Source organism: Strix aluco, chromosome 7 (assembly GCF_031877795.1).
Source record: "Strix aluco isolate bStrAlu1 chromosome 7, bStrAlu1.hap1, whole genome shotgun sequence".
Lineage (NCBI taxonomy): Eukaryota > Metazoa > Chordata > Aves > Strigiformes > Strigidae > Strix > Strix aluco.
The window spans coordinates 37343633-37487811 of NC_133937.1; the positions used below are offsets into that span (position 1 = coordinate 37343633).

Genomic DNA, 144179 nt, shown 5'->3' on the forward strand with positions numbered 1-144179 from the left:
GAGTCCAACCATCAGCCCTACTCTACAAAGTTCTCCCCTACACCACATCCACCAACATCTCATCTAAATGACCCTTAAACACATCCAGGGATGGTGACTCCACCCCCTCCCTGGGCAGTCTATTCCACTCTCTGACCACTCTTTCTGTGAAAATTTTTTTCCTAATGTCCAGTCTGAACCTCCCCTGTTTACAGGATAGCTAAATAATGCACTGAAATAATAAACACAAAGAAGCTGGGCTTATGTTTGCCTGTTGCAATAAGGAAGTGGGATTTTCATTTGGTGCCTTCAAAATCCATATTAGTTGCACGGAGGTTTGAGAAGGGATTTGTATTCGGCAACATGGATGGGAGTGAATTTGAAGGTGTGGGGCTACCCCAGTCCTGGTAGGCTCATGCAGGAAACGGGGAGATCGTGATGCCAATGACTCTACGTGAATAGCATCAATGCCATGGTGCATGTCAATTGTACTGCTGGGCACATTTCGGTTCTTTTGCTTAATTCTCCCAGTGCTCTTTGTGTTATGTTGAGCTATGTTGAGCTGTGCTAAGTATGAGTTGTGTTGAGTTACATATGAGTTACATTGAGTTATGTTGAGTTATGTTATGTGTGAGTTATGTTGAGTTACACTGAGTTATGTATGCATCTGTGTTATGCAGCATGAGAACCACTTTTCCTACACCACTCAGTGCGATTCTGGGGAACTCTCCTATAAAAGCTTTTTGTGAGTGGACCTCTCCTAGGCTGTGAGCCAGGGCAGCAGGTTTTGCCCACCTGGCTGCAGCCACTGTCAGACGTGACCCTCCTTTTGCTACCTCCCAGGTGTCCTTCTCTGTGGCAATGCTGCCACAATTGGAATTTGTGGCCATGCAGGAGCTGGGTCTGGCCATTGCACACCAGCCTTTCCTGCTGCAGCTGAATTTCCAGCTATGCCCTGCCCTCTCGTGGTATGCTGCTGGCCTAATCACGTTTCATTTCTTGCTGTTCCTACACTCCTGGAAAATAAATGCCTGGTGACCCCTCAAAGCTGCAGGGGATGGGGTGTCGATGTGCAAACACGCTGCAGGCAGCTGGATTTTGGCAAGGGCTGTGCTGCACCCCACCTCTCTGCTCCTGACCCACATTGCCTCTGTCAGCAACGTCACACCCCACATCCTAAAATCACCAATGTGGTTTGGCACAAACAGAGCCTAAAATAAAAGGCATATTATAGTTTTGCCATCTATTACACACCTCCTAGTCCAGAGTCCTGCCTAGGACAGGTCCTCCCATCCAGAGCCTGTGGGCAGGGATAGGGAATATCTGAGAAATCTAATGCCAACCCTCTTCTCTTAAGTGCAGCATTTAGCTTCTCTTTCAAACTCCTAATCCAGAGAAGTAGCTCCTGTTTTTATTTTAGGCCTTTCCCCTCAATAATTGTTCTATTCTCTTTAATATAATTTGCTCCTTCCAAAGTGTAAATGAAGTGTTGGACTCTTGAACGAGCTGGGCAGAGGGAGGCGAGGGACTCACATTTCTGTGGATCCTGCTCTTGTTCCTCCTGACTGAGGTTAGACCTCCCAGAGCAACACACAAGAAAAGCCAAGTTTGTGGTGGGCTCAGTCTATACCTTTCCAGTCAAACCAACAGAGTTTCCCCAGGTTATATCATAACTTTTCTTTCCTTAGCCTTTTCAGATGGTCAAAAAATCCATCTTCTTTTCATCTGACAGCTGTACATCTCTTTCTGCTTATTTCTCTGTCTGATTTATTTGATTTTTTGGCTACCTTCCTCGGGTTTACTTTCTTCCTCGCAAATTTGCCAAATTGATTTGTCTCACCTCTCTAGGAATTCATTTGACTCAACTGCAGGATTTCTTTCTTATTTTCCCCCTTCCTCCATCCCTTTCTGGAGATGTGTATCGCAGCCTTGGCCTCCTCACCCTGCTGTAGTTCCACACTGCCCAAACAGACAGCAGTTTTCATTGCTTTCTATCTCCGATTTCAACATACTAGAGAAGGAGTTAATGTGTGTAGACCCAATTAACCACCCAGGCAACTGGGGCCACCTGGGCAGAACAGCACAGAGGGAAACCCTTGGCTTCTTTCAGGCCTGGGATAGCTTGGCTAGAGATATCCGAGTGTATTTCTGCTTTAATGCCTATTTAATGGCAGTGTGGCTGTCCCCCAAGTGGGGAGTTGCTAATCACTCTTCTCATAGAGGACCTGAGAAAGCAAAGCCACTTAAATAAAGTCAATTCAGGCCCAGAGTGATACGTATAAATAAATATACACACTCTGTGTGTTACCACAAAGGCTGAGCTGGGAAGACGGAAAAGCTGTGAATGATCTAAATGATATTGTGCACTTGTCTGACTTACAGATATGTTCAACAAGTTTATAAAACAAAAAAATAAGCACTGAAGTTTTAAACACTTTTTTTTTTTTTCCTACAAACACTTTTTTCAAAATTTCACTGTGGAAGAAGATCCAGCTTCATTGGCTAAACTGTGAGCAGTCACTGATGAATGACGTCTCAGTACATGTGTGATGCAGACAGCCCCAAATCTTTGGTCTCTGAGAAACCCAACACATTCAACAATCAGGATGCACTGGTCTTAGCTTCACCAAAAGCTAAACCTCAAGTTATTTGCAAGTCATGTGTGGCTTAGGCCTCTGTAGCCTAAAATAAAGTTTTGGGAGCTACTCTGAGGCTGTTCTTCCACTGCAGTGCTCCGAGTACCAGCACAAACCTTCCCTTTCCTTGTTCCCATTCATTAGTAGAGAGCATCTTGTAAGTGTGTGAGACATACTCAGACTGAGGAAAGAACTGTGAATTATTCTGACCCCCCACACACCCCTTTTTGACAGTAAATGACAGTGTTTGGCTGTGCTTTCCTTGGGGAAGATGTCCTGTGCAGCAGCTTTGCAGTGCAACCGCTGACATACAGTAGTAAGCTGTTACTGCAGCAGCTGCTACTTCAGTAACTAAACAGAAATTTTAAAGCTCTTAGAGTTCTATTTTCATCATTTTTCCCCTAGATTTTCCATGCCTGTGACCCACAGCCACAGGAGAGCGAGCAGCTGGGGAGGCAGGGAATGGGGAGCGTTGCAGTGTGTGGGATCCTGCCTCTGGGTTGGGGAGTCAAACTGAAGACGAAGGGCATGACTCTTCAGGAGGGAGGAAGGGAGTCATTGGGGCTTGTTTCTCCAGGGACCGGAGATGATGAACTGGTCATGTCATGGGCCTGGGACTTCTCACCCCTGTGAGCATCAGGGGAGTCAAAACACTGTCATCGTGATACAGATGTGCACACAAATCTTACCTCCTCTTCCTGCAGACGTCATTGAAGAAAAGTACATTTGGTGGGTGATACCAGGAGAAGGCAGATGGACACCTACGGAGCTCCCAGTGCCTCTCTGCCCTGGCACAGCCTGGGGATGTAAGCAGCCCCTGCCCCGCTGTGGAGGCACCAACACACCTACACCTCCTCAAAGGGGCAGATTTTTCATCCAGCAAACGGATACTCAGAAAGGACGAGGGTGAGGGACGGAAAGTGCATCTTTCCCCTGAAATGTGATACATTGATAACTATTTGTGTCTCTTCCAAACCCTATTTTCTGCTAATTGTGACTTAATACATACACAGCAGGCCTCTAATTTTCAATGGCAGCTTTCAGCCTGGCAGTCCATTAAGTCCCTGCCATGCTGGCAATCATTTTAAGGGCCTTTCTATTGCTTGAGGCAGCGCAGAGAGCTGGCAGAGTTTTCACAGAAGCTGTGACTTAAAACAGCGGTCCCCAGCAGAACTCTGCCGAAATCGGCGGAGGCGAGCATGTCCCCAGCCTCAGCCGCTGATGACATTGTTCCTCCGATGCAAGCAGAGGGCTGGAACGGACAGAAGTGTGGATCAAAGCCCTTAGCAGCATCTCTGCAAACTGGGTTTCCCACGCCATCGCCTGACAGCAGTTTGGTAGCTGCTCTGAGCTGTGTACTTATTAATAACTAGAACCACTACTAGAATAACATGACCCAACAAATTCCCTCAGTGCAGAGGTCAGTGCTGCATGACGGCCTGTGCAGGTGCTGGCAAATCCCTGTGGGGGACTGCAGTGCACGCAGGAGCCCACGGCAGCTCCCCGGGAGGGGCCTCAAGGATGAGGTTGTGATGAGGTGGGGGGTTGGTCTCTTCTCCCCAGTAACAAGCGATAGGACAAAAGGAATCAACCTCAAGTTGCACAAGGGGAGGTTTAGGTTAGATATTAGGAAAAATTTCTACACAGAAAGGGCGGTCAAGTACTGGAACAGGCTGCCCAGGGAAGTGGTAGAGTCACCATCCCTGGAGGTATTTAAAAGATGTGTAGATGTGGTGCTTAGAGACATGATTTATTGGTGGCCTTGGCAGTACTAGGTTATCGGTTGGACTCAATGAAATTAAAGGTCTTTTCTAACCTAAACGATTCTGTGATTCTATGATGCTGGGGCTGTGCAGAGTCAGCACTTCTCTGTAGGATACACAACTCCTGGGCTGCACTGGAAAATATATTCCTGTGGGCATCTGAAAAGTAATGGAAATTATTTTTTCTTTTTGCACCTGCCTTTTTTCAAAATAGAAGAAAATGTATGTATGTCCACGGCATTAAGTATTGCCCCTGGTGACCACAAGATGGTAGTGCAACACAATAATTTTTGTTAGAAAAATACAGCTGCTCATGAAGTGCCTCATTAAACATGCCTGTGTTAGGGGTATCTAGCAGGATTAACTTTTTGTGACACTGTTGTGCCTTCAGTTTGGCTTAGCTGGAAGATGGATTAACCTCCTGGCAGAAAGATATATTCAGAACTGTGACAACTTCACTGTTTATCTTCAGTTTATTAAGCTGAAGCATACAAGTCTGTGCACTGGACTCAACAGATAACAACATACCATTTTCCATGTAAACCGGTGCCTGTTTTTCTTAGCAGGACATCCTTTGTTTTTACTGTGCTTCTTCCAGGCAGCTGAGATGCTTGGCCCAAACACACAAGGTCTTACAGAAAACACATTTCACATTCTTCTGCAGTAGCAGCGAGAACATTTGGAACCAACCCTTTCCTCAGTGCCTTTGCACTCAGGAAAGCTGCATGTTTGCCTGATTACTTTTGTTCAGCAGAGATAAGAGTGGAAACACAGTACAAGACACATTTTCTGAGGTCTTTGCAAAGAGCCACTGCTACACTTTGGCAAACATGAAAATATATTGTCTTGATAGTAAGTCCAATTTCTTAGCAAATTACTGTTCTGGGGATGTAGGTCAGCTCAGTGCTACAGTGAATAATAATAATATTGAATACTTTCATAGCTAGAATTGTCAACAGAAGGGTAAAGGGAACTGGAAGAACTTGAGGTGAGCTTACCCTATGTAGAGATTTGCTGTGAGGTGGAGCGAAGCCACTGAATGGCAGTGGTACGCTGTCTGCTCTGTGGCTGAAGAAGAGGGGCCTGACACCCAGCACCGTCACATCACTCAAGAAAATCAAATGCTATTTTATTTTATTCTGAATCACCAGATCAATACTATTTTTACAGTCGGGACTAGAGATCAACATCCTTACCTCCAAGATGCCCTCTTGACAGTTAATTTGCTACTTTTTGATGTTTAGTCATGCCACAACCCAACAGTATAAGGTTGCAATGCACTGAATCAAGAGATATTTCGGAGCTCATGAAAGAGATGAAGACATAAAAACAGCCTCACTGGAAACTTCACTTTCAGAAGGACCACAGGCTCCTAACAGATCACCTATAGCTATAGTCCCTTCTCTAGACCACCTGCTCTCTGTTGGATCTTATGGTCAGGACTGTCCACCATCGTACAGGGAACCTTCAACCTTTCTCCTTCCTCTGAGTCAGAACTAGGTAAGACCTCAATCTAGCAGGGTGCTGGGTATAATTCAGCCTAAAGCAGAAATTCTGGCCATGAAGCATGTTTTGTTTTAGATTATATACATAGGCAAAGGGTAGAGAGAATCTCCCCAACCACTGGTGGACTGCATGAGTCTGCAGGCAGAAATTAGAGTTTAGCACCATACATCAGTGTGGCACAAACTAGTGTGTATGATTTATTCATGGAATTAATGCTCATGCTAAAAGATAATTCATTAGCTTTTAGGGCTGGAAAGATCATGGTGGTAGCTGACAACTAAATGGAAATATTTGACCATGGCAGATCAGGTTAGCAAACATTCTGTATAGAGTTACAGTGTTGACTCTAATTCAGAGCACAGCTGGCAGAAATCTTTAGTGTAAGTAAACTGTTGACTGAAAAATTTACATTTGCAAACAGTGGTGAATTCATTCTGATTTTCTGATTTATGCTGCCATGATACTGTTTTTGTACTGCTAAAATAGCCCATTCTCAGTTCTCTAACCATTTTTGGTCTGTAAGCATTTCTGAACTAGAACTAATCCATTCTGGTTGTCTAGAACTGCTTCCCTAAATTACTTATTTTAGGCTTTCCAACACCAGACTGAATCCTTTTTAAACAGTGCATTACCAGTTGGCAAAGAACCTAGAAATGGATTTTTGTTACAAAAAAATCTCACATGTCATCCATCATGTTCACGTGTGAAATGTTCAGGATTCATGAAGTTTTCAGCATTAATTCTCAATTTAGAAACACAGGAGGTGAATAACATGTCCCCATGGAGGAGGACGGTGAATAGTTACCCTTGGCATTTGTAAATGTATTTGTGAATCCATCAGTAAGCTGTATTGTGGGTTGACCATAAGGGTCGAAAGGGCATGTGAAGCCAATTAGAGATGATGCTTTGGGCTTTTGATACCTGCTAGCTAGACACCATCTTCATTTGACCTACTCAACATGCATTCAGGAAAAAAACAATCATTGTAGCCCTTCAAAGGTAATTATCAACAGGAAGCATTTTCATTTGTCTCTTAAAAAAGTCCCTAGCCAGCCAGTTCCACCTGCAGGAAGACTGCAGACTGTAGCTGACAGTGACTCTAACCAGGAGTGTTTGAAACCAAATATGGAATTACTGCACATGTATAGAGAAATCTGGCCATTTCAGTCAAATAAAAAACTTTAGATTGGTTCAAAGTTTTTCCATAACTTTCAAAATGTTTTTTTCTCAAGTCTGCATATCTCAACCTTTTTAATTAGATGTAGACATCTTTCCTGAAGAGGGAAATGCATAACGTGCAACTAATTCATTAGGTAACACATCCTTTCTATGAGGATGCAAGATACTGTGCATCCTGTCCATTTATGCATTTAATAACAAGATTTTATATTGATTTTAAAATGCGTATTTCTTTGCAATGGAGAAGAGTAATTGTGTAGAACCTAACAGAAAACCTCATAAAAGCTCTCCATGGCCAGCAATGGACTTGACATCAAGCCCATTAGTGGTTTCCTGGGAAAATATGTGAGTGATATGAATAAATGATACGTATTCGTATTTACATGAAAAAATATGTAAGACAATGGATTTGTTTTACAAATACTAAATGTGGCCTGTTGTTTAGATTTCAGTCATCCATTCTTACCTGGAATATAAAATTTTCTTTCACAAGAACTGTGGCTAGGAAAGTCCATTTATCTGAATATATAAATTAGACTTGGAAATTTATGTAAATGCAATTATCCTTTATCTTTGTTTCAGAATTAAGGAAACTTAAAAACCTTAGTGTGAGTGAAGACCATTCATGAATATGCTGACAAAGAGAAACAAAATTTTACATTGAATTCAATTAAAAATTTTAATGACTAAATGACATTGATAGTTTGAAAAAATGAATGAATAACATATATTGAAAATGAGATTATAAGTGTAATTGTAGGAAACTGACGCTAATTCTGTGTTGCAGCATCTTAGAGAAGGTTAAACTTCAACATCCCCATGGAGAGTGTAAGACATCATCTTTGTACTAATGCTTTTCCACTCTATTCTTTTGCTGGGGTAAAAGAAGTTGCAATAAACTGATAAGCAAGATGCTTTACATTCTCACAAGGAAAATGTGGTATAACTGTCATGAAGTGTGCTGACTGAAGGTGAGAGTCTCAGCTCATCAATCGGCTTCTCTTTGGAATGGGAAAAATGTAAATATCCACGCACAAAAATAGAATTTAAAAAAATAAAAACTCCTTTAAGCACTGTATTTGTGGCACTAAATTTACATATTATGTCCTCTTCCATAAAAAAGCATCATCAAAAAGAACTTGTGCCAGTTTTGTATTAAAAGGCCTATAGAAATCTCTTAAAATTGCCTTCGTTGTTGGTAACATAGGTCCCAGACTTCTGTCTTCAGGTCGTCTAGTGTTTGATGCAGGACTCTTTGTAATCAGAGCTTCTTGTTTCTCACTCAGAGGTCCTGTGGAAAAATAGAATATTATCTTAAAATATTTCACCAAAAAGGCCCATGCTAAAGAAGACAAATGACTAAATCAGGAGGTTTGCCAGGGGAAGACAAATGGAATTTGTGTTAGCAGAGATGATGTTTCAGAGTATTGAATACAGGCTTAGATTAGTAAAATAAATCACTGTTACTAAATATGGAAATAATATGTTTTCCTTTCACATTAATTAATCATCTCTACAACAAGCAGCATAAATCATTTCTGGAGGAAAAAATTTGTTTTCAGAAAACAACTATGACATTAAATATAACTTCCTGTCTATTCTGGAGTTGCAATTATTTTATACTGTTTTTTTATGAAGTGAGTTGTCTAATACCTGGTAGAAATACCACAAGCCTCACTCATGTAAGCCCTTTTGTTGTTTGTTTTGGAGGCTGTCAGTGGGATCAAAGTGGCACACAGGTATAGTGGTGCCCCTATTCCAGAAATAACTGGAATTCCTTGACAATGTACTTCAGCAAGATAAAAACCCACAGACTTTTCCAGCATAAACCATATTCAGGAAGAAGATGCCAAGCTCTTCATCTGTTCAATCTGCTACATTCAAACTTTCTCATCATCTAGACCAGTGTCTGGACCAGCCAGACTATTTTGCAGCCACATTTTCATCCTCTTGCTACTGTCAAATCAACATTGGGCAACATTTTGTCTGCCAGCGTTTCTCCGAGGATTAGCAACAGATGTCTCAATCAACACAGCAAAAACACAATTCCCCCCTTCTCCCCGGCTAGAAACACAACCTTTCATCATACTCAGATTTAGATTCTGGATTGGTGCATGCTGGCAGCAGCACACACACCATGATAGCACTTACAATTTGTTTAAATTCTGTGGGATAGCTCTTGCACCTATGTAAGCCCATGACAAACAAGCCCTGACTGCCTTCAGAAGCAGGACTGGCTTCTGTATGGCAAGATAAATCCCTACACTCTGAATGGGTTTATTTTTTTCTTGATATAGTCTTATTATGATCTTCTAACACTAGCCTTTCTATGGGAATTTGGGAATTTTAATTTTGCCTGACTCCAGGCAACAAGATTAATGCATCCTTCAAGACAGATTCCCATGCTTCTGTTTTGTCTCTTAATAAAGCAAAAATGACCTAGAAGAAGGATAATAATGATTTTTTGCACTTATCTCAAAACAGCCAGAAGACACGTACCCAGATCCAGAAACTGGAACACCATGTGCATGGTGTATTTCACATTTGATGCATGATCCTCCAAGCGAAGAACGAGTATCTGATCTTTGTCAAAAACTGTCAGCCAGTCCAAAAGATACACAACATAGAGTCCGACTTGTAACCTTACCTATAAGCACAAAAAACCCAAAAGAAAAAAAAAATCATTCATCTTACAACACTTCTAGCAGTAACAAACCAATGTTCATCTCTGTCTTCTGGGCAAAAATCCCAATTATGTTCCCTTGAGGACTCATAAAAAGACAATATCTGAACATTTTTCAATCTTCCTCTTGTTTTCAGTGCAGCTTAAGGAAATCTTCGCAAATGGGCTTTCTACTGGTTAGAGATGTCATTTTACTAAGGGCTTGGCTTTGCACTTGCTGCATCAGCCCCAGGTCTACATATAAGCATTGCACAGAGACAACCATATGTAGAAGGATGCTCAGCCACCTCACCTCCATGGTCCTCCATGCCTGGGATGACCCAGCCTTCGTGGAGTCACTGAAGGCTTTCAGCCCCTGGATGAACAGCAGTGGAAGGGAAGATGCTACCTTCTCCAGGCCCTAAGGCTGCTTGTATCACCTTAGGTATCAGCTGCACCAGACCACGCTGCCATGAGTAGTATAAATATTCTGATTCAGTGTCAGGAATTAGATCGGGGCGTATTTGCTTGTATCCTCTGATTACAATAATTAGATTTAGATCTAAGCTGCAGTAAAAGGGGCTGCTAGACAGTGTTAATGGTGCATTGTCTGAGTACGCAATGAGAGTGCCAGACTATGTTAGACCAGAGATGTGAAAAGGCAGTTTTTCAGCCTGTCCTGACCTAATCTCTGTTTTTCTTCCCTCCTCAATTTTACATAACAAGTTGAAACACAAGAAGGGTAGTCTGGTGTTCTTAAAAGTCCAACCTCCAACTGTGCTTATAAATATTTTTCTAAATCCCTTCAGGCTCAGAAAAGAGGAACATGAATCCCAAGTCATAAGCATCTTTCATAAAAGAGACTTAACATCTTCAAGTCGCATTACCGCAGAACCAATGAAGTCAGATAACAATAGTCTTTTGCTTCTTACACCGACTCATGTGACCTACATTGATACCTAAATTCCAGTAAAATAAGTCATATTTTGAATTACTGCTAAGTCATTATTATCATAATGTATGATTTTGATGTGCATCTTTGGCTGCTTATAACAATAAGCCTCCATATTTAGCAGACTTCTTCATGTGCTACACAACAATTTGAAACATCTTATTTGATTAAAACATCAGCCTACTGGCAGCGCAGCATTCCAGCCCTCAGTCTATGCCCCACTTCACTGAACACTGGGGCAAACGGGCTCAGTGGTGGGTTTTGCTTTTCTTTCTCCTGGGAGATGGAGATGACTGAAAGGCAACCATTGGCTGCATGGTATAGTTTGGGGTTGCAGCACTTTCCCACACGGGCTTAGAATCTTTTTTTAAAGCTTTTGACCAGAAGGAAGAATTTTAAATAATATGTACCCATAATTTTAACTAATATGTCCCTGCAAGTTTCTTTTTTTCTTGGGAACAGCGAGAACCTTGATTTTCTTTCCTATACAGTGTGTTGTATTGACTTCTTTCTTTTTCATTGCTGTTCATCTGAACCAGATTGTGTCCTTCCATAAAGCTCCAGCGCTTCCCCCTATACATCGAAGGCATCAGTTGAGTTTCCCAAGCCATTCTCCTCTCCATTAGATTAATTTCTGCACTTTCAGTTTGCTCACCCTGGCTCGGCATGCCTTTCTCCGGGTAATATGCTTTTCACTGATTCTAAGTGAGAATAAGCTGACAAACACCCCTTTCTTTACAGGTTAGCATCTATCAGCAGCAACAATGTCTATGACACCTCTCTTGTTTCAGGAATATATTAACAAATAGCAAAACAAAATTCTTCTGGTGCAGTTGCACAAGTAGCAATCTAATGAGCTCACCAGGGAAAATAATCCCTACTTTTTCAATATATAGCAGACCATGCACATAACAGACTTTAGCAACTTGGCTGAAGAAGCAGCTAAAAAAGCCCATTGAGGAGCACAGTTGGCATTTGTGTTTTATTACGAACACCTGCTTGTGGCTCTCTGGGAAGAGGCATCCTCTGTTAATTTTCAAAAGTATCTTCTTCAGGGGGTTGCCTAAGACAACAAATGAAGATTGGTTCTGCACCCCGAGGACGAAGATAAGAGGAAAATCTTTCCTTCTGGTTCTCTCTCTGCTTTTCTCTCCCCACACTGAAAGAAATGGATTTGCGCAAGCAGATGGCTGATAAATACTGTGATACTGCCTGGCAGCAACGCGTGTCTGTGGAGGTCCTGGAGGCCATCATCAAAGACGAGCAGCTCCAGTCTACCTGCCAAGGTAAGTAAGAGGAATGTCGTCTTTGCCCTACTGCTGTGGGGTGCAAGCTTGCACAATACACTCTTTTATGGTTATTTTGTCGAATGGAGGAGGCAGTAACTTCACCCCGGAGACAAAGGAGGGAAGTATTCCCTCTGAGTCCTTTACAGCCTGAGCAAATAAAAGAGGATTGAATGGCAAACTGGCCAGACGTGATACTTCAAGTCAATCTTTTCCATATTATTCTCCCCCCTCAAGCAAAATTTGCAGTTCTACACTGAAAATGTGAATTTTGGAATACTAAGCCTGTAATACTTATCCATTCCCCTGCCAGCAGTTTCTGTATTTCCTTTTATCATTTTCTGATGTGCACAATTTAAAAAAAAATAAAGGTTTTATCTAGTTATTGGTAGCCTTTTCTTGAGAAAGAATGCATAATTTATTTTGATTTTGAGGCAATTTTGTACCACAAAGATCCTTGCCAGAGCTACTTTTTGGAGAGATCTGCAAAAAGCTTACACATTAAACTGTAATCTTCACTAAATGTGCTCTCCATACACTTGCACAATAGGAAGACTGTATTATTACTGTTGGCATTCATCAGGGAACAGACTAGGGACACAGCTGAGCCAGTACATCAGCTTTTACATGCTTATATATATTTATGTCAAATTTATTGCAAATGAAAAGGGAGAAAGTTTTTTTTCTTGACGCTTAGTTGCACGGTATTTTGGTATTTTAATAACCTTGACACAACGTATCATTAAACAAGCAAAGAATCAAATGTTCTTGGAAATACGTACGGGCATGGCATTGTTCAGGGTGTTGTTGTAGACACAGGCTCTCAATGAGTAATCCAGCATGCAATTTTCAAACAGCTGCAGTGATTCTGCCACTTTTTCATGAAAATCTTCTGCAGATTTATTAGCACTTGCAAAGTACAGATAATCGGAGTACAATCTGCAAATGAGATACGTGTAAGTAAATGACAGAGGAAATGAAAAAAGATTTATTTACATGACAATGGCAATCACTTACATAAATCGAGGGAAAGGGTACATGTGTGTAACATTGCTTCACCGACAGCCTGTTCAGCCAGTGACACATTTTCTATTCATTTTGATAGGTTTTGGCTCAGAGTAACATCCAATCCAGGGAGTTGCCAAACATCATCCTCACTTTCAAGGTCAGCATCCCTTGAGAACCTGACCCTAGTAATTGTGCAAGCCAATATTTTCTCCTGAAATTGCCTGAAGGCAAATTTTTCAAGTGTTTATAGATTCAATTTGTGTTATCTATGAAGAGAAGAACTGGTCTCAGCTGACATTGGTACCCCTCTATATTTGGTGCTCCACACTGCCATGGATAGAAACAGTCCTTATCTCAAAAGTTTAAGTTGAAATCAAAACCAATAGAGGAAGGGTATGGGTTAGAAAGAGTGATTTTTATGTGATTACCAAGCTGGACATCATCAAAAATAGGAAAAGGCCCAGATCTCCTAGTTTTTGCAGAAAGCTCCACCTCCAATCCCATATTGTTTCTATGTTGACTTTCCATCAAAACCTCCCAATTTACAGCATTTCACCTCTTGGTTTTTTTAATCTGAAATACTACAGCTAGGTGTATGGTTCACATTTGTGCTACAGTCTGCAGTGTTGCGTTCCCCAAGCAGTCCCACCTCTACTTTGAGGACAGCAGGACGTGGCCTCACATGTGTTTGCAGCTTGAGTAAAAGCCATCAGCAACAGGAATTTGTCTAAGTTACAGCAGAGACCTATCCCCTCATTGCACATTTTTAGCACAAGTTTTGCGATTGCTTTGTGTCATTTAAAAAAGATTATCTAAATACAAATCCCTTTCAGGGGGGGTGGTAAAACAATCTAAAACCTACAGGCAAGTAAAATGTCTACGTTAGCATTAATCCCTGAAACCTTGATTAAACTTTCCCAAGATAAATATGATTCAAAGAGACAAAGGAAATGCTCTGACAAGGCATAAGTATTAAATCTGCTGAACATGGTATTTTAACTTTCTTTCATATTTAGGCTTAGAAACTATGACCAGAACCCCAACAATACCTCAGGATTTTGGAGACAACTTTGTAACACTTGAGGAGTCACTTCCTCAACTGTGCCTGAAGCACAAATATTATGCCTCTATAATGCCTCCACCTCTCGACAAAATTCCAGCAAACCTAGGTATCTTTCAGCCTCTTTCAAAAAACACAGGTGTCTAAGACATGACTTAAAAAGCTGATTTATTTAGGTCTCATTTTATTGCTGCAGTAACCTTTTGTATTGCACTTACTTTATTATTTTTTAACTTCCCTAGATTTCCACAGGTACTTAAAAATTCATCATTTAATTTAGAAAGTTTAGGCCCTAATCCAGGAAAGCACTTAAGCACAGGAATAGCCCCTCTGCACTCATTATTTATGTTAGTGTTTTGCAAGAACAGGATTTGAATTCCCATATGAACCAAATGAAGACTCTCTGTTCATTTAAAAATGAAGGAAAGGGATACATTTGTCTCAGGGTGCTTTTAATTCCATTTTTACACACTTTTAAAAAGAAAAATCATAGTACACTATAGGAGATGAGGCAGAGGCACTCAGTACTATGTATAGGAGTCACCAACTAAGAAGGACAAAGACTCTAATTTTTGTCCAGTTCTTGAGAGTCTGTCCAATGCACTTCAGACTGCTTTCTTTAAAGGAAAAAATTCTGTCTCAGAGCAGAGGAGGGTACCAGGACCAGACTGGTGGGGCAGCCTATTTCAAAGTGATGCCAACTGGTGCTTGAGGACCACAACCACAACACCACGTGTGTCCACTCCCTCTGCAATGGCAGACCTTGGATCCCTCATGCCGCACCCCCCAGAGAGCCACCCCACCAGCGCCAGATACAAGAGTGAGCTGGAGAGAAGCTAAGGGCCAAAGCCAACCAACTTCAACTAAATTAGGCACACAACAGTATCTCCTGCTTGCAGAAAAGTGTGTACATCAACAAGGCTTGGGCTCGCCCAGCTTGTCCCAGGGATGGCAGGACCAACTGCTCCTGGCAGAGCAGGTGAAAAGCTTCTTGCTCGGGGAAATCAGCCAGAAGGCATCACATACTGTATGGGCCCGGATGCAATTTTATTTGAAAAGGTTTAATATGACTGCTTAATATTTCTAATCTTCCATTAAAATAAATGCATCATTTTAAAGACTTGCTGACATCTTAAGGAAAACTACATTCTTGAAGACAAGTTCTCTCTCTGCAGGGCAGTTGAGATTTTCCATGTTTCTTTCCATCTGTTTTTAATTCTGGGGACATCTGCGTGGAAATAAAACCTTTGCTGATTAGGATTTCAGCTGTTCCAGCTACTTGAAGTCGTTACCCTCAATCACCACCATTACAATGAAATAATGACACCCACCATCACAAACCTTGATGTCCCCCAAACATCCCCTGTTGGGGGATAGACCAGACCCTGTGCAGGTTCGACCAGACCCCGTCCCAGACCCTGTGCAGCACCCACGTCCTCCTGGCTACTGAAAGGCAACTGCCCCATTGCCCGGCATCACCAATGGAGCTGCACTGGCTGCCTCTTTTGCCATGGCTGCTTTTGCTCCTGAAGTTCAGATGAGCTATCAGGAACAAGGGCATAGGGAATCGTAAACAAAAAGAAACCAATTTATCATAAATATATTAAGGGAGATGAAGCTGACTTTTTATCTCACCCTTATTAAAGCTGGCAAAGAGCTACACCCACATTACAGAAGGTGGTTAAAGCAATCAGGGAATTTGTCAGTAATTTACATGAGGAAGCCACTTCAGCCAGCACTCTCACATAAAACTACCATCTGTTAAATCCTGAGGTCAGGAGATGCCATTAAAAGTTGAGAGCTGTATTTCCTGACACAGGAGATGGGAAGCACTCTCACAGCTCTGCCTCTTTGCAGTAGCCATGTCCTATCCTCGGCGAAGCTCCTCAAGGAACATTCGTCCCTTCCCACTGCCCAGCCACTCTGGGCAGCCAGGCAGCGGCCGGGCAGGGGGTACGGGCTGCCTGCACAAGTGCCCCATGCCTGCTCTTCTCCCAGTGCCCGACCTCACACCACAGCCTGGTCCCCATCATCATCTTCATCCCCTTCTCCTTCCTGGGTGTTTCTGGGGCTTTGCCCCAAGCACTGACCTATCCCTAAGTATTCTGAACATCCCTATGGAGCTACAGAGAGAAGGAATTCACACCCCCTCGATCTGATCCTTTTGGACTGCTGCCTGCATCCCCTCCACCCTCCCTGTTACCCTCATAATGATCATCCTCCTTCAGAGGACACAGTGGAAAGAAATGCCCCAGAAATCTGGAGGAAGACTGTAGAGGAAAGAGAAATGCAAGTGGAAAGAAGGGCATTCCTGGCTAACACAATGGAGAACTATTCAAGAACAGACCACACCTTTGCAAAAGCTGAGCCCTTTCACTGCAAACAAAGTCAGAAAGACCAAGGATGAACTCCTAGGTAGCTGTTGGCTGTGCAAGCTAAAATTGCCTACTGAAGCTTTATATGAGTGCTGCACTAATAATTTTTAAGATTAAAAAAGTTTGTATCATTTGCTGACTCTGGAGCTATTTGCAATCTTTTAATCATTTTGAACAGTATGTCCCTTGAAGACACAAACCTTAATATTTAACATGAATTGAAGCACTTCACGGGACCACTTATGCTGAGGCCTGTCAATGCAGTGCCATACTCAGTCTAGTGAGCCCTGCTGAGAACCAGGGCATATTAGCTCAGGTAATGGAGTTATATTGCATTTGGCAATGTATAAATTCTTTTTTTCAGAGTAGCTCAGGTGTCCGTGCATGACACTCACTGTGGCATTTACACTCACGTGCCCGTCTTTACAACACTATCACAATTAAATATACCAAAATACACAGAATAAAAACCCTCGGCAGTTCTCATCATAAACCAAGTAACTTTGTCAAATACTATGTGAACATTTATTTGCACCCAAGAGAGCAAGAGCGAATAAATTTATTATAGTAAGAAAAATTTCTTGCGTACTTTAGCAACATGATCTTTGCTCACCTTTCAACAGGGTCTCTCAGCATGATGATAAGTTTGGCATTCGGCTGGAAGGCATGGATAAAATCCTGGATTAGGAAGGGAGGTTCTCCTTCACTACTGTTGTCATAAAAGAAAATCCAAGCGTTGTTGTCCCACATTGTCGAGGCACTGGCCTCCCCTGGAAATTAAAAGCATCTCTGCTAGTAACTCATTTCATTCTTTGTATTGCAGTAGAAATTGGTTGAATTTTGAACTGGTGTAGACTGATTAAAATTAACTATTAATTTTAACATAACTCAGTTCTTGCAAATTGATCTGACTAATGCTCCCCAGAGCCAGAACAATGACATTGCCTTGTACCTTTGTCAATATAGTGATGGCCAGGGCAGGTTTTATGTAATTCCACCTGAAATATAACTGTTCACTAACCACACTGCTTCCTATTAGTGGTTAACACATGCAAATATATTTCATCTGGGCTGAAATGGACTGCTCAGGGGTTTGGCCCACCCTCCAGCGAGGAGGCAGGAGCTTGTTGCTGCCGAAGATCTGCCGTGCTCTCTGTAGCACCCCAAGGGTTGGCTTTAATGGTCCTGATCTCAGAGAAGTAACTTGCTAACAAATTTGACACAAACTGAAGAAAAAAGCAGAAACCACCACTCCAGTGGATCAATAGTGCTAAGAATGTAAACAGGAGAGTCGGTGACCACATGGGAAATATTAAAAAAAAAATGCACTAACCAGCTGAATTGTGTCACTGCGGTTTGAAATATCCCTTTTTGAGAATTATCCTTTATCAGAGCTTTTTTATATAGTTATGATTATTCATGTAGATTAAATCAATTATAACTATTAACTAATAAATAATAATAAATAACACATTTGGTTAAATGCCAGATTCTGATATCCTGAGTTTCTGAAGAAGTTTACTCTGAATGTAATGCTACAGGGAGAAACACAATCAGTAACGCCTCTGCCAGAACAAGGTGTTTGATGGTTCAGCTGTTAAATAAATGTTCTGATACAATGTTTTGAATTGTGTAATCTTCCCTGTCTTTTTAAGTAATACTGGCATTTATGTGGCACACTACTGTTTAATGAAACATATACAGAAGCTTTTTGGAAACTTCCGTTCTTTGACAGTCTAATGAGAACCAATTCTTGTTAATGAGGTTTTTCGAATCAAAAGGAATGAGATGAAAAAATAATAATGTTGTAGGCTTACAGACTTGCACATGATTTCCCTTTTTCTTTTCTTTTTTTTTTATCTCCTGGGAAAGTTCAATAAAGATTTTAAGAGATGGCCAAAACACAACATGAAAAAGGTACTGGCTCCAAATTTCAGCTTAACATAATGTGATTCATTAATAAAGTCTGGGAGTTGTTAGAAAACACATTAATCTTCTGTCATGTTCATTTTGCCTCTTTTCAGAAGGAGATCAGGTCCATTGGCTAAATTTGGGTGTCCACAACAGCTCTGCTTTTCCATTCTAAATTAATTAGCCAAAGCACTGCCTAATCATCAGCGGGCTTTGACTTGTCAATTAAAACTCAATTAGCCCAACTCCCACGCTGGCTGAAGCAGAAACACAAAAGACTAAATATAGGACAAGAGATAGTCGTACCACAAAAACATCATGCAGCTATTTCTGCGCTATCAGAAGATGGTATAATGCAAACAGCTATGAGCACTTGCATGCATGGATTTACAGAATAGTGCACTCCAGGGATGAGAACGACCTTGCAAAGTCACTGCTACATCTCCATGACAGGAATGACCAGGCTTAAACTGCTCCCTCAAAAATGTTTGCCTAAATCATGCCAAAGATTAAAGTCTAAGACCTCATCAAACCATCTATTCCTCTCTAGAATAGATTTTCTGATTTTCCTTTATACTTCTCTGCTCTGTAGACCTCTGACCATATTTGATGCTCTACTGGATTTATTCCAATTAACTTATATATAGTGACCAAACCTGAGCATAAGAACATCTGCTTACCCATGTGCTATCTGAACTAAATAAAATCAAAGCATTTACACATAAACGCACAGATTCTCTTAACATCACAGACCAGACCACTCCACAGACGTTGCTACAGTTGGATCAGCTGCCACCACCAAAAATGTGCAGGGAGCACACAAGTAAGGGAAGATCACAGGCACACGCCCAAATCATGCTAAAGCATTAACAGGGACTCGAGATGCTGCTCTAACGCAGTCAGTCCAGGAGAGCCTGGGTTCAGGAAGGCAAATCTTTCCAAAATAAGATGACTGTCAAGAATTAAGGGGAAGGGTGGGGAAATAAATAAAACCCATCATTCTGGTCTCTGCTGACTCTTATAATTTTAATTTCCTGAAGCAGCCAAACATACTCCTGACAATTTGACAGTGTTCCTTTCTGGTTTAGAATACAGATTTAATATCTGAAAGAGAACAAGCCATACTAAACATGAGATAAATTAATCACTGCTATAGTAATTATGTCAAATTACTGCAGTGCAACCAAAAATACATTAATTTTCTTATGAACTTAAAGAACATATAAATTACTAAATTGCCTAAAGAATAAATGTATAACCTCTTTATTCAGTCATTAATGGATTAAAATCATACTGTGTTTTCACAAGACATTCCTCTGAATTTATCCTATTAATGATCACAAATAAACAAGCCCTGCTCAGAATGCCTCAGGCTAGATCAGTGTTGTCCTCTTTGATTCATCTCTAACAGATGTTGGGTTTTTTGGGAAAATGCAATTATTACCCACGAAGTATAATATCCAGAGAAGCTTAATTTTTCAAAATAATGTAACATGATGAACTACTGAAAAGTTTATAGCTTTAATTCGATTTTTCTTTCTAGTCATCTGAAATAAGAAAATGGAGGATCCCAAGAAAACCTGATATTCATACAGATTCATTTTAGACTAGCTAGCTTTGTTTTGTTTTTTACCAAGGTCATAAAAGACTGACTTAATGAGTATAATCATTCAGGACTTTTCCTGTAAACTTAATAAGAAAAGTGAACAGAACCTTAATGAAACAAGAAATGAGACTACAGGAAAAAAAAACCACAAAGTGAACTCTAGAAAAAGCTGTAACAGGAGGTAAGTAATCAAAGATGTACATTGCCAATTAGATTAGTGAATTTAATTAGTATAAGCACTTCACCCATGAAAGGACAGGAGATATTATTGTAAGTAGGAGGAAAATCTGCAGATGTCCTTGATGGCAACATTTCTTAAGACCCCATCTTGCAAATTTTGCTCAATGTTGAATATTTAATAAAGAGAATGATAGACTAAAATGGAGGCTGAGGAAGTACTGAACAAATGTGACTATAGACAAGTCTCTGCTTTATACAACGCAAGACATCATCACCATTTCATCCAGCCAAAAATTGGTTAAATTTTTTTGGTTAGAATGAGACACAAAAAAAATATTCTGAGGGTATTCCCTCTGAGGGCAGGCAGCAAAAATCTTGTCTGTATTTTCTGTAGAATAATGACTTCAGGCCTACTTGAAAAGTCTCTTTTCAACAGGAAACTGTCTCTTGCACAACTAGTATTTTCATGGAATGTGCCTGGTTTCCCTTGGAAATTTTGAGGTGACAGAGTAAGACTGGTAAAAATCTCTTCCCCTCAGTTTTCTGGTTTTAGCAGACAGCAAAAGCAGAATTTAGAAATTTCTGCTGACATTCCTCATGGGCACTGTAAACCTATGGCAGCACGACCACAGTGGATGAGCACAGTGGATCGACCACTGTGTGTCATGGAAAGCAATCCAGGGATACCTCCCTAGAACCCAGTCCTAACCACAGTCTTCCATAAGGTACAACGTAGCAGCATTTTTAAGCCATTTTTAATGCTAATCAGGTAATTTAATATCAACTGAAACAGTAGGATTATCTTCAAGTAGTATCCTGTACTGTGCCTCTAGGTTCTGTATGTGAAAAGAAACACAGCGCAAGATAGTTTCAACTTGACTCTTTATATCCCTGATCTTGAAACTTGCATTATCTTTGCTGTTTAAAAAGCAGCTTGGGAGTTTAATCATATTTATTTCAGTCCATCATGGACTACATAGGGATGATGATGCAAAAAATTGTGGTCCTTCTTCCTACATGTACCTTATGTTGGAGCTTGAGAAGAGCTGTGCTGCTATCATGGAAACTGTCTCCAGTCAGCTACAGGATTTCTCCAGCACCCATTGCATGTTGTAACACCACAATTAGTGTGTTATCCCAGACACATTGCTACAGCACATGAACTTGAAGCTACAATCCCATCACTACAAACCCCTCGTAATGAAAGCAAAATGAAAACCATGTTTGAAGGAGTCACCAGGGTCATTCTCACTCTTTTTTTAAAAAAGATTTAATGAAATGCTGATGTTCATCAGACATTTATTGCTTGCTCAGGCGTTTTCTAAAGACAATCACAACTTTTTAACAAAGCAAGTAACCATCCTCCAGGAAAAGGCAAGAACTTCTGCACTATCGACATACAGCAGAGAAAACCAACATCAGGGGCCCTGTGCTGTGAGCTGTTCACGTCTGGGAAATGCCCCTCTCATGCCTCAGCTACGAATGCTGCCAACCTGGAGCTACAGAGACATATTTCAGAGGCTGTGTTTGCCCTACCAATTATGATGTTGTTCATCTTGCCGTGCTCTTTTGCCGCTTCGCTCTGCAGCACACCCTGAATCTGATGTGCTGCTAAGTCAAACAGATCAAGGTAATCTTCCACTGGGTAGCGATCATGAAATCCATCCCTCAGACGAATGATTCCTAAAAACAATGAAAAGAGAGAAGTTTATTTGAAAAAAAAAGAAAACAGCAGGGCAAGATTAACCACTGGTGTAAATCAAGACAGCTTCATTGACATGGCTGGCGCTGAGCCAGCTAACGTCAGCACAAAATTAGACCGATGAAGTGTAACACTCAGATAAAAGTGTCAATAATGAAGTAGCTGACATTTGAGATACTATACGATTAAGCCATAAATTCACAGTGATAGGAAATATCTTAAGTGTTCTGTTTTATAGTTCCTGCATGAATAGCTTGCATTTATTTTCTTCTAAATATAGCTTTTGGAATGAATATAAAAGACCAGATTCTGCTTCCATTTGCACCAATATACATTGAAGCAATATTGGACTCCCACTAGATTTACTGTATTGCGACTGAGAACAGGCTCTGATGCCAAATATGCAAATCAATATGCACTTATCAAAATCAGAAAACTGGGAAATCATTCATGTTTTTGTCTTTCACAAGTGTGAAAACAAAGCTCCATGATAGCATCTTATTTTTCTCCTCTCCTTCCGTACACTCCAGGGTGTGTTCTGTATCACCTTCTCCCTGCATTTCTCAGTATCTTGAGCCACATCTGTGATTTTTATACTCCTTTTCCCACCCTTCTTTCCAAATCTAATCTCACTTCTCCACTTTCTGTACATGCTTCCCATGCCCACCTTTGCATTCTTGCTTCTCACCATACCACAGGAGAGTTTCTCAAGTGGGCAGTGGTCAAGGACGGTATTGGGAAGGCAACAGAGTAAGAGCAAAGGTAACAGTACAGAACAGGACTTCTCAGCTCTCCCTTTCTTGTTCCCGCAAGGCCAATAATTATCAATTATGTGCGAGGAAAGCTCAGCAAGGGAGTTCTTTTGTCCATTGCCTCTGATTTTCCCCTTCAGGAAAGTGGGATTTAATGAGGGTAGAAGAAAGCTCAGCAGTGTATTTTGACTTGTTTTGAGGGGGAAAAAAAAAGTACAAGCATGGTGCTACAGACTGCCTTGGTTCATTGCCACTCCAACCATGGGAATAGAAATTGTGGCTAAGAGCCAGGAAAGAGAGACAGTCAAGCTGGGACAAAGTCCTGTAGAGCATCAACCAGCCCAGCAGAATGGGAAAGCGGTGATTTGCGAAATGGGGCCTCCCCAGGAGGGCTGTTTAGCTTCAGCTGAAATTAGTCAGTCTCATAAAAATCAACTGAATCAGAGGATGCCATAGAACAGAGACTTTCTTGTCTAGATCAGTATTACAAACTACACCAAGTTAATAGCCAGGAGCATAAGAGTCATATCCACTAGCTGGCTTATAAAGGGGGCTGTCAGTTTCACTTGTTAGTCTATTTGTCATATTCTCTTTTTTTTTTCCCCTCCTTTTTTTCTTTTTTTTTTTTTAAAAATAGTAACCATTAGCTAATGTACTGTTGAGGCAGAATGAAAGGACTGAGCCACTAGGAGCAAACTTAATCTTTCATTTTCAGTGGCAGACAGCCTGAGACGACAGGAAGGTCATCTCTATAGATCTTCCTCCCATGAGATCACAAGCTCTGCAATCTTTCATCATTCTTCAGATTTACAAAATAACTTTAAAAAAATGTAATTATGCAAAGAATGTTCTCTTCAAGGATCTGCACTTGGTCCCCAGTGGCTGACCACAAGACTGTGCAAGTGGAGGGTTTGTGAATGCCAGCACTGAGACAGGAATTCATACTTGTTCTCAAATTATATGCACTCCAGCCTGATCTCTTACACTCTTCTGCCTGTTTGGTAGGTCCAGTTCTGAGATTTAGTGAGTCCAGTCTTGCCTTAGTGAGGTTGGATGCACTGCCTCCTCCAACACTGATTCCAAACTTTTACATTAAGGCTAATGTAGGTGCAGAAAACTATTTAGTATAAAGGATTTTAGCTTAGCGTATCAGTTTGGTTTGGTCTTTCCTGCCAGCACTCTCATGGAAGACACAATCTTCCACAGATGGTTTTGCTGACAGTCCCTGCATCTGCACACCCAGAGACAAGCAGCACAGCATTCGCACTGGAAGGCATCCAAGTCTAAAATCCCCTTTCTTCATTGATCTGACTTTTCACCTTCAGGTCAGGAGGTAATTCTTATCATTTGTCTTCAGTCAGCCACTGACTGTGATGAACGAGTGTCTTCTCATGGGGCTTCAGGGGGCACCACGGTGCTTCTCTTGTTTGACTCCTCAATTCACACTGGTATCTCCAGTGTCTCCTAAACTGGACCGAATTATCTCAAAAGCAAAACTATATTTTTGTCATATTGCTTTAAATCTTTTTATAACAAACATTTAGAAAATGTCTAGAATATTTATTTTAGCCACTTTCTTAAAGCATTTGCAAAGGAAGAAAATACAAACTCTTAAGAACAGAGAAAAATCATGAAATCTTGGCTCTATGGCTGAGCCCTCCTCCTCACCAAGCAGCGAGGAACAATGCCCCATGTGAAGGAGCTCAGAGGTTCTCCTGAACTCCAGGGAACAGGGAAGGCAGACAAAAATTACAACACCACATGTAGGATAAATAAAGAACTGAAGGTATGACCCCAAAATAAAGAACAGAAGCACAACTGCAGGTGTCTCGGTCCCTCAGAAAGTGTCCTTCCTTGCCTTTAGCCACAGCTGTTCATTAGAAGAGATAGTCTCCCATTTCAAGGAAGCTTAGAAAAGCACCAAAGGAAAGTAGTGATGCAAAGCCCTCATCAAATGATCTACCCCACAGTGCTAGTTTTGTCCTCGTTCCAAAGGCAATGTCTGCAGTAAAGTAACAGCAAATGAGAAAAAGAAGCGAAGATGTCACCATAAAATAACCAGTATCTTCCTCTTAGAAATAGTAGTATCACTGAAAAGCCTGTGATCTTTGATACCAAAGTCATACAAAGTGAGGGCATGCCAGCACTTAACAGCTAGACCCAACAGTGGGAAAATCCAGAGCCTGTGTGGAATACAGCAAGCATTATAATCATCCGCATTTAGAGGAAGGCACTAAGCACACAGCAGAGTCAGGAATTGAAAATGGGTCTTCTGCACCTCATCTAGTCTCTAACCACAAGACTGACCTTCCTTGGTGCCCAGCAAAGAGAGAACACAAAGGACATAAATACTTCAGATGGATAAAACGATGTGCTCAGCCCCACTGCCCTCAGACACCCTCTGAAGGTGCAATCACGAGGGGTGGATGCGTTTTGCTCCAGCAGGCCATAACCTCAACTATTCAAGCCTGCCTTCAGAGACGAAGGGTCACTTCATGAAATATTGATGTCACACAGGAAAAGAGCATCAAAAATATGTGCAGGTTCCTCAGTGTGAGAGAGCTTTCTCATGCAGAGCATCTCTACTGTTCACTGCTTGACTAGAGCTGCAACACTAATGAAGCTCCTACCAGAAAGCACAGTTGTATTTATTGAACCATAAGGACTGAAGCCACCCACATTTCAAATACTCAACCACCATTTATTCAAGAAAAACTTTGCAGAATTTTGCAATACAAAACTGTCACTGCTATTCTTTAAAGCTCCTATCACAACCTAATAGTTCCTTTTCCTGCTTTTACAAATTCACAGGGTTGGTTTTATCTAGAGTTTTTAATTTTTTCCTAGATTTACCAAACCACTGCAAATAAACCAAATGAAAGGTGCATCATCTCAAAAAGTTTAACCCGAAACATCATTAAGCAAAAGCAGACTGGAACCTACTGAGCATCCATCACCTGGATTTTCCAAAACTATTAACTCCAGTGGTTTCAAGGTAAGCCAATATGCAGCAAATCCAAACTTCACCCCAAATATATACAAGAAATGTCAAAGTTTAACAGGGACAACTTGCTTGGATACCAGAGGACATATTTACTCACCAAACCGTTTTCTTGTCCACCAGTGTGGCTCCTTGATTGCTGAGAACCGAACGTCGGGGTGCAGCCTGAGCCGGTCGTACAGGTCTGTTGTCCCACACTTGGGCTGGCCAATGATGTAGAACTGGGGGAGACAGCGTAGGCGGTAGTGTTTGTCCTTGTAATGGTACAAGTGGTTCCAAAATACCTTCCTGAGGTAATCAAATATGGTTCGAAAGCGCTTTGAATACAGTGCATAGGAGTTTGTTGCATAAGGATCTGTGGTTGTGTTTCCTTTGTACTCTTCATACCAACAAGGATTCTTGCTATTTGGAAGGAATTTATTAGGAATTACTGAAAACATCTGCAACATAAAGAACAACAATTTTAGTCAAGGCAGCAAAAAATTGACAGTCATATTTTTCTAACTTAGCACAGTAAGCAACAGTAAGTAACAGAAACACTATGTGGATATTTTCAACTTTTTTTTTTTTGACTATAAAGTTGATCTAAGTTATTTTTTCCTGATGACACCACAACCAAATCCTGTACAAACAGTTGGACTGGGAGAGGAGTACATTTAGAAATCCTTTGATTTAAAGGCCAGAAAGGACTCAATAATCCCCCAACTCCCCTGCAGCCCCAGGAATTAATTTTTTAAGTCAAATATGTAATACTCAAATCAAATTAGCTTCCAGTTTTTAACTCTGAAATACAAGGTTTGCAATGACTGGATTTTCAGGAAGGCACAGTTAGAAGGTAATCAGTTATTAGAAAGGCTCTTTTCTTATTAATCATTTAAGATGAATGGCAAATCTAAGTCAGAATGATTTTGCATGAGACAAGGCAAAAATTCAATGAGATTGTACAGCTATCAGAAGACTGCCTGATTTTTTGTTTCAGGTGTCAAGACCATTTATATAACCCATCTATTTTGCCCATGACTCAGAAGGACATGATCTACACTATCACCTTTTCAGCTGGTGTAAATCAGAGGGTTCTAGATGGTATAAATCACTATATGAACATTTGAGCAGTTGGATTTTTTTAATCTCAGTAAAAGATTGACCCAAAAGTCTTTAAATAAGCAAGTATACAGCAGTTTAAGATGTACTTTAATTCACACTTACATGTGGCTCTTGTTTCCTCAGCTCTTCTAAATCAGGGCGCTGTCTCGTCATAAACTCTATCTTTGAAGTAATAGTGTCAATAATTAATTTAATGCTTGGATAATCCTTTACGTATGAAATATTCATTTTAGAAGGCTGGTAATGGTCTTTCATGTCACTAAGGCTTTCATTGTCCATTAAGCTTGGATTGCTAGTAAAAGCTCCATAATGGAAGGGAGACGGTATTAACAACAGGCCATGTTTGGCTCCAGTCAGTATGTAGGATGCCATCACTAGAGTCATTATAATCAACCCAAATATTAAGCTGCATAGCTTCCCCTTCCTCAGGCAGAAAAATCCATTCCAGCTTTCCCTGTGATCAGTCCTTACTTCCAAAACTGCAAGCAACTTCATCTGCTTGCTATCAGTGTACAAAGGGATGTTATTTTCTCCTTTGCAAACAGGACACTTCTGGTTATTATGATTAGGTCCACGACATCTGAAACACTGTCTGTGCAAGTCATTTGGTAATAAATGTATGCAACAATTAATGCAATACCTCATATTACCACTGTTAAACTCCTGTATTAATGAGCCAAGCACAGCCATAAAAGTGTTTCTGAAGCATATGAGTCATCTTCTGTAAATTTGAAATTATTTAACTCCTTGAGTGATTCTACGACTACTCAGCAATGCAAAAGGACAGGTTCAAACCAGAATAGGAAAAAGCACTCAAAAAGTGACAAATGTCACATTAAAAAAAAAAAAAAACAAACAACACACAGAAATAGATGTACTGTGGATATGTTTTCCAAGAATTTGGCTCAGTAAGAGGAATGTGGCAAAGTAAGAATCAGATACACAAATGCCTCAAGTTTTTCCCATTGAACAAAATGAGAAGGAAAAAAAATTGTTACGTAGCGTGAAAATATGCAAAAAATAAAAATAACTCATTGTCCTCTGCTTTACGCTGGAATAGGCAAATATGGGTAGAAATTCCCAGGTATTCTTAAAACAAGCGGGTTCCAAACCAGACTGCTGCTACTGGAAGCTTCATCTTCCCAGAGGTGGTTTCAAAGATTTGCATTGTAAAACCTAAAGAAACAAAAACATATGTATAGATACACACAGAACAACAGACATAATATCTACATTCACCTTCATTCAAAGCCATAGCAAAGTACAATCTACCACAAGTAATTTCACAATTCTGTTTGCAAGATGTCTTCTAGTTGACAAGTATATTAATTACAGCACTCATGATATTAAACCCAGGAAACGTCTGGCTTCAAGGACAGCGAGCTGCCCTTTCTTTTCAATCACCCATCTGCTCATATCAAGGAACAGTTGCTGCCACAGGTAACACTACACAACTTCCTTCGGCTGCTCACTAACCTAACAGATCTTAATCTGCTCTTTAAATATGGAAGCATTTTTGGACAGTGTCCAGTAACACAGGTTTAAATATTTACACTCCATCTGTGCATGGGGACCTTAAATTAACCGTCCTGAAGTGGGGTAGGACCCTAGCTAAGAGAGCAAGGCAGGGATAAGATAACAGTCGCCTTTCAAGCACGAGAGAAAAAGCCAAACAAAGAACCCAAAAGCCACAAGTAAAACATTCAGCAAATTGAAGGGATTAAATACTGGACATGAGCAAAGGTTCATGACAGGATCTCTGGTTTCTGGCCCAAATTATTCTGGTACAAGAGCAGCCACTCCCAGCGCACTGAAAAGTCACCAAGATACTTTCAGCGCTACTAGACAAACACGTTTTGGAAACATAGTAATCATTAAAAATGGCAAAATGTGTTACTTAAATGAAATGTACCACCAGTACTGCAACTGCAAGGCAAGACCCTGGATCCAGCAAATCCTGTTAATGGTGTGCACTTTGGTCCCGGAGAGGTTGTGCAGAAAATGCAGAAGCAGATGACCCCTTGCAACAAGGCAGGCACCACGGGCAGGGACTTGAGCACTCCTGGGTCCCATGAAGGTCTCCATATCCACACAGACCAGGGACTCAAGCACCCTGCAGCACAGGGTACGTGCCATCCTCCTTTAAACACTTCAACACCATGGCTGCTTACAGCTAAAAAGTGAACAGAGCTGTTTAAAGTCTTTATGGCAAACTTTGGTCTTGGTTTGAGCACGTCCATGCTTGGCTTGCCAGGCAGCATTCAGATCAGAGACATTTAAAGTCACAAACAAGTCATCAGCTTAAGGATGGTCTTAATTAAAGTATATTTATGCATAGTTCCTCCAGAATTTCTGTTTGCATGGTTTATTAAATACCTTTATGGAACTACCCACATTTTAATGTCAAAATCAACTCTCTATTTTGAGAAGCCATATTATCAAATACAAAAGTTCACAGATAATATAACCTCTTCTATATACACGAAAATATTTTTATTTTCTGGAATTATATTTTGGGGGGAACTAAAGACAAGAAATAATTTAAAACAATCTTGAAAAGACAAAAGCAAATGAAAATTACTGTCATAGGATGAAAAGGAAAAGAAAAAGAAAAAGACAGGGAAAACCTAAGGGACAGTAGGCTCTGACAGGCAACTTCTATTTTGGTTTTTGTCACCTGATAAAGACAGAACTTCCCTTTAGCCCCTGGGAACAAAGATACTTTAAGACTCCAGTGCTGTGATGCTCCTTGTCCATCCTGATGTGGATATCCATGAAAGCAGCAACCTAGTTCCCCTCTAGATTGCTCCATTTCCTTAGCATCACCCAGGACCTGGTCTGCCATAACCCACTTCTCTGTCCTTCCGCAGACAACCCCAATATTATCCTGAGTAATTACCATGAAGGTTCAATATAGTTTTAACCATATTGTGACTAAGGGGTTCAGTACTGCCTCTGAAGAACAGAAAAACCACTGTCCCTTCTGTGTGAGGCCAGTGAAGGGCATACGGACTCCATGCATAAAATATAACATTTTATTGCAGATGAAGGAGTTGGAAGAATTCTAGAGCCTGACAGCTTTACCTGAACAGAACGATATCTTTTGCCCAGAAGACTATGGATGATGAAACACTAATTAATTAAAATTATTTTTCAGATTAAATTAATCTGTGTTATAATTAACTTCACTAGACCAGAGAACCAGCTCATTGCTTTATGGGATATCTAAAGGTTCAACATTGACTTTTACTACTTAAATGAAAATACATTTTCCAAGTCACCTGAATCAAAATATGAAATAGATGTTTGACAATTCACACTTGTGAAAAATTAGTCTACTACTAGAGCAACACAATAAAATCAGCACCATAATAATTCTCATACAGGTACAGTTCTCCTAGTTTAAATAGATCTCAGTAACCACATGCGAACTTTTTTCCTCATTACTTTTTGCCACTGTTCCCTCCTCTGGACCCACAGTAGCTGCTCCTGCTCTACAAAAATCCATCTTTCCTTTCAAGTCTCAGAAATTCTTTTTCTCTGCATTTCTCATTTCCAAACATCTTTCTTTCTTCCCTAACCTACAGTGCTCTTTATTCCACCCAAAAACATCTAACTTAACTCATCTATTTGCACACTTCTGCCTTCAGCAGAAATCTTCCCATCTGACTTTGTCCCTTGGTTCCTGAGAAACAACACAGACTTACACATTACTGAAGTGCACATTTGTATAATGTCCAAGATACCAATAATGACAATAATTTCTCATGACAATACAATGGATACACAAAGGGTCCTCTGATTGCTCCTACAACACACCAAATCATAGAAGTATAATCATTACTAATTATGAGTCCCAGAATCTGGCTATTTTGTCTTTAGCTCTTTCAACACTTATTTTTAATTCTTAGGAAACAGTGCTACAATTCTAGATAATAATTCCTGGTTCATTCCTACAAAAGTGTTCAGATCAAATGGGACAGTCACTTCAGATCCTGCATTAACCATTCTTCCAGCCACACTTTTGTATGAGACAAAGTTCTTTTGTAAAATTATTTGTATTCTTGATGTTTCACCCACCTAACACTGCCACGTATTGGAGGATTTCTGCAATCAGCGCAAGCAGCTGTGTCTCAAGGACTCAAGAATAATTATTCAGATAAATACTGAACAAAAGTATTTGCAAAACACCTTCCTATCAAAAATGTTCACTTCCTTAATGCGTGTATTCTACAAGTCAGATGAGGGAGACAGAAATCATAGCATAATCATTACTGACTACATTTAAACCAAAGGGAAAGAAATCAGTGTAAGACTTCTCAAAGAAACTAGTATTAAAAATTTCTCAAAGAAATGGACCTGTGATGATTTTGACAGAAAGCTGAATGACTAGAGACTAAATCAGATTCGTATGTGTAATATTAAACTCAGAAATGTCTATGCTTTCTTATATATAAAATATCCTCCCCCCCTCAATCAATGTCCAAAAGAAAAAGAGAAGCTATGGAAAGGAGCCAAGATTTAAAGCAGGAAAAAGCTTGACGGTTGTCCAAATACCACTGACGGTCCTAATGGCTGGAGAGAAGGAAGACAAGAAAGAGAGGTCCTGACAAGAACTGAAAAGTTTCTGCTTTGCAAGTAAATGTTTCAGGCAGCAGTAAGACACCTGTGCAAAGATTTTCAATGAGTAAGCAAAGGAGGCAGAACAGAAGTATTCTCAGGGCAGATTCGGACATCATCCATGAAGTTATTAGAGGAAATCATCAAAACAGAGACAGTTCAAAAAAAAAAAAAAACAACCAAAAAAAACTGTAGAAAAAGAGAAGATGGAGATGAGGGCCCCCATATCAAAAGAAAAGGGAGGTGAAAAAAGCACCTCTTAAAAAAAGGTGCAGAAAGAAGACACTGTAGGTTACAGTGGTAGCTATAAAAAGATCTGGTAACCAAGAGGTACCCTGCAGCATCACTCCAATTAAATTTATCATGTGCTACATGTTTGTTTTCGTATAATCTTTCCACTTTGAACTCCTCCACTTTGACACCCAGAGAGTATCTCAATATTCTCCCAGACCTCTGCTCTCTAGCTCCTTACTGTTTATTTTCAGAGGGACCAGTTACTATGCACTGTCTATTAAGAAAAAAAAAAAAAAAAATCCAATTTACTTTCCAGTAAAAAAGAAAATCTGAAACTTGCTCAGTGATACTGATCGAACAGATTTATCTGAGATAGTCTTACAGAATCAATTCAAGACTTGTGCATTTGATGTTAATTCTCAAATTTTTAAAAAGAACCATCAGAGATACATTAATGAATGCAGAGTGCAGGATCTTAGACAAACCACATAAGCTTCTCTGCCCTATCTTATGTCCATTTGTATGTTAGTAAAATGGACTGGAATTTATTGAACCTTTCCCAGGTGCAGACACTTCTCATGAACCTCTGTTACAAATATTACAAACTCAAGGAAAAATTGTGTAAACTACATCTGTGACAGCTGAGGAAAATGTTTTATTGGGAAGCTGATACAAGGGGAAAAAAAAAATATGCTTAGGCTACAGTAAAACTGAGATCTTAATCACAGGAGTCATGAGGGAAAATTTAAAGTTCCACTAGCAACCATAACTCTGCCAACTTATGCATACACAGTACAACAGCCTGCTTAATTAGATGATCAGTTTGACGACCCACCACAGAGCAATATGACATATTACTCAGCTGAGATGCTGATTTTATTTTTTTTTTAATAACTGCTAGTTGCAGACATACCCTTTTTCATGATTTTCCACTGTCATGTTCATGTAATTAAAAATACCAGCTGTAATAAACAGGATATACAAGGATATGTAAGTCAGGATATAATTCCCTACTGCCACTCCCTCTCTTTACCGAGATGTTTTTAATAAAAGTTAATTCCCCAACCTTTTACCATGCAATGAAGGATGCTCACCAGGAGGCCAGGATCTTTCCCCAGCATAAGCAGTCCTTTTTTTCCTCATTCACCCCACAAAAACAAGACATCTACTCTTTTTTTTTTTTGTTTATTCCATTCAACATTTCCAGTAGTCATAAGCACAGCCACAGATACACTTCACCTTTTTTTGTATCTCAATACTGAAACCAGAAGGATGTGAATTGCAGGCAGAAGAAAAGTTATGAGATCTGAGTTGGTAATAAACCATTTATGTCTTTTTATACTTTAGTTGCAAAACTGCTGTCGGTTCACTGGCAGAATATTACTCTCTTTACACAACAAGCAGTGTCTTTGTATATTATTGAATAATGTAGCATGTAATTTCCTCTTGTTGAAGTGAATGGTGAATTATTTATGATCATGACTATACGATATTTGTCTGTTGCACATAAATGTATACCAGCTCTAACCACAAAGCAGAAATTAACATAAACCTTTTCAAGCTCCTTGGCCAAAAGCAATCCTCCTCATAAAAATTAGGATCTTTGGGAATCTCGTAAGTAGGAAACATGGATATAAGAGATGACACAGAGATGAATGGGTAAAAAATCAATAGCTATCTTAGATAGAATCATAGAATTGTTTAGGTTGGAAAAGACCTTTAAGATTATTGAGTCCAACCACTAACCTAGCACTGCCAAGGACACCACTAAACCATGTCCATAAGTGCCACATCTACACATCTCTTAAATACCTCCAGGAATGGTGAGTCAACCGCTTCCATGGGCAGCCTGTTCCAATGCTTGACAACCCTTTCAGTGAATAAATTTTTCCTAATATCCAGTCTTTGTTACCTGGGAGAAGAGACCAACACCCACCTTGCTACAGCCTCCTTTCATGTAATTGTAGAGAGTAATAAGGTCTCCCCAGAGCCTCCTTTTCTCCAGGCTAAACCCCCCCAGTTTCCTCAGCCGCTGCTCACAAGACTTGTGCTCCAGACCCTGCACCAGCTTCACTGCCCTTCTCTGGACACGCTCCAGCACCTCAATGTCTTTCTTGCAGTGAGGGGCCCAAACACGAACACAGTATTTGAGGTGCAGCCTCACCAGTGCCAAGTACAGGGGAATATACTCCCGCTGAAGCCAAGGGGACCTGCATCACAGTTTCGAATTGAAGCAGACTCCATCTAACAAATATATGCAACCAAGAACTTAATAGCAAATGGGTGAGACCTTTTCTTTGCTAGTTTCCCTGTACAATTCCTTCATTATACAAGAGGAGGAACCGCTGGGTGCAGAGGCTGCAGGATGCGGGACAGAAGGCTGTCAGGTAACGCAGGTGCCACAAAAGCAAACAGCCCAAGGCAGAGCTGCCTGCTAGAGCCTTACAACAAACTACTGAAAACGCAGTATCCACCATGTCCTACTCGTTGTCATATGGGAAGCTAAATAGTGTAAAAAGATAAATTCCACAAAAAATAAAACATGTAAGATTTTTCATCATTCACGTATTTATGTTCACTATAGAGAAAATACTTGAAATTCTGTTTTATTTCTGTTAAATAAACATTTCATAAAATTCCTCCACTTTCTCTTAAAGGATTGTAGGGAAAGACTGTAATCAAAATGGCTATAAAAAGAAATTACTTTCATATGCTCAGTCATATAACTAAAATTCTCCTCCTCTATGAATAAGATAAAACAGATGGAATAGATTTTACATGCACACACATCTTCTGGACATCTAAGTGCATGAGCTATTTTTCAGGTCACCAGCCTTAATATAATGTGCTTTCCTTTTTTATATAATTCTTTAAAATAAAGATAAACTTTTGCTAGTACTCTTAAGGCTAAATTTTATACTAGCCTTGTTACTTTTAATCATATTCAGCTTATCCTACTACCACATGAAAGAGTGGCATGCTGTTAACCTATTATAAACACACTTCAAGTACAGCAGTAACACATTTCTCAGCTTGATGTATAACTGTTTCTCTGTTTGATGTCAGTGGAGTTACAGCACTTTGTTTCCTCTCTTCACACAATATAATTAAAATGTAGAACTCACTGAGGCCAAAAGTATGAATGTCTTTGAAAGACTTTAAACAATTAATGGAGAATAAATCTATAAATGGTTTCTATCCTCAACTGCCAGAAGCTAGAAAGGAATGGGGATCGGAGAAATCTATTAATACCTGTTCTTACACTCTTTCACTGAGCATTTTTTACTGGCCATAGCCAGAGGCAGAAGAGAGGGACAGAGGTATCTGTGCCAGTTGAAGATTTGATTTAAGATTGTCCTGTTGGGCAGGTCACAGACTAAAATACAGATGTCTAAGGCAAGTTCGAAAATAATCCACCAGCTCTCAGGTTAGATGGGATGGAGCCCATCCAAAGCACGCCCCTCAGCTACAGCTCCCATGGACAGGCTCTGCAGTTTCACAAAACATTTTCTTTTTTCTTTCTGTCCATTTTCCTATTGCCACTCATGTCAGGCATCACATCAAGGATTTGTATGCTGATGTGCTTATTAGAGCTGAGAAAATAGGCTCTTTTTCCCAAGGAACCTTATTACTTCTCAGCAAAAGTAAAAAAACTGAAACTATTAATATGTGGAAATACAAGAGCACGTCATGTTCCTGCTCTGTTGATACCTTGTTATGGGAAGACCTTCAGCTGCTGTGATATCTGTTATTTCTCCATGTGACAAGAAGCAGTTGCACCACAAAAGATACTTCAGCTGAAGCATCACCCAAAGCAGACATGTGGAATATGTCCTCTGCAGCAGGTAGCCCTTGCCCCTCTTCTTTTTAAATGAAAGCTACAGATGCTGTAAAAATAAGGATAAGTACCTTCAGGGGAAAAAAAAAAAAACAAAACAAAACAAAACAAAAAAAACCCCCAAACAAACAAAAACAGGATTAGGCAAAAGATAATACTGCTGGATCTCAACTGGTCAGTAACTTCTGAAGGAGCACATGGCTCCTAATTTAGTAATACCTAATGCCATTCTTTGAGTAAGGGCTATGGTGTTTTATCCATAGTCTCCTAACTGTTTTCACTAATCTGTGTGAATACTCTTCCTGCCTAAGTGCCTTCCCTGTCAAATCAGGAAGATTTGTTTAATTCAAGTTCTCAGTTTGCGCTGCTAATGTTTTTTAAAATCTCAGAGCAAAGCTGATCCCACATCCTCCATGAACACTCCAGAAATTAACTTCCCTTCGGTAGTATTTCACTCTCAAGAGCTGCTGTGAAGACAGGGCTGTCATTAGTTACAAAAAAGGTGTAGGTCTCTAAGTGAGACGCTGCCCTCAACTGTACCATGGAAACATGAAAGGGCAGAGTGAGGCTGGTAGACTAAAACCTTCACAAAATTTCCATATTTAAAAAAAAAACCAGCAATATTTAGTAGCAGTGCAGCACAACCATGTAATTCCTCTTCCATTTCTCCACCACCCATTCCAATTTGGCCCACGGCAGTGGGGACGGGATTTCTCCCTGTACAACAGCAATTCTTCAGCCCGTGCAAGATGTTTATGACCTCCAGACACATAAAAAACCTGCAAAACTTTACCATTGCAGACACTTTTTAGCTATCAGGCCTACTGGAAGGTATAAGGATTGAACCAGACTACAGGCTACACAATGATTTTGCTCTCAGACATGGTCTCTTCAGAAAAAGCTGAAGTATTTGTACAAATGTAGTGAAATATTTGTACAGCATGAGGAAGTTCATCCTGCTAGTGGGCAGGTTGTACCATTTTCATAAATAAACAGTACAAGTCATAAAAACCTGACTTAAAATAATAAAAAGCAAACGAGCTTAGGAAAGGAGAGGAATAATCATAGATTTTCTCTATCCTGCTTATTGCACACATTTGGCTCCTCAAGGTAACATTTTTGGAAATAAACTGTGCATGAACTCACATCTATTTACTTCAGAGCAATCAACAAGCCACAGAAAGAAGATATGTCAATAAAATGAGAATCATGAATCACTGACCTCTGCAACCTCCTTTCAAAAAAAAAAAAAATAAAAAAAAGCACTATTGCAGTGGTTTAGAAAAGCAGCAGGACTCATTACAGAGCTCAGCAACCTCCTGCTGACTGAAGTTATGTAAAGCTCCATTGTTTGCTTTAAAAACTTGTTTTTTTAAAAAAAAAAAAAGGCAATAAATGCAATTCCCAAGAAATTATACAAACCCACTGCAAACATTTTTAAGACAATCACTTGAAAAACAGTCACATTTTGAAAGCTACAATATGTGGTCATAACCCATGATTATACATTCAACCTGCTGAACAACTGCTGAACACTTGTTCAAGTGTAAAATATTCTTTAAAGGATCCAGTTCTGAAGCCTTTTAAAGCCAAAGAAAACCTCCTGAATCACCACTGAAACAGCAATTTTGCCTAAGTAACAACTGTGGCTTATTCCATAACCCAGCTGGTTTCTTTCTCAAGATCTAATCCAAACATGCTCTGCTCCTTCCTCATCAATATACTCCCAAAGAAAATGTGAGAATGGAGCAAATGACACCCTCCATTTGTAAAAAAATCAGCAAACTCCCCTAAAATCAGCGTAAAGGTAGTTGTTTCAATCAAATAAGAATCCAATTTTATTAGTTGTGATGCAACGCTCAGGAAATAGATACTGAGCTTGAACCACCACTCAGTTGGGGCATAAACACTGCCTGAATAAACAGATAATTGGAAGCAAGGAAAAAAAAGAGGGGGAAACAGGAAGGGGAGCAGGATACTGTCCTGGATCAGCTACAGCATGGTCATGCCTTCCCCCAGAAACCTGTTATTACATCTGAAGTCTTGTGCAGGTTCCTAGAAATTACCAAGGTCCAGCTTCTTGTGCTCCTAACACACCACATCTGAATGTTCTGATGTGTTATTGTTTGATTTGCCTTGAAAATATGAAAATAATAATTAAGGTTGATATTCCCTATTTTTAAACTATTTTTCAGTAGAAAAAAAAATCAGTAAAAAAATTAACGATTTCTGTGGGTTTTTTTCTTTTTATTTCAACTGATTTAAACCAGTCTAGAATCAGACCCATCATTTATTTTGGGGCTACTTGCCAAATAAAAAGTTCAGACAAGAAAATAAAACAGAACCAAAGCCAGCCAACCTCTGGCCTACTGATAAACTCCAAACTATATTATGGTCTCCCAATTACACCTAAACTAGCATACAGGTTTAGAAGATAACAGACTGGTTCCTCCACATTTAAGGCAGGGATGAGATCTCACCAGCAATTTCTCCACAGTAACACCTGCCTCAGATCCACACCAGACAATTTTCCAAAAGCTATTCCCCTGCAAGATTTATACTGAAGGTTTTATAAGAGCTGAAGAGAAGTGTAGGGATTCGGGGCATCAGCACTCTAATGGCTTCTCCAGAAATGTAGGTCAAAAAGCCCTGGAAGAACAAAAGCACCACTGCCAGCCGCCCAACCTGTGGTACCACATGTCCCAAGCACCATGAATCCCTCACCCTGCATCAGGGTAGGGCTCAAACCAATGGTTTTAAGTCCTTCCTCTTGTTCAAACATGGAGCAAAATTATGTTCTCATGCATTTATAAGGATGCTCAGAGTAGAATTTTGCCTATGGTACACACTGGCTTCTCAACTCTTAATCAAAACTTGCTGCCTATGATGTGCAACATCTCCAGCAATTCATCTTTTCATTTCACTTAGTTTCTATTCATCTCACATAGTGTCTTGCTACAGAAACACTGACAGATTTATATTGAATATGAAAAAACTGCACACTGTAGAAAAACTTTGTCTTTACATAAATTACTCCAGTGCAAGTCTTCTCACAGAAAAGCCATTTTAAGCCAGTTTCAGAAATCATTATGCATAGTCTAAGTTTAGTATCTTCTCTCTTTTTTTTTTTTTAATTCTCATAGTAACTGTGAGCAACCTCCCAATATGTCCTACAGAGTCCTTGAGGTCATCCCATGAAAACAGAGATAAACCAATGTATCCATCCTATGGGGCTCACAGATTCCTCTCCCAAAAATCTGGAACCAGATTTAAAAGCTTTGGTATTCAGAATACAACCAGAAATCACATCTATTAAAAAAAAAAAAAAAAAAAAAAAAGTCAGTCCCTCGTTAAAATGACTGAATCACTAAGAGCCAGAACAGATATAAAATACAGATGCTAATGGGAGTTCACTTTTACCCCTTGCTAAGAAAAAGTGTATTTTCTTAAATCTCCAGGACACCCAATGTCAAAGACAGACATAGAAGGTTAAATAAGTTAAGTGATTTAATATCAGTGACAATTTCTCAGGCTGAATTTGCTGTATTTATTTTCTTTTGTTATGTAGAAAAAGGAAAATAACGAAAGAGCTCACAGTAAAGGTAAAAAGATCACCTGAAATACAATTTCAGGTGCAGAGAGTGAACGTGATAAGGCTGGTCTTGTCACAAATGTTTTTATTACATTTTTAATAAGATCAAACAGGCATTGAAGTTTCATTCCCAACACAGGATATCACATTACTTTACAATAATAGAAATTCTTACCTACATTCTCTTTCAAGGAATAAATCACACTATCATCCCACAAATCAGTCCAATTCCTGTTATAAGTACTAATGCAACAGGGAAGCACGAAGCATGAAGGCTGAATCTGTTATGAAGCTCTTCCACTCCAGATATTTTTATCAAACAAATCCAGGGGGTTTGGGGGCTGGCAGGTGGGAAAAAATATCATATCTAAATACAGCTCCCATACGCCCTGCAGTCAGGCTGTAATCAAAAATAAGTATTTATCTTCAGAAAACTCCAAAGGCAAAGAATTGGTCTAGTATTGACAGAGTTCACTTATCAAATACAGGCTATTTTTATGCATTTCTTTCTGACAGCTGCCTGTCCTGCTTTATTTTCAGGCCTCCAAGTTTGCTTCATTGTTTGAGTCTCTGGATGGATATTACTGTAATTTAGTGAAATAGCTCTTCTGGAGCAACGTGCTCAGTAGAGATACAGGTTTTCCCTTCATGCAAAGCTTGGTTAGGTGAGGACAGCACTCTCGTTTTCATCACCTTATCTGAACATGAGGAATTTGCTCTGGACAGCCAATTTCTCTGTGTTGGCTACAACGTGAGGTTTGAGTGACTGCCTCAGATTTAGGCATCTGCCATCCACACCTCTAAGGTTAGGTGAGATGAACACCAAAGCCTCATTGTGCTAAAGAAAAATAAATCTTCACATTCAAGAGTGCCAGCTGACTCTTATTTGAGGAAGAGATGGAAAGCTAGTGTAGCACAGTTGAATTTGCAGGAAGAGATCTTCCAGTTCTGAAGGTTTATTTTAAGCATGGGTCTTTGTCTCTTGCATTGATTACTGGTCCAAAACCAGCACGTGGGAGAAAAATGTATTTCCAATGGTCCTGCCAAGCATTTTCAGCCTCAGCATGCTGCAAAATAGTGGGCATTCACAGTTATGTTACTCTGATTACCATCTTGTTCTTTTTACACATTTGATTTTACTTGATTTTAGCAGCTGCTACCTTGAGTTGATTTAAAGTGAGAAACATATTCTTTCCACCATCTGAAATCTAATACTTACTGCCTCTTTGCAAATGGTATACAGTATGAATTGCTAAATCTTGTGGGTTGTGAGAGATCAGCTGCTAATTTAAGGCTGCTTTTCAGGGATGAATAACATTATATGGAATAAATAGAATATGCATAACGTAATGCCTTCAGTGCCTGTTTATCTCATGGTGTGGTAAAATGTTTTTTCATGCAGTAATGCAACTAAATGGTGTCTACGAGAATTCATTTGATATACCTTCACGCTTCATAAATAAGCAGTCTTTCTGAAGGGGATCGGTCTATGTGATACTTAACGTTGCTTTAAACACAATATTGTTGTGACAATTCTAGAGCAACGTATATGCTAACAGCTGCTCATTTGATTTTTAGTGACTGAGAAGGGATTTTCTTCCACCTCCAAACTGAATTTTCTTCATAAACTTTACTATCTTAACAGAGTCATCTGAATTTTTTTGTTATGACTCATATATGGTACCTTCTCCATGAGACATACATTAAAATGGATGGAAAAACATATTTCATCTGTACATAAGTACCATGTAAGTGCTTTTTCATGAATAGGGCATTTCATCTTTCATCTAGTGCTGAGTGGGTGAAAGGAAACATACACAGCTGCATCCTGAAAAGACAAACTCAGTATTAGAGTCTGTCATTAAAGTTTCTTGTAAATTCAAACAAAAATTAGTCAACAAAAACTATTCATTGATGCCAAATCACAACTGTGGCTTTGTTTCAACACTTTAGGAAAAAAAACCCAAAAAAAACAAAAAACAAAACAGCCCAAAACTGTGTTCCAAGCTTAGTAGTAACTTTTATAAATGTTCAACAACTTTAATTCTTTAAGCAACAACACAGCAGATAGATCTCAGCCCGTTAAAGTACCAAGAAACTATACACTTGTTCCAAAGTGAATTAGACTCACAAGTCCCAAGTGGAGATACCCAAAAAGGTCTAAGTATTCTCAAGAAATTGCTAATTAGTTATCTCTGTAAGAGCAACACAGTATCACCAGATAAAATTCCTGCAGGTAACTTCTGGCTACAGTTAATTAACTATATTCTGATGGAATATATTACATTGCTTTCAGCATGTTAGGAAAGTGTTTATTCTGCATAAGTCAAGCAACATTTACTTTCAAAGTCTCCTACCACTATTCATAAGTGTTTCATCGAATGCTTAGGCTCCATCACTCATCCGTATCATGTGCTCTTTAACTACACAAAAGTGCAATAAATTTTTATTAACCAGCTTACAAGATACCATCATTCTGAAGACTTTTCCACATGGCTATACTCTGTTTTCTGTTGCTAACAACATACATCTTTATAGTCAGAGCACATACTTGATGTAGAACCTAACGAAGATGCTTGTGGGGCTGGAGCAGCTCCCCTGTGAGGACAGACTGAGAGAGTTGGGGGCGTTCAGCTGGAGAAGAGAAGGCTCCGGGGAGACCTTAGAGTGGCCTCCCAGGACTTAAAGGGGCTACAGGAAAGGGGGGAGGGACTCTTGATCAGGGGTGTAGGGATAGGACGAGGGGTAACAGTTTTAAACTGAAAGATTTACATTAGACATAAGGAAGAAATTCTTCCCTGTGAGGGTGGTGAGTCCCTGGCACAGGTTGCCCAGAGAAGCTGTGGCTGCCCCCTCCCTGGAAGGGTTCAAGGCCAGGTTGGACGGGGCTTTGGGCAACCTGGGCTAGTGGAAGGTGTCCCTGCCCATGGCAGGGGGGTCGGACTAGATGGGCTTTAAGGTCCCTTCCAACCCAAACCATTCTGTGATTCTATGATTCTAATGCCATTTGACAATAGATTAAACACTCATTATTGTCCTCTCATATCTTTAGATCATCACAGCAACACTTCTATCACAAACTTCAATGAAATTCAAATATCTTCATTTACTGATTTCCATTATTACAAGAAAGAATATATTTCACCAGCCTCTCAGAAAAATTACAGCTCTCAATACAATTTTCGTAACATGGTAAACTCTAGCCCAGTAATCTTGCAACTGCAACAAGACCCCCACTTACAACAGTAATAACACAGAAAAAAAGCCATGCTATCTATGGGATCCAGTAAGTAAATACTGTAATATCCAGAACAATATAAGATAAATCTGTTCCTCTGCCACTGAGTTGCTGACCCCCTTGACTTGACTGTGTATTCCTGCAGGTTTTGCGCATATTTGGCTTCAGTATACTTGTTTTCCACTTGGAAAGAACACAACCACAAATACCTTTTCATGTTTTCCATTGCACTTAGCTGGACTGCAGATTGTAAACAAACAAGATAAAAATCTGAGAACTTTCTTTACTGAATTTCCATTAAAAGAAACCAGGAAAAAAACAAACAAACCAAAAACCCAACTCTGTATAACGATGAATGCACCAAGAAAAATTCGGATGCAGTCCCTCACACCCTGCCTCTTCTGCAACATTTTCTGCAACATAAAGGCAACATTTAGCCTAGCAAAGTAGATGGTCTTTATTTGTGGCACAGACGCAATCCCAGGCAAGCTAAGAGACTTTTTTTCTAATTGAGATGTTAATTACTTAGCTGCTGCTGTAGGGAGACTGTCTCAAACTCACCACTCTTCCTCTGTCTAAACTTCAGAGGGCTCACAATTCACTTTTTAAGGCCTTGCATTGAGAAACTGAAATAAAGATCCCACCCTTGATGGAGGTCCCAGATGACACAAGTGACTAATTCACATAGTGGTCCTTACTGATCCCTACCTGAACGCCACTCGGGTGCTATATGGGGATGCCTATGGCCAGGATGCTCCTCTCACTTGCCCTGTGGGACAGACCATCTCCTAAGATGGCCCAGAGAACGGTTTTAAGGAGAGAAGGAGAAAAACAGTTCTCAAATGCTCTGCTTCAGCCAGAAAGCTCTCACTCTGCTGAAAAATCCCTGTGAGCCTGCGGGTAGCAGGGCACAACTCACAAGTGAACAGCAGGGGGTAAAATGAGGTTTTATTTTTAAACAGCAGTGCTTGTTGATATATTTGGTTCTAGACAAATAGAGAAGGACATAGAGTTGCTATAGGATGTTGCAGCTGAAATCGGATCAACACTCGTTCTGGAGCTCAGGTTCCACTTCTTAGAATAAATCATTTACTGAAGCAATTCACAGAAGAAATCTGAAGTGACACAAATTCCATCAACTGCAGTTGGCAGCCAGCTTTTCAAGAACAGATGCATGACTGTTAATGATAACCCAAAAATCTTACTTTCTAATGCAGAAAAATTGAGATAGAACGTTAACATTATAAAACTCTGCAGAGAAGTAAAAACATCGCCAGAATATACCCCACAAAATACTTTGCAAGTACCTATAAACTGCAACTTTAGCAGAATTCGCATATCTAACCAAAAATCATCTCCAGCAAAAATACCTCCCAAGTTTTGATATGCAGTTCTATCTGTTAAATCTCTCTGTTACCAATACTGTTTACTCTGAGTCAAAAACATGCATTTTTGATTTCACAAGATTAATGTAATAACTTGGTTTAGGCTGTTAATGCATTCAAAGCTTTCAGACACACAGGAGACTAAGACGGCATCAAGAGCATACAGATGCATTTGGAGGGGATATTTTTTATGCAAAATAAACTACAGATTCCCTAATACATGTCTGCAGCAGGGACTACACTGAAATAAGAGCTTACTAGGGTGTGTTAGGGCTGGAAGAGATGGCTTCCAAGCCCATTTATGGTTTCTAAGCACTACCATATACCATATAATATAAATAACACCAAAGAAAACCCCTAAAACCCTGTCAAGTAAGTGACAAAACATGCATTCTAGGAAAGCAGTATTCAGTTCTCAAAAGTGAGACCCAGCCCCTACAAAACAATGATAAATAAAATGTGTACATTATGTGCAGATAACAGTATAGAAATACGCTGTATTTGTCAGCAGAAGAGCTCAGTCCAGCTGATGCATCAAACTGCAGCTCCAGAGACAATGGTTCTTTTAGTGCCTCAGATCCAGAGAAATGCAAAAAATGGGTCTGTGTTGACCTGTTCTATCAATAATGTTATTGAGTTACACCTAGGTTTTTAGTAGCCACCAAAAGGAGCTGTATGGTTTCAGAAATAAGGCATTGTAGAAGTTGGCCCATGCTCAGTTTCTCAATGCTTTCCACTCTCAAGAACGTTCTTAACAAAACACAGCAGTTGCCGCAAAAAGCCGTATCAACCATTGTCTTCTACAAAAACCTCTCCGTGCCCACATCTAAAGACAGCAACATGCAATAAAGTGCCACGAAATGCCATGTCTTCCATCAAAGCTTCAGGAATGTGACTCAGCAGTCGCAGGAGCAGTTTTGGACACTGCAACCCCTCCACCCTGCCTATGTCCTTTACAGCAGAGGTCCCAGAAGAGCAAAACTGTCCCCACCCCACCAGCTCTGGCTTGCCCTGGCTTCAACAGAAACAGCTCCAACACCAATTCAGCAGCCTTGCCACACAGATGTGAGAGCCTCCCTGTGTCTGGGCCAAATTTGATGTTTTGGTTGGGGTTTTTTAATCATGAATTTCTGTGGTGCTCACCCCACGAAAACTCTCCACCCTTTGACAACATAATTGCTGTCGGTTTATCTCTTTGCTCGTGTTTTCAAGGGGGAGTTGTCACCTTGACTGTAACAATCCCCTTCTGCACCTCCAATGTGCTTCAACAGAGCAGGTCCCACTTTGCACAGCTGGAGCAGAGCTTGCTTCAAACCAGAGTCAACAAGGGAAGGCACCCGGGGATCAGCTCTCTGGCCCTGATGGACAAACTATTTCCAGTGGACAAAAATGAAACCTACTGTGTGAATAATTGAGTCAATCCTGCTGCTTTTTTAGTGGTTACTTCACCCGTATGTGGAGAAATTAGGCGTGCTAGAAAACCATTCATCCTAGGTGTGTAAGAGAAATTATAGTCTCACCGCAGACCATTTGATTTAATTTACAGCTTGCTTGCACGTTTAAATCCTGAAAAATGCCTTCAGTATCCAAAACATTTATAATTAAAATAAGTTACTTCAGAAGTTCAGAATAATCTATAAACTCAGAAAATTTCAGTTTTTCTCATTAAGGGAAAAAATAACTTCTATGCTGATAATATACTTCAGTTTCTTTATTGCACGGCTCAGTGTTATAAATTAGACTTTGATAATAACATCAAATCAGAATAAAACCTAAGATTATATGGGTTTTCTTCCTTTACATGTGAAAACTTGACTTTGTAGTTATTCTTACTTTCCTCCTAAAGGTTATTTGTACAGGGTTAAGCTACACCAGCAAAACTGATCTGGAACAGACAAAATGTATTCTCCAAACATGAACATTTTAATACAATATATGTATTATTTCATTAATCCTTTTATATAAAAGCTTCTGTCCAACCTGAAAAACTAATTAAATGAGTAAAGGCAGTAGTTTCATTGCAAACATTCATACCATACACAGCAGACTCATGAGGATGCTAGAGTGCACTCAAATGTATCTCAGAGTTTAGTTAACATCCATGTGTATCAGACCTTCAGGGCATGGACAGTGCTCGCTTTTTGGAGTAACTCCCAACAGCAGATGTCAGAGTGCTTTTCAATTTGTGGATGACAAAATGACAGAGTACTGACGTGCGTTACCTATACTACCATATGCATAAAATGGTAGAAGTCCAAGAAAAATCTAGATCTCCTAACTCACCAGAATCCCATTACACAGGGATTGAGGGACTTTGAAGAAAATTCAGGTATGTATTGTACAAGATAAAAAATCACCAGCAATCCTGTTCGAAATAAACCATCTAAGGCAGACAGCATTGAATCTGAATTTCTCCCAGTAACCGTATTAAACAGGGCGAATTTCAGTCTTTCCATAAGCTCAAAAGACAGAGAAGGTAATTTTTCCAACCTTCCCCAGCTGTCATCACAGTCCCCATCCCAGAGCTGCGCCAGAACCCCGCTGCACGACAGTGACAGCGAGCACTTGTTGGGGCCAAAGCTGGCAGGTGGTATTTTCAGGAGCAATGGTGCAAGACCTGCAGCTAGGAAGTGAAACCCTCAGGCTCATAAACGGCTCTCAGTTAAGACAATGGAGCCCTCATTAATATAATTGGTCTCATACCAGCTGCTAAAATATTAACTCACTGCATTTAGAAGTCAACACCATTTCTATTAGTTAAGGAGTGCTTTGCTCACCTCTATTTTTGCTCTAGCATAGAAGAAAAGGGGGAAAATAGTCTGTGTCATATACTCTGCCTCCCGTTAGTGAATGTCATGCTAGAGTTCATTTTTCACAACAGATGAAGAATGAAGGTAGGTAGTCTTTGAAAACAGCTGCTCCTGAGGACTCAAAAGGAAAATAATTTGGAGGGCAATGCTCACATCATTCACTCGGAGCGATGGATTTACGTCCTCCGACCTGCATGAGATCCACAGAGCGAGTATGACTCCATCCCAAAATGAAATCTGAGGTGGAAGACACATTTAAAATGTGAAAAAAACCCTGCAGTAATACCACTGGAAAAATAATCATTACCCTTCAGGAAATCACTCAGTTTTCAGCCTGTCTGCTTCAACTGCAGAAAATTAAATTTCCCCTTTCTAATGATGCTGTCTTTGAGTACAGACCAAAAAAATAAATGAGCATGAGGCCTATGTGACCATGGAGCAGGAACGGGGTCTGCACCTGTCCGTTTAGCATCTCTGGTAATGGGAGGAAAAAAACAGCGTTGAACACCACAACCCAGATCACAAGCTCTTTGCTCGCTCTCGGGGGTGAGCAATTAGTTGTCCATCCCACTCACTGATACTGTTCATGTTCACTGGGGTCAGGAAAAAGAGCTTTGCATTGGCTACCAAGTGTTCTTTTTCCACGAGATATATCCCCATCTATCTATATATCTTTATTTACACTTTTCTTTGAAGCCTTTAAACCCTGAGGATGAACTGGATTGTTCTATAAGTGGATGCTGTTCTCTGATTTTAGAAGTGGTCCTTCCCCTGTCTACACGTAATTCCATCTTGCTTTCAGTCCTGCATGGCTTTAGGACTCATCTCAATTCTTTTAACTTGCCTGAAGATGAATATATATTTAAGCCACTGTTTAAAGTGTCTTTAATGATAGTACAGTTCATAATAATATAACTGTCCTTTCCATAAAATGTACTTTCATCCTTTAGAAAATTTAGTAAGCCTATTAATTATTTTCTTAAAGACTGAATTTCAAAATGTCACTGCTGACATTTAAAGCTCATAAAAAATGTAAGTCTAACTTATCTGTGAGAAACGAGTCTATACAGTCTATTTTAAGATGAAAATATTTATCAAGGAAGACAGTTGCCAATTATGAATACAAACCGAAACACAGCCACTTACAGCAAGTTGCTGGTTTTTTTTATCTTTTACATACCAAGGGCATATTTCTCCCCAGCACAGTGGTGCACAAAATAAGTGACATCTGGTGGCTATATGCTGTAATATAATAAGGCGTCTCATTTCAGTGCTGTTAACCAATCCCATTTTTAAGTTTACTGCCTCTTAGTAAAGCTTTTTAGATGTTTTATTTATTTATTTTGACACAGATACTTCTGAGACTCCTAGGCATCACAGTCCCTATGCATGGTGACAACTGCTCTTATCTAATTAAAGTGGGATTGTCATATTCACATCAGGAAAAACATGATCCCAAAAAGAAATTAGCAAGGCATAACAAAACAGCTCTAAGATTTAACTGGGCAACACCAGTGAGACTCGTACAGAGCCAGGCTGTAAGAAAAGGCTGCCCAGAATTTTGCAAAGGAAATCCTTCAAGCACTCAAAGTAATTAATATCAACTCAGGTTTCTCTGAATTGTTTTTCATTAGATTTTAACTAAACAAAAAAGAAACAGCTGCAATTTTCATTCTGAGCTTAGCAGCATCCTGGTGACTAAAAATGCTACAAATTTGAAACAGCCTTTCCACTTCTCATACCTTACTGATCCTCAGCGATGGTCACATCTAATCCAGCCAAGCCTTCTGCACCTAAAACTGCACTCCAGACATAAAGCAATTATAACTCCTACAGTCCAGAAATAAAGTTGTCTTTCAGAAAGCTATAAGCCTCTCTTGGATAATTAATAAATACACTGTCAGTCAGCTACAGTTAAAATTACAAAATTGCTAGCACTGCAATTCCAAGGCTTGTAACACCAATTTCTTCAGTAATAAGTATTTATGGAAAAAAATCTCTAAGCACTATCTAACAGAAATTAGAGGAAATATAAACAGAGTCTAAATATTTATCAGCAGAGGAAGTTCAAAAATATCCCTGCAAAAATAAAGCGGATGGCAGGCTAAATCCAGAGCCATTGAGTGTTCTTCGAAGGATGTGCTAGGAGGAACTTCTTTTTCAGTTTGACATCGCTAAATCAAATTAATTCCTTCCTCCTATTCTATTGCTACATAAAAATCCTTGATGCCCAAAGGACAAAGCTAAAAATGTCCCTAAAACCATGCCTGAGTGCTGCACTTGATGCAAAATAATGCCCCAACTCCTACCCACACAATGCAGTAATGTAATACTTTAATAAAGAGTTAGACTTTGGGGCTTTCCATCAATTTTAAGGCCTAAATATCCTTAACACGAATGTCCAGCTGCACGGTCAGCTTCCCTTAACACTGAAATGGGCACATGTCTGCAGTATCTCAGTAAAAAGGGACCTCTGGGATAACACAACTACTGATATATTCTTTCAAAGAGAAATATTATTTCCTTTTCACATACCCTCAACCCCACCAGATATTATCTTCACCTTAAGAATTCCTGGCTGAACTATAGAACATATGCACAGAAAAGTACAGCAGAATGACTTTAGCTCCAGTCACTCATCAAGAAGAAAACTTTTTAAGACCCCATTTCATTTATTTTTTTAAATCCTGGCATGCTGAAGTCAGCAGGAAGACATTTCATTGACTTTAATGAAGCCAGAGGTTCATCCTGAGAATTGCCGTTTGGAATGAACACAGCATTTATATTATCTCATTTGAAACCCTCATTTTTTTGTTAAATGCAACTTAATGATATTTGCTATTTCAGAATTATTTGTTATCTTTAAAAATACACAAAGAAGGTTATTAAAAATACTGCAGTGTAAAATTTTTAGTGATTATAGTTGGGATATTCTTGTTCCAGTAACGGGCAAGTATTTTTAATGTACAAATATACATTGTCATAAAGTTTCAGCTCATTTCCTAATACTGAAAAGTTTTAGAATCTACAAATTGTAATAGTCCAACAAAAATTACATGCTTACCTGTATTTTCACAGTACATTTTTAGTGTTTTTTTTCCATTTATTATCCAGTGTACTAGTACAGCAAGATAATAAACTGGAAAACTGGAGAGATTACTACACCCACTTAATGGGTACCATTGAAAGAAAAAGCTATCAAAACCCAGCAGAAGCTTTTTATGCATTCCGCTGTATTACACCAGAATGAGTTGTTGCAACCTTGTAACTCAGATATCAAACAATAAGAATACTCAATTTTTAAAGCTGTATACAGAAATAAGAAGCAGGTGATTTGAAGTCATCTAAGAAGGATATTTTTACCCAAAGAATTACTGACATCTTTTTTTAAAAAAAAAAAAAAAAAAAAAAAAAAGAAGTAGTGGGGACTTAGGCTAAAAGTTCTCACTGTGAAGTACCAGAGTGTTACAGCAGACCGCTGCTTCGGTTTACCAGCCTTACCACTACAGCCACACACTTCATGAAGCAGAGAACTCTGAACTTCTCTAAAACAACCAGAAAACATTTTCAGTGCCCACAAGCTGGAGGAGCCAGATTCTGGTCCCCCTTACACCAGTGAAAACCAAGGGCTGAATTACTCTTGATCTACCCTAATGCAAGAGAAATCCACGTGGGATTTCCATGGATACCAACATATATTCCATTTTACTACGCTGTGTATTTTTAATTTTGCTGGTCTGCTTAGCAAGGTTCAAAAATGTTCTCTGAAGAGTTAAACACCTCAGTATTTAAAATAGCCTGATGTTAGACAAATGAATTTTTCCTCTTTCCTATAATGAGAGGCATGAGCTTAGGTTCTGCTGTTCCCTTCTGTTCACCTCTCACATCTCATTTCTTGTTGAAACTGTTTTAAAGCTGGTATAAATAGCTTTGCAAAGTAATTCTAATACTAAATGTCAAGAGCGATAGTGGTTTCATTCTGATTTATCCTTATCTGTTCCTCAGGCAAGTTAATCCTCAACCTGAGATACTGTTTCATAGCTCTATAATTTATGAAATTTTTCATCTAAATTATTTACTTTATGAATGGCTCCAAGGAGTTGCTCAGGGCATAAAGCTGTAATACTCAATAGTGAAGTGCTCAAGAACATCTTTTTGTCTTTTTAAATGAAAAGACCACCACTGTATCTCATGTTGTCATTTCTATAACGCACAGCAGTCTTTTTACCCAGTATTTTTACCCAACCTCTGCACTTGTCTAGAGCTCCTGGGAGCCACAAAACAAGCAAAGAGTCCCTGATCCTTCACAACAGCACAGTGTGAACCCATATTCCTTCGGGGAGCTAAACTGTCATCAGCTCTGTATGGGCTCAAAACCTGATGAACACATGCAACCTGCTCCTCTTCCACTTCAACAAAGCAGCATCCAACATCTCTTCCAGAAATGGCCCCAGGAAACTTCCTCAGGCTTCAGCAATCAAGCCAGAAGGATTCACTGTACAGCAGGAGCCCTAGAAATGCACTAACCAGTGACTGAAGATGGAAGAGGAGCACAACCACTAGCCTAACATGGTGAAAGAGATCTATGAAGAGCTGTGTTTTCAGAGTGTTCCTTGAAAATTCTAGAAATTTCAGCTTCATCGCCAGTTAATATTAACAATATCTATTTAACGTTATCTATTTAATATCTATTAAATAGGGGCAACCTGTGCCAGTGTCTCACCACCCTCACAGGAAAAAATGTCTTCCTTATATCTAATGGAAATCTACCCTCTGTCAGTTTAAAATCATTACCCGTCGTCCTATCCCTACACCCCTGATCAAGAGTCCCTCCCCCCTTTTCCTATAACCCCTTTAAGTACTGGAAGGCTGCTCTAAGGCTGAACACCCCCAACTCTCTCAGCCTGTCCTCACAGGGGAGCTGCTCCAGCCCCACGAGCATCTTCATGGCCTCCTCTGGCCCCGCTCGAGCAGGTCCGTGACCTTCTGATGTTGATGCCCCCAGAGCTGGACACAGCACTGCAGGGGGGTCTCACAAGAGCAGAGCAGAGGGGGAGAATCCCCCCCCTCGCCCTGCTGCCCACACTGCTCTGGATGCAGCCCAGCACACGGTTGGCTTTCTGGGCTGCCAGCACACGTTGCTGCTCACAGTCAGTTTTCCATCCACTGATACCCCCAAGTCCTTCTCCTTGGGGCTGCTCTCCATCCACTCCTCACCCAGCCTGGATTTGTGCTTGGGATTGCCCCGACCCATGGGCAGGACCTTGCTCTTGGCCTTGTTGAACTCCATGAGGTTTGCATGTCCCACCTCTCCAACCTGTCCAGGTCCCTCTGGATGGCACATCCCTTCCCTCTAGCGTGTCACCGCACCACACAGCTCGGTGTCGTTGGTGAACTCGCTGAGGGTGCCTCGATCCCACTGTCCATCTCACTGACAAAGACGTTAAACAGCACTGGTCCCAACACCCACCCCTGAGGACGCCACTCGTCACTGCTCTCCACTTGAATATCAAGCTGCTGACCCCAACTCTTTGAGTGTGACCATCCAGCCTTACCCACCGAGTGGTCTGTCCATCAAATCCATGTCTCTCCAATTTAGAGACAAGGATGTCATGTGGGATAGTGCCAAAAGCTTTGCACAAGTCCAGGTAGATGACGTCAGTTGGTCTTCCCTTATCCACCAACACTGTAACCCTGTTGTAGAAGGCCACCGAATTTGTCAGGCACAATTTTCCCTTAGTGAAGCCATGTTGACTGTCACAAATAACCTCCTTATTTTCCACGTGCCCTAGCATAGTTTCTGGGAAGATCCACTCCATGATCTTGCCGGGCACAGAGGTGAGACTGACTGGCTTGTAGTTCCCCAGTTCTTCCTTTTTTCCCTTTTTAAAAATGGGGGTTATGTTATCCCTTTTTCAGACAGTGGGAACTTCACCAGACTGCTACAACTTCTCAGATACGATGGATAGTGGCTTAGCCACTTCATCTGCCAGTTCCCTCAGGACCCACAGATGCATCCCATCAGGTCCCATGGACTTGTGCACCTTCAAGTCCCTTAGATGGTCTTGAACCTGATCTTCTCCTCCAGTGGGAGGTTCTTCCTTCTCCCAATCCACACCTTTACCTTCTGTGTCTTGGGTGGGGTGGCTGGAGCACTTGCCAGTGCAGACTGAGGAAAAAAAGTCATTGAGTACCTCGACCTTCTTCACATCCAGGTGACCAAGTCTCACTTTTCCTTCCAGAGAGGGCCCACATTTTTCCTCATCTTCCTTTTATCACCAACATACCTGTAAGAGCTCTTCTCATTGCCCTTGACATCCCTGACCAGATTTAATTCTCTCAGGGCTTTGGCCTTCCTAACCTGACTCCTGGCTGCTCGGACAGTTGCTCTGTATTCCTACCAGGCTACCCGTCCTTGCTTCCACCCTCTGTAGGCTTCCTTTTTATGTTTGAGATTGTCCAGGATCTCCTTGTTCATCCATGCAGGCCTCCTGATGGTCTTACCTAACTTCCTCTTTCTCCCTCAGAAGACAAATTTCTCAACTAACAAGTAGCCAAAATTGAAGAGGCTGGAAAGGAATATTAGATAAGCCATTTGATGGACTTGCAAAGAAGTGTTGTTTTTAAGACCTGTTAAAGAATTTTCAGGAGATGAATGTCCCCTGTGAAGAGCTGGCCCTGCAGGCAAACCCGTCTCATTACGTGATATACACTCCTAATAATCCCTTAACTATCCTCCAGTTCCTCCCATTTCTAGCTTTACACAGTCCAACCTCCTGGCTGTACCAGTCAGAGTCCTCCTTCTTTGGATTAATAAATTCTGGCACTCATAGGCCATTATAGCCTAGCTTAGGCACAGTGAGGTTAACACTGAGCTCTTACATTCTCTTCAAATCATGTGCAAAACCTTCCAGAATCCTGAGGTCTCTTCTAGTTTTTGGTAAATCACTACTATTTTGGTGCCAGATCTAAAGCACTTTAATTAAGTGCTTTGTTCCCCATACTGCTACAAGACCTGAACTTTAACTGAGCATGTAGAGCACATAAGGACATTATCATCTTCAGTCATCTGAAACCATCCAATATTGCAAACTCACATCTAACGTGATGCCCACTTTCATAGCACTCCTTCAACATTACCATCTACTAGGCTTCTTTAACCCACTAAGTACACATGTTGTAGATAAACCTTTATTATTTTTCATATATATCTTACAGAAGTTTTGCATTTTTTTCAAAGCAATCTTTTTTTCTCTGTACGTCTTTGAACCTCACATTTTACCTTCATTCTTTTTGTTTGATCTCACAGTTCTTCCCAGTTAAAACTCACCTGTACCACAATGACTACTGTTATTTGAAAAAATATCATTCCCTATATTCCATGCAAACCTGAGAAGTTACCAGGTCTAACTTAAAACTTGGCAGATTTAAGCCATGCACCAACATACACAAAAAAATAATAATACAAAAGTCTTTTTCAATCTCATCAGCTTTTCTAATTTTATGGTAAGATAGCAGGGTACATTCACCCACACTGAATATCAAGGGTTTTTTACAGGAAAAATATCTCCTTGTGAAATATATTTTTCCCGACTGGAGGGCGTGAAGCAAATGAAAAATGTCAGTTTTAGTATTTTGCTATTTAGGTACAGATCTGCACCTTGTACAGTGAGGAGTGACCTACCTTAGATACCGAGTTGGCATAAAAAAACACACTTATTTATAAAATATATACTTGGTGAGTCCAAATGATTGCACAGTAAGTTTTAGAACTGTGTATATTTTGTAGTGCTTGGTATATAAAAGAATAAAAGCCTGTGTCACTTCCCTACCTCTCCATCACCACATTTCTCCACAGGACTGTTCATTTCAAAGGAAACTCATTACACAGAAGGCAGGCACCTTGGCAGCCAAGTGCCTTTCACCATCCCTAACATCTCAGGGCCTTTAGCTGCTTTCTGCAAACCAAGGGAGGAAGGTTTGCTGTACCAGGAGCTCCAAAAATGTGTCTAGAGTTGGGTTAGTTTATGTGTTCTACCTCATTTCTGGCAAATTCATAAGGAAACCAGCAGGCTCACCACTGTAGAGATTTGGAAAACATGTATTTCAGCCAGTTCATGCTATTGTGGGAATTTTAAGAAGCTGGATCTGGGAATGGGAAGAGGCAGGGCAATGGGTTGGGGCTGGTGAGTCCATGACCTCCCACGTGCTGCCACAGGGGGACAGAGGTGGAGCACTGGGACAGAACCATGGACCACTCACTCCTATTCACATTCATCATCACATCTGGCCTCCTGCCACCACCACAGCTGCCTTGTCATTGCCATCAGCCACCAGTACCCAACTGGACATCATTTTTCTTTCTGTGTCTTCTCGCTAGGTATCAGGCGCATCACCTGGTTATCTCTTCTTCCAGAGGATGCCACGCTCCTTAAAACTAGTGCTTACAAGCCACGTTCAACAGCTGCTGGAAACCAGGTGTAACATAAATGAATAAATATTCCATGGCAAAGCTACATTAACTGCTTGCCCCTAAAGTGCTGTTTAGTGGCATGTCAGGCACAGCTGTGTAATCAAAGGATTACAGTGCTGCCATTGCAACACGCCTGCCGCACTCCAGCTCCTCGGTAGCTTTCCTGTCTCCCTCGCAAGTGAAAACCAAATCAAGCAACCGGGACAGAACTGCAATCATGTCTTTCAGCCTGGGAAACACAAATGAAAAGGACGCACGGACAAACAGCCAGTGTGACTATATAACACACTTTCTGTTAGAATCATAGACAACCCTACGTATTTTGAAGGGAATGGGTCAACAATGCTATATGCAATTAGCTGATTTTAGTGAAATTGCAGTATAAGTGGAGATTGGTGTAATTCAGGCTGCTTTGAGATAAGAACTTGTAGAAGCTTACAGATCCCTTCTCCTCGTGTGAATAGCTGTATTTAGACTCCAAATCTGGCACCGCACTTCGTCAGCAAGAAAAACAGTGCACTTCACTAAAACACATAAATAAATAAGAAATACTAATTTGTGGGCGAAAGCAGTGAGAAAAGTGCTCTCTTATTGGAAATCTATCCTGTTTTTCCACTGCACTTTGGATTCTTCCAGTTGAGCAACATAACCCCAGCCAAGGAGTATGGTGGGAATTCAGAGTTATCCCTCACCATGCAGAGTACAGAGGAAAATAGGTGGGTTAAGGGAGGAATTGAAGCCTGAAGACCGCAATTAAGGAGCCTGGTTCAAACCAGGGTACAGCTCCTGCAAACTCTATCAGACACTGGAAACAGGGTGATTCACATCACCCAAGTCTCTGGAATGATTTAACAGCATGTTTCCTTGGAGTTTTTGATTTTGGGATATACACACGTGAAGGATGTAGTAACTGTAAGAGTAATTAAGAGTTAGGAGGGAGAGGGAGCATATTGGCACCTGTTTAAGTGGTGGCTTTCTTCACCTGAATGATGTATCTGTACTGAAAGAGAAATACAGTTAGATGATCTAACTTCCTGAATCAATATGTCATTTAAGCAAGATCTGACCGCTGCTGCTAGCTTATCTCTAGAGAAAGTATATTGGAATGTAATGGTAACACAACGCTGAGTTACGACTTCCTAAAATTTTGCTCCCATGAACATATGAGAAAGCACTCAGACTAGGAAAAGTAGTTAATAACAAGAAGGATTCCCTTCCTAGTCAGCAGAAGAATTTGATAAGAAATCCTTATTGGGGGGTGGAGGGATTGTAGTATCATGGTTAGAAATACCTCATGAACTTTGGAAGAGTTTGCTGTTGTCCACCTAACAACTTGATCATAAATATATACCAATACTTTAAGAGAGACTTTAGTATCGGGACACAGTCTGTCTTTAAAAACATGTGTGACACTGAAGTCACCTGGGCTATCAACATAATCTTTGCCCACTGAAACTCCTGGTTCTCATAGAGTTCCTGCCACAGGTTGCTTAAAATAATGTTAAAATATAAGCAGTATCTTATTGGCATCTCTATGATTTTGCCTACATAATCCCATCCTTGCTAATGCTGCTAGTGGACTACATAACTTCATCCTTCCACTTCAACCACATGAAATAATTCAAATACAAGAGTCTGCTTCAACCTTCTCTTTTATACAGTTTCCAGATACCTACTTTTAGTTTAGCAACAAAGATAAAATCCATTACTGTCTTCCATTGCATTAGTGGAATTAAGTGTTTTGTCATGTAAATCTCCATTGTTTCATCATGTTCCTCTTACAAACCACCAAATAAAACACTCTGAATTTGAGATTAGTCCTCCTATTACAAAATCTGAGCCATAAAACTATTTTGTTATTGATTTCAGAACTGCATGGTGACTGCACTTATAGACACAGGATTTGAGTGCCATTTAAAATAAAAAAGGCCGGGTGGGGGGAAGGTAGTTTCACTACTAAATCGTCATACAAGTAGTTCCCTCTTTTCTGCATTCACATTGATTTTCTTTCTTTTGGCATGTGAAGAGCCAGATGAATCCTTTGACTCCATGCCCAAGAGTGAAATGCTACCAGCAGCAGCAGAGGAGCTCTCAGGGCAAGAGACTTGGGACAACATTTTAATCACTGACAAAAAAAAAGCTTCAGGGCAAATTCCATTTGTATTTACTGTTTATAAGTGAGTGTGTATATATTTATATGTGTGTATGTCTGCCTGTATATAAAATACATATATAAACGTATATAAATAGCATAGATATAAATACCTATGAATAGCTTATATATATGTTGTGACCTCTTATTGATGGAAATTTCCCGTTTTGCCAGAGATCAAGTAGTCCCCAGCTAGTATCAAGCGCAGTGCTGTTCAATTAGGCATTTGTTTACGCAAACAAGCGCATATGATTTTCAGTTAAACCTTAAAAATATTTACTCTTCATGAGCAGTTGCAGCTAACTTTGAGTTTTAATCTGCAATCTGCTCCGCTGACTACTCTGCTTTTTTTAGTCACAAAATACAAAAGGCACGTGTTTGTTCTACAGGAGATGATAATGATCTTTTGTCTGGCTAACAATTCAAGAAGTGAAACCATTCTTATGTCATATGCAAGCAAATCAATATGAAGAGAACTTTAGGCCATAGAAGCATATAATTAAAAAACAAAACAAAACAAATACATTTCCATACCTGAAAGTTTGGTAGGTGTTTAGATGCACCATCCTAGAAATACTACCATCTATTAACCTACAAATCTAGCTGTGCCTGAGAAAGCCAATTCATTGCAGAATACGGCTGTAGTATTACAATGAAGCAGCACGGAAAAAAAAAAAAATCCACAAAACAACAAAAAACCAAACCCGTATATGACACCAAAGTTCAGCTGGTGAATTGTTGCTTAACAGACTCTGACCATAATAACCCGTCACTGAACCTTGACTGCATTCTCAGCAAAAGCATGCTATGAAGCTATTTTTAACAGCCAACAGCTTGCATTTAAGAAATACCCCTCTTCACCTAAAAATATGCATCAGTGAATGGCAACATCCATCCACGGCTTAATTCTAGGCTGGATGCGCTGACGGAATTAAATGAATCTTTCGGAGAAAGCCGCTTTACAAGTGTCTTCTCTCTCAAACCACCGTAAAACCAGCGCAATTAGCCAATGAGCAGTTCTCCGGCGGCAGCAGGGATCTGCCCAACACAGGCAGCCCGGCGAGATGACAGCAAATTGTAATATCTTTGTCATCATTCCGTCCTCCTCGGAGCACTCACCTGCCCAGAGGCACGGTTTAAAAGTGCCCCTGCCCTTTCTCCCGCCGCGAAACACCGGGGGATGCTGCACCCAGTGCCCCAACCCGCACCCCCGGGACCCCCCCGCGGAGGAGGAGAAGGAGGAAGGGGGGGGGGGGGCTCTCCCGACTCCCCCGTTTCCTGGGGAAGCACCGTCAGCTTTCACCGTCAGCTTTCACTCTGGAGTAAGGGGGGGGGGGGGGGCGACCCGGCGGTATCTCCGCACCCCCACCGCGCCCCGGGGGCTCCGCTCCGCCGCGCCGAGCCGCACCGCCCGCCGTGCCGACTGCCCGCCCAACTTCCCGCAAAGTCCCGCAGCCTCTAAACTTGGGGAGCCGCGGCCCGGGGAACCCCCAAATCCCCCCTCCACATCCCCATCCTCATCTCGGCGCACCTACCTCCGCCAGTTCTGCCCCGCTCCGCGCTCGCTCGTCCTCCCGTCCGCGCCCGCCGCCTCCGCCGGCTCTGCCCTGCGGGGGGGGGGGGGGCGGAGGAGGAGGAGGAGGAGGAGGAGGAGGGGGAGGAGGAGGAAGAGGGAGGGAGCAGCCCCGCGCCGCTCCCCAGCCGCGCTGCGCAGCCCGGGGGGCGGTGTGCTGCCGCTCGGCTCGGCCCCGCCGGCTCCGCGGGGGCGGGGGGTCCCCAGCGGCCCCCCCTGGAAAAAACGGGGGGTGGGAGGTGGGATTGGGCAGAGCCGCCCAGCTGCCGGGGGCTCCGCGGGGGATGGGGAGCGGACCCCCCCCACACACACACACCCCAACCCCGGTCCCGGCAGCACCAGGTGCCGTCTGGGCTGGCTGGGCAGGTTTTGGGAAGAGATGGGCCTTTTCCGAGCGAGCCTGGCGGAAATGTCGAGCTGTCCCAAGCGACCGGTGTTTCGGGGGAACCAGCATCCCACATTGCGGTGGGGGCAGTCAGAGGTCAACGCGAGGACACCCACCGCTCTGGGCGCTGCCAAGTCTCCATCACTTGAGCGAGTCCGACTTTCCTGCTGAGTGCCCTGCAGATCCCGCGCGGCGTCCACCGCCCTGGTCCAATTTTGAAATGTCAGCAGCACAAACGTCAGCTGAGAAGCCAAAATCTTCCACTCAGTAAGCGCAAGGTTCATTCTCAGCCAAGAAGATCCTACCATACACACCTAAATATATATCTAAGTAAAAGTCTAGCCTACCAAGTCATCCAGGTGATACACGCACACACCTCCTGCGACGAGGCGGCGTGCGCAGGCTCAGGTGAAGGTTTAAGGCAGCGTTTGCAAAGCTGGTGGTATCAGAAGTTGTTGTGCAGCTGCAGCTGCGCGCAGCTGGCCAAGGTGTGTGTGAGCACACGGGAGGAGGAAAGCTCTTCGTGTTTCCCTCCTAACGCTAAGTGAACCCACTGCTGGGCTGAGATCTGCCTCTTTAATACTCAGCAACGTTATTTCTAAGAAGTTGAGGTGATGAAGCATGAGCTAAATATGAAAGAACAGTAAATACTGTATTTTAGTATTTCCCTTCATGATCAAGTCCATCTTAGGTTATAACTTTCAGAAGCATCTAAAACTTACAAAAATTTGTGGGAATCGGCTTTGCAGTGAAACCATGCGTAACTTAATAGTAAAATGCAAACCAGAAGCCTCCAAATTACACAGCTATGATTGGGAGTCAAACAGTTTAAGGCTTTCAAATGGGTGATTATACACATGTAAGTCCACATCAAAATGACTAAGAGCCTGACTTAAAAATCACACACACACAAGTTCCCTACAGCACAGTGTGTGTACCTGTTCAGGTCACATCTGATTCTCACCCAATTCGTAGCTAAAAAAATCTCACAGAAGAAAATACCTGACTGGGTGAAACCTGTGATTTATAAAGTATTCATGCATATTCAGTGTTTCTGGTCTGGTTTAAATATGCTGCCCTCCAAGGCCTTGTTAGGCCTCCTGCGATGCTCTGTATAGCAATTATGCTTAACCATATTTCTTCATAATTATGCTCCCTTCCTTTTTATGTATTTAAAAAAAAAAAAATCAAAGAAACTGTCATGAAAACAAGATCTTAATTCTCTGGGGAAGTCTCTGTTCACACTATTCCTCACCAACCATCAGCTGGAGTAAGTATCTTGATGGTGGGATCTAGCTGTGGTAGCTCAAACTTCCAGGCACTCCATAAAGGTTGTGTCTACCCATCTCATGGACACTTACAACCTATCTTCAACATTACCTGGTGAGATGGGGAGGAAAATACAAAATTTTATGGCATAATAAATTACTGTCCAGGAACTAATTGTGTTACCATGATCAATGAGAGTCAGAAGAAGAACAGTCAAAATAAATAATCTAAAAAAATCTAAAAACTAAAAGTAGACTTTAATTCTCATTATGCAAGATGTGCAAAAAGGGAGGAAATCAAGAGATTTCAATATGGAAATTATAGGAAAACTATCTCTGACTAGATTGGCTTTCGTAAAATGAAAGCTCCTGACCTCCACCTCTGTAAATATGATTTCTGCTGGTTGCCATGCTTACTCTGCAACATATAAAGGATCATCTCACTTTTAAAACAAGTTTGTACATATTTCTTAGCTCTGAGCAGGCTTATGTGGTAAAAAAGGTGGGAGAGCGCTTAGTTGGAAAGCAGGCACACAACTAGTAGTGCAAGTGTGTGAATTTTAAAGGTGAATTTTTTACGCAGGGCAGTCCTTCCTTACTGCTGCTGACCGTGGTTTGGGGCAGAAATCTGGTGAAGAGGTCCGATGGCTGGGTTTGACAGCAACAGAAACGTGCATTTACAGCCAGATTTAACTCTGGGATAAACAAATCAAACTGTGTCCTCAGAGCACCGCTGTAATGGGATGCTAATCCAGGGAAATGGACTGCTCTTCCTGCGTGTGCCTATTACAGCATCAGCATCTTTCGGTTATTCTCACAGAGGGGTTAGAAATGCAGATGTTTCTGCTCTGTGCTTCCAAACTCAAAAACCAGAGGGAGAAGTTCACTGCCCGCAAGCACCCGGGAGACTTTTGCTTCCCACTTCTGCTGCTTTTGGGAACCCCTTTTCCCATGACCTCCCATCCCCAGGCACTGCTTTCCAAAGCTTTTCTCAAGTGATGTTGCTGCAGGGTACCAGCATAAACTGATACTCTTACGTCAAATTGTAATCTCACCAGAAACGGATGTGGCTTGTGACAGGAAAAGACAAAAACTTCCCCAAAACGTCTCTATCCCCCTTCTGCCATGAGTTGCAAGGAGCAAATGGACATGTCGAGTTCCCTGAGAGAGCTGCCTGAGCGAGCATGTTCAGGATTCCCCCTTTGCCCAGAAAAGCAAAGGGGGAGCTGGAAGCAAATAATTTGCTGGGTGGGGACCTCTAAATTCAGCCGGGGAGTTTCCATGCAGTAAGTCTGAAAAACCACAAGGTGATATATATGTTGTACTTAACGGTTTTAGGACTTACAGTGCTACGCCGCTGAGCCGCTCGGCTGAGCAGAGGCACAGCAAAGCCCAATTTCACGCATTCAATCCTGTTGAATGCGCGGTTGCTTTCTAACACAGGCTGGGGTTAGGATGTGCAACCACAGCACCCCGACACCCCTGGAGACTATTTCGGCTCTTCTTCCAACTCCGGGGCTGGGCTCTGAGCTGTGAGTTGGTGCTGAGAAAATTGCAGAAAGATTTACTATTCTTAGTTGTCTGTTCTCCCATTAAAATATTGGTGTCATTCTTACTGGAATTAATGGAATGTGTATGTTTTAAAGAGATGCATTTTTACTTTTATTTTCCCCATGGTATCCTGGCAACAGACACATTCCTAAAATATAGATCACTAATTTCATATCTTATACATCCTTCAGCTCTTGGTAAGGGGTATATCGACCTTCGAATACTCGGAATGCCTTTTTGCTGTTTTCCCAACTTGGATTGGGAATTATTCTTCTCAGCATGCACATCTCTGGAGTGCATCTGGAAGTTCTTGCTCAGTCTTTAATTGAAGACAGTGCTTTTTTTCCTAGAATAGGCAAAAATTAATATTGAAACATGATTAGATAAATATGTCAGAATTTGGTTTCCCACAAATGGTCTGTTAGATTTTAGTGATGTATGTCGAGAGCCAGTTTCCTTTTGCCTAACGCCATCTTTTTATCCCAAGTCATCTGTCCTTCAGCATCCTAAAGAATTCCTTTTTATTTGTGATATTTATGCCCTCCAAGTACTTGTTGAAGGGTATCATTTCCATCTTAGTCATCATTTAGCCAAGCGATACATATTAGGTTCCTTTAATCTTCACTCATAACTCAGTCTCTTCAGACCCTTAATCATTTTTATTGCTCTTCTATGATTTTCTTCCAATTTGTCAGCATCTCTCTGGCAATGAGGTACCCTGAATTTAATGCCTTGTTTTAGGTGTGATCTCTCCCTGCAGCAACACAAAAGATGTTACCTCCTGCTACTTTTATCTACCACTGAATTAACAATATGCTGGAATCATGAAGTAGCCGGGAATCAATTAAAATAGATTTTAAATGGTTCAGCACTCAGAATTACCATAATGCTTTTGTGGCACTGCATGCAACAAGAAGGCTCGAGGCCGGTTGAAGCCTGCTGCTTTTGAAAATACATGTGTGTGACTTCCAGGGCAGGCAAAGCTTTTAAACCTGCTGCATGCACAGCTCTGTGATTCTCTGAAGGAATATGAATGAGGAGTTATGATTTAGAAGACAAATGGAGATGGGTTCAAATTGGCACCAGAAATAGATCTCATGTGCTGATTGCCTGAGGGTTTCGTGCTGTTCCTCCTATAACTCTTAGATATGTGACACCAACCAAGGGCTCATCACAGCGATGGTAAAACTAGGCGAGCCAGCAGCCAAGGAGCTTGACATTAGGTTGGTTCAGGCTCTTATTTAAATTGTTTGCTTTAATGCAAAAAAAAAGTTCTTTAGAAATCTGTAAGACATCATGAGCTTTGATTAAAGAAGAGCTTGAGATATTCCCATTTAGCGGACTAAATGGGAAAGATGCTCTAAGACCTCTCAGATCTCTGCTAAAATGATCAGGTGACTTCTTTGTCACCATTGCATGTGGTTCCTGATTAGAGGCACACATCGCTGCCACTGAAGTCAACAAGAGCTCTGCTTCTGGCTTCTCCTTTCCCATATGAACGACCCTGTTCTTTCGTATTGCTCTTGTTAATAAGGAGGGAAGAGTATTACTCTTGGAGGCGTTTAGCTTCTGTTACAGAATAATCTTTTCCCCTTTGTGCCATATATTTAAACTGTCACTCTCCAGATCTATTATGTATGTTAATATATTTTGTCTCTGAGCCACTGGTACGGAATTGTAGGTCACTGGGCCCTTTCGTCTGCACTCCCATGCCCAGAGTTTTTACTTTCATGTCATTTATTACTGCTCCTCCAGCTCCTGAATTCAAAATGAAGCATTTAAAATTTGATCAGGGATGTGTTCTAATGAGTGTTTGGATTATATGTGTGCCTTATTTCCTTAACTAATTTTTACCGTTCTATGTACCTCAAGAAAAATCAGAATAACTACATTTTATAAGCTCTTTTCCCTGCATACTCTAGTCTGTCCTCTTTCCCATCTGTTGCTCCTCATTCATGACTAAACCTGAAGTTCTTTGCAAACCCTAGCCTTCAGCAGGGGCTTCAGAGTTGACAAAACCAGTCTGTGACATGAAGCAAATACACATACAATACATGTGCATGGATGTGCCTGCACATATGAATCTTTCCTTAAGAATTATTTACATTCTGGATAAACACCTCATATTGCTGGACAAAAAAATTACTGTTTCTTTAAGCCATAATATATAAATATTTCAAGTACCAAGGCTGATTTGTTAATGTTGGGATGAGTGCTCACCATATGGACTTGCCATTTGTTGCAATAGAAATCCCTGTATGAGGAGCGAACCCTGCACCTGTACCAGAGGGGATCCAAGGGGGACATGGGCATCTGTCACACCTGATGAGAAGTCGCTACCTGGCCAGTATTAGGGCAGGGAGGGCCAAAATCTGGAGCCCAGCTATGAAGTCCTATCTGCCATGCTTTTGCATGCTCCATTTTAGCCCAGATGGTGCCTGATTCAGGGACCAGCATGGTCAGCAGCTGTTCCCGTAGGTATGAAGTCACCGATGAGGTCAATGCATGAGGTCAGCCTGCTTTTCAAAGAAGAGGGTTTACTTGTGCAGAGATGGCCCATGCCATACTTCTTTCCTTCAGGACCAGAGGATGAGCCCTGACCCTGTGCAGCTGCAAAAGATGAATTTCCAAGCATGCTTATGCTAGATTAGCCTTCATTTTAGATATACAAATAAAGTCATTTAACTTGCTAGATGTTATATGAAAAATATCAAGATAGATCAACTGTCTTTACCTTCAAAGTTATGAAAACCATTATTACAAAGATAAATCACATACCTCCTTGCTGACATAATGACAAACGTTTTCTCCAAGTGTTATTCTTTCTGTTAATTTCAGAGAAGTGAATATTCCTTTCTTCTGCCTTTTTTTTTTTTTTTTTTGCTAACTCGGGCTCCATTACAAAGTAATTTCAGTTTGCAATCATTCTTCCAGTACACCTGCAATGATAGAACTGATAAACACTTTCTTATATTATAATTTTTAATGACTACCACAGTTGCAACAGAATTTTGGCTTTAGGAAGAATACCAGATATGGCAGAAAACCGAGAGATAAAATTCAGTCTCCATCATACAAGCTAAAGAAATAACATGGGAAGGATGAATTTCATACATATATTATCTATTCTTAATGCATATTTTTTCTGATAAGTTTCTACTCACATAGTTAAAACACTGCCATACTTGAATCTGTAAGGAATGTTAGCTTCTCCTCATGCTGGTTACTTCCTCTCTCCTGGTGCCTAAAAGCTGAAACATAACAGCAGAGCTTCTGCACACTGGTAATATCTTGCTGAATCAGGCAGTTTGGTGCAAAGCCAATTCCTGTGACTCCTGTGGTCTCGCATGAGAAATTACTTTTGTTGAATAAACGTTGACCATTTAATATACGGTGCTCATGACTCACCATATATTCCAAGAGCACTTTGAGATATTTCGATACTGTCTCTGTATTTTTACAACCTAAACATATTCCCTGAAGATTTATTCAGCTTTGCATTCTTTTTCTCATACACATTTCCAGGGGTTTTATGGGGAAGCAAAGAGGGAGCCTAACCATTGCAGGCAGCTCACTTAATTTAGCACAGTCCTGTCCTTTCCAGTTCACCCACCTGCAAAATGGGAATAATAATAAGCACTTAAGGGAGAGTATTCACATGTCTAGCTTGAGACCTCTAACATTAGACTCTCCAGAGGCTCAGCAGAGAGAAATAGCTTTAATTCAGATGCTTTGAATGGGCTTCTAATGGAGCCTGCTTCTCTCTGCTGGCAGTAAGGGAGACCAAGTTCTCAGCTCAAGCACCCCTGCATCAGGCATTTCAGTTACATGCCAAAAGTCAGACACTGTGAGCATCCTCTTTCATACCTCATCCTGCAACCATTTCCATGCTCAGCTTTCCGCTGTGGAGAAATATCCACATATACAAGTGGAGTGGGTTGCAGGAGGAAGACCACGCATACACCCAGTGATCAGTGAGGGTGAATGAATTAGTATTTCAACAGCACTTTACATGTATTAAGCTCAGTGAAAGTGCTATTAATTATCAATATGGTCAGTCATTATTATTCATTAGTGGTTAGAGCAAACTATCGAGACTCAAGATCTTTGCGTTTCAGTCTCAGGACTGCAACTGTGTGATATTGAGCAAGTCCCTTTGCTTCTCTTGTTCTCATTTTTCCTGTCATTAGGATATCTGCCTCATTCTTAAGTGTGATGTGAACCTTAATTAGGCTTGAAAAGAGCTTTGGGAACTTCTGGTGAAAAGTGAAATATTAATGTCAAGCATTACTATACAGCAGATGAGACAGAGAGATAGTCTCATCTCTATTCAAAGAGCTCGGACTGGTGCCATAGAGCACTTCAATGGCTTGTGAATTCTACCCAGAAATACTGAAGGACAGAGAAGCACACCGAGCCAGTTCTCCTCAAAGCGAGAGCCAAGAAGCACCACTGGGGAGTTCAGATTTGGAAAACCCAACTCTGCTGCTTTTCTTCTGGTTGCACAGGCAAACTGCCCATTGGTATACATGAATGGATATTTAGGCATCTAAATATCCACTTCTGAACACAAAAATACAATTTGTGAGTGTGTTTCACATAGAAAGACTGGCACAGAAATCAACCTTTATTTCAGAAAATCTCTTTGGTGTTTAGTCTTTGTGTTGATTATATGAATTAGATCCCTAATACAAATGAGCCTCATGTCCCAGAAACTAATGTGCTTTGCTCAAGAACCAGGACTTTTTGCATTTCATCATCATTCTGTTCGTTAATGATTTGGCTTTCCTGGCAATGATGAGAAACGTTTATTTCCCTGGAGTATTTCTGGATGGTAAAATTATCGTGCTAGTTGTGGGCAGTTGATGCTGCATTAACCAAGGTTATATTGCCATATTTAATCACACTGTTTGGAAACGCAGCCACCTTCCTTCACACCTCAAGTTGCCATGATACCCCTTGACCATTATTAATTCATTGAATTCACTTTTATGCTTAAGACAGTGGCTGCCAGCTTCTGACTGCTTGAAATTATAATAGCAAGACAAAATGAAAACATGACAGCGACATAAACACTACTGAGAGGTCTTAGTCTGCATTTTAAGGACTGTTGTAAATCAGAGTGGTGGAGAAAGACAGATTAGCAATGCCAACGTGGAGAGGTGAATGTGCATGCCGGAATCTGCATACTCCTGTAAAATGCATCTATGATTCATTTATACCCAATGCTAGTAACACTGTCATAATAGTGTGGAAAAAAAATGCTATGTTGATAGTGAGGTCAGGCTCTTGCACAGTTCCTTAAGCTCTTCAGAGGTCATTGACTGAGTTAGTACAGGTTCTCACAGTGATAAAGCCACATTTTCTTATTTACATCTACCACCCTCTTTAAATCTACCAGTCAGGAACAGAGAAATACATTATTCTAGGCTATTATGTACAATAAATTCTTCTTCATTATGAATGTCTCATAACTTCTGTCTCCAGGTGTTTGCTGATACTCTCCATCCCATTGTAAAAACCGGAAACCTTCCCCAAACTGGAAAGCCAAACCCAAATACCTGAGATGAGTTAAGTTATATATCCACGCATGCATACTTTTTGTGGAGACGTTATTATGTTTTGGATAATGTAGCAGCATCAGCTAACGCAGATTCTCAGTGACTTTGACCACACGTTTCCCTCCACCAAAAGATTGCACTCAAGAAAGATACGTTAATGCAATGTCAGGCTTGAGATCTGCCATCTGCTAAACCTTAAATTCACTATCAGAACCAATGCTTGGCTGCTCTGCAGTTGCCATCTGTAGTTTTTTACATTATTGTTTATTCTGTTAAATTTGTGTCTTAGTGTGTAAAAACGTCCTCAAACTATAAAAGCAAATGAACAATGTGACAGGCTTCAGCGCAGTAAAGACAATAACTTTATCAGATTTTGTAGACTTAAAAATATCAAGGCTTAACCTTACATAAACCCTTGGTTTTGAAATTTAAAATCTCTATGCTTAGTATTCAAAATCTTGCAATACCCTTATTCCCTCTGACTGCACTTTCAGCAAACTGGCACACCTCTCGTGTTAGACTAACAAAGTACCATATGTTTGAGAGCTCTTTGTTCAGAATAGATTATTCTCTCTTGTAGAACATACGACTACCAGTATCAATTGCTCCTATAGGAGTTTTTAGGTCAACACAGCTACTACATGCTGTAGTAAAATGCAAAAAGCTTTGGTGCTCAGTTTCATGTGCTCCCAATCTCAAATTCAGCCTGCATATGAACAAAGAAAAATGCTTGGGAAATACACAGGGTTGCAAAAATCCCCGTATCTGATGATTTACTTGCAGGTGACTCTTTTTTTAAGAATGTGGAGTGACACAATATAAGAGGGAGCAAACTTTTGTGTGGTTGTTTCACTTGTTAAATGAGTTCTACAATGCATTTGCTTCCACAAACTTTTCTTCTCTGGTGAGCTGCAATTTCAGGATTTTTTTCCACTTGTCCAGGATTTCCAGTGATTCATACCAAGCAGCGAGACCTCTGGAAATGTTTGATGTGTTTCCCGCAGTAATGGAGATCAAACGCAGAGATCGTTCACAGCCAGTCCAGTGTTTCTGGCCCATGCCGGGCCAACTGCTCGTGCCTTGCACAGATGGGCTGGAGACACGCAGGAGGTCTGGTGTGCCTTGAGCCTCCTGATTTGACCGTGCACTCGGAGATCACCCGCGGACAGGACATCTGCACCTTCCTGGAAGCTCTCAACTGGGCATGGGGTTGTCCAGGGACATGACCCCTGGCTTTGCTTCATTTTATGATGTGGGAACAAAACCATGTGCTAGCACAGTCAGCCCAGTCAAATCAGTGGTGAAACTGGTCTGGCGTGTCCTGGCTGCAGCTAAGGCTGCTACAAGCTCAGGTGGTGTGCAAACCATGGGGAAAAATGATGGAAAAGGAAAGCTGTTCAGATGAGAAAATGCAGAACTGCCTGGAAAGGCTGCTGTAGCAGTCTTGCTTTTTTTTTTTTTTTTTTTTCCAGATCAAAAAAGAAATGTCAGTCTGACCCATATGCTGGGATCCATGCAGAACCCCAAAAGACCTATATACACTCTGGAAGACAAGTGCCCATATGGTGTCTTCCTTCATTCATTGCAGTGCTGGTAGGCAGCAGAAATACCTCAGGGAAGAATTGGGGCTGAGAGGATATTTTTAATAAAACAGACTGCAGTGATCTATAATAGGAAATAATCATTGAGCCTTTTTCACAAATATCTAAATTTCTATCTCATATACTTTCCCTTCCAATGCTGGCAGAGGAAAAACAGAAAAGAAATCTTTCTTGTACTATAAAACACTGAGAAAATTTCCCATTTACCGGTGTTCTACTGTATCAAGGTTACTGTTAACTTTATTAATATTCATTTTCATTTAAACTACTGCAAAGTCATTAATGTGATAAGACTGTTATTATCTTTATAACAATAAGTATTTATTAAAAGCATGTACAGTGAAAATTGGTAATATGATGAAGCATTGCAAAGTAGAATGCAATGAATCCCTTAGGAAGAATAATAAAGATTTCTAGCTCTTTTTATTCCTCCCAACAACTTCACAGTATAAAAAAAGCAAGATAACAATGCAGGCTTGAAGTCGCTTATCAGAATTTGCAAGTGCTCTGAGTGTTTATCCTCAGTGAGAGCTAGAGGGATCCATTTCTAGAAAATTATTATTGTCTGCCCTTTTAGTAAGAAACTGTCTTGCTGGTTTTGTTTAATTAAACTGCTGCTGTCAATTACTGCCTGCAAATAACATAAAAGTATTGAATGGTGAACTTCGGAAGGCACTCATCAGTCACCAGGGCGTCATGAACTCCCTTTGCACCCCCTGCACGTTTATTGAAGGTGGGAGCTCTGTTGTGAGATAAAATTCCCCATTTCTGTCCATTTCCCACTTCCTTCAAGGAAATAAAAATGATCCATAATTGATGTGGCACCATTGATAAAAACATCAGCATTTCCATCCCAAGTTGCAGTATTTGCTTTAGTCCTGAACGCTTCATGTTTGTTGAGCCTTTCCCGTTGTCCTGGGGAGCGCTTCCTCCCGGGGGGGGTTGCAGCGGGATGCTGCCCGCTCTGCCCCACTCCTCTGACACCCACCCAGCCCTCTGGAGCACTGCCCAGGCCAAATCGGGTTCCCCTCTTCCTCTCGCTACTGGCACATCCCTCTATTTCCAGTTCTGTAAACAAGATGCTTTTTTTTTTTTTTTTTCCCAGGAGAAAAAGTGGTTAGCTTTATGCTCAGCTATTTACCCAGGCTCTAGGGCCGGCAGCTACACGAAGGTAGAGCAGTCCCAAAGCACAGGAAAACAGAACGCCGTCCTTTCCACCCGTACGCTGTGTTCCCTGCAGCTCGGCTGGAGACTTCCTTAGGCAACAAGAAGTCTCACCACCGGGCTGCAGCTGAGTCTGGCAAGTGTTGTGGCATGAAAAATGACAATCTATTTTTTCTTTTAAACTGGTCACCAGCTGAGCAATGGCTCCTGGTATTTTCTGCTGTTGGAGAGCTGAAAAGGTGACCTCTGATAAACTTTCTGAGCCAACAACCTCATACTCAACTGCCACTGTGCACTGTGTAGCTAAGGACTGCAGCTTGGTTATTAGCTGCTCCAGAAGCCCTCTCCCTTATCCAAAGTCTTCCCTTTTTCATCCCAATACTAGCCCCCAAAAAAGTCTGAGGACAAGCGTTAGTGATATATATGGTCTTAATTGAATTGGATGCAATTTCTGACCGAAATAACTGAATTCTCATGGAGATACAACTAGAGAAGTTCCACTGCCGAGTCTTTTTCTTTTTTTGAGTGTAAATTTTCTGTCGGGAGCTCTTTTCAGTGGAGTTGAAGGCACTGTGCTCTTTCCGGTGGCCATCCATAAAAAGATTTTTCCCCATCAGATGTTGAGGATAGTTGACTCTGGGGTAAGATTTTTTCCATGATGTATGTGGGCTGTAGAGTCAAGATAGTATGTACCTGGACTCCGAGCTTTATTTTCAGGGTGTACAGAGATATGAAATAGCATTACAGTGGAGTGTAATGTTAATTAGGTTCAGTTTTCCTCCTGTCTGATTGGCCAGATTTTCTTTGTGGATAGATTGGACCAATTTGTGGATAGATTGCATCAACGTTCAAGTATTTACTTGAATACCTGCTCATCCCACATACCCATAAATCTTTATTTTCAGTAATTTTTGTAACCCTCTCATCACAGGAGAAAACCTGTTGTCCAAATGTGCTCTTTTCCAGAGGTGTGTTATTGCCTAGAGCCATTCCCACGTTCTCTCAGGGTTTGCTGCTGTCCCCCAGCTCTGTTCACCCTGCCTGAGACACCCCTGCATAGCTGCTGGTCCTGCAGAAATTCCTGAAATTTCACTTTTTAGCAAAGAGATCCTCCATTCCAGCACTTTCAGATCACAAAGGCCGTTTTGGTGCCTGGGCTTGCAAAAACCCAGGATATCCTGGCATACACAGTCTGGTTAGGATATAGAGCTGGGAGCAGAAGGGACAGCAAACGCTCCTCAGGCTGCACTGGAGATGGGACACGACACTGGTGCAGTCAGATGCAGGGACAGAGTCAGCCCAAAGGGAAGGACTCTGCCGTTTTCAATCATAACTTCCATCAATTACAGCACTGTTGTCAAGACCATTCTCATACATATCTTGAAAAATTTGCTCCACTAAATGTTTTCTAAAGTATGCTAAATTTACTTTTAAGGTTCTGAGGAGCTTTCTCCTGTTTCAGGTACTATGCTTGCTTTATATCAGAGACATTGCTTCAAATAATAATAACTTGAATGTGATAAAACATAGAGGTGAAAGAATCACAGCTAAAACTACACATTTATTTTATGTCCCAAGTTCCTTCACTTTTTCCTTACTATTTGAATTCTCTCTTCTCTCCATATTACAGGTTTAGCTTTGATCCATCCTGACAGAATCAACAATCTTTTGTAGAAGTTCTTTTCAGTCTGAACCCTTTGTGTGATAACAACTAAAACAGTATGGAAAGGTTTGGATTATATTTGTATGTGACTAGACTATTGATGTCACAGACCAGGAAATGAAAAATAAGATGAAATGAGTGTGATTTCTGAATTTGACCGGAAAGAGGGTGTCAGGGTGCAGCCAAGCACAGGTCAGTGCAGAATATGATTCTGCAGAGACTCCAACCACCTCAGGAAATCAAGTTGCAGTGTTTCTGTGACATAAATTCAGCTTCTTGAACTCACTGGGGACCCATTTTTCTACAGGGAACATTTTTAGCCTTTTTAATTTCCCTCACTCCTGTTACCTACATGCTGTGGAGAGACAGCAGTGCATTCTAACTTGCAAGGGATGATTCCTGTCCTGAACACCTCCATTCCTACCCCTCATTCACCAAAATCCAGCTTTGATCCCACTTGTTTGACCGAGGGCTTTCCCCCAGGGAGGGTGAAGAAGGACTTGCAGCAGGTTCTTCTCTGAACTTCAGTTTTCCTCTGGTGAAGCAAATGTGCCTACTTCTGGCACAAGGTCCTCGTATCTCATCGCCAACTGCTCAGACCTCTTCTCATCTCAGCTAGGACTTGGCTTGTCTTAACAATCATGAGGCACATCGGTCTGAGGGGAAAGAGCAGTGCACACTGCTGAGAATTTTTTCTTCCTTTTTCTACTGTAAAGCATTCTTCCTTCCCCAGCTTACCCTTAAGAATCTAATTAGTGGCCTAATTACCACCTCCATACTATGCCCTAGCTGACCTTTGCTGGCTTGTGTTCTCAGTCCGCCTTCCCTTGTCAATATAATTTTGTGTCGTAGGTCTGCTAGGTCTGCGCAACTTCCTTTGTGCATCGCAACGTCACTGCATTTTACTCAATGGTCATTTTTATTCCATACTCCAACAAAATTGAACTGTGAAAGGACCGTAAATTTTCAGCCTCGAGAGGCTCTTCATTAGGCAACAAATAACTCTCAGCACCTACTTGATATTATCCTCCTGTTAGCTGTTTGTCACGCGACGTGCCTTCCTCCCCACTCAGCCTGCTGTGTCAGTTCCACTCAGCTGACAGAGCTACTGTTTGCCAAATAACTGCACGTTACATTATGTTTTCTGATCCTCTGACTTTAATATAAAAGCAACAGCACCCTTTTTATCCTGGTTGAATTTAGTTCAAAGACTCACGCTATCTCACTGTTGTTATCAGATGTCAGCGAGCAGTACTTCATGGGACCAGATCCTGATACTATCCTCCAGGAATAGCTTTTTATGGCATCAACACCACTGCTGTTCCTAATGGCATTTCCACACAAAGAGGTGCTGTCCAAAATAATGAGCTGCATTTAATGCATCAATGCTCTGTTCCTGACAGTGTCCCACGAGGATGCCTGGCAGCCCGGGTGCCTCTACAGCCCAGCTGCCCCATGTCCTGGGAACTGTTTGAACATCAACTCCTTTGCAAATCCTACCTGCCCTTGGGGCAAGTGGTATCACAGCTCTCTGATAGGTGCATTACTAATTTTCAAGACACAGTGCATCTAAAAGCCAACCACCACCCTGGGAAGTATGTCATAAAACAAATATTCCTCTCCTGCTGAAATGCATTATTAAAGCCTCTACCCTATAAATCCCACATAGATAACACTCTCCATGGCACCTTGTAAAATAAGCAATTTTCTGCTACCAAGGAAACAAATTTTTCTTCTCAATCCTATCTAAACTCCACCAACATGGTGACAGACACAACATTGCATCTGAGTTTGATTTTGACAGCCTCATACATTTCTAACTCTGTCAGCAAGAATAAATGTATGAAGCTTTCCACTTTAAAGAGCTCTGGAGCAAAATGGACTTTCTGAGACCTGCTTCACCCTTGTCTATACCAGACTGTATGCTGTAACTTTTCCCACCATTTCCATAACTGCTTCTTTGCAAGGGTGAGGTAGAATTTAAGTGCCAAGGTCAAATCCAGACCAAGCTGCCTTTTGACAGAGGGAGTGAGGCTAGGATTAGAAAGATAGACATTGGTAGATTCCAAAAAATATGCTTTTTCACCCCCAGAACATGTCGGCTCACCGTGTATCATACCCCTCCAGGTGTTGCTGGGGCAGAAGCAAGGAACCAACAGCTCATTTTTGCACAGGCTATTATGACACAAGGGCTTTAGATACCAGCACGTTCAACATTATTCTTGAAAAATTCTCTGAATACACTGTTAATGCACGAGAAAAGCAAGCTGCAAGATGCAAGCACAACTGTGCATGCTGTGGTTGTCACAGCCCTTGATAAGACAGACATGTAGCAGGACCTGGACAAGTCCAGTTTTGCAGCAGCAGAGTATCTGTGGTGACATCAATTTTGACTACATTTTCTAGTTTCCTAAAGAAACTGTCAATATTTTGTTTCAATAAGATGTTAGCTTCATTGTTTCTTTGGTTTTGGGGTTTTTTTAGCTATAACACTACAATACTCTTTCTCGATGATCATTGTATCAGCAAATGTTAACAATTTATTCCAGTTTGGAATAAGAAGAAATTAAGAAATTCCAACATTTGCCTACAAAATGAAACTGCTATTTTCTAAATAGCTCTAATCAGGTACCAAGACATCTGAAAATAATGTCCTATTTTCATCCATTATGAGCCTATGCAGGTATACAGATTTATTTCTCAGAGTGAGAGGTCTTTGGGATCATTCATTCCAGAAAGCTATGTAATGTCTCTCTCTTGTGTTCATTTTTAGAGCAATCGGGAGAGTTAACTTAGTAGTTCATTGTTATTTTTCTGTTCTTTGGTGCATAGAGTGTATCTCCTGTGTATTGAGCAGCTGCTAGCAAAGCATTCAACATCAACAGACCTTACCAGGGTCCATATGTGACCACAGATTTTAAATACAGACATTTCCTTTTTCTTTTTAAAGCTGAAGTTAAATTCAAGAAATCTTTATCTACATTGTCATGTATTCATGGAGCAGCCTGAAGCCAAAACAAATTTGTTTCATATTATGGGTGAAAAAATGGCTTATTCTCCAGCTCATCAAAGACAGATCACTCAGCATAAATCCCTCATGTTAAAGCCCCTGCTTCTTGCTACCAATACAGAATTCCCAATAAGAAGAACACATACTTTCTTTTTCCTCCTCATTCTCACAGTTCACACAAAATCACCTATGCATTTAAAAGAATTTCTATTTCAATATTCAAAAAAGCAAAGCTTAAGCAGATAGATATTGCAGCAGGCTCCTGTAGTGGTCAGCAAGTTTGAACTGGAACCACTCTACGTACTGGGATATTGGGGCAAATCCACAGTCAGCTCCATGTCCATCCTACCCATGAGAGAGATGCATAAATATTTGAGTAAGATCTTCAGGGAGCTGATGTGTCCACTAAGAAGGGTGATACCAAGCAGCTTATCATATGTCTATGCAAGGAGTATCTTCAGTCATGGGTCAGAAGAAATGTATGAGGGACTGCACTAACATGGAGATGGCAAGGATACTGTTTAACTAGTTAGAGAAAGACAGTAAAGTATGCCAAGTCTCAGAACTGACCACTCTTCAGTGTTCCTTTTCCTGTGATAAAACTTGTAACAAGCTACTTTCCTTGTGTCTGAGGAACAAACCCAAGACCCATGTCCATGAGAAAGGACCCACAGTGTCACTCAGTCTGCCATGAGAACCAATTAAAATTCTTTCATAGGGAAATCAACTCTGGGTTGTTTTGGTTTTTTTTTTTCAGACTGCTATTATAAATAATAGCAAGGAAAAACAAAGTTTTTAATTTGTGCAAATGCTTTGACAAAGTTGTGCTTCATCCTTGTATAAATATTGCTCCTGTAACACTGCCAAGGAATGGCCTTGAGTGTCTGCAGCCAAAAAACCCAGACCTGCTCCTATCTGAGTCCATATGACCTACCTATGATTCATGTTTGCAGCTGGCATTCCAGCTCTTCAAAAATTATCTGTGAGCACCTCCTGACTGGGAATCCAGACTGCCATTCCCTGACTTCTGTGTAGCACTTCAGGGGTGGCCATGGCAAATTTTGCAAGGAAAAATACTTTTATTACACAAACTGACAAAGCTGGAGAGAAAGGGCAAGCTTTCAAATAAGCAATTCCTTTCTGAACATTTGGACTTGCATGCCTGGGTGCTTATCTGTTCTTTTACAGTAATCCAATAAAAGATAAACTCTCTCCCCCTAAAAGCCATTACCTCACTTAAACCCTAGACCATCACGGGTGAAATACCATGGCTAACCAGAAAGATGATGATGCAGACAAGGAGAAGGGAATCTGTTTAACTGAAGAGGGATAACTTTACACAGAATGAACAGAAATGTAATAGCTCTATGGCATAATCTGGCTATATTCCTCATTGCAGCTTCTCCAGTTGGTCGCAGCCTGCATTCAAGTGAGGAAGGGAGAGAAACTCCAGGCAAAATCCAGTTGGAGGTGGTATCTGTAGGATGTGTCTTGGCTCTGAAATTTCCACTGAATCTGTAGCTCCCCTATCTCATTTGATACCGAGCCCTAACTGCTAGGCACAAGGCTTTTCCCAATGCCTCTGGAAACTTTTCAACTGAGGCTTCAATTAACCTTCACAAAAAGTGATGTGAGAATAAACAGAAATTAATGTGGTTTTGAAAAACACAGGCTGAAGCTTGAAAACCTGCAGGCATTTTATGATTCTGCCATTTCATAACCCATGAACTTGAAGATTTGGAGATAAGATTACAGATGGAGTTGAACTTAAAAATCTCATAGGACTAGCTCCTTGATTTTGATGAGGTCTTGACTCAGGTTAAACTTTTCATTCCAAGATAGTGCTTAGTTTCATTCCAATCTAAAATACAGAAAGCCACACGTAGGGTGAACTACTGAAGAACTACCTACTATTTTCCTGGGTAGAACTACCTTCCCTTATACATAAGCAGGCTAAGGAGAAACCTCCAATAAAGCATAAAAATTTTCTAAATTCTCCTGAGTCTGCACTGCAAGCATGACTTGGACTATTCTCCAGCTCATCTCTCAGCTGAGATGTTTTATCACTTTTATACAAGATGCTTCTGTACAGCAGATACATGCAAGTGGTTCATTATTCCTATACATATCTACAGATGGTTTTGTGATCATAAAATCTTGAACACAGAAAGTTTCTGAACATGCCTTCCGGTGCCAAGGAAGGTAAATGCTGGGGAGCACTGTCTGCCGAAGAATTTTTAGTTGCCTTGTGATAGCCCATTCTTTTAGTATATCTGTTAAATAAGTCAATAGACATTTTTATGAGCAGAGCTGGCATTACAGCATCTTCCTGCATAGAAAAGACTGTGGACACATAATGATGTGGGGTTTTTTTCCAAGTCTCTGTTGTTGTCCAGGTACAGGAAAAAAATCTAGTTATGATTCACTTTAACACTAGATATAAAATTCCTGAGTTACTTACAAATTCTGGTAGTCAGAACTACAACAGGCAGATAAAAAAGAGAGAGAGAGAGATCTATTTATAATGGAAATCCACAGGAAATCTGGACTTAAAAGAGAAAATCTTATTTTAAAAGACAAGTTACGGTAGTTAAAATGTCCAATTATTTCTTTATTTTCATATGCAACCTGGTCTCACTCACGAGTGCTGTGATATTGCAGAGAATAACTTCCCAAATTACCAAGAAGACAGGAGATTTCATCGCTATTGTCCCTTAACTCGTTTTCCATAGCAGTTGTCATTTTCTGCAGAAGCAGGAGAGCAAACACAGGTCTCCATCCCACAATCACTTCCATGATTCACATGTATAATTTTCTCACATCAGCTGTAATTCAGGGAAATGAGAGAACTGAAAATGTCAGGTTAAATAAGCTAACTTTTCTCAGGTTAAAGCAAAGTGTAGGGAATGTCTTCCTGTGAATTAAAAAGTTATATCTGTGTACAGTAGTCTAGGACAAGTACTGCACATATACAAATATTAAAAAAACCAGCGTGAGATCTGAGTTGTCTTTGTTGTCTGTGTAATCTAAACACTTCTGTGCCCCATCAGTGGCTTCATTATTTAGACTCGCCCTCACCATCTGCTGTGGACACCTCCTCCATCACTGACCAGTGAAGATTAACACTCGTTATGGACTGAGGTGACACAAAACACAGAAGTTTCACACTAAGAAATGTATTCTGGCACTGGAGACATCACAATCTAGTGAAAGACGTGGCCCCTCTGACTATGCATGATGTTTAGGGCCCTTTTCATAACTTCATTTAGGAGTGTACTTTCCTCTGCAAAACCCCCAACACTGAAATAGCAATTCTGTTCACCCAAATGGTTCAATGTACATATGTTCTACATATCTCTTTGCCATTGAAAGCATTCGCTAGGAAAAACTGGTATCATTTTAGTGAGAAAGCTATGCTGTCAAACTTTAAGTGTGAGCGAGGCCTTAGCTCCAATTTATCAGTAGACATCATTAAGGTCAACCAATTGAAATAGTTAAATTATTCTGTTTTTTAAGGTCAGGAAACGGTGAAACAGTGGAACTGTTGCAGGAAGGCATATTTTACATAATGCTGTTCTCAGCCCTGAACCAAAAACACTGAGAATAGCCTGGAGGAGATCAGCGCCTTTCATCCAGTTCCAAGGGAGTCTGGAAACACTCACATTTAAATTTGTTAACCATCCTTTAACCTTTTCTCCCTTTTCTTTCCTTCTACTGTGGTCTCTCCACATGCACTCCTTCCTGTTTATTAGTTTATATTCTTTTAATAAAAGAAGGGGAGATGGCTGTGATAACTTCTCCCAGCCTCAGTCTCTTAGCAATGGGTTTGCTACAGGCAGGAGCACATCTCTGTGAGCTGCCACTATTACTCCTCTTGTTGACATGGCGACCTGCTAGATGATTTCTCAATAGGTATGAAATCCTCTTGTGTCACGCTTATTACCTATACCTGCTGCCCTGTGAGTGGGATCCTGACTTTGCCTCCTCTTTCCTAGTGCAGCCTGGCTACCCAGTCCTCAGACAGGGCTTTTACTGCCTCAGAAAAAATAAAAATGCAAAACCCACACAACTGTGGCTCACACGCTGTGACTTTGGCTGTGCATCTCTGCGCTTCCAGTCATCTGGCCAACACTTTCTTTAACCTGTCCACTTCGGTTTGCTCATGTCTCTGAAATGCACTGAAATTCTTTTCTTCTCTCTTGATTTGCAGCATCACAAAAATGGGGGGGTTGTACAATTTTACAGCCTAAAAGATTCTCTGCCTGCAGGGCTGCATAGTTAATAGGGAAATCAGTGGTAAGGTCAAAACCAGTAACTGGATGTGAAACTTTCTCTGCACAATAAAGGGGTATCTGCCACATCTGTGGGTCACACAGCTAACCCTGGAGACGGGAAAGTTATAATTTCAGAGTGCTTTTCAGGTGAAAAAAATGTTTTCACATGAGCAATACATTCTTGACACTTGTATGGTATTTTCTCTCTCCAAATATTTAATTTGAATAAAAAAGTGCTTAATCCTCTTAATGAACTTGTTACATGCTGAGTCCCTTGGTTTACAATTAGAAAACAAGAAGTGAAGAGTAAAACGCAGTCTTGTCTCTTCTTGTGATCCTGGTGAATGCAGAGAGTGCAGCAGACACAGAGAAATGGCTGGGCTGGTGCAGCACCTCTCTCCCATCTCCATCCCCTGCCACCAGCTCAATTAGTAACTGGTCTAAGCACAGGAAACAAGCTGCAAACAGTACAGAAAATGGAATAAATTTTTGTTTTATTTATCTGGTATTTATTTGCCAGGCTAACAGAAGTAAAAAATCATTAAAAAGTGGCACAATATTTGAATGCTGAGTTATATCTGGGTGTAGAAGCAGCACTTCACTTTTGAGAAAGAGATGCCATCTCTTACACAGCCCCTGCTCTTAGTTAACCAGCTTTTTAAGCATGCTGATGTTGTTGCTCTTGTTAATGCATTTTAATTCCACTCTTAATGTTTTTGCACTCTCATGCATAGCCAAGGACATTGCCCTGAAGAACTATTCACTGGGAAAGGGTGCAAGAAGCCGAGCTGACGATGGGAGGGGGAGCATGGTTTCCTTAAAGAATCAAGTAAACAGTAATAATGCCACATACCGTGTAATTACCACTGCTCCCTCTGCGCTCGTTGTCTCTGTGGGCTGGATTCGTTCAGCGGGTAGAAAAGAAAGAGAAGAGGGTAAGGAAAGGGCAATACCTGCTCTGACAACTGCCCATCTTCCCAGCCACCCACTTGTCACCCTACCTATGTCCAACAAGATGGCAAAAATAAGGGGACAGCAGGTTCAGAGAGCTGTGGGGCTGGACTTGGAGTAGGATGGGAAAATTCAGCCCTAGTTTTCTACCTCTTCCCATGGCACCAGCCTGGGGTGAGCAGCTGTCAGGTCCCCAGGGCGAGTGCTTGGCTGTGCAGCGAGAAGAACCAAAGGCCAAATGTGCCTCCATCCTGCCAGAGCGACATTCCCAGGAGGAGACCATCTCTTGCGCAGAAAACCAGCAGTTTCCCATTGCGCTGGGGCAAGGAAGTGCTTTTAAAGAGGGTCATTGCCATCACGACTGATTTCAGTTCGTAGAAGGAAAGCAGCTTGTGTCTTCCCTAAACAGACTTTCGAAGGTCGCTCCCAGGTCAGCACAGGCTCGTTTGCAGTAGAGCAAAGTGCACCATATGCAGGCCCACCTATAATTAAAGACCTGCAGTTTCCTACATATGTATTCTTAAAACATCTGTCAGCATAATTGCAGTACACCATTTAAACAGCTTAATATGAGGCAGGCGTTCGTTTTCATCGGGAGATTGCTTTTAACGTCGTGGTGTACAGTAGAGTTTGCAGATAAGGCCAGAAGTGCACCTAATTATCTCTCTTCTGGCAGCTACTGTACTTAAACTTACATTTTCATAGCGGTACATCAGGCTTTCCGTTTTGCTTCATGATGACTCCCATTCCTCTTAATACTTAATTCTCCATGCACCGCTTTAAAAATTAAGGATACAGCCCCAAGCCTGGGCTCTGTCTATCCAATTAACCGCAAAGAATGCCATAAAGCTCAGTGCCATTTCCTTATGCCTTCCCTCTTCATTGCTTTGACACGTGCTGATAGCACTCTTTTGTTAGCTGAGGAGTATATTTAGTATCTATTTTGCAGTGATTATTCTACTTTTGCCAAAACACGGGCCGTAGTGTGGCAAAGGGTATTCAGATAGAGACTGAATGTAATTCCTGGCCACACTACAGCTCCCATTTCGGCAGTGTTCAGCTTTCTCTGAGACTTTCAGTAAGGCAGAGTTGTGGGGAACTATTTGTTGTCTGAGACACGGTTCTCACTTGGGGGATTTTTCAGCCTGGAAAAAGAGATTAAGGAATCAAATTAAGGATGTCTAAACATCTGAGCTGTTTTCCAGGGCCTTTTTATTTTTAACTGGTTTTCTGTTCTCTTTCTTGCTTGCCTGAAGTGTCACCCCACCTCAGCTGGAGTGTTTGCAACCTCATGAGGAAATCGTAGCTTCATAGCACCGATCTGAGATGCCTTTACAATGTAGGACCCAAAGCTGGGCACCCACCTGGGGATCATTTTTGGGGGAAGGAACCAAAGATAGGTCCTTTCTCAAGAGTCCAGTTTTCATGCCAAATAAGACTGGAAAAATCTATTGGATAAACTGGATAATCCCACAAGAGTGGGAGGCTCTGGAGTTTCTCCCTTTGCTGGAGAAGGCACTGCTAGTCTTGAAAGTAAAAAGCAGAACTGTGAAGGTTTCAGCCGTCACACAAAGTCTGCAAATTTTTATTTTTTTTTTTTTAGCATGGGAAACAGACAGAAAGAGAAAAGCAGCTGCCTAAATAAGGAACTGGTTTAGGAAGAAAATGTTTTATGAACAAAGTGTTGTCCTGCAGGAAGAGGTCAAATCTTGGGGAAGAAGATACAGAGAGATTAAAAGTTACAGATGCTGGATGTTTTCCAACCTAGACAATTCTGTGATTCTGTGATGTTAATATGATTGAGAGTGGAGAAAGAGAAAACAAGAAATCAGTGCTTGCAAATAGCAAAATGGAAACACCCAGAGAGGTTAGAAGGAGAGGACACAGATAGGCAGAGCAGCAAGGCTGCTCACATTTTGTGAGGCTCCTTCTCTCCTGTTTGCCTGCTAGGTGCTGAGTGCTAGAGGAACCAGATGTTGGTATTGCTGCTTTCCAAACAGATGAGTCCATCACCACCCCCAGCAGCTCCCTCCTCCCAGGAGGTTTGGTGTGGATTTGTGGATTTTTTACTCTCATGATAATGACGTTCAGTAAAGATGATCCCCCGTGTGACTGCATAAGCTTCCTGAGATGAGTCTTCTCTTGCGTGCGCCTTCCTGTGTCACGGCCGAATTCTCATCATCACCATCACCAATTGCACAATCCAGCCCCTATTTTCCAGCCCACGGAAGAGCAGCCTGTGTCCAGCTGACTTCACTCCTGTCACAAATGTGACCTGTGGGAACTCACAGATCACGCAACTTCCACTGCCCCACTGACTCACAGGCCTCCTCGCCTGTCTCCAAGGAGCAGTCCAGGCCATGGGCTATGTTTGGAGAAAGGGTTGTGCTAGCACCTTCTCCATCAAGTGAAGACATGCTCAAGGTGGGACAAACCCCGCCAAGAGCTCCCTGCAGCTCTCTAACTGCATCTGCACAGAGCCTGTGGAGGAAGGCACGAGGGACCACGGGGCTGTCAGCACTGCTGCTCCTCTGGTTTGCAATATAACTCATGCCCCGATGGGCCAGATTTTGTCCTTAGTGAATCCTTATGGTCACATCCAGGCCACCTGCTACAGCATGGTGACTATCCATGGCATCGAAGGTTGTAAGAGTGAAAAATGAACCAGATGGTCCTGATGCCAGCTGTCCACCCTCCTGATGCTCAGAAGAGGGGAGCTGCCATGACACTTAGACCTCCGCCCCAGCAAAGGGGATGATCTTTCCAATGTCAGGTGATGAGCATTCATCCAAGACTTTAGGTTTAGGCTTCTTTTAGAGTCAATGGGGAGAAACAGATAGCAGAAATGGCCCCAGGGAAGTTTCTCTCTGTGGACTCTATGAAGAGCTTAGAGAGTGAGCTTAAATACAGATAAATAAAATTTAAATGCTTGAAGTTAAATAAGGGATGTGTTGCTCTCACAGTATGTGCTTTGACTGTGACCTGTTTTGTTTGCTTTGTCCCCACCCACCAAATCCTAAGAATATATATTAAGGATTAATTTCTCCCCTGGAGTTTTGAATGTCAGAATTGAATCCTAGTAGTCATACTGATAATATTTCAACACAGCCTTACAAAAAGTAAATAAAAATGTATTATAATTCACCAAAATATTTGGACTATCAGGAATGACACTCATCTGTGTCTGATGGTGAGCCATATTTCAGTGTGTTCCTCTGAATAACAGAATAGAAATAGACTATATTTTTGTACTAATCAAATTGGGAGGCATTTTTATCCAATTATTTTTTGCCTGTAAGACCAGTGAAAGCTAGAAAGCACATACATTTGTCTAAATAACTGTAGTTGCATTTTGTGTGGATTCTGTTTGGAAGCAGATGGTTATGAAGACAAATCTTAGCACAAATTTTAAAAGAATATAATAAATACTTTATAAATAAGACATGCCTAATGTCTTGCTGTATTCCTGCAGGATTTGAATTGTGTTGTGGTTCAAACTAAAGGAAAACAGAATTCTGCAAAAGAAGGTAATGTGTCTTCTTCCTCTCGTACTATAGTTGGAGGCAGAAGCTATTTTAAAAGCAGCTTTTCTTTTTACTGATTCATTAGACATGAATTTTCTCTAAAAATATTTCTCTGTGTCAATTGGCCTATAATAAAATAAGATATTCTACATCTGTGAGTCCTGTTCCTGCTTCCAGGAAAGAAGTTTAACAGTTTCAACACAGGTCTGGGCTTCAAGAGGTATGGATCTGCTTCTGTACCTACTTCTGTCCTACTGTGTGACCTTAGACAAATCAGTCTTTGAAACTCAGGTATCGTCCTTGGAAAATGAAGATAATTCTCTCCTACCTCACAGGGAAGTTATGAGCTTTAACCAAGCAGGCTGAGTAGATATCAGTTTGAAGAACAGCAAATAAATAGCAAGAAAATAACAAATTCCATTCTTCAGACTCCAGCAAAATTCAGTATTGACCTCAATATCTAAGAAATGCAGAAGGGAAACTTCTGTTTGCAAAAGCAGAGAAATGCATACACATCAGTAGACAATGTAGCTTCAGCATTATAAAATGCTAACATTTTTAAAGACAACATCCTTTGCAGATGTTTTTTGTTCCATGAATCACATTTTTAAAGACATATTCACTAGTATTGAAAAGCAACTTCGTTCTACTTGTATGGTTTCTTTCAGCTATACATGAAGGAAAAATTAGCATCCATCAATCTTTCTCAGCTATCTTTGAACTGGGAACTGCAGCGATCCAGAGGGTGTGCCACCTACATTCTGCTATAGCAGGAGCAAGGCTCAGTTTTGCTAGAGATCTGGGGTTTTGGTCATTAGACAAGTTAATATTAGCAAATTACTTTAAAGATATTTAAGGCTAAGGCTATTGCCCTTTCGCCCATCCTCATTGGTGTCACCCAATAAAATACTGACCCTTTGCGTCGAGTGATGTGATGGCTGCACAGTGGCCAGTCAAATTACAGCAACACCAGAACATTGGTACAAAACTTAACAGAAATATTGGTCGCACACTAAGCAGAAGAAACTGGTGGGCATTAGAACAAAGGTGGGCCTCAGTGGATGTGGGCATGGTGGGGAAGGCAAAGGGGCGTGTAGAGGGAACAGAGAGATGGCGTAGGCTGACATCTCTGCAGCCAAGCAGGGAGGGAGGGAGGGAAGGAGCAAAAGCTTAATACTTCTATCTCATCCGAGCACTGGGGGCAATACTGTAATGAAGAGCCTCCAAGGCACAGGTAAAAGCCTTGTGTCTGATGGAGTGCTACCAAGAAGAGGCATTGACTGTGATGAGGGGTTGAGCAGCACACTGAAAAGAAGACCCTGGGTGCAGTGAACAGTCATGAGAGAGACTGTGAGCTGTGAGCAAAGGATGAAAAGGGTGAGGAAGAGGGACTAGGTGCCGCAAACGTACGCAAAAAGCCGAACAACACTATGGTGTACCAGGAGCAGCTAAATTTAGATTTGGGTCAGTTTTGCTTAGGGAATGAGTTGACCCTCAGACTTTGTTAGCATGTTTGTAGAAAACTAGGTATGCATGTCTTACAAAAGGGAAGCTAGAGAACAAGAAGGATTTGGGAGCAATTGCTTGAGGACTCTGATCTATGCAGGGTAGTTGTAGCTGCAAGAGATTTTTATGTTATTGTGCAACAGTTTAATACAAAAATTCTTCTAGGTAACTTTGACCATATGTGGAAACTGCTCAGTAGGATATTTTGTCATAAAAATAAAAAACAACCCACAGTATGAATTTTGTCTGAATTAAAAATGTTATTAGAAAGGAAATCATATCACAATATGTGACATTGCAGTGAACCACTGGATTATGTTACCCCAGTCAATGATTCCAGCTGGGAAGTGATTAATACAGTTCACAGACACAGAGATTAGCTACATCAGTGCCTGGCTGGACAGAGGGTGAGCTCTGATACCAGATGCCACTGGGTAGGACACAACTGGCTCTCCCAGTAGTCAGTTAGATAATATAATAAAGATTTCTGAACGTGGTAACCTCTTTCCTTTTGGCAGAGTTACAGTCATTCCTCTTCCTGACCAGTCCAGAGAGATTTTATTCATGACCACAAGTTTCACATTAAGTATTGGAAATTATTGGATTACAGCACTGCAGTATGAAAGGTCAGCCACAGAGTGGACTCCAAGCAACTCTGTTTTTGTTGTATGTCCACATAAGGATGGATAATCAGATAATTGCTCTGTGTGCTGGTTTTCTCTGATTTCTATTCTAGCAGTTCAAAGATATCTGTGTAGTTTAGAGCAATATTCTAGTGCTCTTGAGAAAGCACTTATATAAGCCCTTTCTCTAAAGTGCACCTAATATTTCCATGTAATTTTCCTTTGGGTCTGAAATGTTTTGTGGCTGCAGAGGTTTTCTTGGAAGGCTAAAGGGGAAAGTAAATTCAATTTGACTGTTTCTTAGTTACCTGACCTTTCATATTCTGTGGCATTGGGATTTTCCAATAGTCTAGAATCTTAATTAGCTTCTTTTCCCATAATTATCTTTTTTCTTTCTCAATCCTCCTACAATCTCTTCGGTTGCTTCCTGAGAGCTGGAGTTGAGGTCCACAAAAAAAAAATCAAATGAGATAAGATCTTCAGCCAGGGTAACTCATGGTGTCATTGCTGACTTCATTCTTGTCCAGTATTAAAATACAATTAAAAATACTGACAATTCAGCTGAAAAACTGCAAGTATCGTTATTTTTCTGCATGTTTTCTTTCAAATTCATTGATGGGCAGGGATGGCCTGTACACTTCTTTAGTTTCCCAAAATTGTTATTATAGAAACAGATCTAAAAGATGAGGGGGGGACTATTTTTATCTTTGTGTGCAGTAATAGTTTATCAATGGCCTTTCTGTTGTAGCCAGGACTTACTTAAACTGTACAGAGGGCAAAAACTCATTAATTTTTTGCTTAACTGTGCCTTTTATCTTGCTAGTTTCCACAAGCTATTTGTTCCTTTCTGAGATAGCTTCCTCCGATGAAGCAGATTTTATTTTTTACCTCAGAAATTAAACTTCAGTTCCAACTATAGAGAGTTTTATTTCATATGCTAAATTGTCACAAACGCAGAATCTCTGCTGAACAGGTTTGGAAACATCTGGCTCTTTTCTTTTGACTTTTGATTCTAATTATCTCAGCACAGATTGTGATTTCTAAGTATGAAATTACTCTGCCCAGCCGCAGCAGTCTTGGAGAGTTTGGGGTTTGGTTTTTTTTCTCCCCCTTTGTAACTATTTTCCTCACAGCCTTAAATGGAAACAGTAAAAATATGTACCCAGAAAGCAGTCCACATGTGCTGGCACTTTGAAATACCACCACAGGAATTTCTTCCTGTGTATTACAAGAACCGGCCGCTTTGTGCAGAAACCAGGGACCGTGGAGGGCTCGGGTATTGCGAACAGCGATGGAAAAGCTGAACTCATGGGGAGACTCTACCATCGAGCCAGTCCACGGAGGCAAGGGGTAGGTATGAACCCAGGGATGTGAAACCTCCTGGTGCTACAGAAAACGGCAGCTGAGTGTTGATACTGTGGAGTATTTCTGATCTGCTGCATCGATGGTGGTCAGGGGGACTTGGAAAGTCCGGGTCTGATTCCCTGCCTGCTGCCTTTGAGTTTGTCACATAAATCCAGATCTGTAAAGTGGTGGCCACAGATCTCACGAGAGAGAGAGCTCAGTCTCTCTGTGATCCACTCCCTATCCATAAAATGAGGGCAAGGAACTACATGACAAGAAATATATTAAAAGCTTGTGACACTGAAGTAGCACAGTTAGAAGAACTGTGGCTAGAAAGTGAAGTACAAAAGGAGCTAGAAACAAATTTGTCTATTAAACTGGGTGTCGGGGGGATGACATGGTCTCTAGTTTCATCTGCAGATGAAACCATCATTGCTGTCATCTTTCTTAGGGAAATGTTGCTTAACTTTGGCTGTCTGTTTTGGGGACAGATGCTGTGCTTGGCAGCATTGCCCCCAGAAAATTCAAAGAGAATGGATTGAAAATGTGTCTGCTTTGGAGAGACCAGGCTTTTTTTTTTTTTTTTTTTTTCTTTTAAGCCCTTTTCCCAAAAAGGAGCAGAAGTGCTGAAGGGCAAGACCCAGGAACAGAGTTTGTTCCTTTATCATGTACAGAGAGTCCCACCCTGCCTCAGCTTCAGACCCACACCCCAACCTCTCCTCCTTCCCTCGTCTTTCTCACTGCCAAGTAGTGTCTAACACTCAGGAAGGAAAAAAGGAAAACAGTGAATCACAGTGAACCAACCAATCTTTCCACACAGCTTGGAAAAGTCCAGGGAAAGACTGCTGTTATTTCTGTTTTCAAACAGGAATGCAGACGTGAAGGTGAGGATCAGGTGAAAGAGAAGGTTCAAAAGATGGGAAGGAAATCTTGAAGGAGGATAGGATTTGCTCCCTGTGGACAATCAAAATAACATGGTAGATGGAGGGTCAATCAGGGCAGGGGTTTCCCAACTTCAGCAAGGTTTTCCAGAGATAAGTGCATTTCTCGGACAGAGTCATATACCAGCAACACTCATTATTCTAGTCAACAGACATCTGACATTTTTCTGCACCACTTGATTTATATATCCCAAATTATATCTTGGGAACCAGAAAAGGCTTTCTGCCATGGAAATAAGAAATAATAAATGCTAATAAAGAATGAAGTTAGTTGAAAAGCCAGCTTTCTTTGTAAATGACAGATGGTGCTTGGTTGTAAAGGGTGAGGGAAGTCATCCATTAACACTACTTCTTGTGCTTCATGCTTTGTTTTAATTATGTAAATGCACTCAGACACCATGGTATGGATGCAGGCTTACGGAGAAACTATTGTATCCTCACTATTTTACTAACGTTCACCGTTGCTCTTTAAGATATTAAAAAGCATTGAGTCAGAAGCACTTTGTAGGAATGCAGACATAAGCATAATGAAAGAACACGGCCCTGGTGCTTCAGTTTGTACATGGAATTTGCATATATGCTCTACTGTTAATAGATGGCACTGGAGCACATATACATAAACTTTGTTTTAATCCCATGTGCGGTTTAAGGAAGTCACTAGCAGGGTTATGTGATGTCATCCATACCTTCTGAGTGACTCTGGAGAGATTTTAGTGTTTTTACTAAACACAGAGTATTTTGGGGGCCCCTCTGGAGCCACTAAGGCAAGGTCAGATTGCTCTGCCACAGCTCCACACGTTGAGATGTGCAGTTCCCAGGCGCTGCACACACAACCTGCGAGCAGGAGTCAAAGCTCCTTTATCCCTTCCTCTCCCTAACATGCTCCCCCAACCTCCATATGCATCCTCTTGTTTGTACAGCACATCATTTCAGGCTCGAATATGCTTCCCCTGGGCTCACATCAAAGCCTCACGATCACACGTACAACATACATGGCTCTCCTGCTAGCCCAGCCTGTGAGCAGCTGCCTGGAGAGCTAACTACAGCTCTGGTTGGGATTTTGGAAAGAGGAGATCCCATCTTCTATGTGGCTTAACATCACTATGTTTGGCATTTTCATTTAAACTGTGCAATTATAGGAGGCCCCATGATACTTTGGGCAAGAGGCTTGGGATTTTCCTTTCAGTGAACTTTTGGGTCATCTCTAAAGACAAGTTAATCAATCACAGCTTAAATGAGAGGCTGTCTTCAGCAGGTCTCAAGTACAAAAGAACTGTCCACATGTCATTTGGTGACCCTGCTTTGCAGATCAACTCCTGCTTTCTCCACTATAGCCGTCTGTGGCTTCACTGCTAGATGCTGCAAGTGGAAGTCAGCTCGGAGGTCTGCTGATAAGGGGTAAGGGAGGAGGCTTTAGCCTGAAGATTGTAACTGCTTTTTCTTAGTCTTTGAACACTCTCCATCCTGTCAGCATGGGGAGGAATTGAACATTTCAGTTGTGATTGTATCTGCCCAACTCTGTATTGCTATCAGTTACCTGCATTCCCTGACTGGAAGCACACCCAACAGACCCTAGATCAGCAACTTGCTAAAGTTTGTGGCCTTCTGGAGAGGCTGAGTCGTGTGCCACCAGTTCCCAGGAGCTGAAGTTGTGCACCAGGGAGAATCAAAAAGGAGATGAAGGGAACCACAGTGCTGTTACTAAAAGAGCAAGCCCCAATGCAAATGCCCTTCTCCACTTATATTACTCAGGTCATCTTTGTGGAAATTAACTTACTGTGTATGTCCTTAATGAAAAATTCATCGGTTATTTTTCCTCTTGAAGGACAAGTTGTGGACTGGTTGCACAGAGGAATTAATACTAAAGAGAGTTAAAGTGACAGATGCTAAATACAGGGGAAGCCACATTTTGTTGCTAGTGGTCTACAGGGATTTTGAAGTGTTGGATCCCTCAAAGGCCCATGCTTTGCTGAGGATCATTCCTTGGTACAAGGCACAGCAAATTATATGGTTTCCAGATCATTAGTCAGTGGTGACTTGCACAACAGACTGTCCTTCCATCATATCTTGACTTTCTGCACTGTTCAACATTGATGGTGTTGTCTCCACCCCCACACCTTTGAGGCTCTGATTCACCTCTCCCCTCACAAAGTTCAGTTACAGGGTAACTGAATGGAGTGAGCAAACCACATCTCCAGAGGATGAGGATGAGAATGAAGATGAGGATAAGGGAAACTCATCCCCCAGCTGCAGGGATACATGAGCCCCAACACCTGTGGTGCTCCAAGCAGAGGTGGGAAGAGCAGAGATGTAGCCCATCTCTGGCCAAGTCTCATCTCTCTCCCAACAGCTGCTGCTTCACAGGCAAGAGGGAAGCTTCCGGGGCAGTTTAGCTGGCTCCACATTTGCTTTCCTGTGGTACCTTCCCCATGCCAAGTACCACAGCCATCAGCACTCTGTGCATGTTTATACAACCAAGCTGAGAGGAGGTTTAAGAATAATGGACAGGAGGCCTATGGTATTTCAAAACACTTCAATGTCAATCCCAAATGATGTTTAATGAGGTTCCTGCTGTGAAACAATTTCCTAAGATGCGTGTCAAGATACAGGACACTCAGTGTTTGGGTTTAGGCCTCTAACAGGAGAACTCAAATCAATAAAAGAAACCACTTCGCTACTCACCATATAAAAATACAAATACCAATTTAGCCCATGAGTAAGTCCTTGAAATCCTGTGTGAATTAATTGTTTAAGATCCTCTTACTGCTGATCCTTTCATAATTTCAGCCACTTACAACACTAATTTCATAAAGTCATCATCATTATTGTCACAGGGTTTCTGCTTAGCAAATAAAGCAATGCTCTCTCACTGATTGTTCTTCACCACTGCCCCCGATTTTCCACAAAAATTTGAGGAGGGTAGTGTAAGTGGGCACTGGTCTATGAGAACTGCAGGAAGAGTGGAAAGTAAAATCAGCAGAGTGGCTCATGTCTTTCAGTCGAAGTCAGTGGCTTAACCAGCTTGGCTGCTCAGGTATCACAGAGAAAGCCAGGAGATTAAACAGCAAAAAGGATATGATAATTTTCTGTAAAAGTCATCTGGAGATAGCCAGAAGAATTATCTGAGTGGAAGGGTAGTGCAAGATCAAATGGAGATATATATATATATATATACATATATATATATAGGTCTGAATACATTTAAGTGTGGAATCAGGTCTCTAATCACTGTGCTGAATTTTAGAAACCCTCCATCAAGCAGAGTGATGGAAGAAGGAACCTAAACTGTTTTAAGATGGATCTTGGCAGCTTTCTGAGGGGATTTGGTAACAGAACAGGAGTCCTCAAGTTAGAAATTAAAGGCTTTGAAAGATGGTTTTCCCCACAAGGAACTGAAAGGAGATTTTTTGAGTAGTTGTTGATGAATTTTGATTGAATCATATTTAGGCTATTAATTAATTCTGTTCTTCTGACCACTGGTTGCTTGAAACACCATAAGGACTTTTTGACTTGTAGGGGTTTTGCTTATCTTCTTCTAAATCTGGTCACACTTTGAGCTCGGATATTTGGAGAGGTGCAATGCTACCCCAATTTGTATACAGAAATATATTCAGTAGTGCGGATGGTCAACACCACCCACTCATCAGATCTCAGCTCAGGAAGGATCAACCCTTCAGCTCTGCCTGGCAGGGACTGTCTGGGAGGGAGGGAGGTCCATGCTGAATATCTAATGGGTATCTCATACCACAACTTCTCTACTATTGCGAGCATCCTAGAACATTGCTATTGGCCTTGTCCTCTTCCTTCGGTATGTTGGCATTTTAGGGGCTTTAAGATTTTTTGTTCTAATCATAATGGTTTTTTTCAAAGGGCCTTAAAATGCTCGTAGAAAGTGTAATTTCTAGCTCTTCTATGTTTCACTGTAGGTGAAATTGCTTGCAGCCGAGTAGCCACTGAAAGACAAATGTTTTAATTATATCAATTTTATGATGTATTTTATTTAAAAGTCTTTTATTTTCATTTGGCACCTACGAATTTTACTATTACATTGATCTTGCAAGAAATAAGCAGCACTTGCAAGACCTTAGAATTTTAATTATCTGTTGCTCTATAGTCAAGCCTATCCCAAGATAGAACAAATCCAGGAGGAAATAATATACAAAGGAAGAGAAGAAACATTACATTATTTAAAAAAAAAATAATAAAATAAAAGGGAAAAGCTACTTTAGCCATTATTTTCTCTTTTTCCTTTGGAGCTATTAATCTCTGCAGAGCTGTACCACTGTGCTAATAAGTTTCTCGGAGAGGACTTGGCAAATCTGAAATGAATTCCAGGCCTCAGATAATGAAAAAGGCTGCAGGATCATTTACTTACAAAAAAAAAAAACAAAAACCCAACCTTTAAAAAAAGCTGCTTAGAATAATTTGTTTTTTAAAAAGCCACAGAGAAGTCAGACCTGCCCTCAATGAGGTTAGACTGAAGACTATTTATAGAATTTCCATGAGACCTTATACGGGTTGCTAAAAGTTCATTGCAGGGAGTAACGGCTCCTTTCAGCTTCCAGCCTTCTTAACAATCTCAAGTTATTAAACTTTTGGAAAGAACAGGCTTTCACTTATTTTTACAATTTGTACTCTTCAAGCTTGACAAAGATGAAACCATAATCTACATTACCAACTGCATATATAAAGCTCACAGCACAGTGACATCATTAAAACATTATATTTTTATAAGATAAAATATAATTAGAGCATTTAATATTTTCTAGGATCTTAAATTGCCTACAGTTTGTTTGTTTAATATATAACTATATTAAATTGTACCTTGCTATGAGCAAAACAGTATAAGCATTTGAATGTGGGACAGAAGATGGTCAGTGTTAGATCAACATTTAAGAGTAGAAGCATAGTATTAGATATGCTGTCACTGAAAAATCTGTTGAAAGTCTCTTTTCAAAACCCATTATGGAAAGAATTAACCTTGAGGTACACCAAAGGAATAAGGAAAATATGAAAATCGGTAAAAGTTTGTCTCTCATCTTTGATGTGCATAATTGGCAATTTTGCATTCTCCTGCTCTGATTTGTATTTACTCCATTTACATTCAAGGGCTCCTTCATGTACTCTTACTGCCAATTTCAATCTGCTAATGCAATTCATACAACTACTTTATTGCTTTTATTTCTGGGCCATATGAAGGCCAGTGATTTGAACCCTGTAGGATTTATACGTGTCTTCCTAGAAGACTTCAGAGAGGCACAATATTTGATAAAAGATAGCTTAGTTGTCTTTTCCACTTCTAATAAAATGATTTGTACATTTTCATTTTCACAGCAGAGGCTTATTTTGGCTCTTGAGTTTTGAATACAACATGCCAGAAACCCTGTGTTTTCATAATACCAGTTAAAAAAAACATACATTTTAAACATTTTTCAGCAACCAAGTGTGAAAAGTTGAAGGAATCTGTTAACATATTGATTGCTTTGAGCACTGCTTTAAATTAGCTTTCTGTTCCTCTCCATATGGTTTTCCATTAAATTTAAATAAATTAAAGTTCAATTATCTGGAAGAGAGGTACAGAGTCCTCCTCAAGTTGCCGGATGAATTACCACTCACCTTCTCTGTCAGGAATTCATCAGGATGTCTGCCTTTGGGTATTGTGGATGCCATTGCAACCTACCACTTTTTCTTTTAGACAAAATTTCAGTGCAGGTGCCAAGCACACTTTCAGAAATAGCCCTGCGATTGGAAATTACTTTCCCTCTGCATTATTATGTGAGTCATGCCTGTTAAAAAAAAAAAAAAAAAGTTCATCAACTGGAGAGGCTCCGCGTTGACACACACAACAGTTTTCAGTCTGCAGAGATGCAGCAGACATAAACAGGAGGATATGCCACAGATGGCGTCTTTCATTCTGGGGAAAAAAAAAAAAAAATTAGCTTGTATCTGCCCGTTGGATGCTCAGCATGTAGAGGAGGGGGAAGGAGAAGGGTGAACAGCACCCCCACTATTCACAGAATTGGGTCAAAACCATCCCATTCCCATCCAGGGTAGGTTTGGTGTATATGCAGAGAAGGTGCTTTGCAAGAGCTTCAGAAAAACATCTGGAGGATACAGAGCAAGCCTGGGATGTCCTCCTTCAAAACACGTTTTTTCACCTATTTGCCCCACGTCTTTGCATGTCCTTCCAGCTCCAGCCCATAGCACAGAAGCCCTGGAAGGTTGAAGAACCCTTTTAATCTCATGAAGAAAGATGGAAGCATCATTCAAGATGTGTTGCTCGTTCTCTTTTTCTCTCTTCCTTGTGTAGGAGAGCGTAAAACACATCCATCTTACAACTTCTGTCAGTAGTAGAGATGATCCCGGAAGGCAAAACCTCCTCATTATAGTCTCTGCTTCAAAAGTCTCATTTGCCTCAGAAAAAAATATGCAGCTGTGAAAAGCATTATCAGAAGCAAGAATAACTTAATGGGAGTGTGACCTATGAGAAAAACACTGCCTGGAGTTGCTGTGAGGCAAGCCCTATTTGCAGGAGACTGGGTACCTGTGGTGGTGGCGAGCCCCGAGGCCAGGGTGGCGGGCTGGCAGGGCGAGCTGGGCACGTGGGCTCCATGCTGGGATGAAGCTGGGCCATGCTGCCTGCTGTGAGCAATGGGAAGGAGTGAGCTAGAAGGGCTTGGCTGTCTTCTGAAATGATCAGAGAGCCATAAAAATAGCAGTACAGCAAAACAGGGTCGGCAGTAATCTTCACAATTCTTCATAGTGGTTCTCTCTACAGTATAGCTCTGTGACTGTATAAAAAAAAAAAAGAAAACTGAATTAGGGAACACACACTTGCATGTGTATGTCGTGTTGAAAGTGAGATGCACCCTCCCGGTATAGAGATACTGTAGAAACAGATATATCTATATTGTGCACATCTGACATATTCTTTCATTTTTTAAAAATCACAGTGTATCAAGCCTTTGTTCAAACACATAGTGAAATTTTTGAGGTTATGAAGAGGTGCGAACTGCTCAGCCCTGCACTGCTGTGAAGTATCCATTTTCCTCTTCCCTCTGCCTAAAATGGGACTCTCAGCCTTAAAAGTCTGTGCCCTACTATAAAACTTACCATACCTCCACCTCCTTGAGACTCACCTCCACTGGCCCCAGACTGATTGTTCCTTTCACTGAATGTGCTATTCATCCCTGCCAGTGACTAAACAGTTTTACTATGTGAAAATACATTAAATGACTGAATTATTTGTTTCCAAACAACTTGCTGTGCAATCGCTCATTTGACAAGAACCCTTGGTGCCTTGCAATTTGCTCTGCACACGTGGCAGCCCCGAAGCAGCCCTTAGCAGACGGGGGTCAATGAACAAAACAACCCTTTTAGTGAGCTTTGGCATATTCACCCCCAAACAAACCACAGAGGCTATTGTCTATTGTGTCTGGACTCTGTATTTGTATAAGAGGGAGATTATTCATAGTAATGGGTCTATCCAGTTGATAGCCTCCATTTTTAAAATTCCCAGAGTATGCATTTATTTGAAGAGATAAGACAATTAGAGATGTTTAAACTGGCTTTTATAGGACTATTAAATTTCCCAATAGCACCGTAAAAATTAATAAAATCAACTGCTGCTATTGTACTAAAAAGTAAACGGACCTAGCATTAAGGGCTAGGGGTTTTTTTCAAGGTCTTGTTGCTGCTGCTGTTTCTGCACCAACAGGTACAAATGGGTTTTTTTCCCTGGGATCGGTCTCACTCACAGATGCACTTGGCTCCCTCCAAAGCTCAGCAGCAACCGTGACCATGGGGTGTGGGGCAGCAGGAGACACCGAAGCCGTGAGAATGACCAAAACCTCAGTGTTGCAATAGGCATACATTGATCCATCAGTCCATAAGTCAAGATAAATGACACTCAGCTTGTCTAACATTCATCATTGACACTTCTGCCCATCAAACCTACACGGATTTAAGTTGCAAAAGTGATTTGTCCAGCTGGAATCCATGAGGTCTTAATGTTGAAGAATCTCTCTTCAACTAGGGTCACTGCTGTTCCCAAACATCTGTATTCATTGCTCCTCCTGTACCACATAGCTCTATTTAAATTGGGTGGACAGCTGTGCAAAGATGGATGCTGGTCTTCTTGTGTACTCCTGAAAATGAAATTTTCCATTCCTGTAATATAGTGCTAAAAGTTTAACTCAGTCTTACAAAAGCAGCTCGGAGGTAGAAGCTGTCTAAATCATGCATTACAAATTCTCCGTTACATTAGTGGGGGAAAAAAATCCTTTCACGTTACCTCACTCAAGCTGCTCTAATCAATAGTTATCAGTCATTTCATTTCCCTTGATAAGTGCTTCTTCCCCTGAAACCTTACAGCTTTCTGCTACTGAGATGTTTTCAACCTGTACTTGGAACAGAACTTATTCCCTCCAGTATAATTTTCATTTTAACCTTTCCTCAATGGCCTAGAAATAATAGATTGCTAAAATTACTTTAATAGATTGAAAATTTAAACCTTGTAGAGACAACCACCTAGACAATGTTACAACTCAATGATAAGGCAAAGAATAACAAATCTTAAAGGTTACTGAACTAAGACTTAGTTTTAAGGTTGCTGAAATACCCGGTCTTGATACAGCTCTGCAAATAAGTAACTTTACCTAGTGTTACGGTTTCACGTGCTATTCAGACCCTCTGGTCTGAAATTGTTTTCTTTAATGCTAGCTCTGAGGGCAGTAATTACCAATGGAGGAAAAACAAATATTTTCAATATTCCCCCATGGCCTTCTCAATGCTTAAAGCACTCTGATGCTCTCTCCGTAACCTTCTGGGCACTGGAAGAATCAGGGTTATCAGTCAAAATCTTCAGGCTAATTATGGCTCTTCATCATTTGGAGTTGTGAATGTAAACCATGGCAACCTGGTTACAAACTCTTGCAGCTTTGGTAACAACCAGAAAATCTTTGTGAGATGGTGGAAGTAATGGTGTTTTCCTTGACTCTGTAGTACCCAAAGGACTGTTTCTTATAGGATATTTTCTAGAGAATTTCTGATTTTAATCCCTAACACCTCATGTGACCAGGTTCCGGCCCGTGCCATCTATGGTAGGACCCTAGCAAGCTAATAGATTTTATCTAATTGAGTTCAAATTTTAAAATTATTATCCCACAATCCTATTTTTACAGTGGTCTGTGCATAACTACATGCATAATTAATTACAAAAAGGTGGTGAATTTGGGCATTAGCCTTTAAATGACCAGCAAGGCTGTGAACGAGGGGAGGACAAGCCCAGAGGCAGAAAAGTGGCTGGCAGCGGGGGACCAGCGATGCCCACGCTGGGGAAGGTGCTTCAGCATCGTGCCCATTCACAGCTCCATCCTCACCCAGGACCGAACCAGAACAGCCTCCCACTCTAGATATGAAAACTGTATGGGAATAGAGGTCAAGAGAGGCAGTTCGGGGAGACATTTCAACCATAATTTTTAAACGGAGGTTTAACATGGATTCATGCAGACACACACCCCAGATATGCAGGGCTAACAAATTGTTTCTGACCACCCGCACAGTCCCTTGTTCTTCTACCTGGACATAATGTCTGGCCCAAAAGATCCAATTCTGGCTGAGATGTTAAACATGAGTATTTAATTCTGACACACAGAAAAGCTTTGAAGGTCATTTCTATAGCTTTTATAGTTCTTCCGAGCCCCTTGCAGAAAGCTTCATGGTAAACAGGACATATAGCTCCAGAAAGGTGACAAAAAGCAACATTTTTAGGCCTCTAAAATTGCTACATCCCATTTTGAAAGTGGGATGCACAGAGCTGTGTGTTGTAACAAAGGCTTTACCTTTTACCCTGTGTCTAGGGCTGCATAATGCACTCACAGCTCTGCAGCTCCCCAGTACCACAGCTATCCTCATGGCCCAAACTTCAACCAAGGTAGTGGTGTCCACCCTTTGCATTCCCCAAAAACGAGGTAAACCCTTGGATGCAAACCTGATAACTTGTCCCTCTAAGAATAGGCTCAAGTCTGGTTCCTTTAGCTGCTATTCCTGGCATATTGCAAATGCCTGACTTCTAATGGGCTACTTGTGGTGCAAAACACCTTCTAAAAATACTTGGTAATTTCAGTACTTGGGCTGAAACAGCACAGTGCTAAAACATTCCCTCTGCGTTGGGATTTTCACTGTTGCAACCAATAGCTACAAAGGCCCAGTAACAGCCTCTTGTATGTAGCATCTCTGTATTTATCTGCATACCATTTATTTTTAGCCTGTTTTTCTCAGATGCTAGCGGGGAGATACTGCATTGTGCTGCGTTGTGCTTTCCTTATTTATCTCTCCTGGAATCGTGGAAAATATCACTTCATTCAGTTTATGTACTCCTCCCATGTAAATGGTTTAGCATAGATATCCTAAAGTTTTTTTCAGTTTCCATGTGACATCTGTGACAAACTATTTACAAGATTTCTCATCTCCATCAGCAGTTTTCAAATGTTACTTTCCAACTCAGGGGAACAGCATTGCTCTAAAGAGAATGGAAAAAGAAGTACAGTTTATTTTAAATATATTTACTTTAAGTTTTTTAAGAAGCTACAAATTTGAGGTCATTAGTCCATATTTCTTCCAAACTTCCTCCTGGAGACAAGATTAACAAAAAAATGTTGCACTAATTAACCTCACAGGAACTACCTGAGAAGGAAAGACTAATTGTGCACAGCTTTTAAAACAATCACTTACAGTCATGCCAGAACAATTGTTTATCAAGAGTGGGTTCCCACTTTCCCATCGCTCTTCTCCATAGATGTCAAGTGCAAAAAAGGTGCCCAGTGAAATATCTGTTGATTTTGCACCCAAAAAGAAAGTCTTGTGAGGTTTTTTCCTGACTCTAGAAGAGACAGGAACCAGTATAGGATGACTGAGAGTTGGGGCTTCCCAATCCCATTGGGGCCCTCATGTTATAGGTGCTCCCCTTACATTGCTGTGCAGCTGCAGAGCTCACTCACATAGGTGGGGTTACGGTGGCTCATCAGCAAATATTTTAGATGATTCAAATGTGCTTCAAAAACAAGCTGTTGTATCGTGGGTTGACCTCAGTAGAAATAGACTGTGAGTGAATGTCTTATGCATGGACCATGTGGCATTAACTCATCACAGATGTGATAGGAGGATGGGAATTTTGCAGCGTGTTTTCTGCTCTCTGGACATCCTCAAGTTAAGTAAAATGTCACTGGGACATTCACAACATGAATCACATTTTTAAAGTGAATTTCAATTTGGTGAGCCCAGATCCTTTCCAGGAGGAAGTTTAGCTGTTACCTGTGCTACTCCATCCTCTGTATGGGATCGGCTGCTCACCAGAGCTCACCAGACTGAGAGCATCTGTGGTGCATCCCGACATGGAGCCAACAACCACTCCTTGTGCCAGCTCATCTTCTAGGCTGAAGAAGAGTTGCCAGTGCTTCTGCATGGTGGAAATCCTCCCCAGCTGTAAATCACAACAATCCCTGCTATCTGAACAGACAGCAGTGGTACCTGATGACATCTGCTTGACAAATCCAACATGCTGAGTATCTCATGCTTGACAACTTTACAAATGATTTTGCAGCTTGTGATAATGGAAGGCTGTCAGTCATAACTCTCCTACATCTTTCACTCACATCAAATACTTGACTTTATCATAAATAATAGGGAGTTAATTACTGCTCTGATGTGATCTACTCCAAAGTTGCCCCAGAAATGTCACTGTTACTAAACTGAATGACTGGGCAAGCCTCTAGTCCTCATAACATTTATTTCAAACTTGTTCTTAGTGCACAAAATTTAGAAGCAGCGCAAGCAGACTCTCCAGTAAGCAAATTCTAGTTAAAGTAAGAAAAAAATACGTCTTGGGGCAGGATCCACCCACACTCTGAGTTGATCTTGAAACATCATTCTCATCAAATTTTGGCACATAATGCAAATCCCTGTACAATAGTTGCAGGATATCAGTTAGTAAGGCTAAACAAACATTGGCAAAATTTCTCTTTTTCCTTCCACTATGTTTACCTCAGACATAAAAATAAATGCCTCTTAGCCTGCAGTGGAATACTGGAAACATGTAAAAAGTAACAGAGCCTCCCATTGCACCGTTCAACCAAAGAAGGAGAGAGGTGGAAGAGTTTCTACTCTCATCACCGCTCTCCTGTTTCTTCCTCAGCTCCAGGGACTGCTAACCCACTGGAAAGGCTCAGTTTTAAGGAGTCACGTGGGTCCAATCACAGATGAATGTGTATCATCTAGCAGGCCCAACAGCAGCTGAATGTGCATCATGCAGTGAGAGCACGTCAACCCCTCTGGGGATAAACTGGGTTTCCTCTAAACACAGCGTGCACTCAGACAGTGGAGGTGGAGATCATAAGGTCAAAATTCAGGCTGTTGTTGGAGCTGTGAACTTGCAGACTCATTAGGAAACCTGGCATTAATTTCTGCCTTGGATCTACTGGCCCTTTTTGAAAAGCACTGCTCTGTACAAGCACACTGATGTGCAGAGCAATACTGCAATGCCATGGGTGATGGCTACACAACGGTCAATTGCCATGTCGTTGTTTTTCCAGAAGCAAGATTTTCTCATTGAGGAAAGAGCTGTAGCTGCCCAGTTTGCACTGGAGAGGGCTGGCAGCAGTGGAGCTATTGACCTTGCCCCCCCTAAATACATGGTTCTTGTGAGTTAAATGAAATATGTGAACTGCATCTGAAATATTTCTCTACTTCTGCAGTGTGTAAAAGCTTGCCCTCGTGCATCAGTGCATATTAAATCACCATATTCCCATTTATATGTACACTCCAAGGTGCTGATGGAGTCAAGTACTGTTATGTGTATGTATATGAGGACATAATTTTACTCTCTGTATTATTTTATAGTTAACAGGCTGGATTCTCCTGACTTGAATCTGCTGCCATTAAAAGAGAGGGGTGGAAGAGTAATGGATTTTGCAGTTGTTTGACGGATGGAATGAAAATGTTCTGTCCAAACCAAAACTGCATATGGACTTCAACCATTTGTAAACATTTGTCTAGTTTACTTCCCATAACGATGCAGCCTTTTTTTAAAAAGGAAATTCTTTCAGAACAAAAAACAACAAGCACTTCACTAACATGTTAACATATTTCTGTTGGTTTTGAAATCAGGTGAGCTTTGTTTCCAAACAAGCAAATTTGCAGGTAATTTGCCTTAAAATTAGCAAGGAATGAACCTGTCTTTTTGATCAGAAATATTTCTGTGTGAGCAAGCAAGCCATACAGACAAGCAGTGAATTTGTCTTCATGTCTGTTCTTGTATAGGCAGTAAAAATCCAACCTACTCAGAGGGGTGAGCCAAACGAGCTGAAGCCTTGTATACACTGGTACTTAAAATACAACCTTTTCTCACCTTTTGGTGGTTCAAGACAGCCTGGGAAGTTTTATTGCTGTTGGGGGTAGGGACCTTTGTCTGGGGCCACAAAGCAGAGCACAGTGGGCTCGCACACACACCGCAACACAGGGTATTGCTGGGGGGGAACATACACAACTCGATTTGCTTGTGGTTTATACATTAAATATTAGGCACATCCCTGACCATGATGCTTTGTACCCACAATAAGCAGCACAAAGAGGATGAAAAGCTTTGGCTGAGGTCTGGAGTTTTGCTCAGATTCAGATAGATTCCTCTCTTTCCCCCATTGTATCAGATACATTGATTTTTCCCAAGTTTTGTATTGCAGAGCTACAGATTTTCTGCTGACATTTGTTTCTGTCAGTGTCTTTTTACTGGAATTAGTGCCTGATACACAGGGTGGGGAACTGATACACAGAGATGAAAGCTGCTGAGTAACTTCACAGATCAAATCCCAAAAGCTTCTGACATTTTGGTTTAAGGTGCTACAAAACTATTTGTGGGTCCATGTTATTATTTGGGGAAGACTGTGTGATTGCAGAATTAACAACTCTTGTAACTCATTTGTGAAACGGGCAGATTCCCTGGTGCTGATGAAGCTTCACCATCAGTACTTCAGTGCTTGATATCATAACTTTAAGGACCAGGCTAGGAGCTGCCAGTGATTTATGTCATTGGGACTGCCTTAAGCAATAAGATTTGGATGGCTCCCAGTGCCTGCGTGGGTGAGGAGCTGGTGATTGAGGAGCTTCTTTCTCTGTCTAAAAGGGAGCCTACACTGATTTAAAGATGGAAGGCTAATTTTGTGATACCTTCCACATTCCGGTGGTGGATTTTTATATAACCTTACTTTTCATCAGAGATGGAAATCCTTCCTCTTGAGATAAATCCACTTCACTTAAGTAAATCTGGAAGCCTTTCTATTCTATGCCTGATTTTAATACCTTTAATTTATCCGTTATGGACTTATATCCAAGACACATTGCAGCTTTTCTATGGTTTAGAGAAAATTTAAATGCTGAAAGGTTTCTGCATGCTGTCTTTAAAAATAACAGGGTTTAGGTCCTGCTTAGAATATTTCTTTTCCAGATGCATAACAAAAAGACATAAATCATGATTCTTTGTTATTTTGCAAGACAACGTGCCCTTGGCTCATCTGGCTTGCAGAGACTCCTACCTCTTTCTGGGTTGCTTGCTTTGGGGCAGCCAGAAGATGTGAGCGACGGCCATGCAAAGTGATTGTGAAAAGCATGCATGATCCTTTTGTCTTCTCTGTGAGTCATTCCAGCCTCCTTGCCTTTCCTTTCCCGAATCCCAGAAAAATGGGGGAAGGCTGGGTACCCACCAGACAAGCACTGGCTGGTGCTGAGGGCTGCAGGAGCAGGTAGGCAAGCCCAGCATGCCCACGGTTAGGGGATGGGACCTGCTGAAATAGAGCACAGGGAATAGGGAAAAGATTGAGAGAGCTCAGAGCAAGGACTGGGATTCCCCCTCCAGAAGTGGTTAGCAAAAAAAAGAAAGTAATTGCAAGCTGAAACCCTCTTTTTGGTTACGCTGCTGTTTATAGCAGCCTTACTTATGGATGTTTGTTTTAAAATGCTGTCCCTGTGGCAGGGAAGGATTAATCCATCCCATTCACTGTGGAAGAGGAGCTGTTTTCAAAGCCAGCAGAGCTGCGCAATCACCACAGGCTCTCTGGGGTTGCTGGAGACGCATCCCCAGCACCAGCTAAGCCAGCTATCATGTTATGGACCCTTATTCTAGCTGTCTCTCCTCATAGATGACTACCCTTGAACACTGCAATGCACTTCCTTATGGTGTAACAGCTGGAGAAAGCTGCTTTGCTGTTCCTGTTCTTGATGAACTAAATATTGCACAGGAATAACTGGTGTTGGTCTTTTTTCCTTGATGGGTTCTTGGGATCTCCAGGTGTATAAATGTTCTACCTCAGCCTCCACAACGTTGTATGCTCCTTCCATGCTACCTTCCATGGTGGGCTGCAGTATCCCTGTGGAAGCCCTGTGTGATCTTGAGCAGGACTGTGCTCCTGCTATTCTTGCAAATTTTGAGCATGTCACTCTAAAATTCTCTGTAAAACTTATTACAGAAAAATGATGTCTCTTAAATAAAGACTCCCAGAGGAAAACAGAGCTGACAAGTTATTTTGCTTGTCTAGCGGTCTAGAACTCTTTGTCATAAACAGATGTGTGCAGCAGATACTGCAGCAACACTTAGAGGTTGACTTGCATTAGGACTTCGGGCTTTAACTTGTGCCTTGTTGCACAGGAAACTCGAGCACGGACTGACTTTTTGAGCTGGTTGTTGCTGTGATTGTTGGACATCCTGAGCTCAGCCATGCCACTGGTGTGCATTTGGCCGCCTTTGCAGTTGTGCAGGTGGCTCTCAGTGGTGCCGTAGGGTCCCACAGGTGCTGGGACTGGCATGGGCAGTGCTGGGAGCACCCAGCCGGGGCAGCACCTCGCCCATAGGTCCAGCTTTCAGCTGCAGTTTCTCAGGCAAGCCTACCTCACCTGAGGAAGGGGAGTATCAGCGTTTTCTCACCGTCCAGCCAGCCTGCAGATAAATCCAGCATAGCATGTCGGTGCTCTTGCACAGCACTGCGGGGGTCCCACACTTGCTGGTGAGGGGACATTTCCAGGCTCCCCCATAACACAGGGGGCCATCAGAAACACATGCAACAAAACATTTCCATTCTCATTTAGCAGCATATCCATTCCTCTCCACTTTTGCAGTCAGAGAGAAAATGACTATTGCATTAGTGATTGATGGCCCAAGTAAAGTGGTTTTGTCATGCCCACCCTTTCCTAGCAGATAAATGTCTCTGTGGCAAAGGGCACCCCTGTCTTTAACATTTACGACTGAAATCACCAAGAGAAGACAGGTCAGGATCAGGACTCTTCCTGAGGTGTATGGAGGAAGCCTGGCGTGCCTCAGAGTCATGCCGCGTGTGCCGGTGTGATAAAGAGGACCCGGACCAACACAGCTGACAAACCCATCTCCTTGTGCAGCTGCTAAATTGAAAGAGGAAATAAAAGAAGTCAGAGTACTTCTGCATCTGTGAACACTACTCAGTACAGTGATTATAATTATGTCCAGAAAAGCAATTAGAAAAAGAAACTATATTTTTTTATACTCAACCCATCTTATTCCTACATGTGCTCAGAGCAAAACCTTCCTGCTTTAGCACCTTGCAGACTGGCTTTGCAGAATACAATTCCACCTCAGAAAAGTCTGAGGTGTTGAAGAGAGCCAGATGCTTGTTGTCTCTTGTCAGGCATGTTACAGAAGTGTTTTATCTGAAATTAAAAAACAACATAATTCTTCATATTTTCAGAGCAGCAATAAGAATGCTTAAAAAGGTAAGTGCCTTTGGAACCGGTGCATAAACCTCAGCCCAGCAATAGCTTGCATCTGCAAGGCTGAGCCAAAAGCTTAAGAGGAAAAATTTTGGGGGTTTTAATGACACCAACTTCCAAATACACCCGAAAGAAACTGGGCCTTTCCCTGATGGTCCTTCAGGTGCCTTTCAAGACTTTGGAAAGCTGCTGGCTTCAAAGAGAAGAATTTTTAATTCAAGAATATCCTTACTGGTCTCTTCACTGGGGTAAAGCTAAGACAGATTGACAGCTTTCTGCTGCATCACACAAGAGGAGGCTGGGTATAGGAGACAATCTTGAAAATTACAGCAGATTCACAGACCAGAGACTGCTCCGTAGCTCAACTGAGCCAGGCAGGAAACTAATGCATGTCTTTTTCTTCCTTTCAGCTGCAAAACAAGGCTTTCTCTTTCCTATCAAGAGCATTTCTTATGTTCAACTACTTTTCTCACCTTTCCATGTGTCCCACCTTCCTCAGGAGAGAAGTCCATCCTGCTACGCAGCTATGCCATCATGTATAGAAAGAGACTGAGAGCAGTTTACAGGGGTTTAAGCATGCTCTCTTGTTCTGTTTGTATCAGACTAAATGATTTTTCTCCTTCCATTCTCCTTATACATAGACTTTTCATAACTCACCACACTAAAAGATGTTCTGAATGTCTCTGGAAAGCAGCTCTCTTGCTCATGCTCTCTTCCATGATTTTTGTGCTAAATAGTGCTTTCTGCCTCTCCTTAACAATTCTTTGAGCAGCACATCGCGTCTAGCCATATCCTACCCTGGGCAATCTCAGTTCATGTTATCCCTCACCTTAATTCTTCTCACTCATCACAAAACCCGGGTGTCAGAACTTACCCAACTTTTGCTATGTCTCTCTTTTTCAGCCTTTCTGAAGCCCCCACCTTGTTCAGCAGGCGTTATTTTTAGGTAAGGCCATTACGCACTTGTACATGCTCTTAGAAATGTTACTTTCTGGTGTTTAGTATCACGCTTTTGAATTTGCCTCCCAAGACCAGATTGCCTCAGCTGACACACCACACACACACACACACACACACTCCCAGCTCTCTTCTACAGGGTGACTCCACAGGCTGAAGCTCTCTTCTAAAGGCTGATTATTTTTCTGGTTTATTTTGTTGATGCCTAATGGAATTTCATCCCTTGCAAATGAGATTATTTGACTCAGTCTACTTGTGATACAGTAATCACAGACAAAAAAAAAAAAAAAAAAAAAAGCAATCAGAAAGAATTAAACACTTTGTGAAGTCCACGTGTGAATAATGTAATTCTGAAGCAAATCCACCTCCTCATCCCTCCCCATTGGCTTTGGTATAGCTTTATGTGCATACGGATGACTTAACACAGGAGGTACATCTCTTTACTGATGTGTGTGACTGCTTCTCCATGCAGCTTCAAACAGATATCGCACTTTTCCCTCATATAACTCAAAGCACCCTGCAAAGTAGCAGACCCATATCTTACAAGTCTAGAAAATGAGATGTTGAGAGCTTGATGAGAGATTGAATCAATGGCAGAAGTGGAAATAAAATGTTGCTCTCCTGTTCCTAGTTCCCTATCCTGGTCATATTGACCATACACAATGAGCCTACCAAGAAGCTGCCTTTTCTCTGTACTTAAATATTCTCTAGCTAAATGTTGTTGCGTGAGCTGTGGGGCTGAAAGTCTCATTTATGTCAAAAAATAAACCATTTTCAAGTTGACAATGACAAGGAAGAGCACATCTCCTGTTAGGTACATCAGGGTGGCCTCACTCTCAACCTAACTAATGCTGCAAAGAGCTGAATTCTTGTATCTGGGTTCAGGCATTAGAGGAGACCATGAAATTCTGTGCCTCTAGTCCCACAGGGATCTGGTGAATCAGAAGTCCCCTGTTTTTACATGCCTTATGACAGTCCTGTGTGCTCTGCATACTTATGTGCTGGCTTGGCACGGGTTTTGGTCTCTGAACTTGCTGGGGGCAGGAGGGCTGAGACCTGTGCTCACCCCCAGCTGCAACACTGAGCAGGGCTCCACACTTCTGAGTTCATCAGTAATACTTGAACTTTCCCACAAGGAACTTCAAAACCTTCCCCTTTCTATTCATTAGCTATTCTTCCACAGAAGTAATTAGCTGACTACAAATTGAATTAAAATTTAAGTCGCTTTCAAGTTATGCATAGAAAGAAACAAAACTGAGAAATGGCAAGTTACTTGAGGGAATGTCAAATATAGAGCATTTTCACATTTTCTTAGCTCTGACATCACTGGGAACCGAGAGCTTGCATCCTTAATTGACCATAACTTTTTCTTCTTGTAGAAAATGGGGTATTTAACGCAACACTCATTTTTTCTGAAAATCTTCTTTGGGATGTAGAATTGAATGTTAATGTATGCAAGCCCATTACTGAGAATGGTAATGAAGAAGTCGTGGCCAATGGTTAAGCTTAAATTAAGCACGCTTCAGAAAACAAACACAACTCTTCCAGAATTCCTATTCAACATTTGTAACGGAATAAAAGTCCTAATAAAATGTTTTCCCTGAGAAGTAATAAATTCTGAAAACATGACTGTATTTACTTAGACCTTTTGTAATGAAAAGCTTTTTCTCAGACAGGAAAACTGTTCTTTACAAGAAAACTCAATAAATACAATTATGCAACTGTTTTCTTGAGACTTGTGCAAACATGTGCTGTTGCAAATGCTCAACAGGCCAGTGCATTAGAGTCCCAGTCCCACATATACATGTGTGTTGAACTCAGAGAAAATATTGCTCAAGAACCGAAAACACATAGGTAGTTTTCTCTTTCTGTATCTCATTTATATAATTAAAAACTCTTCCAAGCCCTCAGTAGAGACCTGAAAAGAATTGATTCATTTTTCACTGGAAGTGAGTTTGTTCATGCCATAAATCTTTTGAAATGAAATGTAACAAATTTCCACTTGCAATTTCTTGAGAAATGCTACATGTTATACTTTTTTAATTTATTTGGGGAAGGAAATAAATTGATTCAAATTTATGATTTAATCTGGAAAAAATGCATCAAGTATCATTACGATTGATTTTTTTAAGTGGATGCTGACCACCTAAATGCTCTTATTGCCTCCAGAATTAATATCCAATACTCAATTCACATGCACCCCTGAGCTGATGTGAATTGTTTCAACAATGCTTGCTGAAGTCACACTTTGATTGCAATGCTCATGCCTAAGTTTAAGTGAGTTTTCACCATTTGACTCCCACCCCAGGGGCTTCCATCTCCTCAGACTGCTTCCTCATATCCTGTGTGGTGTTTCAGAAAGCTCAGAAGGCACAAAATCATCCCGATATGCCTTCGCAAGGATGCTCAAGCACCTTTGCTGAGTCTTGAAGCAGGTTGCCTGAACAGCACTGAGTTTTGCTCAGGGTAATGAAAACCTTTACATGGTTTTGGAGACACTTCATCTGGAAACAGTAAGATAGTGATAACAAGAGCTCTCCCAGTGCTCCACAGCTCCAGATTCATTGGCATACTCTGGTCAGTGATGTAAAGCAGCGCATAAACCTAACATCTCTGCGTTAAGCCAAGTTTATGGCTGCTTTGCATTGCCAGCACAGTGCAAAGCAGCTGGAGAGCACCAGTGACTTTGATCCCAGACTATAGAAGAAATCCTGATTACTGAGCTGACGTGATCCCAGGAAATCAGATGTTGCTTTAAACATGGAAGAAAGCACCTCACAAGGAGTCTTTGCCCTGCCTCATCCAACACAGATGGTGTTTCAGAGGAATCAAAGCTCAACAGTTGCATTTATGCAGAAAATAAAACTAGCAGCCTCCAGGTGCACTGCTGTCCTCTCAGCTCCAAAGGCTTTGCAGGATTTCTTGCTACATCACTGAGATCCATATCACAACCAGTATGAGATCAAAGCACAGGCAATATGGGAAGGCATCATGTCAGCCCAGAGATGCCCCACCTAGCATGGCTCACAAGATGACAGATGGTAGATTTTGGAGGACCTCTGAGGCTCTGACAGTCGAGGCATGATTCTGGAACCCTCCTACATCCATCACAAGGGTGAAAAAACAAAGTCATCCATCCCTCTGGGCTCTCTGGTGCAGCTGCTGTTGCAGATGATGACCTGTCGCATGGTTTCAATCAATTCAATCTCCGAAGCACATTTTAGAGGAGGATAAATAATGTAGGAAAGATGTTATTTGACATCTCTGTAGGGAATGTCATATGTATTTCTTCTGGTAATTTTTTACTTCACCACATTATACAAATGAGGGGAAAGAATTATTTGGGTTTTGTGGCATTTAGATAGGTAAGTTTTAAAATATTACACAAACATGACGTCATTTTGTTTGGGTTTGCTAGTTCAAAACAGAACCCAAATGAAGATAATTCAGGAGAAAAACTCTATGGGACAATGATGGACTGGAATGGTGATACACTGTGCTACCCCTGCTAAAACTTTGGCTTGCAACATGATTTTCATGTATATTTTATACCTCTACTTATATTTCTGATTTAATTAGTTTCCTAACAATATTCAAAGGGGAAGTTTCGGCTCCTGAGGCTATTTGGAACAAGTTTGGCAAAAATATCTGCATTACTTAAGGATGATGTTTTTACCCTGAAACTAAAATACCTTTATTTCTCTCCCAAACACCTAACTATCCAGGTAATCACAGTGCCAGACTAGCAAATTATCTCTAAATATAAATGCTGGAAAATCCATCAGTTAAAGTTGGGTAATGGAAATATTTTATAAAGTATACTGCATTCGCAAAGACAAGAGACTCATTCCCATTAGTCCAAACTCTGTAATTTCTCACATTTCATTAAGCTTTAATCAGAAGACTTAAGTCTTAATCTATCCAAAATTAGCTTTAAGCAGAGTATGAAGTACAAGTACTGCTAATTTGTATCAGTTTATATATCCTTATATCTGCTAAAGAATGGACTGAAGGAATTATTGTATTGCTTTCTCGTCTAGTCCAAAAGGAGCAAAGGCCAAAACTTCAAATTTACAAAGTATACTCAGCTATAAATATATTTGACATCTGCCTAGGTCCTCTAGCAGCTGTAATGCTACAGCAAGACTTTGAAATTTACGTGAAGTATGGTGTAACTTATAACAAAAGCAAGCTGCAAACTCCAAATTAGCTGTTTCTTTCCCTGTCAACCTTCTGACAAAAGGTGATACGATTTGTAAACATTTATTTTGAAAAGTCCTTAAAAGATATAAAGCTTAGAGGAAAAAAAAAAAAAAAAACAAAAAACAGCTCCTTACTTCATGTTGCAAGCAGAGGTGTTGCTGAATTTACTTCCTTTTTTCTTTTTCAGAAATAAAAAGACTGACTCAAATAGTAACACAGCCAGAATATTAACAGCCAACATGCAGGCACACACACAGATTGAAAGCCCCATAATCAGCACCCACTGGGGAGGGTATCTGGTTTATTATTTTGTTTGCAGTTGATGGTGTGGACATGGTGTGTTTTGTTTTAGGGACCTGTGGCTGGCAGCAGGAAGGCAACCTTTGCCAGTTCCCCTGACTGCTGCCATGGAGGGAGGGGGAGATGGCAGCAGCCCAGCAGCACTCTTGGCCAGGAGAAATGGGGCATGAGGGGCCGAGAAGGCAGAGGAGGAGCTGGGCAGGCTGGCAGACTACCAGCACCAAACACCCACCCAAGCCACAGAGGCATCAGAAAATCAGATTTATCCTGGGAGCGCAGAGGGAACTGCACGGCGCTAGTGGAAACCAGGAACCACCAAAAACTCTTGGACCGAGAACAAGATTGGAGGAAAAAAATGGTTTACCAAGTCAGGGAGATATTTGTTTGCAGATGACCTTATTTCAGTCCATCTCATCCAGAAGATTTGGGATGTTCTGATTTTGTGCCCTAATAAAACATAGCTTCAGGACTTGAAAGCCTGCATGGCAATCTTCTTGTCTCTCCAAGGACTAGTCCTACCACAAAATGAGTCCCAACACAAAATATAACAAGAATCTCCCTGCAGCCCATAGAGGGCTAGCTCCATCTTTTAAGCTTACAGATGACCCCAAGACAGACAGATCCCATAAGGCATGTCCATGAGCACAGCTTTGATGGATCATCATCGCCTTGTTTGTACCAGCTCATTATAACATCTTCTCCAAATGCAGTGGAGCCCTATTGCCTTCCCGGCTGCAAGAACCAGTATTACCATAATTGCTTCATTGTGCTGATGAACAACGGGCTTTGGAACTCTTGGCAGACAAAATCTGCAGACGCTCCTGGAGGGTTGCTCCGAGCAGTGTGTAGCACAATGCGTCCTTATGTTGCTCCCACGCTGGTCTGGGGGAAGCAGAAGCTGGGGCCTCCACCTTCAGATATACAGACCTCTCACATGTGGGCTAACCTAAACAGCTGTAAACCCGTAATTTGTCCTGAGGGTTGCTGATGTGTTTGCTTGCAGAGCGCATGAAGGAGCACAGCCGTAAACTAGTCACTTAGGCAAGAGGGACCTCAGGAAAGAAAAATCCTCAGAAACCATTAGATTCATTTAAACAAGAGAAACGTTCTCTTCCTGGACTGTGACACTCTTTCTTTGTCTCTCTGGTATTGGATTACTAATTCCTCCAAGAAATATGTTATAGAGGAGTTCTGCCACAAAAACAGACTCGCTCAGGCTTCTCCCATGTTTATTATACTGCAGCGATTTGCACATCATGATACTCCAGTTTATCTTTGCCTGGAACTGTATATAAACTTGTTTTATTTCCTCACCATAACCAGGCCCTAGAAACGAGGTGAGAGGAGTCCTTACAACCATCCCCGTGACCTCCACGTCATCTTGTTGTGACTGAGCTGTTTTCGTTGGTGGAAACTTGTCGAACATTTTGAACAATGCATAAAACAAACAGGAAAGCTAAAAGACAGAATAAACCTCCTTGTCATCACACCAAACTGGGGGATGAGCATACACCACTTGCAAATGGGAATGGGCTTTTTCTGTACTGGTCTTTTCCACAGCAGAGTCTGAGGTTGGATTCACCTGAGTGCAAAGCAGACAGGACTTTCAGCATCAAACAGCAGATTTGTTTTTTCTCTCAAATGCAATCATGCAGATAATCACAGAAACCTTCACTGATTTTGTAAGATCATAAATCATATTTTAAATTTTAATATTTTTAATGACTACTCTGAGGAAGGGAGGGAATTTAAGGGGCACTGTATAAGCACAAAGGAGAAAACATGCATACTGCTGAAACCTGAAATGTAAGAACCAGTGAAGCAGGAAAACAATAAAAAATTGTCCCAGATGAGAAGAAATGAAGGAAGTAAAGATATTTCTCCGTCATCCATGGCAAGGCTGTTAGGAGGCCCATAGGGAAAGACATGTTAGCTCTGCAAGAGAGAAACAAAGGGAACCAGAGAAGCCTGGTCTCTGTCTCACATCGATGTAAAAGGAGACTGTCCCATCTCCTGCAGTGTTTCCTACCAGCAGTTCAGTCTGAGTTAAATCTGCCTGTAGGAATAATACAGCAGGACTGCTGGGCCACCACAGTCTGATGTCAGGGGACAAAGATGGAGGGTTCAGCACCAGGATGGAGGACCACAGACATTCAAGCATACTGGAGATGCTGTGCATCCTGTGCTATGCTGCTGCTCACACCAGCTACACCAGGCCATTGTCTCATGGGGAGGCTGGAGGAACTTCATGATGCACTTTAAAAGCAATATTTGAACCTTGAATTTTCTGAGGAGAAACTAAAGATGTTGTGGATGGAGTTCATGGGGTTCCCCTTTGAATCTAGTGAAGTCTGTGGACAGGGTCACTTATCTCTGGGATGAAGCTCATGGACTAGCAGCACAAGGAATGACTGCTGTAATCATCTCTTCTCCCTGTGTTCAGACAATATGACCTCCACTGGACATTTCTGCACCTGGGTGATGCACCCACCTTCAGAAAGACCGTCCTGGTTTGTGGCAGGCAGTACCTCCAGCATCGTGCCTTCAAATTCACTGGATGTCACAAAGCTGGAAATCAAGGTCAGGCCACAGCTTGACCAAAAGGGGAATATACTTCAGCAGAAGAGAGAAGCAACCTTTCAGGTTCAAAATCTGCACTTGAATTGGTTTATTAATCCCAAAATACAAATCAGGAGAAGAGAGGGGAGGAGGGGAAGATGTGAGGAATTCAGAGTCCAGGACAAAAATAGCACTATTAAACACTTCATTTCTTTTTTGGACATTTTCCCGATTACTTTTAAATCTCCCTAGGTTTATAGAGAAAAAAAAAAAAAAGTTTATATCCTTTACTGCTCCTTTATGTATGGTGTTTTAGAAGACAACCTTGTATGGTGCTGTTGTATGGGGGAACCACAGCTGCAGCTCTTCTATCCTCAGGTCTGGGACCTCAGCACCAGTCCCAGCTGGCACGTCCCATCTGCAGGCCCCCAAAACAGGAGCACAAGCAAGCCTCCAGTTAGCCCAGCAAAATAAAAGAAGAGAAAAACCCCCCTCAAAAATAATTCTAAGGGCAACGGGTGGAGTGGGGATTCTGGCACATTTAAACAAAAGTTAAAATGAAATTAAAGAGTATGCAGTCTTCTGTTGATAAGGGGGAAAAAAGTTATTATCTAACACTTTTTCCTGCTCTAGGAACAGCTCTAGCAGGTATTCAGTGTATATGAGAAATATATAGAATTTTTCTTCCAGTAAAAAAACCTCTGCCATTAAACGTTCATTACTTGACAACCTAAGATTCAGTACCTGATTTTCATAGTCCTGCTTTATCTCTGTGCTTGCCAAGTGTAAATTAACTTCTCTTTGTCTCTTTTACTGAAATATAGCTAGAGCTGCATGTTCTTCTGTTATAAAATATAGTTATTCCTTCCCATATAGAAGCAGATGCTATTTTCAGTGTTGAAAAACATATACAGAGCAGGAAAGGAATAAAGTGACTGGGATATATGTTGATAGCTGGGTGACATGAAAGCACAACTTCTGCAAAAGAAGCTCTGCTGGAAAGATTAATTATTATTGCAAATCAGATTTCAGATTGAGATGGCTAAGAGCTTTGGCAAGACAAGTTTTCTTGGATGTCCTGGCAAAGCCCCTTTAATCTGGTTTCCATAACCTGAAAGAGATTGGATGGATGGCTGATGATAACAGGAATGGGAACCAGCACCCAAATCAGATTCGTGCATAATCAGCTCAGGTGATTCAAGTCTGTGAAAGCTTTTAAATGCTCACATAATCCTAAACGGTTGACATGAACATGTAACTGTATATGTCCATAAGATACAGAGTTTATTTAAATGGCTACCTTGTAAATACAGTTAGGCTGGCAGGCTTGGGTTGCAGAGGACTAGTAATGGACTGGAGGGTCTTTTATTTATAGATCTGCTCCAGGTCAAATCCAGTTCAAGCCATCAGTAGCTAAATCTGTTTTTTTTCCTGTGGCCTGCATGAACTTGGTCCAAGACTTCCAAGCTGCAAGCAGGCAGGAGCTCCTGGCCCATAAGGTACCACCATGGACAGGAGTTTGCAGGTTGAAAGCCTGGAAGAGGCAAACCCAGCTGGTGGAATGGGGGCACAACCTTCCCCAGAAATCACATCACTGGGAGAGGGGGCGTTTTTTAACCCTGCCCATCCTCCCCAGGTGAGATGCCTTCAGGGTGCCCAAATACAGCCGCAGCTGCCCCTGCGGACAGTGCAAAATACTGAGCATACCTAACATCTTCGAGGTTTTAGCTCAAGGTGCTGTTTGCACAGTTAAATAAACACAGCCATGAGGATGTGGTTTAACACAGGAACAGGTCAGCGGTGTCTCTGTCCTCCAGCCCATCTGGCGTTGCCACTGCTGGGTGTGCAAAGCTGGTGGCCACGCTGGTGCAAGACAGCCTCCACACCGCCGAGCCAAAGCACCATGAAGACCACAACCCTCCAGAGGTCACGGCTCTTTAAAATCAGCATTTCAGCAAGCTGCAAGCAAAGACAAAAGAACAAGCTAAATCTGTACTTGGAAGAAAAAAAAAAAAAAAAATAAAGAGTTTAACTCTTGATAACCAGGAACCAAATAATCTCATGACAACACTAAGCAATGCAGAAAGACACAAGAAAATGTCACTGTATGAGAGGAGGAATATTAATCATTACATTGAATGAGTTTAGACACTGAGGCCAGGTAGGAGTATACTATAGCTTACCTTCAAAATACTCCAGAAGAGAGATGGAAGAATTGGGATCTAAGGTCAGACCTCTTAATCAGAGGACGTGACTAGAGGGGACACAGGAAGGCTGAGCAGACAACCCCTTTCTGAACACCAGCTCTGGGGTTGGAGCAACAAAAGGCAATTTGACCCATCCAGTGCAAGTCCAGGGCAGAAAAGGATTGTACCACCTATTTGGCCATCAAATATTTAATGGGGTGAGGAGGACTCAGATTCAGAGTGGAGAAACATGAAAAAGCTGGAGTGTGTGTCAGTGGTGAGGAGGAAGGAAGATGCAGGGTGGCTTCTCCTACACCCCCTTACAGATCCAGCTACCCAGCCATGCTGATATCCCACCATCTGCAGATACCCCTGCAGCTTATGGCAGAATTTCTGTGAGACTGTGGAGGGCTACAGTAAAAATACTGTTGCAGTTTAGCAAAGTGAGTAAATCGACCTCCCTTCCATCCCGTCACTCAAGTCTCATCTACTCTGAAGGCGCCAGGTCTCCGCTAACCTTGGGGGAAGGATGAGAAAGGAGGCTGGGGCGTAGGAAGGAGGCAGGGAAGGGGCACAGCAGGGGCAGAGAGAGGTGACCAGACACCCAGACAGCTACGGTTCACTCAAGACAAATCCCTGTTTTGGATAGAGCTGACCAGCTGTCTAGTCACTGTATACATAGGATGGAGCAGAAGCTTGCAATTACATTCCATTTCTGCGGTTTACATATAGCCGTGCTTTATAAGCTAACACACATCAAGGCTGAGCATTTCAGTGGGCTTTTTCCAGGGAGCAGGGTTCTTATCTCCTCTTAGGAAATGAAAACATGGGCAAATTTGCTTTTCCAAGTTGAAGAAACCACAGAAATGTGAAAGACATTTGTATAAATAACATCATGCACTGAATTCCACCATTCCTTTTTACTTATACTTACGGCTTCAGCTGCATGAAATGAAGCAGTTTTTATTGGAACAAACGTGTCTTTATTTTTTAAGAAAAGCCCCAAAGCAGATTTACAGCAATTCTTCCCATCAATAAACAAACTAGTTGCTCCTGGTTCTCAGTTTTGTCACAACCAGGCATGATAATAATCTCGTTTGTGGCCAGATGGTTTGAATTAAAGCTGATCTATTAGAGGAGCTGAGCTGAGCTCCCACCTCAGCCCTGCATGCATGACTGGCTGATGCCCATGAGTGCTACCTTCTACTCCTACTCTGAGATCATGCAGGTTGCGGCAGAAAAACAGAATGGTGCATTAATAAAGGCTTTCTCAGTCCATGCCAATTGCAACTCGAATGTTCCTATTTTCAAAGGATACGAGTCGTTTCCTAGCAAGACTGGAAAACCAAACTAATAGTAATCCTTCGAAGTGGAAAAGACTTGCAGTCTGAATCAACAAAAAAGGTGAGAGTATTGCCTTCACTCCAGTAACGCCACCGATTCCAGTTGCATCCATCTCCCAGTAGAAGAATGTAGCTTTCATATTATAAATAAGAAAAAATACAAATTACAGACAGGAGCCACAAGTGAATATAAGCATTTCAGTACTAAACACATTGTACTCTGGCATTGCAGACCCAGCTACATAATGCACCATTAATTATTTTCAGGGCTTTAAGTACCAATTTTTCAAATCAAGCACATGAAATCTGTGATGTGTTACAGAGCAAGAGCTCCTGCATGCTACAGCTTTTCCATGAAACAGTTCAATTAATTTCAGCAGGGAAATGAATAGTAACTTCCAGCTGATTCCAAATAGAAAATACAGTGACCAAAGTGTTCTTTCTTGAATGAAATGTATGGAGAACTTTCTTTGTAAGATGTGAAATGAAATACAAGTTAAAGCACAGAAAATTGGTTACAAGACTCAGCAACTCAAGAGGATAACAGATTAGGTCTTCCGATACGCCCAGACAGCTTGGCCTGACTTTTCAGACGAAAGCAGCAATTTAAGCAGAAAGTTTTGACTGCCTGGTTTGAGATCAGGCAGGACGTGTGAGTTTAGGCTGTTTGAACATAACAGGCTAATCCTAAACCAGCATTTGTCAGTTTATTGACAGTTTATTGACCCTGAGAGTTTATTGCTGTCTTTCTTAAAACACAGTGCCATTTCCTAGTTCAGGAAGAGACCACTACGGCAGAATTCAGCCAGACCCAACCAAATCCCCTAAGAGATAGAGAGGCTTTTAATTCATCCCAGAGGCTATGGATGGTAGGATTTATCCTGTATGTTCTTGAAAATCAGAGTCAGCATTGAGCAACAGGCTGATGCTACAGTGCTTTGCATAAAACGTTGTAGACAAAATAAAATTCCCCAGCAAACAAAAGCTGTGCTTAGATGTCATTTATGCTCTTCTTAAGATGCAAGAAACCTGGAAAGCCAAGAAGTGAGCAAGTCATTCATTTTCCAGGCACAAAACCTTAGTATTAAACACTTAAAATAGTTACAAGTGTGGTTTCTCATTCTTTAGCTTCCTTCAGTCTGCTCTGTGCTTTTGATGTGTCAAAGATGCTTGGTGCTCACGGTAAGGTTGCTTAACATGGCGGGGATCTTCCCTCCCCTCTCACTGCAGGCTGAACAGCAAATATTTACTTCCAATTTCAGAGGCTTCATGATGGTCCACTTTGAGGTCATTTAGGCAAAAGTTGAAACAAACATCTGAGGGCACTTGGTGGTAGGAGCAGATTATATCAGATCGGTGTGGGCACTTTGGCAGAGTCCAGTTGCTGGAGCTCTGATAATGAAATGTCACTTGCAGATAAATCAGTGCTAATCCCAGCACTGGACCTGAAATCAATTCAAACAGGAAAGCAAGCTGGGAACCAACACGGCAACATAAATTAAAAATTCAAGACAAATTCCACAGAGATTGCTGCAAGTGACAGAGGAAAAGAACTGCATCTATTGCAAGAAAAGCAACCGTTTTTCCAAGTATTTGCAGCCAGGTTAGAAGAAATGAAAGAGAATGCCAACAAAGGCAATGCAAACTGATAGAGAAGGGTATTGTACACTCAGAGCATGTCCACAAAAGCTAATAGAGAGGAATAAACTCTCATTAGTGATCAATGCTACTCAGGTGTGCTATAAACTATGGGTTGGTACTCAGGCAAGTGTCATACTGGAAAATACTGTTAAAAATTGACTAGGAAAAAAAGGCCAATAAAGCAGAAGTATTATACTGGGAAACAATGCTACCAAAGGGTTCTGTAGTCTAAGACTTTAAGTTAAAGCTAAAATTGCACCTGTGAATTTTGTTAGTTCTTAAAAAAAAAGGGTGTAGCAGTGGGTTTAAAAATATGGTAAGTTCTCGAGATCTATGTGATTGTTGCACAGGAATAGAAAAGCATAAATGAAGCACCAGGGTACACTGTACTCATCATCAGATGAACGTGGAAATAGAAAATGAGTGGTGAAATGCATGAAATTTGCCAAAGGATTCAGGCTAAGAGCCCTATTGATGGATCCAGAGATAATGGAGCTGCAGCGCAGATGCTTCCCTGCTACAGGCAAAGGCTACATTTTAATGCTTCCTTAATAATGATGCTCCCTGCAATTGAACATTTTTGACAATCCCACCTCAAAATAGGCCAAGCACTGCCTACCTCTCCCAGACAGAAAAGCCTGGAAACAGCTCTGTCCACCGCTGGTAATCCCTTCTGCAGACAGGACCTTGGGTATTGCAGGTTTCAGCACAAACGACTTATACCAGATATTCTCATTCAAATAGTGTGGGACAAAATGGAGCTGAGATAGTTATCAAATTTTATACTTTTCAAATAACATCTAATAATAGACTTCATCTTAGCTTCTTCAGAGAATCTTTGCAAGCCATGAAACACCATCAACGTAAATTTTGCATAATAAAAAGCTGAGAATTAAGCTTCCTAATTCAGGCAGACTTATATCACAGGGTAGAAAAGCTCTGATCTTTCATGAATCACCATGAAAGATGCGCCAGAGTCATATTATAACAGGTGCACAGGAGTTTTCAAGCCTCTGGCAGGAGGAAATGCATTTTGCATACATGATAGCAGTGGGGAGCTCAAGGCTGCAGCAACCGGAGAAGCTATGGCTCAGCCTTTTGAGATACACACCCTTAGAAGAAACTGGAGCAATTAAAGCTCATACTTTCTGGAAGGGGAGCTGATGTGTGCAACCTGCAGTGATAGTGCCTGAAAATAAATTGGAAGGAGTCTTCAGTAGCAGCTGCGGGGACGGAGATGACGTGCCTTTTCAGAGAACTATAAGACTATGCACAGCTCCTGGAAGGGAGCTGAAGACATGCTATGAATCGGTCTGCGCTGCTGGGAGACACTGTGCACAGCAAAGACACCCCAGGGCTGTGAGAAGTCTGCAGATGGGCTCAGCTCTACTCACCTCGCAGCCTGAGCAACCCGAAGCCCAAACATTCAGGCTAGTTCTGAACCCAGTCCCCCAAATCCGCTCCCTAATTCTCCCCCAGCATACTCCATCCCTCAGGCTGAAGTTTTCATGGTGCTCCTATCTTTGTAGTAAACCACACCAAAGCCTTAAGCTTCAGTACTCTTAGGCTAGAGAATCATCAAAATCTAGATCTGAATGTGTCCATTAGGATCTTAAAACTCTAGGTCATCCTGAAGCGATGGTGGGTTTTTTGGCCATAAGACTGATGCAATAGGCTGTTTCAAGAAGCTGGTCTTGGAGAGGAGAGAAATGATAACCAAAGCAGCAAATCCCTGATCAACCTGACTGCTGGGAAGAGAAGGGGCTTGGGCACATGTGGCAATGGATATTCAGTAAGGCTGGGAAGGGGCAAGGAAGGAAAAGTGAGAGAGAGCAAGCATGTGAGTGAGCCAGAGAGAAAGTGGGGGTATATGTGGATTATCAAAGTGACCAGGAACAGTGCGGGGACCACGATGTGCCAGAGAGCCCATAAAAAGCAGCCGAGGACATGAAAGCACAAGAACCAGGACAGAAATTGCTGCTCTTGCAATGAGATGTTTTCCTGCCCAAACACATCAAAGGTGCCACAGAGGAGGCAAAGGGAGGGAAGGAAAACACTTACATTACTTCTGGTCAGATGCGGAGCTCTACTACTCAAAATTTGAAGTCCAAAAAGGACCAAAACCTTTGAAAGCTGTGCCCAACAAGCCTCAAATGGACTAACAGCACTAACGCCACAGCCTCTACAGCTGTGACCTCCCCACTGTAACCTCATCAGGGCCAGGGCCACCTCTGTCTCCAAAGGCACCATTTCCAGTGGTAGCCTTTGGATAAAGTCTGATGCTGGGCATCCCTTGGGAGACGTTGGCACAAGCGTCACAGGCTCAGGATCCTGAAACTGAAATCTTACAGCTGCAGGTTTACTCCACCTCTAGATCTACACCTCTAGATTTGTGATAAATCACTTCTCCTGACAGCACTGGTTCTGCTCTCAGACCACTGTAATACTGCAGAGCTATTCCTAGGTTTTGCCAGATTATGGGGAGATTTCAGCATGTAAAAATTCACAATAATTTTTCATCTGAATTACCCTGAGCTGCCAGCAAACAGAAACACTGCCTAAGAAAGACTAGTTGTGAAAATTGTTTTAACACAATGTTGGGTGTTTTGTATGTGGTGCCAACTCCTTTTGCAATAAATCAGAGTTCCCTAACTCATGCCTCTCGGGAGGTATAAAATCACCTGAGAAAAAGTGTTCTGGCCATACGCCTACGCTATAATTCTTTCCAAAGGTACATCACCACCCACATGTAAGGCACACGGGATGAGATACTGCTCCCCATCAGCTGCTGGCCTCGGCCAACACTGACCCCAGAGAGGGGCCTCTGCAGAGATGGTTAACAACACTTTCATAGTGCTCATAAATGGGATGAGCTAAACCTGTTAAATAGCATGGAAAGGCCCCAGTGATTGTTAATGGGTTTTGTGCTAGTCCAGTGGATGTGTGAAAGACACTCGTCATTCCTGGAAGAGCTGTATGTCCTGTAGCAGCACACTGGGAGAATGCAGAAGGAGCAGCCCAGGGAAAGTGAACTTAATTAACCATTTAATTTTGCTATTGGCATTTACACAGTTCATCGATTATCTGGCTGCACAGACTCCTTCAACTACTTAAAAATATGAAATGATCCCAATCTGAGATGTTCTTTGCCAAGACCAACCCTATGACAGCTACATTGCTGGAATTAAGTGGGCAAACAGGCCACTCCAGCAAAACCACAATTTCACAGTTTATAGGATCAAAAGGTGGACAGCGGAGGGCCTGCCTGATCCTGAATACTAGTCTCATTCTTGCAAATCATACTTTTTTAATTGTTCTCTGGGACTATTCACATGAAAACTTACTCACAGGGATAAAAATAGCCTACCAGCTCCCTTTCTTCACTACATCTTTATCTTCTGACCATATCGTCTACAAGGCTAGTTCTTGCAAAATACTGCTCAACTGAATGATGTTCTCTACTGTGGCCAACCAGGTGATTTAAAACCAAGAGAGTCATGATTTAGCAAGATCTGGCTTTTGGTTTTTGTGGGAACATGTCATCCCGAGTCATAAATCTTTTGTTGAGGACAAAAATTCTTTTTAAAACTGAATTCTTAAAACCAGATCCAGTGTCACATTAGCTTATGTCATCTAAAAGCCTGGCTTTAGCAGCACGGTTCATATGGTAGTCAGACTACCCTGTTATGTAAATAAAGTTTCTAAGAGTTTGGTTTTCTTTTCCGGTGCTTTCTGCTGGCTAAGAAAAGAAACATCCATCGAGTCCCAGTCTAACTCTCCAGAATTATAAGTGTCATTGCAAAATGTTTTACAATTGATTTTTTCCTTATGAAAGTAATTCTTTCTTTTAATGCCTTCCTTTGTAACTGAAGAAACTAAAATAATACTTGAAGTTTCCTTTTTGTCTATGACCATACCAAAAAGAAGTGTAAAATGTTAATTTGGGGGGAAAAACAACCCTCTGTTAGACTTAATTGAGACTAAAAAGTAGTCTCAAGTGACTGCACAGTAAAAAGGCAGAAATCATTGGTTGGTGAGTTTTTTTAATATTGTGCCCTCCGGCACTCACAGGACACCTCAGGGAACTTGCCATTCCTCTAACTACTCCATTTCATGATTTCCCCTGCTGCAGCAGGACTGAGCACATACAGGATACATACAGCATGGCTGATAATATGCTAGAGGTGCATGCCAAGTCATTCCGGCACACCTGAACGCCCAGCTGAGCAGCCTTTGTAGTGCACCACAGCGTGAAATGGCCAATTTGTCCTTCTTGCCTGTGTTGCAGCAAGGTGTGAAACCCTAAAGAGGAAAGGCAGCTTTCTCATTTGCCTTTGGGAGCTGGTGGTGAGCCAGAAGAGCATCAGAGTGCTGTAAAACCTTGGGAAGCCTGAGATGAAGCAAGGTGCAACTAAGGAAAAAGGATGACCATCAGCCATGAAACACAGCATGATCCATGCAAGGCACAGCAGTGCCTCCACTTTGTGAGATATTCTCCCAGCCCCAGAAAGCTGACACTGATCCTTCCCCCCATGGATTTCTTCCTTCCATCTAGGTTAATTTTATTAGCTTTCATGATTTATGCTCTGTGGGAAGACATCACATCCCATAAAGGGAATTTTTTGTGGATTTGTGGAAGATAAGGACTTGCAGAGTGGTCAACCACCACATAGTTGTGGTGGGGAATCCTGGGAAATGAGCAAGAGTGGGAGAGCATCATGGAGAAGCTGCTCCTCCTTTCCTCACTCCCATGTTGGTCTCTGAAAGGCAGCACAAGGAAAAAATATGGCATGATTTTCAGGCCAAGCATGCCTATGGGAGATTCATGCTCTAGCCATAAATAAAATTCCAGGCATGAAAGCAAATGGAAGTGATATTTTGTAAGATTTAAGGCTCCAATTCAGAAGTGGGTATGCAACTTATCGTGGGTGTTTCCAGGGAAGTTTGCAGAAATTGTTATGGGAAAATCTTGCATATGGTTGGAATTACCCAGGGAATGGATTTCTACTTAAAAACTAAAATCAGTCACGGGTGTGGTGGAAACAAATGCTTTGTTGCAATAACCATGACTAAAATTCAGAATTTGCTGCCCTTTTATGACTGCAGTCACACGAAGTCGCCGCAAAAAGTCTTCTCTTTTGTAGGGAGGTTAAGAACAAAGAGCAGGCTTGACCTTTCTCAGCAGCTTCCATGGAAGGTGGCACTGGGGAGGGTTGCAGAGAGTTTATTCTTCGATTACAGTGGCTTTGCACTGCTATAGCATGTGTTTCAGTGGAGCTATTCAGAGCTACACTGGTAACACAATCACACCCATTTTGAGGGGATAAATGCACACTTTGAAGTTATTTTAAGTTACAAGAAATGGGCTGGGCTGCCTTAAATAACTCCTAGCCTGTAATTATGAGCTAAGAGTTGTTGTATACAATGTAAAGAAAACCTCCTGATGACAGGAATGGAAAACATGCCTTTTAACTGAGGCAGGGATGCCCATACATTTCTTCGAGCCCTCTCAGGCACAACCCTTGCATGCCGTGTATGCATTTGCATTGCTGCTTGAGCACAGGATAATGTGCTTTTCTCATCAGATGTGAAGATTGAATCCGTTAGACATTCCCTGCCAGACTGCCAGATTGCAAGGGAAGCCTGATCACAACATTTCTTGGCTCATGGTCCATAAAAGCCAAAGCAGAGGGATGATGCTGGCAAATGTAAGATGCCAAGTGAGAATGGGCCTGGCTTTGCCTGAACCTTCCCTGCCTGCGCGGGCACCAGCGTGGCTCTGCAGGGCATCCCCATTGCCCCAGGGAAGGTCACCGATCCACCACCCACCCCGGCTCTGGGGTGGAAGAGAAAGGAGACATCCAAGGAAACCCAAATGCAAAAGCAGAAAAGAGTGAGCTAGATTTGATCCAGCAGAACATTACAGGGTATTAATGAAAAAGGGATTTCAGCCATTTCTTTGATCACCCACAACTCTACCTGAAGAACTAGAGAACAGCTATTACTACAACAATCAAAAACTGTAGAAAAAAGCAATAATTTAGGAACAAAGCTGTCTGAGGGACTAGTTGAAAATGGCATTTTATGGCTTCTGTTATATAAATTTTGGGTTGTTGATAAGGATAGGACATCAAAATTCAGCTAGGTATTCAATGAGAGCATGTTTCTGAAGCAGCTTCTATAGTGAATTCACAATAACAGCTTGATTCTCCTATCCCTGGTTCTCCTAGGACAGGCCTAGGACTCACTAATAGTCTAATATTTTGTTTTATGTTTCGTTAATTGAAATAGCCTGAACATTGCACAGGGTTGGCAAACATACCAGGGACTGGAACATAGAAAAACTAGCATTAGTTTCTGATTCTGTCACTGACCTGGTAATGGATTTTGTATAAATAATTTAAACTTTCTGGCTTGTTTCTCTATACTGAAAGTAAAAGTAACCTATTTTTAATAAAATGTTTTGATATCTGATAGTAAACGCACTACATAAAAAGTAAATAGTTTGTTATCATATGATGTCAGAGAGTCTGTCCCATTTACATGCTACAAATGTTATACAGAGAATTACAACCCATATAAACCATGAAAAGTTGGTCCATAAGTAAAGTACTGTGAAACACCTGAGCATTAAAAGAACAAACTTCCGTGGAATAGCTGAGCTTCAAGCTAGTTCAGGTTAAAAAAATGTTTTAGCCTTAAATCTTATAAAACAGTAACTGTGCAGAAAGCAAATCAGGCCTTCCATGTTGTATGGCTGTGGGTTTTAGCAGTTAACTGTAACTGTATGTTGAATGTATGCATTTTCCATTATTGGCTAATATATTGTTAAACATAAGCAGACCCAAATGTGCACGTGCATTGCATTACATCTGTACAAGGAAACTCTTCCCACAGCAAGCACCACTTTCCAAATCCCCAGTAATGACTATTCTAAAGAGCAATTGCTTGGAGCGCTCCTCGTGTGCGTTATGGGACACGCATTAAAGTCTGGGATCAAATGTTGCTGGTTTTTTACTTGCGATTACAAAACTCCTCAGAGCATTAACAAGCACAGCCAAGCAGAACCTACAGCACTGTAATCCTATAACCCACTTGATGTAAATTAGAGGACCCTAAGGATAAATGCTTGTCCTGACTGGTCAAAAAAAGATAAACTGATTTTAAATAGTACAACAGTAATTAGCAAGGGTAACAAGGGTTTCCATGTGAGATTTCACTAAGCACAGGAAAGCATTACATGGGGTGGAAAACAAGGACACCGGAGCTCTGCAAACTCAGGACAATATAAACATCCATGGTGGCAGTGGGATGTAAACCAGAGCAGCAGAGTTCAAGAGTTAATATCACATGAAAGAGTAGGGGAACTAAGGCAGAGAATGAGCTCTCTTCCTTCGTTTGAAAATTTGGATTTTGCTACTGCTAATGCTGATGCTCAACCCAGTTGATATTGTTCAGAGAGGTGGTAGATGCCCCATCCCTGGAAACATTCAAGGTCAGATTGGATGGGGCTCTGAGAAACCTGATCTAGTAGAAGATGTCCCTGTTCATTGCAGGGGTGTTGGACCAGATGACCTTTAAAGGTCCCTTCCAACCGAAAACATTCTATGACTCTATGAACCAAGCCATTGAGGAGGCTGTGAATTTTCCATTAAGCTTCTCTGCTCCTTCTCTTCTCCATGTATGCTCAACTATTTCAAGGTCAAGTCAAACCTGGAATGCAAGCATAGCTTGTGCCACCAGAACATCTGTTTTGGGGTATTTCCAGCCCATCCTGGAACAGAAATATCTGAATCATGCAAGAAAACTGATTCTCACAAAATCTTCAGGCAAAATTTGCAGATAAGCTTAAATAAGCATGATAGTTACAGCTCAGATAAAGGAGCCAGGCCCTCAGCTGCGTCACCTGGCACCCTTCCACTGAAGTAAATGGGGTTCTGCTGATCTGGCTCCGTACCTGAGGAGGGTTGCCAACAGCCAAGCTGATGTGAAATATCGTTGTTGGAAAAGATGGAGAAAAAATTCTGTTAGCTCGTATAAAAAATTGTGGGTTTGGGGTTTCTCAACATTGTACAATTCATGAGGTAACTCGAAGAGAATCACAGCCTGTGTTTCTGTGACACAGGGAAGGTGAGTGACCTCCCAGGTCTTCTCCAGGCCAAAGTCCTCAGCCAGGACTACTGGCACTGAACACCAGCACATCTCATCTGGACGGGCTGCAGGCACCCTCTGGCCAGCTCTCCCAGCCCACCCTGCCTTGCAGCCACCGTCACCCTTCAAAAGCATGAGTGAAAGACAGAGCTTGCACACATGCATGAGAAAACGAGCATCTTCGCTTATTTATAGAACTAACTCTAGCAGAGTGAAATAAATGGCATGAGCAAGCTTGCAAAGAACTGACAGCGTTAGCATATAATCTCTCGCATTTTAAAGTCAGCATGTTCACATCAATTTGCAGCGTTTGTACATGTGGAAAGAGCTCTTAGTTGCTCCCTGGTTTCTACAGGGCAAAGATGGGACTTTCTGCTGTGTGTTGCCAAAATTCCCACTTGGGCAACAAAATAGAGTCCAGAGCAGGACAGGCTGCTGGATTTTACTCCCTTCTTAGACTTTTCTGAAAATCTATCACTATGGGCTCTGGGTGATGAAATGCAACACAAAAGGCTTAAATTCTGGTGGCCTAAAATTTTCCCACATCCCACCAGTGTTTTCTGCTGGGTTTAGGTTTCAAATGGGAATGAGCCACAGGTAAATTCCAGGTAAAGGGACTAGAGGTCACCTACACCTGGGCATCAGGGCTCACTCCTGGTAGCTGTAGTTGATTAATTCTCTATAGATCAGGAGCCAAAGGCTTGCACATGATCAGCACTGGGAAAATACACAGCAAAGAAGTTTTGGCAGAACGATGTTATCAGAACTTCCGGTAAATGCAGTCAAGACTAAGCTTGATTGGAGACCACAGAGTTTGATACTGTCCTTGCAAGTGGGACCAAAAGTTATTTCACAGGTAATTCTTAATTTTGAGATGCAGCACCTTCTTCAGCATAGGCATTGATGAGGAAAGGGCAAATTTCTTAAGAAAAATACTTGGTTGCATTAAATCCTGATTGTTATAAAGCCAGAAGGAGTTATCCCAATGGCTTTCAGGTTTGCCATGCTTCTGAGCTTGAAGTACATTCCTGTCTGAGAGTCAGAGCTGGATTCAGGGAGAAGGAAGAAAAAAATACCTGTATTTGTCAAAAATCCTTCCTGACATTTCTTTTTAAAACCAGACAGTTTATCATAAACCAACAATTTTTTATATCTGATAGCAACTCTCTTCACAGATGCCTATGACCACATTACAATTATATCTACACCTCATCCTTTTGACATGATTACTGTTTCTGGTAGAGTCTGCAGCAAATCAGACCTGGTCCTGAATAGCTCATGCTGTTAGCCTGATGAAATCAAGAAAAAATGTAGCTCTTGTTTATTGAGGAAACAAACCTTCTTCCATAAATAAGCAGGAGGCACAAAAGAGAAGCAAAGATGAAATAGCACTCTGAGGGATGTGTTTCAATCATTTTAGAAGGATTTCAGTGCAAAAAGACAACACGAAAAGAGCTTCCTTCTCTAAAAAGAAAAATCTTATATTTTTAGTATACTCAAAAAACTTCAGATCCCACTGGAGGAAGAAATATTAGAGGAAATCTCAGCTTTAAATGGGGGTAAGGAGCCAGCCTCTTTTCCATGCGTATGGATTTGTTCCCAAGGGAATTATATTTAAAAATAGGAAAAAAGGACACAAAAATTGCTGGGACAAGAACTCAATTCTGAAACCACTCACAGCTCTCTCTGTTGTTGTACAACACTAATGCTCAGCCATCGCTGAGCAACACAGAGACACAGGACCATGTTCACTGACATTGCCAGGTGACATCAGATTCTCCACCCAGATAGGTTAGATCAGGAATAAAGAGAGATGGGACAATCAGCTGCCACCTGGAGTGGAAGGTTCCTCTGCACCAACACGTGCTGTAGCTGCTCTTACAGAGCTCTCATGAAGCATTCAAGATTTGTTAGACTTCTCCTTTCTCCTCTGGCAATGATTAAAAACACCCTAAAACCAAAACACAACTGCAACACAATTAAACAGAAAAACACATGCTAAAAATATTCCAGAATGCTCCTCAGGAGTTCTGGACTTGGCTGCTATTGCTGACATTGGCCTCCTACACAACCCTGGGAGATTGCTCAGCCTACATGTCCCTCTTTCCTTTTCTTTGATTAGCCAAGATTCCCTAATTCTGGGATGAGCACTTAGCAGAACTGATGGAAAGTAAAGCTGGCATGAGATGATGAAGATGCAAGTAACCTTCCCCTGCTTATCTATGCAGGGAATAATAAGATAACAGGGTTTTTTTTCCCCCTCTCATTAGTATCTCACACACCTTACTGTCAGAAGCAACATTCTGGCAATGAACAGACCACAGTCACTCGTTCTAGTCACATCCTTGCTGCATTTTGATCAATGAAACACAGGAATGCTTTCATGTTTGTCCAAGCTGACTGGTTTTTAAAAAAAAAAAAAAAAAAAGGGCTGGATTTTCAGTGCCCAGAGTAATGTGTTCAGAGACATTTACAAGCAAAATCACATCAACAGAGCAGTACACAAGAAAATTCTTGGTTTGTGTGGCTAGAGCTCATAGGCATAGCCACACTGGTGTATGTCAGGGACACAAGCACCTATCTAGGTTATAGAAATCAGCTCCTAGGCATCCAGTGGATTTTCGTGATGAACTGCATCACAACTCTGTAGTTAAGAAAGATTAAATTTCTTTGAGAGTATTGTTATAGGTCTTACTTTAATATCGTTTGCAAATGTTCCAATAAAATCCTCAGCCTTTCGGCAAGTCTTGCTCATAATCCCATATCATTGATTAGTTTAAGCAAGCTACAAATGGCAAGCTGTCCGACTCTGCTTGTTAATGCAGGCATCTCCTCTCATCTGCTATCTCTTTAGAATAACAATGAATGTAGCATACTTATGCTTGCCAAATGCACTTTAAGCTTATGAAATACTAGCTTTATGTCAAAAATAGCCTTTTGCAAGAGCAGAACTCTGACAATTACAGCATATCTAGAAAAGCTTAGCCTCAAAATTTGGATCTAACTTATTTTTTCGAAGGTTTTAGAAGAAGAATTTTGGCTGAGCCATGGCACAGCAAGAGAACTGATTGTGAACTTCAGAGTCCAAAAAAAATCAAGCATGACTCTGGCTCTTAAAAGTCAGGGCTTCATCATCCACACCCATTGCTGGCATTTCCCAGGCTTCAAGAAAGGCTCCCTAATGACTTCAAGGACTAGACAAGGAGCCTGGGCTGTGTATGCAGTCAGTCTTCTTTCCTATGGAGGGTCCATCATCCCTAAAGACATCAGAAACAGACCTAAAGGCAAAGGGAAGTGAGGGGGATACCAGGTCTTGGGGCAGCTGCCAAGGAAGGCCACTGCCTGCATTTACTGCCATTAGCCAGATGCATCGCTGCTGGCCCCATCCCTGCCTGGCTCCCAAGTGACAGGGGGATTATTACTCTTTCAGGCTCCATGAACTACCATTATTACAACAAAATAAAATGTAATCACATTTGCATAGGATTTTCAACCATCAGTAAGAAACTAAAGTCTTTAATTGCAGACATCAGCTCCCTTCCAGTCTCCCATCCCACCCTCCAGCCCACAGTTGACTGGCATATCCTGCCCTTTGTCTACAACTATTCACAGAAAACTTCAAAGAAATCCTTCTTAAAAGCTCCTCCTGACCATCCTGCCCTGCTGCTCTCCCAGGGGAGCACAGGATAACAGCAATTGAATGTTTGCTTCCTTTGTGCTGTATTGCTGATCATCACAACACCATTAATCACCAGTTTAGGTACCATGAGGCACTGGCCTAGCACAACAGTACAGATTGAGGATTTGTGGGTTCAGTCAGTGGTACAAATACTGCAGAAAGAATTGCAACAGCTCCAGGGTAATCACAGGCCTTTCTTCAGGGTGAAAGCATTTACAGACTTCTTCTCTCAAAACTGTTACGAATGACTGTGCATAGTTAGGATAATCGTTGGAAAAAATCCAATACCTGCTAAAGTCCTGAGTTAAGAATGAGGGAAAAGATCTTGTCTACAAGCTTTGTGCTGTGAGGCGTGACTTGGATTGCACACATGCATTGCTTTTACTCTTTCCTTTCCCTCCTTGTGTATATCTTCTCATCAGGAGGACCAAAGCAAGAGTATTTGTTTAAATCCTAATGCTTAAGAAACACTGTACTGCAACAAATCAGATTTGGGGTGCTTTAGCATGTTTAACCGTTTTTATATATGACGTGTGGGATCAGAAATCCTTCCCTCACCGTTCCTTTTACCTGTCCCCCCATCCCCAGACTCTCTGCAAGGTGCTGCCGTGGGTGGTCACGGCCCCGCATCACATTCATCCCCATTAGAGAGGCTAACGCTGGGGTTGCACACAGAGGTAGCTCTGCTTCACAGTTTGTTTTCTCAAGTGGTGAATGTGCTCTTTCATAAACAGCCTTGTAGATTTGCTGACCTTTTTATGTACTACACTAATAGATCTCACGTTCACTAACCCCCTCAGTAGATCAAGCAACAAAATCTTATTTTCTCAGGAAATGTTATCACTTGCGTATCTTAATGAAAATGCTGCGGTTTGTTGTTTTACATTGCACTGGAAGTACAAAGATCAAAGAATTAACACGAGATTCAAGATTAGATCTAGCTTTGTAAGCAAGTGATGTAGTCTTTGTCTTTGATATGCAAACAAAGAATCATTAAATAAATTTGATAGTATCTAGCTAGTAAGAGGCTTCAAATATGAGCTGAGCAACCACTAGATAGCTGGAGACAAGCATTTTGATAAAGCAACATTCAAAAGATTAATAAATCCCAACTTAAAACTTTGGAATTAATTCAAACACAGATCAGAAAGTCTCAGCAATTGTGTGTGTCAGTATTTTGCCTCCAGACACTTTAGTTTAGGAAAATGTGGAAGCAAAGCTGAACTTATTCAGTTTATTTTTCATATCAGCAACAAGTTTTATAGTCGCAGAACTATTACTATTTGTGGATGGACAGCACTCAACTCCATTGGCTTCATCTTAAACAGAGAAAAATGTTTGAGACAAGCTTTTGAGGCGGTCTAGACAGCTTGGGTCAGCTTTCCTTTTTTTAATCTATTAGCCTTTTGGAAGATATCTGTAGAACACCATGAGCTCAGCTGATCTAGATACCTAGAAAATATGATTTATTGTACAAAAAAATAAAAATGTAACTATTGATCAGTGCCCACATTGCGTAAGGAGAAAAAGGAAAGCTCTGCCTCAGTTTCTCTATCAGTGAGTGAATAAAAGCTGCTTTGAGCTCTAAGTAAAATCTGCTTTTTCATTTTTTAATATTAACATTGGCCACGGATGAAAGCAAGATTGTCTGAAATACTCATACAAGTAACTAATTGCAGCCTGCTGGTGCCAGGGATGCCTTCTTCTGAACGTCTCCCACCCAAAGCACTGTCATGGCACAACCAGAGCAGGGTCACAGTGGCCCACTGAGCTGCTTCCCAAGTGCAAAGTCACCACACATCTACTAGTAGCGTTTGCACCCCAAAGGTGGGAATCCCCAGACAACACCACATTGCAGTGCCCAGACAGCAAAATGAGCTTCTGGAAGAGGTCCAGAAAGGGACACCCGCCTGGGAAGTCATCGAGTTAAAAACCCTCTCCCACTCTTGGTGTTACTAATGACTTTGCAACCCCTCCAGGCAGAGCATCCTCCCAAAGCAACTGGCAGCTCTCCAGACTCAGGACCTTCTCTGTGCCCTCATCCTGGAGGCAGAAGCGAGCTTCCCCACCCAGGCTGGTACTCAGCCTCGGGATGTGCCAGGCTTTTATTGCTTTTATTTAGCATCCCGGGCAGCTGCAGGTACAAGGCTTAGTGGTTTAAAGAGGCAATAGGAGCACTTCATACCCACTCAAAGGGGGCTTTTTTCAGGGCAGTCACAACAAATCAGTAGAGTTTTAGATTAAGTCTCTGGAATAAAAGAAGTGTTCAGACTATTGCAGCCGCACAAGCTGGCATGCAGATGAGGCTGTAATCTATGGAGGTTTTTTATTTTTAAAGACACAAATGAGCTTTTATTGTTTCAAAAGGGAGACAGGGAGAAGAGGGAGACTGTCACCATGATGTGGTAACCCATTCTGCTCCTAGCTTTTTTTATGCAAAAGCCACCAGAGCTCAGCTGATAATTTGCATTAAATCTGTACCTGCCTCTGTGGCCGGACCCTGCACAAAACACAGCAGAAAAGCCGAGTTCATCCCAGGCCAACGGTGACAGAATGCACAACTATTCCCCCAGTTCAATGCAGTGAGATGCTGGGATGTTTCAAACTTCAAGGACAAAGAGAAGCAAAGTGCAGATATAGAAAAAACATGCCTGGTCTGACTCCCCCCTCCGATACCAAGCACTGCAGGAACCATCGAATGCTGTTTCCCTTGGGAAGACTGAGGTAGCAGTATTTCTTGCCTTTTTAATACAGCTCTTTATTGCATGCAGTACTTAGGAGCCTCAATTGCTCCTTCTGCACAGCTGGAGAGAAAAACCATATTGACGCACAAATACGTGTTGTGAGTGGCCCATGAGCAGCAGTCAAAACCCTGTAGACCACACCAGTGTCTTTGCAACCACTTTGTGTTTAATGAGCTTTAGAAAAATATCAGTGGCAGAACCAAGGCAGATAATTCATCAAACTCAACTACAGCCAAGTATACATACACACACTTAGTGCAATACATTATGGGAAAGGCTACATCCTCCTTTTAATGTCCATGTCATCACTGGTCCAGAATTAATGTTCATGCCAACAGCATTAATTACCCTCACTTTGATTTTTCACAGGGAAAAGGCAGGCATGCTTCAGCACCACTGAGACCCCGCAGTCCCTTATTACAGCACACTTTTCTTGAGCCCAGGAAAAACTGTGATAATCAATATTGATTGATCTCTGCGCTTAGTCCCACTGCTGCTTCTAAATCACAAAAAGCACTTCATCAGATAATGCATCTATTTAAATTTACCAGAGAAGAGGTAGTTACGCATAGGCTTCAGGGGCTAGACATGCAAGAGTGCACTGACGACTCCTAAAATAGATGGGAATAATTAAATGCCTAAAAACACAATGCAAACAGGAGTCCTGACATGGATTCAACATTGCTGGCTAAACAGCAAGCTGAGGAGCATGGATTAAACACTCTTCAACCAGCTGGACTCCTGCCTGCCCCACCATCCATGGCTGTGAACCAGCTCCCAGCTTTGGGTGCAGAAGCATGGTTGGGCTTCTGGAAGAAGAGGCAGCAGATTTGTCCTTTTGACCTGTTAATTAACATATGGTTGAAGTGGGTTTAAAAGCCCTTTCTACCTGAGACATGGCATAAAACCCTCATTTCCCACCTCCCAGGAAAGGTCCCTAAACAAATATGCCATGGAGATTCTCTAAGCCCCTGTGTCTGAATGAACTCTTCAGGTGGAACAAGTGGGAGCACACCAGCTCTCTGAATCCCACCAGGATTTCAGCCACCCATTCAGCAGTGCGACGGATTAGCAATAGAAACTTTGGTACAAAGCAGAGTTTTGCCACAGAAATTAAGGCAACCACAGGTGAGGGGGACAGAAGTTAAGGCCAGCAGAACCCACTGTCATTTCTTTGTGGGCACCTGACCCCCAGTGTCAGTGACACCTCAAAAATGAAACCTAAGATCCCCAGCCATGTACAAACTTGTATATGTATTGCACTTATAGTAACAGAATTATTTCTATTCATTTCCACTAAAAACCAGCCCCAAAAACTTTTGGAAATTATGGGAAAGCCTGACCTATATAGCTTGTAAAGACCTTCAGGCTCTGTTGTCAGGCTATTTTGGGAAAAAGAGAAAAAAATTACCAAAAATTATCTATGAAGACCTTTTATCAGCAATGTTACCCTAAATTCTGCCATTATTTATAATCAGGATGGTGGTCAAAGGCGCTGAAAAGAGGAGCTCAAATTTATAGCACCCATGTGCAATATGGGCTCATGAAAAAGTATTAAATCATTTCTCAGAAAAATAAATAGACTTCCTAGGAGCCACACAAGACCATACTTAAACTCGATTTTATTAGCAAAATCTAAGATGGGCTGAAAAAGAAAATAAAGCCCACCTATTTTCCCTTGGCAGTTACGTCTATATTTGATTGTAACTTGAGAAAGATAAATAGCAGTTACTTCATCAGGGAACAAGCATTTTCTCTGGTAGCCAATGAAGCTGCCTATTTTCAGTTGATCTGCATCAATATATCTTCACTGAAGTCTGTGGAGCCCACTAGTCCACAGTGCTGGGATCTGCACTTTCAAGGGCATAAACTTGACACCATATAAATATTATATGCTTTTCTTTCACTTTGTAGCTCAGAATTGATTCATTCTAGAGTACAGTTTCAGGGCTGAGTATAACATAACTCATCTCCAATTGACATTTTCTCTGTGAATAACACACCAAGCATCCCTACACCCAGTGATGAAGCCTCTAAGAGAATGGTAACATGTCTTTTTCTTGCTCATGCCACCACGATCCTACTTGTGATTTGCCCTCAGACCTTGTCTATTCCAACAAAATAGCTTTACCAATTCCTCGCTCTCTTTTCTCACTGCAGGCTTGGTTTTGTTTTCACCAGAATTCGTTGAACTGAAAGCTGCTGTAGTCAAAACACTGAAGCACATAAATACCTCCCCAGGTAATGGTGTACCTGGCTGGAAGAGAATACAAAACCCACAGCTTGGAGCAAGAAAGCCAAATACCCAGTTGCACGTTGGCTGTGAAAGCTGGCTGTAAGTACAGGTCCAGCACCAAAAGAGGAAATAAGATTTGATGGCTGAGCCTGAGATAAATGTGCCCTTATTTCATGGAGACTCAGGGGTGGTGATTTCAGTCTTCAACCTTGCTCAGGGGCAGAGGATGATCTGCAGCAATCTGGCTGAGCTATAAGCCACAGGAAAGGTGGGAAGCCTGCCAGGGAAATAGGGCAGAGCAGCCATGGTGCTGCCGTGGAGCAGATGGAGTCACCCTAACAGTGCTGCGTATTTTACATGCTTATTTTACACTTCCATGCAGTGGGGAAGGATTTGAGTCCGATTCCTGACTGCTTTTTAACCTGGCTAGTGAAACATCCCTTGCCTGCCTGTTTCACAGTACCGGCTCCTCACCCCAACATGGCCATCAGAGCTGGCCACAACTTCTGAGACCTCCATTGTGCAGGGCACCGTGGACAGGCCCTAACCTTTCCATGCTACAAGGAGTCCTGCTCACTTCAGAATTGGTATAAATTTCAGCACCAGAAAACCTATGCATAGTCTGGGCTTGGCTGAAAATCTAAACTTGACAAGAATACAGTTTTAGATACTCCAAAACAAAGGTCATCTGCTACAAGTCTCTGAAAAAAATAGGTAAATCCTTTGATATTTCTAAATAATTGGTTCTATATTTAAAATCTGAAAGTTGAAATCTATTGTTTGTCAACTGATCAGCCTAGCTGGGTAGAAAAAAAAAAAAAATCACTATTTACAACATAAAGCAGAAGTTAGCTTACCCTACAAGAAGGCAAGTTCCATAAACACCAGCAATATGTCAGTGAAATGACACAAAATTTCAAGAGAATTTGAGTTATTTCCATTAAGAGTTATCAAATCACATCCACAGATTCCGATAGCATTCTTCAACAGTACACCTACACAGAGGGTTTGCTACACCTCATTGGTCTTCCCCTTTTACAAGCACCTTAGACTTTAGCCTTTTTTAAAACAGTGTCACCTGTTTGGGGAATACACCTTCTGTAAGAGCATTTCAGGTGGTATCCTTAAGGATGCATTCTGCTGGAAGGTGTTCTTGGCTATGTGTTTAAATTTCTCCACCAAGTGTCCCTATTTCACACTAAACCAGATTTTAAGAACTCTTTTACTGTTTTTAACATATTGAATTATTCTCAAAGTGATGCTCATCAAAAAATTTTAGGTTTCTAGGTCTCTTTCATTCACCATATTCCTAAAGGATCATTCTGTGTGGACACAACCCATAGAATTGCTTTCTTCCCATTCATGTCTTTCCATTTTCTCAGCTGATTTCTTCCAAATCCCCACGAATCCCCTACTCCAACATGGGCTAGCATATATAGCAAAATGGATTTAGTGCAGGTGAAGGTTGTACAAGCCTTCCCCACATGCTATTTACAGAATATTTTACTGCATTGTGTCAGTAGTTCATCTCATTGCGAAAGAGCTACTTTCAGATAGATACAGAAATCACTAGATATAAAAGCAGAATCTGTTCTAACAAATTCTTAGAAGTGTTACGAAAGTTTTGCATCACTTACAGGCTTACATCTTGAGCAAGAGGTCTTTCACAAGGCAGTCTGGCCCTGAGCTTCCTCCTAGAGACTGTGGAATAATGGTGATGCTCCAGACAAGAGGGACCATCTAAGAAGTCATCTGCATCTTCTGTTTCCATCCCTTTCACTTCTATCCCTTCCCTTTTCTCTGAAATAGATTTGTCTTTTTCCTGGGAATTTCTCCCTGATCTTTCACAGGTTTGTGGTTTCTGGCATCTCAGTGGTCATCTTCCTCTGCTTGGAAAGAAAACCTCCCTCCCAGGGGAGCCCTTGGCCCACAGAGAGACACCTCCCTCCCTGCTCCTCATGGGCTGGCTCTCCTTGGACATGTCCCGGGAGAGGGCCCAGTGACACGAATCAACACAAGGCACTGATTCCTCTGTTTGCTCTTTCAGATGTCTTCCCCTTTATCAAAGAAGAAGGGAGAGAGTGCCCACTAAACCTACTGCTGAAATGAGAGTTTCCTCCTCCATCTTCAGAGATGATGGAACCTCTATACATATGGCCAAACAGCAAAGGTCAGCCTGTTTTTAAAAATGCTAGATTCAGCTGACATTTCTAGTGCATTAAATGAGGTGTGAACTGTAAAAGTTCATCTACAGATGCATGTTCAAGTCCCTATTCTATTGCTACATATATTATAGAGATCATAGCCTGCAGATTTTTTTTCCCAGAGTTTGGCTTTGCTTCCTCCTAAGGGATCAATAAAATAACTCAGATTTCCTTTCTATTGTAACTGTGCTGTTGAGAGTATCTTATCCTAGATAGTGAACTGCTGGCACTGCATATTATATTGCCTATAGCCTTTAAAAAAATAAGTACTTCATATACCATCTAGAAAACAAATGCTAATTAAAATGCAATACCAGAAAAATAGCACAACAAACTTTCAGCAGACTACAAAATTTTAAGCGGAGTCTCCTTTTTCAGGACTCTTCATGAAACATTTTTCCCTCTCCACTCCAATAACTTCAGAAGAACATACTATCTCAGACCATGTTTTTGGGATCAGTGCTACAGACTTCAAGCTAAGCTCTCAGTGACATTAACTCAGTGCACAAAACTAGGGAGAAGTTGCAGAAGTCAAGACAGTCTTGTTGAATCTGACCAGTTTGCTAATGGTGTTGTCTTGTAATGGAGGTCTCACATCCCTAATTATAATAAAGAGGCTTCTGCAGCAATACCTTAATAGTACTAGTTTACTCCCCTTCCTAGCTTGCCTCAGAACATACACATCAGGCAGCCAGAGGAAAGGGAAAAAGGAGTGCACAAAGTAAGCCTACTACAGAAGCAGAAATTTACTTTAATCCCATTCCCAAAGATGACTCATGTTCTTTAACAGAACTTGAAAGTCAAGGTTCTACCCTTTAAAGCCTTCATCTTCTTGCAGGATTAGTATCATAGCAATTTTCCATGTAAACAGGAAAGTTTTAATTACATAATGGGTACTTCTGCTGTTTTCATAAGCATTCCTTTAATCAGATTCAATGCCTAAAGAAAGTCGTTCCTTATTCAAAGATCAGATTATTGAATAATAAGTTATTGTTCAGAACAAGTGAAGTAACATTGCAGTATGTGCTAATTTTGTGTCATAACCCACAACTGCAGGTAATGCTTGACACACTCCATTGACCCTGGCCAGATCCAGAAGACATGAGCAAGCTGGGTGCTCTCTTTGTAACATACTTGTGTAAACCTGCAGCATAAGGTCTATTTACAACTGGTCTGAGACAGTGATGTCCAGTTAACAACAACAGACATAGCACTAACCAACCCACAGCTAGAAAAAGTGAAAAACATACCACTCCGAGTGATTTGCTGGTTTATATTATAGCTCTGAGGTCAAAGCATGGTGGGAAATGGGAGTGGAGATTTTCTTAGTAAAAACTACCACATGCCCACGGTTTGTGAAGAGCTAGGTAGGTTATGTTAGGGCTTTAAGATTCAGAGGCTTTTCCCCTTTCCTCCATTTTTTTAAAAAATTCTGTTTCTGATGCTAGGATGAGTGGAAAAAAATTAGCTTATATTAGAATATAAGTATCTGCAATAGTATGAGTGGCTCTGTATTGCTGTTATTGGGCAAAGGTCAGAGGAAGTTCTAGATAGTCATTTCTTTTGGTATTATAATTAGTCTCTTTTATGTATTTTTTTTCTTTAAAAAATACATAAAGAGCTTTTATATGCTTTTCCCATGTTGTTTAGCTATACTAAATAATGATTGAATTCCTGTTCTAAGCTTGATCAGATACAAGCTCCCCAAATCCTCTAGAATTTTGTTCCCTATAATACTTATTATATATACTTATATATCCCTGTAATACTTATTATAGGGAAAGAGATCCTATGGGAGATTTTGTGCAAAGCTGCTAGATCACCCCCTGCAGCTGCATTTTAGTTTAAACTAATCAATGTTTACTTTGCTTCTTTGTCTATCAGCTAAGTACCCGTGAAATGGGACCAGGTGGTGCTTATTGGGGTCTTCAAAAAGCCATTGATAAACCCACTTATGAAAAAGCTTTTGCAAAAGGAGGTAGGTACAGGGTGCAAGTTAATGGGCTGTGATGGCCTAAAGAATAGCTAAGGAACAGAATAAGAAAGACAATTACATCGTCTTCTCCTGAAAGCTGGCAGAGCTGTCCCTGTCTGATGAGGCTGTGTGCTAACCCAGGAGGAAGGAGGTGTCAACTTTTGTGAAAGACACAAAGTGAGGTAGGCTACCTTTAGGGAAAATCAGGGGGAGTGAGTAGACACCTAACAAAATTAAATCCCTTGAAGTGTTCAACATAAGCCCCCTTTATAATGCAAATACTTGGTGCATGTTATTGTCTGTTTTATACAAAAAAATGTATTCTGGCATTACTGTAGGCAGCTTAATGAAACTTCTTAGTGCCTGGCAGCATTAATAATAGAAACAAAAGGGTGTCATGCCTTAAAATGAAATCTAATCTAGTCTGACATGGTGTATTGTTTACCTCTGACCTTCCCATGTCCAAAATCCTATTAAAGACATGAAGAGGCTTTTACTCATTAAGATGAGAAGCAGCAGACCAGCTTATGCTGTTTTGCTTGAGAAAGTTGATAAATGACTGTTGTCATGAAAGGTGGATGAGAAGGAAACTGGTCAGCAGTGGCAGGTTACTGGGAAGAGCCTTATCTTTCAAGAGAGGGGGGATCTCCCTTATTTTATGCTACTGTGGGCTAGGATCTCCTAGAGGAAAGGATGAGCTTTGCCTCTGCTGGTGGTGCCATTGGTGGGAGAAGACTTCTCTCCCCAGTGGCTGGGGTGGGGTGTGGATGGGGCTTGTCCAGGCTTCCCAGCCCAGGGCTTTGATGATGGTGGTGCCCTGACACAGGAACAGTAGAAGGCCTTTAGGAACAGTGAATCAAAGTGAACTGAGATTATATCTGGTTGTTCTTGTCAGATATGAAGTTGTTCTTCCTCTCTGCGCATCTTTGGCAAAGACCAGATAGGTTTTAAGCTCCTCTGTTTTGAGTGCTGAGACTGGTCCTACCCTACCCTACCCTTACACTGCAGAGTGTTCAGGTGAGAGGAACGGAAATGGTCACACAGCTAGAAAAAATAACCCTCTGGAAACAGTGGAAGGGTCTTGTCTGTTTAATCAAGGAAAGACTGAGAGGATATCTGCTGCAAATGTCTAAAAGCTAATGAATGGTAAAGAGGAAGGGAATAAACACTTATGACTACAGGAGAAAGAAAAATAAACCTAAAGAATACAACAGAAGAACCAAGTTTAGTATAAAGAAAAGTTGTCCAGTAAAAAGGACAGTTAATTACTAAAATGAGTTTATCCTTGAAGAGCAGTGTGTGAGCGCCAGCTGAAACGCAAGGCTGTTCCTGCCTGTGCACAGGGATGGCCGGGGTTTATGCGGCCTCCCTGCAGAGGATGAGCTCACCAGCCTCTCCAGGTCCCTTCTAGCTCCATTTGCTGTACATCCTCATCTGTGATTTATCGTCCGCCTCCTGCACTCCCAGAGTGGCTGGCAGGGAAAGCGTGTTGCCTGTTAGCTGCCTGCCCCACCAGCTACTGCTGGAGGGCAAGGGATGCCCACAGCACACCCTGTGCTGCCGCTGGCACGCTCCCAGGCACAGAGAGCTTTGCGTGCTAGCAGAGTCAGCTTGCTCGTGCTTCTGGCTGGGAGTGTGAAATAACTCCTGCCATCTCCTCTTCCACAAACAAAACTGACTCTTGCCCTGCATGCAGAGAGGTGGCCTGACGGTCCTGGTGCAGGTTGGGGAGACTGTGCTCTAAGGTTCATGTCTCTGTTAATGAACTGATATTTAATTATCAGGGGGTGATGCTATGGCTTGTCCCCAATCCTCTGTTGCAGAGGAGCCTACCAGCTCCTTCCAGCGCTGCTCACCTGTGTCCTCTGAGCAGCCCTGCATCGCTTAATGGAGTCAAGATTCCTACAAGGAAAAGGGCATCCAAACCATACAAAAGCTAAGAGTTTCCCAGAAGGAGTTTGACCTCTGGCTTTGCTGACATAGTCCTTCTCTCAGCCCCTTGCAGTGTGCCTGAGCAAGGACCAAGGCATGTGCAACTTGTTCACGCCTCTCAGCTGGTTCTGGATTTTGCTGCATTGCAGGCCCAGCTGTGGCACACGTGTCCCTCCTTCCACCCTGCTCCCAGCCACAGCCCCATCGACCGGGGCTCACTGTTAGTTAAAGCCCTTACCCTGGACACATGGCGATACTCTGGCAGCACAATGCAGCTAAATTGCAAAACCCTAACCTGAAAATGGTGCATTTCAGGCAGCAAAGTTAAGAAATGTCAGGATTTAACACTGTTCATTGTGGGCAGCTCCTAATTACAGGATCAGTTGTTAGTTTTTTTCCACCCAATCTCTGTTTAATTCATAAAACTAAAACCAGGTTGTTATAGAGAGAAGCGTTAGACTACTTCAGTAACTGGTTGCTACCTGTGCATAAGTATTCTCTTGGCTTTCAAAGACTCTTAGTTGTAAAACTTCAGGAGAGAGCAGGTTTTTAAGTATAGTGTAGGGATTGAGAGAGCACTCTTGACACTCGCTTCTTTTTGCTTCATGAAAACTAGGGCTATAATAAAAATTTGACACCTTTTTGATGCAATGGTTCACTTCTCAAAACTTCAAAACTCTGGCTTTAGTCCAACCTTTTTGCTAGTACAGGCTGTGACTTGCAGTTTCAATCATAACTAAAAATCTAAAAAGCCCCCTAGGCACCATATTGTATAGTCAACACTGCATGATTTTCCTGGCTTTGTAAGTGCCTCCAATGCATAAGAACACTAAATTATTGCTGATTTGGACTGTATATGCAGATCTCTTTACTCCTCTTGACAGTCACCGAATGCAGATTAACTAGCCAATGATTTCAGTGTTGTATATATTCAGAACTTCAGTACTCAAGATGAAAAAAGAGGCTTATTCATTGAAGACAAATAATACTTAAAAAGTGCAGAACTGCATTAGAGATTGGAATCACAGAAAACACCTGCTCCAAAAACGCACACTCAAAGGCAAAAGAGAGATTCCTAGCAGCTTTCCACAACGCTCACAGCTCTGTCCCTACGGCTGTTGTGAATCATTTATTTTACTAACTTCTTTACTACATTATCCCACTCTCTGCAAACAAAGAGTTTACTTATGTTAATTGACAATACAAAGTGATAAAGTTAAATATCAGCAGAGCTGTATTCATCCTACTAGTGGCTAAAGAATGCTGCAGCCTGTAGACTAGCTCGCCATAAATAAAGCAGTCTCCAGTGCTGTTCATAGATCCAGCCTTAGCTTCAACGTAAGCATGCTCAGAATATAAGGTAGTGTGTAAATCTCCCCTTTTCATTACGTTGCTGCACCAGAGAAATCTGTGAAACATTTCTTTTAAAAGGCAAGTGTCTGTACACTTTTATGTAACGTTTATTGCTTTAGAAAAAACTTGGTCTGTGTTTTGTGATGTTGCTAGTTTGAGAAAATTCTCCCATTACTTAATGAAAAATTTAAGAACACAGTTCAAAGAGGGCAGCTCAAGAGACATGTGTATTTAATGTTTTTTCTGTTGGTTATGTTTGCACTGAATCAATGGCTGACTTATAAGGAGCAACCTGGCACAGGTATGATAACAGCTTAGCTAATTTAATGTAGAGCACTTATGAAGCTTTAAAAATATTGGAATAATGACATAATTGAGGCCTTCATGCTGTCTGGATGATTTGTTGCTAGATAGCAGCATCTCTCCATATCACATGTGGCTTTTGTTGCCCACAGGTGTCACTGGTAAATGAGGCAGAGGAGAGGGGTAGTTGTCCCACCTGCCCCATGGACCTGGCCTTGGGTGCTGCTGTGTCCCCACGCGGGATGTCACGTTCATTTGGGTGATTTAGTGAACTGCCAGTTCCTGGAAACCTCACTTATGCACCACCAATGATAACGCTGAGCTGCTTATTTATCCTCGGTATATTTGTGAGATTTTCTCATATGGCAATGACTTAATTAGGGTGGGTAACACATGGCCTCTCTAAGCTGTACCAATAATTTCTCTACACACACAATTTCTTCTTGTCTTCTTTATCATGTGCTGAAATTAATCATTAATTTTCACTTCCAGCTGCCTCAAGTTGACAACATCATGCATATTATAAACAGCAAATTTCTTTTCAATAACGAGGCTCTGAATACCAATTTTTCTTCAGTATAATTGATAAAATTCTACTGTACTAGTCAGCAGAGAAATATATCCAAAAAATTGTGTAGAAATGAGTGTACTGTTTAATTAATTTTCATCCTAGTGTGAAAGGTTTAAAATGAGAGATGCATGAAACATCTGTATTTGCACCAAACAAAAGGTTAAGAATACAGTGTAGTGCCCAAATCAGTGAGGGATCTGATCTGAGTTGTGGTCATTGCAACAGGCTTTTATATAACAGAAACCCCTTTTTCTACTAATTTATGGAAGATATAAATGTTTTTTCTGCTGTGGCTCATAAAATACAACTTCATATTGTCAGGCTGGGCTACAGTTTGTCTTGATGTGGATTTCCTTACTCTAAGGAAATCATACAGTTTAATTTCATCTAGACGATAGCGTTTATTCGAAGATTTTTCAGTAAGAGAATCTAAAACCAGCTCAGTTCACAATTATTACATTGTTCAGTTTACGACAGGGGTCCAACCAGATGTACTCTACTACTGCATAGTGTAGCCCTCCCCAAAACCATTAGCCTTCCAATCTTTTTCCATCTGCCAAGAAACTGTCTTTGCTTTTTGCTTTGATTTTCTTTGATTATTTGTGTTACCCAAATTAATGTTTGAATACTGTTCTCACAATTTTTGCATGAAAATATCAGTGGAAATCCTTTTGCATATATGTGGCTGATTTCCCAGCACAAGCCTTCTGGCATTCACAGTTCTCTTCTTGCCTTTCCCCCAAAGGAGATGTTTCTTTTCCACCAACAGCCATAAACGCCAGTAGGACGAGGATGTCCAACTCTTTCCATTTATTACAATAAACCTGTTAAACATCAGTGTGATAGCTTTCCTGGATCTGTTCCATTATCCAAAAGGTTGAGGGGGAATGTGAAATTCAAGGGAACTAACATTAGTAGACAATTTTGCAGTTTTCTCTGTAACATGAGTTTTCTGATGCTGTTCCAATTTTTCAATATAGTCTAAAGGGAGAATATATGATCCATCAAAACATGAGCAATGAGTGAATCACTTCTGGTACAAATCAGGAAAACTTAGATCCACACAGATCTACAAACATTTGTATGTGGCTACATCCTACTGATTTTGGTCTTA

General features: G+C 41.4%; 1 protein-coding gene across 4 annotated transcripts; it reads right to left on the reverse strand.

The window, feature by feature from the left end:
* Window positions 1–4832: 4832 nt before the first annotated feature.
* Window positions 4833–59124, reverse strand: CHST15 (carbohydrate sulfotransferase 15). Of its 4 annotated transcripts, none has more exons than XM_074831482.1 (8): window positions 59079–59124; window positions 26765–27838; window positions 25659–25998; window positions 21640–21786; window positions 17020–17176; window positions 12746–12902; window positions 9563–9710; window positions 4833–8354 (listed from the first exon to the last, which is right to left on the reverse strand). In XM_074831482.1, exons 2-8 carry the CDS (start codon window positions 27350–27352, stop codon window positions 8164–8166), a joined length of 1728 nt encoding a protein of 575 aa, XP_074687583.1. In that variant the 5' UTR covers window positions 27353–27838; window positions 59079–59124; the 3' UTR covers window positions 4833–8163. The 4 variants fall into 4 exon arrangements, with proteins under 4 accessions (XP_074687583.1, XP_074687581.1, XP_074687584.1 ...); XM_074831480.1 differs by lacking the exon at window positions 59079–59124 and adding an exon at window positions 58540–58616; XM_074831483.1 differs by lacking the exon at window positions 59079–59124 and adding an exon at window positions 46533–46549.
* Window positions 59125–144179: the final 85055 nt, after the last annotated feature.

Bases quoted from the DNA above. Each gene is read 5' to 3' on its own strand.
- CHST15 (XM_074831482.1), bottom strand. From the start codon at position 27,352: ATGGCTGTGCTTGGCTCATTAATACAGGAGTTTAACAGTGGTAATATG. The intron at 21,787-25,658 runs GTGAGTAAATAT...CATTGTTTTTAG, and splicing joins GTGGACAAGAAAACGGTTTG to GAATCATTCGTCTGAGGGAT. The intron at 8,355-9,562 runs GTACGTGTCTTC...ATTTTTCCACAG, and splicing joins GTTCCAGTTTCTGGATCTGG to GACCTCTGAGTGAGAAACAA.